This window comes from Sturnus vulgaris, chromosome 1, assembly GCF_052056855.1.
Source record: "Sturnus vulgaris isolate bStuVul1 chromosome 1, bStuVul1.hap1, whole genome shotgun sequence".
NCBI lineage: Eukaryota > Metazoa > Chordata > Aves > Passeriformes > Sturnidae > Sturnus > Sturnus vulgaris.
The window spans coordinates 3,700,817-3,844,995 of record NC_142243.1 but is presented as its reverse complement, the minus strand read 5'-3'; the positions used below and the strand labels follow the sequence as shown (position 1 = coordinate 3,844,995).

General features: G+C 41.5%; 1 protein-coding gene across 4 annotated transcripts; it reads left to right on the top strand.

Annotated features, from left to right (window-relative positions):
- The first annotated feature begins 41,769 nt into the window (after positions 1-41,769).
- On the top strand, positions 41,770-111,773 carry MINDY4 (MINDY lysine 48 deubiquitinase 4). Of its 4 annotated transcripts, none has more exons than XM_014873725.2 (18): positions 41,770-41,999; positions 44,147-44,266; positions 45,410-45,612; positions 48,468-48,726; positions 49,736-50,154; positions 62,189-62,247; positions 62,592-62,701; positions 63,733-63,849; positions 66,922-67,010; positions 70,603-70,704; positions 71,639-71,702; positions 72,678-72,743; positions 73,035-73,102; positions 89,333-89,396; positions 91,934-92,095; positions 101,921-102,101; positions 105,727-105,799; positions 110,606-111,773. In XM_014873725.2, the coding sequence occupies exons 1-18, from the start codon at positions 41,937-41,939 to the stop codon at positions 110,652-110,654; spliced, it is 2,268 nt and encodes a 755-aa protein (XP_014729211.2). In that variant the 5' UTR covers positions 41,770-41,936; the 3' UTR covers positions 110,655-111,773. The 4 variants fall into 4 exon arrangements, with proteins under 4 accessions (XP_014729211.2, XP_088011108.1, XP_088011294.1 ...); XM_088154982.1 differs by having other exon boundaries at positions 70,528-70,704; XM_088155051.1 differs by having other exon boundaries at positions 41,804-41,975; positions 70,528-70,704.
- The last annotated feature ends 32,406 nt before the right edge of the window (positions 111,774-144,179 follow it).

Below are 144,179 nucleotides of genomic sequence, written 5' to 3'. Positions count from 1 at the left end.
ACGGAGAGGTTCACTTGATGCTAAAATGGGAGGGAGAAGAATTAATCACCCACTGGAAGAGTCTCTCTGCCTCTAATTAACTCTCACAACAAATAAAAGGAACATGATAAACAAGCTGGGTGAGGTAGAACAGGTGGCAGAGCTGCCACCTCACTTGATCTTCACTTCCAGAGAATTACAGATGAGTCACACAGTTATGAGTGGAAACCAGATTTGGTCAAGTTTTAACCATGAAATATCCTCATTCTGGGGTTTGGTTTGATCCTACTGATAATTTAAGAAAGACAGAACCCAAAAACAAACCTGGAAAAAACTCTCCAGTGTAAACTTGCTCCCAAACATCTTTTTTTTTCCCAGAGAGATCCAGTTACAGGCTCTGAAAATAAATCTCACTGTTAGGGGATGCAGAAAGGAAAATTTGGCTGCAGGAGCTCTGCAAGAGCAAACAAAGAGAAAAGATGAGATGGGAGGGAAAAGACCTTTCCAGAAAGGTTTTAACAGGAAGATGTGGGAATATGCAGCCCTATTCAGCTCCCAGTTTAGCACCTATTGTGATCTCAGGCACTGTAGGTGGATCCTGCCCAGCCTCAGGAGCCTCTGCTGCTTCTCCTAAATCCTAAATCACCTCCCTGGTAGCCACCCACAGGTCCCCCGTGTGGGGTAGTGCCAGCAGATGCCTCCATTCAGGCAACTGAGTCCAGCCCTGGAGAGCCCTGGAGCTCATGGAATTCTGCTCCTTGACTTAAATGGGGATTATTTAAGGACTGCCTGAGCATTCAGACTTCAACAAACTTCTAGCAAGTTGCAAGAGTCTGTGGGAACACGGGAAGTATTTTAAGCAGGAGAAGGAATTCTCGGTGCCAAAGACAGAGGGAAGCATCTGGACCCCAGAGCAGATTGTGAATTTTCACTCCGAGCTGAATCGAGGCTGAGAGTTGTGCAAATCTCACAACATTTTAGTCCAAAGTGATGGAAACACTGCAAAATCACCTCTAATTGGCACGCTGATAGATTGTTAAATCTTTCCCTGAGCTCAAACACATGCAAGTGCAGTCCAGGTGGAATAGACCAAATTAGGTCAGAGCCTCGAATTCTCTGCATCTCTCTGGCACATTTAAGACAGCGATCAGACTAAGCCCAGATAAGCCTATCAGCACTAACAGAACTTGGCTAGACTTCAGCATTTATCAGACTCTCCTCAGAGTGACTAATAAAATAAGATTATTCCATTATGGCATTCAGATATATTCATATTCACTAGGTAAGCAGAGATTTTGTATGTAGGGCTTGTTGCAACATTCTAATTTTCATTCAAGTTATCATTAAAAAGTATGAATGAGGTCGCTGAGAATTAGAATTTTTCATCCTAAGGAAAACATTTTTAAATTCTTTTTCAGGCTGCACTGGTGCCAGCTATTTCACTCTGACAAAACCCAATGTTATTGTTTGGATTTTGCTATTAGCGAGCAGGAAATGTCAGTGTCAAAGAAAAGCTGTTAATTTATTTTTGGAGTGCTTCATCCGAGAGATACATTTCTGCTGGGAACCAGATTCCACTGAATCAACATGTTTAACTCCACTGATGCTGTCTCAGGTTCAAAACACACAAATTGTGAGTAACAAGGCACCTTCAGCAAAGTGAGCACACTCATCATCACCTCTTGACATCAGCCCATTAACTGTGGGCTTGCAGACAGGGGGGGTGCATTTAAATTGGGGATTTAAACTGCAGCAGGCATTTTCTTTGCTGCCACTTTGCCTTGTATCCACATTTGGTGCTGGCAGCAAACATTTCCATCTGAAATAGGTGAACTTAAGTTTTTTGTTTTTTTTCTAAGTGGAACCAAAGCCAAATCTCACCTGCAGTGTGGGTTCATGCCTTCTTTAGGGCAAACCAGGGGCTCTTCCTTATAAAAACCTTCTTAGAGGGAGGGTTGAACACCTCTGGAAAGGCCCCAGAAGATGACAGGGTGCAGAGATCTCCTGTGCCAGTACCAGATTCCCTTGGACAAACAGCCAGTGCCACACAAAATAGACACAATGGTTCTTTACAAAGTGATGGTCATCATCAGAAATGGGGTTCCAGGAGCTGTCTGCCCATCACCACCTTCCTCTTATCTGGCTGGACGAAGCTTTTTGGATCCATGGGCACAGCAAGATGTGCAGATTGCCTTGACCTCCTCTGCTTTTGTTTGAGACAGCCCTGAAGCACCTGGGAGCACTGCCAGCACAGGAGTGGCCTCTGTAACAAACAAACAGGATCCCCAAGGAACTCAGAATTTAGTAGTTTGCATCAGCATTCATGGTCAGTTCATAATTCCAAGATAAACAGATTTTGATTTCTTTCCCTTCTTTCCCACTCTAAACACATTTGTGTTCCTAAGCCAGGTGACATTCTAGACAGAGAGAATGGGAGTCAGCTTCACTTGTATTTGCAAATATATCCCAACTCTAATATTAACAGCAGCAATTTCAGTTTTTAGACCTCCTTCCAGTTCTATCCAAGCTTCATCATTATGTATTTGTTGAGTGATTTCCTCACTGCAAGAACTTTGAGGTGGAACTTACCCACATTTGTAACACATTTGGAATTTTTACCAGAATCACCACAAGCCGTTTTGTTCAAGCTCTTTGATCTTGTGCAGGGTTTCACATCTATAAAATCTAATTGTAATAAATTGACTGGAAGATGCATGTGCAAAGCACAGAACTTCAGAGAGGTCATAAAGTGAGAAAGGACCCATATGGCATCTTTTTATGCCTCTACAGTGCACAGATTTCAGGCATAATGGGTGCTGGATTAAATTATCTCTTGGTCAAGTCAGTGGAATAATAAGAAGAAAAACAGCAAAAAGGATCAAGTCACCATTTGTCCCTCTGGGTGTTAATTCCAGAAAGCCACAGCAGGAGGATCACAGTGCTTGGATGCTCTAACCCCTCAAGATAACACCTTTAATTTTAGGTGCAAAGCCCTTCCTTCTCTGGCATCCAACACACAGTTATACTGTCCTTATCCATATGGGAAATTCGCTTGCCATCAGCTCCCTGAAAACAACCTGCCTTTCTCCTCCCAGGTGTGTCCTGCAGCAAAATAACATTTGTACTCACGGATTTATCAGCATGAAGCACAGCTGAATTTCTTTTGGAAATTTTTTTTCTTGTCAGGACACGCCAGTATCATAAATTTCTTGTGAGAATGAAGAGTGTTGTTAAAAAGAGTGTTTCTTGTGGAGTTACCACTGCTCCAGCTCGAGCTGTGCTTCCTTATTCCTTCCTGTCCCAAAAGTGGGTTACCCTGAGATTCCTTAATATCTGTCACATCATTACTGCTGCTGGAATAACAAGAAACCAACTCAACCGTGCAAAAGGAAGAGAATCTGGGGGAGAAACAGCTTTTAGAGCACAAACAAAACATTGCCCAGCCCCATCACTGCTGCATCAAGGGGCGAACCCAGCATTAGGACAGGTGACCATTAACCTGCACTGTGAGGGGTTGCAGGGCACTCGAGGGTTAACACAGGGGTGAACAGCTCCCTCCACAGCCAGTGCTTTCCCGGAGTATTGGCACACAGCAAGGAAGAAAGGGCAGAGCATCAATCTTTGTGTGCAGTGAGAGCTCAGGGAATTGAGGAGTGGCAGTACTGAGAGGAGCAAAAATCAATCCAGGAACTGAAGGCAGTTCAGCTCCCTGTCGCTGATCAGATCTTTGAATTTTCACTTGGATAAGCACAGAGCTGCCTCATCCTCACCCTCTCTTACCCCCATGAAGTGGAAGATGATGCCATGCAAATGGACACTTGGATGAGAGCTGGACCAGAGGCACCCAGAGAGTTCAGAGTCGAATTTAGCAGGTGTTGACCTGCTGAAAGGGATGTGCTGAACTGCCAAAGGGCATCCCTCACCCTCAAGTGGCCCTTATGCAGTCCTCTGAAATCCCTTAAGGAGGTTTACTTCAGGATTAAAATATATTAGTCATGTAGATTAGAGAGAGGTGTTTGATCCATTTCCTCTTTATCTTCACTCTAAAGATCTTTCAGTGCCAGTTGCCCTAACTCATGTTTGAGCTCGGGTTGTGCTGACTGTAATGGAATTGATCTCCCTGCAACCCACAGCTCTGTTCAGCTCACCCTAAACCAGATCTTTAAATCTGATCAGCTGAGCTGCCAAACCATGGCAGGGGGGTTGGAACTGGATGATCTTTAAGGTCCTGACCCAAAACATTCCACAGCGCTCTGATTGTCTGACATCCTTCCCATGGTTACTATGGACTGTGGGGCTTGTGCTGAACGCAGAGTCATTGTGATGGGCAAAGGCTCTGCTGCAGCCTTGAGGCTGCTGAGATCCCAGAGCAGACTCCTGGAAGGGCCAGGGACAGCACAGAGCCCCCAGAGGCTGCTGGCTTCGCTGGTGTGAAGTCAAGCACAGCACTTCTCTGCCTGCCAATCCCCAGCACTGCCTGCAGGCAAGGAGAGAGGACAAGGCTGCTGTCTTTGTCCCTGAGAGCTGAACTGGCACCTCGGAGGGAGAACAGCCAGGGCCTGGCAAAGAACTGTTTAAAAACACAGCACAAAACCAATTAAAGAGAAGAGTCCCAGCTGATCAGCACTGAGAGTACAATGCTCTGAATGGCAGCATGCCCTGGCAGTGGCTGGTGAAGCAGCAGGGAGCAGTCACAGATGAGATGCTGAATGTGGCTGGTTCTGCCCCATCAGCGGCCCCCTGCAACATCCTGATGCCTTTGCTTTAGCAAACAAGGATGCTCAAGGTTCGATGGGGCCCTGATGAAGCCCAGGTTTCACTGGACATGCCCTGAGTTTCTTCCTGGGCTTTTTGATCGACTGGGATGTGAGGCTTCATCCCAGCTGTGGATTTGTTGATGCTCAGTACAACCAGAAATGTTGGGTCTGTCTACACCAGGTGAGAATTAAGCCAAATCATTCCTGAAAATGTCAGACTTCCCACATTACACACAGACCCACACATTGGCCTGCCACAAACACTCCAGCTGACAACAACCCACTGGATTTAACACACCAGACTCAGAATTAACTCCTAAACCTAACACAGATTTTTTGTGTGAGACCCTTCATCTCTGTGTGCCCTCTATCTAGACAGAGAAAATGCCACATCTTGTGCCTTGAGCCATCTGGAAATAGTTGTCAGCTCTCTGTATTGGCCTGAATATCATTTCCTTGAACTGTTAAACACATGTTACTGTAGTGGATTCATAAATAATATTATGAAATTGTCAGACTTCACTAAAAACGTTGGATCCCAAAGTTAAAAGCAGGAAGTCTGGACTATGTAAGTTATAATTGCACTCACCTGTTTTGGTGTTACCACTTTCTTTGATTTTTAGCACAAAAAAAAAATTACTAGGATTTCCTTTAGAGATAGGTTTCCAAAAATTAATGTCAATAAGACTCATGATTTTTCTGTTGAGCTCCACTTCCTTGCAAACCTGTTGAACAGCCCAGGTGTGCTTCAAATTGGAAGCAGCTTTCTCAGGAAAGGCCATGAACCTTGGTAATACCTTTATAACCAACCCAGCTTTAGAAAGATTTCTGGAGAAAATTAAGTGCCTAAAGGCTAAACTGTATCCTGTCTCAGAGCTCCCACGTTAAGGTCATATGTAGAGGGTATAAATTAGTTGTGTCTGTTAGTAGCTCTCTGACCTTAAGCCTTCAATGTAAAATCCTGTCGTTTTTGGCTTAAAGTGAATTAGAAAAACACAAAGCAGGTAGTTAAGTGGATAAAATGACAGAGCAGCAACAGCACGCAGATGTTGTTATGTTCCTGCAAAGACTGTCCTTTGCACCCTCCAAGCTGTCTTTTCTACTCATTCTCCAAAATATGCATTATATTTAACATTAAAATGAGAGCTTGTAGCGCCGGGTATCTTTGCCCATCTGTTTCTCCTCTGAAGTGCTCAGTATTTTAGGAAACTAATAAAAATAACTGAGTGGTAAGAGCCAAGTTTTTGCTGAAGGGACTCGTTGTTTTGGAGCTGTGCTGGGAGAACTGGTCCCTTCCCAGCAAGGTGCACATAAAAGTGCACCCAGGGCTGGGTTATGACAATACCCAGCCTTGCCTGTGAGCCTGTAGAAACAATAAAACTGCAGGATCAGCCTGCAGAGAGCTTGGAGCCAAAGCCGTGTGCAGTGGGCTCCTCCTAAACGCTGCTCTTTGAAGTCTTTGCAGATGATGTGTCTCTAAAACTGCCTTTGGGACTGATCCACTGAAATCACTCAGAGCTTTTTCCATTTCCTCCATCCTCCTTTTTTTTAAGCTGTAAATACATGGCTCAGCGTCTCCTTGGGGGATGGAGGGAAAGATTTGGCCTCTTCTGAACTGTTACTGTCGTCTTACCTCCACACTTGGAGGTGTCTGTGACAGAGGGTTCAGCTGCTGACTGAGGCTCTTCTGCTCCAGGCTGAAACCGTGGATATTCCCAGTTGTGATTTTCTCCCTGGCTTCTCCCTGAACTTCTGATCCTTTCTCTGCTGCTTCCCTCCACTCACCTTCTCTCCACTCAAAGCTGTGGTATCACCTCCCTGACTTTTTCCCAACCCTGGCAAACTTGTCCTCTAAGCACCAAGAGGAGGAGAGTGGATGAGAAAGATGCAGGTGATGACAGGATGGCATCACTGGCTCCCTGGATGCCTGTGAGGAGCAACAGGCACCATCAGGGATGTCCTGGTCACTGTCCTTTGCAATCCTCTCCAAACCCATGGTTAAGACCTTGACCCTCAGCCCTGTCTGTAATTTCCTCTCGAGGGGAGGAGCAGGGGCAGACACTGATCTCTTCTTTCTGGTGACAGTGACAGGACCCAAGGGAATGGCCTGTAGGTGTGTCAGGGGAGTTTTGGGCTGGAGCTCAGGGAAAGGTTCTTCCCCAAAGGGTGCTGGGCACTGCCCAGGCTCCCCAGGGAATGGTCAGAGCCCCAAGGCTGCCAGAACTCCAGGAGCATTTGGAGAACACTCCCGGGGATGCACAGGGCAGGATTATTGGAGCGTCCTGGGCAGAGCCAGGAGCTGGACTCGACCTTCTGGCCCCCTTCCAGCTCAGGAGATTCCACGATTCTGTGCTATCTCCAGCGCAAAAGAGCACAGCCTCTATATTCCATGACCTGGAGCAGGTTGTGTTTGGGAGATGGAGTTGTTCCCAGTGGCCCTTCAGGGGAGCAGAGGTGCACTTGAGTGGATGCTTCAAATACCTGATTAACCTGCAGGAATGTAGGATTCAACCTCAGCACAAAGAGTCTCATCCAAGGGTCACCAGAGTCACCGAAAAGTCCGACCTGAACCACAGCTGGGGGAGTTTTGCCAAAAGCCAGAGTTATGCAGCAAATAAGGATCGTTTATGTTGATTTCTGCCATTCCCATCTTGCTGCTTCCATTAACACGATTTCCTCCCCTCCCTTCCCCACTCCTTCCTCTCCTCTTTCAGCAGAAAAAGGAGCCTGCCAGACAATGCATTCACAAGTTAACACAGTGCAACAGACTGCAACTACATTAAGAGCAGCTCACAGGCAGGTTTTACATCCAGGCTCCGGGGAACGAGCAATGAAATAGGAGGATGGAGCTTGGCACTGCTGTGAAGCTGAGCAGCTTCAGCTATAAAAAGAAGCCTTTTACACGGATATATAAAATGAAATAGCATCTGAAAGCCTCTCTGCTTTTGGAGAGAAGCAGCAGCACACGAGCAGCCAGCTGGTGAGAGAGCACCTGGATTGGACATGTGCAGTAGGAAGATGTCCAAAGGCCAGGGCTGCAGTGCTCTGCCTCAAACCAGCCCTGCAGAGGGTGCACCAGGCTCGATGGGGTTTATCTGGGCTAGAGGGGTCCCAGGTCTGGCTTGCTCCTTGTGGGCAGGTGCTTCACCCGTGGCTTTGCCCCTCTGTGAGTTTGGAAGCTGTTTCAGGATGAAATGTGATGATATTGCCATTTACTGCACCCCTCTAAGCAATTTAATGAACTGTGGAAACTCTTTGTACAAGCTGCAGCTCCAGCAGTGGTGACATTGCCCAAAACCACTCGTATTGTCTTAGGATCCTGGGCCAGGACTTCAGGCAGAGGCTCTGGAAGTGTGAACGCCAGACAGGGCTTGTCACCCATCACCCATCACCTGTCACTTCTGAGCATCTGTCAGTTCACTGCTGCCCTGGGTCACAGCCCAGCAGCTCCCGGGAGCAGCATTTCTCACACTGAGTGCCTGCAGTTTGTTCTGAGACTTCAGTCCCTCAGCTCCTTGGCTGAAATGATAATTTTTTTCTTCTGGGGTAAAAAACCAGGGGCCATGCTGCCTGAGTTTTTCTCTGCCATCCAACACTGGATCTTGCTATTTTGTGTTAGTTTGAATAACTTGTCAAATACTTTGCCCTTTATTTTGGAACTTGTAGTTCTAGATTGCAATCAGGTCACCTCTCAATCATCTTTCTGACAAACTGAAGAGACTGAGCTCATTAAATCACTTACCAAAAGTGCTTTCCCCAGCCTCTGATAATTGTATGTATTGCTTCTCCTCCCTGATTATTTTATCCATATGCTGACACCAAAAGATATCATGTGGGTCTGACCAGTGCTCTTAGTTAAGGAGGTTTTTTACCCAACTGCTCCTCTCCCCAAACACCTAAAAGCTCAATCAGGCACCACACAAACAACTCTCAGTCTGTGACTACCAGGGCAGACTGAACTGCTCAGATTTATACCCACAAGATTGTTTTCAGAGTCATTGTTTTCAAAACACTGTATTCTCCAAGAATTGCCTGTGTGCTTAGAGGCAGCAGATCACATTTGTCTGCAATAAAAAGACCATTTGCACCAGCTTCACTGACAAGCAGTCAGAATTGCCCTCTCTAAATGTCTTGTCTTCATTATTATTTATAGGTGCTTCATCATTTTGACACCCACAAATTTTATCGACAGTGATTGCATATTTACTTTGGGATCATTAATGACACTGTTGATAGTGCTGGGCTCAGAGCCAATCTTGTAAAGTGCCAGTAAAGCATCTCAAAAAGTCATTTCATTAGCTACAGGAATGCTGTCGCCCTTGTTCCTAATAATTTGAAAGTGTTTCTGTGGATAAGAATATCTATTCACATGATCTATTGCTCATTATTGCCCAAAATATTGCTCAATATTAATTAAAAGCATTTGAAAGATGCTTTGGAGTATTTATGCACAAATCTTTGCAATTTCCCTTGATCAAGTGTCCAACAGACCTATGTTCAATAAAGCCATGCTGGCACACAGGATAATTGCATTGTGCCTTCACTAATCAAATCCCATATCAGCTTTTCCTTAATTCTGCTCAGGGCTGGAAATCCAATAAACTGGCATGTAGTTAACCAGATTATTTGATACTTAAACTTCTAAAATTAGGTCCTTGCTGAGTTCTCAAAAAATGCTGCGACACATCCCATTGAATCCCAAAGAAATGTAACATTTCCAATTGATTTGGCTTAATCCACTCTCAGAGATGCTCTGACACAGGGTCTCTGTCAGACTGAGCTGCAGTGGAGATTGAATAAAAGATGCTCCCAGCTCCTCAGCCACTTAAACACCTTAACACAAACCTAACTTTGTTTATCTACCTATATAATTCTATAATCTGTTCATCACCATAGCAACCAAAATACCATCCCCTCAGCATACCACAAGTAACTGCATTTGGAAAGAATCTTTCCTCCAGAAATGTCCCTGCTTAGCTTTGCATTAATCCCCATGGCCACTCACTTCACACTCACACTGCAAGCTCAAGGAAGCACAAATGTGTGAACTCACAGCCACAGAAGAGGTTTCAAGAAATATCTGATGCTTACCACTTGAATTTATGGATGAGTTAGCCCGCTTCTCTCACTGTGAACAGTTTTGTCTCACAGCTTTAGGGAGCTCTGCTCACAACTCAGGACTTACACATTCCCTCTCATGAGAGCAGAAACACATTTTGGAAAATTAAAAGTGTTTGTGACCTCCTTTCTTGGCTGGTTTTTTGGTGTTTTTTTTTTTTTTAACAGAAAAATTTCAGCTCTGTAGATAAAGTCCAGAGCTAGAGAAAGTACAAAAAAAAAGAGTTATACTACCATAATTGAATTCCACTCTCCTTAAATCCAGGGTTTGCAGTGTTCTCTATTAGGGTCCTGGACTCTACTGTTTCATGGCCAAGGTTGTCACAGAATAGTTTGGGTTGAAAGGGACCTGAAAGATTCGCCAGTTCCAAACCCCTTCCATGGGGGTTGGTGCACTGTCCCAGGCTGCTCCAAGCCCTGTCCAGCCTGGCCTTGGACATTTCCAGGGATCCAGGGGCAGCCACAGCTTCTCTGGGCACCCTGTGCCAGGACCTCAGCATCCTCTGGGTAGAGAACCTAAAAAAGAACTTAAAGAACCTGTTCTTCTTAAAATCCAACCTAAATCTCTCCTCTTTTACTTTAAAACTGTTCCCCCTCATCCTATCATTTTCTGCCTCTGTAAAAAGCTGCTCTTCTGCTTTTTTTTATGAGCCCTTTTTAGGTACTGGAAGGCCACAATAATTTCTCCCAGGAGCCTTCTCTTTCCCAGGCTGAGCAACCCCAACTCTCTCAGCCTGTTCCCAGAGCAGAGTAGCTCCAGCTCTCAGAGCATCACAAGGACTGAGCATCTTCAGAAGCCACTACCCCCCCAAAACTCAGATGAAAACCAAGAGTGGCTAAAATTCAAGGCTTAGGAAAAGGAAAGAGGGAGGAAAAAAATCTTTGGAACATATTGTTTCTAAACGTCTTGATTCAAAGTGCAGTTTTTAATGTGGCCTCTAGCTAATTAGAGAGGAAAGTGTAAAAATCAGCAGATAACCTTTCAGTGACTCTAAAAGGAAGCAAACAGCACACACATTGCTGGAGTCACAACCAGGGTGAGAGTTCAGGAAAGGTTCACTTAGGCCCTGCACTCCTGTCTATCAAACATTAAGAAATGCATTTGATCCTACATGAAGGGGCAGAACTGAAAGTCATCCTCTCATCTCTCCCCAGTCTAGACTCAGCTGCACACCCACATCCACCAGGAGGAGAAGACAAATCCTCAGCTAAGCCAAAACGCTCTACCAGGAGTTCTCAAGGTATTTAATGGGTAGAATTTCAATTTGTGACATCTGTAAAATGTGGATAAAGAGCCTTACACACTGTGTGACAAAGCTGTGAGGATTAGGCAAGCTCTGAGCCATGCCCTGCAGACACCATGCCCTTGCTCCAGAGCTCATTGTACATAGCCTTTGATCCTGCTTCCAGTACCTCTCCAGCAAGCACTTATATAAATAAATGTCAGGCTGCATGCCTGCATAATTATACAGAGCAGGAAGAAGGCACAAAAGCCCTCAGTAAAAGGAACAGACACTTTAAATAATTTGTACTAGCTGGAGTGCAGTGAAATATTAAACTGAAAGAAATGGCCTTCAGAAGTTGTAATCTTGCCCTTTGTGTCAGTTCTTATGGGTAAGAACATGCTGTATCCTGGTCTGGTTTTGATTTCTGGTTCTTCAACCCAGCCTAGGCCAGTGACCTCCTCCCAAAGGTGGTCCTGGAAGCAGCAGGTCTTAGAAAAGGGCAGATCTTTCTGCAGTTCAGAAATCCAACTTGGTTCATAGAGTCACAGAATGGTTGGGTTGGGGATGACCTTAAAGATCATTTCATTCCAACCCCCCAAACCAAACAGGTGACCCTAACATTGGTTTGTAAGTTTTGAACCATTGTAAACATGGATTAGAGTTCCCAGCACTGTAACTATGGCCAACAGGAGACACCCAGCACCATCTGCCATCATTTGGTCAGGAAAGATACTCCAGGGCCTTATTCCTGAGCTTGGAAAGAGAGTTCCACACCTGCCATATTGTGACCCCATTTCTTCCAGCACATTTTTTTCCTCAACAGCATCTATAATCCCTCATTGTTACTACAGTTCTACACTACAAAGAGCACTACAAAGGGAAAATAAGAGAAGTTTAGGGAATAAAGGATTAAAAAGAGGGCTATTAAAGGATGCAGGCATATTGCAAGAAGAATTCCAGATGAGAGATGCACAGGAAGCAGAGGGATAAGATAAAGGCAGGAGGTCAGAGCTGCTCTGGGGAGGGCACCAGACAAAGCCCTGGCACAGGAGCTACTGCTGACATGTGTCAGCATTAGCAACCACTTTGTAGAGCAAACACCAAAGGGCATCTCCTGGGCTTTGGCTTGCTCATTCCCATCAGCAGGGCACTTTTCCTGTCAGTGTTTCTGCCCATAATGACCAAACCCTCCTGCTTAATTAGTCCCATGTAGCACCACCATGGACAGAGCCACCTGCCCCCCTGGCTCTGGCCCAGCTGGGTGAGAGCTGATCTCACTGCAGGCACATTTCCATGCCAGCACTGACACCCTCCTCCTAACACTATTTTTCCACCCAGAGACTGCCAGCTTCCTCTGCCAGTGGTCATTCCCACCACCAGCAGCCACAGGCTGATGGCTCCTTTCTCTCCCTGGGGACAGATGGTTCCATCAGAGCAGCTCTCACCCCCAAAAATAACACATTTGATGGTGATGTGAGCAGGTTGGCACAGGAGAGAGTTGGTGGCTGCTCTTCAAAGCTGACAGCCACTGTCCACTCCCCCAAACCTGCTCCTGCAGGCAGACACCCACCCACCCTTATCCAAACCAGAGCCTGGGGGCTGTCCCCAACTGTGCCACACATGGCTGGCATGGCTGAGCACCTCTTCCCCCTGTAGCAACAGCAGGGACTATTTTGTGTTTATTTCCTGGCTCAAATCCTTCCATTTGTTAGGTTTGGCTCGATGCCACGCACAGCTGAGGAGCCAAAAAGCCAAGGGCAGAGGGCTGCTATTTCACCTTTGATAGATGGGAACTGAAGTTACTCTTGGCAGCTGACTTGAGGCTGCTGTAAAGAAAAAAAATGGGACCTGGTTGCCACAGGGCAATGCTCTGCAGGTTCTGGTAAGGGGGTTAATTGGGATTACCTGAGCTTGGCTTTAATCAGCACCACGAACATATTGTTTTCAAGATTGTTTTGCTGAAGTGTGTTTAGAAATGTCATGGTGGGTTTTGATTATGATGAGAGCAGCTACACGTTCCATAAACAAGTAAAAAAAACCACCCCCAAACAACAATGAAACAATCTGATCTCTTCAATGTCATCTCATTTGCACTCTAAGTACAGACCTGCACAAAATGCACAAGTCTGATGTAAGAAGAGAGTCTGACAAAGTCAGGGATTTTAAATATTTTGGAGTTTTCTTAATTTCAAGAGCTCTAGTCCCTAAAGTGGCTCAATCTTTTCCTGCCTTTTGTATAAATTTTAGAAACACAGCAAGTGTTCAAGGTACACATGTGATATTCACAAAGAGCAGAGCGAAGTTTTGTAGATGTTCACACGCTATGAGAAAGAAATGATAATGTCATTTCATTTTTATAAGTGTCTTTTTATCAGGAGACCTCAAAGACAGCCCTCAAGCAAAGGGCACCATCTTCAGACTGACACAATCAGAAAGTGCAGCACCATTGATTTGTGCAGCATCTCCCACCTTGCTCTTGGAAGAGCCACGACCACAATGGGTTACTGTGGGGCTGAATTTATTGCTTTCATAAATTCACCCAAGGCAGCCCCTCAGACACCTCCTGGCTACAAAACCTGCACCCTTTTGCCTCTATCAAACCTGATTTGGATCTTAGCTGATGCAAGCAGCTCCCCAAAACCCAGTGGAGCCATATCTAGGTTTGCCAGATGAATATCAGGTCCTCTATTTTTCATGTTAATGTATCCCTGCAATTCACCACGTCTATTTGAAGTGTTTCTTAATCTTTTATTATTTCTACGTCAAGGACTGCAGAATTTTCTGGGTTTGTATAATTCAGATGCCTGAGAACACCAAAACATTCAATTTTAATTCCTCTTTCTAATGGATAAGTATTTAAACCCGTTCCTAATCAGTTAACCTGGCTTTGAGGGCCAATCTCTGAATAAGTAGGCTGTGACAGAAACGAGCTCTAAGTGCCACAGATGCCTCTGGGCAGATTTAGACTTAATGACAGACAAAGCCAGCTCCAGCCAAATCCATGGCAGCCTGTTTTCGTCTCAGCACTCAGCAGGAATGAAATCCCACTGGAATCTGGGTTGGGGGTGGGACTGGGTTTTTTCACTCTTGAAGAAAAAAGAAGGGAAAAGTCCAGAATATTGAAGTCACCTGGGATTTAAGGTTTACCTTCCAGCAGGTTCCTTTGTGATATTTCCCCCACAAGTTGTAGGTCTAAAACTGTTGTATGGGAGTGGCAGATCCTGGGAGAGGTGGCAGGGACCTATGTCACTATTCAGTGGAGATGAAGGGGAGAATAAATGATCTTTAGTCCTTCCTCATACCTTGTTAATCCTGAACTCCACATTAGTGTTGGAAATGAGCCACTGACCCCAGCAGGCCCTTACATGTCAGAAAATCCTCGTGTGACCCCAAGAGCCTGAACCTCACAGGCAGCCCTGTCAGGAACCTGCTTGCCCACAGTTCCAGACTTTCATAATTCAGGGGTTCCATAATTCATAGTTCCATAATGCAGGTCAGAATTGTTTTCCATGTTATCTTTTGCAATGGTATTCTGGTATATTGGCCCAGAGGGTTGATCTAACTTCATGGATACCCTGAAGGGAGCACAGTCCTGAGAGGACACATGCAGAAAACAGGCTTATAAATGTGATTTTCAATGTGAGGAAGAGCCTTCAGTAGGCTTGAGGTCCCCATTTCCCCTGCATATAGGGATTTATGCAATATGGCAGGCATTACTCACATTTCAAAATTCAACAAATTCAATGAATTTTGAAATTGTCGAGCTTCTCCTCAGTGCTTTGATTAATGTTTAATGGAATGAAAGCCCATGGTATGGGGTTTGCAACCAGACCAACCCTGGCTAAAGAAAGTCTATCACGACCCACTGGGTTTTAGCTTCCTGTTTTATTCTCCAGGTTGATTTGATCCCTCCACAAATTCCGTGTTCAGTCAAGGCACTGGGCAGCAGCTGCCATGGGGAAGCCTGTTCTTGTCAACTCACTCCTCCATGAGCTCAGCAACTATTCTTTCCAGCTGGAAAAATCTGAATTGTTTCCAAACATTTTCCTTCCTGAAATACCAGAAGCAATATAAAACGTTTACTTTGCTGGGCAAGCTTGGCTTTCTCAAATCTATCCATTTCCCTTCTGCAGGTCTTCTCTTTCTCTCACAGGACAAGAAAGTTTAACCCAGGAAGCAGATTCACCCCAGGCAAAGTGGGCTGTGGGAGCAGCTGTGAGGTGTAGTTAAAAAATGATGAGTGGTACAGGTGTGCACAGTAGAAATGAGCATTGTGATACAGCCAAATAAATAATAGTAACAGTAGAAACAATAACAACAATAATAATAACAATAATAAAATAACTCAATAAATGACTCTTCCTTCTCCCCCAGATGTTTTACAAATTACCTGGCCTGTAACTGGAAGCAATTTCCCTCTGTCTCTGATTCCCCTTTGGCTCCTCATGCCAACATTATATCCAGGTTTTCCGGATATATCAGATTTTTTACCAGCTGTCACAGGACAGCATCAGGATTTTGCCTTGGGCTGCACGTGTGTGTTAGGTAAACCCTGCACACCCAGAGAGATGCCAGAGTGATTGAGGAGAAACTGGACCCAGCCCAGCATCAATTATTCCTTTGGAGATAGAGATGGAGATTAATTTCACCTCCCTTCAGCCACCTTTGAACTCACATCTTAGACTGCTGGCAGGATTTGACAGGCAGGGTGACAGCAAATGATGCTCAGGTAAAATGCTGCCTGCTTTGGGAAGGAAAATTATTATTCCTTTCCACGTGGCAAACAACTTCTGGAATGTCATGTGTGTCCTCCTGCACAATCAAGGTGTTCAGAAATTTGAGTGAGGGCCATGAAGGTGGTTTGGGGTCTACCAGTCTGGGGGATCAGGAGAGCCTGGAAGAGTTTTTTAAGCCTGGAGAAGGACAAGAGGGATCTAAATGACTTCTTTTAACTCTCAAGTTGGGGAGAACAGAGATGAGGAGCCACACTGCTGAGCAGGGCACAGCAGATGGACATGAAACAGCAGTCACAGAGTGAAGGGAGGCAAATTCCCACCTGAAAAAGGAAAACTGGTTTTGCCATGACAGTGATGGAGCATGGAAACAGAGCCTCTGAGAAGTGTGAAACCTCACAGAATCATGGATTGGTTGGGATTAGCAGGGACTTCTCAAAATCCTCTAGCCCAATCCCTATTTTAAAGCAGGATCAGTGACAACAGATTGCCCAGGACCTTGTCAAATGGGTTTTGAATATTTCCAAAGACAGAGACTCCACAGCATCTTGAGGCAACCTGTTCCAATGTGAAACCACAATGTTCAACCAACAATCCATCACTGGAGATTTTCAGGATTGCATTAAAACCTTGAGCAGCATGCTCTGGGATAGAAGCCAGCACTTCTCTGAGCAAGATTTTGGGAACAGAAAATCTAAGGGTCACTTCCAACCCAAAGAGTTTCATGATTTTCCAAATGATGACCACAGATGTGTCAAGGCTCCAGCTTTATGAATTCAAAAGTCCATTAGATAAGACAGACTCCAGCTGAAATAAGGCATTTTTATTGCTATGAAAAACCACAAAATGCAGGGTTAGGGGATTCCTCTACACTCATTCCTGGCAGCAACAGAACAACAATTAGCTCCATTTCCCAAATTTCACTCCAGCAGCTTCCCCATCATCATCTTGATTCTTAACTTTCCGTCCTACTTTTTGTATCAGTTGAAGTTCATGAACTCCAACTTCCCACGTGCCTTTTAGCCATAAGTGCACAGTATTATTTTTTAAAACCAGAAATGGATGAGAAACATGTGCAAAGTAAAAGAATAATGCAGAGCAGACAGCTGGGCTCCTGCATCTGATGTGTGTCTCACTGTGAGGAACCACCTGCAGGGGCACACAACCTTAAATTTGTGCACATAACCAGGGTAAAGCTGGGTGAACATCTGGATTTGGACTCACCATGACCCAAAATCACTGTAAAATGGGATTGCTGGGAAAGTTTAGGGTAATTCTTAACCACGAAAAAGCTTAACTTCTACTTAAAAGCTCTTAATTCTGTCCCTGCTGCCTGCTGCTCTGGGAAGAGTGGCCCAGGTGGCCCAGACCTGTCTTGTTTGCATCAGTACCAGGGCAACCCCAGAAACAATAGAACCTGATACAATAGAACCCTAGAAACAACAGAACCCTGATAGAACCAAGCTTTGAATTATTGACTGGTTCCCTCCAGAACAGTTTGGGTTGGAAGGTTAAAGGCTCACTTGTTCCACCCCCCTGCCATGGCAGGGTCACCTTCCACTATCCCAGGTTGCTCCAAGCCCCATCCAGCCTGGCCTTGGACACTTCCAGTTTTCCAGGGGCAGCCACAGCTTCTCTGGGCATCCTGTGCCAGGGTCCCACTACCCTCACACTGAGGAATTTCCTCCTAATACCTCATCTAAACTTCTCCTCTTTCAGTTTAAAGCCATTCCCCCTTGTCTCATCATTCCATGCCCTTGTCCTGAGTCCCTCTCCAGCTCTCCTGGACCCTCTTTAGGCACTGAAAAGAGCTCTAAGCTCTCCCTGGAGCTTTATCATCTCCAGGCTGAACCACCCCAACCCTCTCAGCCCATCCTTGTAGAAAAAGTGGAACTAATATTAAATTTTTATGAGTAATTTTAAAACAAGGACAAGAAATTATACTGACCCCACACATTGTTAGAGCCATGAATGCATTCACTCCCGAAGAATGAGCAATTTTAAAAATATGTATTTAAGTACCTACTTGGGTGAGAAAAGAAATGAAATTCAGAGAAGCTCATTATCACAAGTATATTGACACTAAGGCAGAATTATACACATCTGCTGAAGACAAAGCCAGTGCATTGATTCTTTTTCCATTTTCTAGGTATTTAGCAGCTATTTAACCTTCCTTGCTGAGAGGATGATACCAGGAATTTGCATCATTTCTGTGTCTGTCCAGTACAGTTTCTGGTAGAAGGACTGGTTTTTCAGCACCAGGAGCACTGAGGTAATACTGGGCCTTCAATAAGTGCTTCAACAGCTGCTCTCAGAGCTACTTAGAAATTTCTGTGCAATAAATAGCACGTTTTCCCTGAAAGCAAAAGCCTCATCATTTCCATGCTCATTTAGCCTGAAGGTTTTTCACCCATGCTGGTCAGTTTTACAGCCAGCACTGGTGCCCTGAGTTACCTGGCAAAATGTCTCTTGAAGCAAAAAAGTTGGTAACAACTGAAATAATTAAAAAGATACAAAAATATAACAACCACTGCTGGCTGAAGGTCCCTTCCAAAGCGTGCTGCAAAATTTAAACACTTCCAAGGAAGGATGAAAATATCCATTAATTCTCTTAATTATGTCAGCATCAAAGGTCTTGCTGAGATGGGGCTTTGTTGTTGTAGCATCCTTTGGAGATGGTGCCAAAAGAAAAGAGTGAAGGAGAGTGAGACAGGGACACTTATTCTTGTTTTATACTGGGAGACTCAAGGGGCAAAATGATTAAAAGGCTCCTGCAAAGAGTCACCAAAAAAATCTTTCAGGCTGAGAACAGAGTCCAGACATCTTTGGTCTCTTCAGAGCACAGCTACAGGCTGTTTGTCCTTGGCACCAACCTGGTAAAGCTTTTTTACTCTATTTTTGCTCAAGTCAGACAGAAAATTCCCTCTTTTCCAGCCTGGAGCCTCTGTACAATACGTGGAGTGTCTGACAACAGCCACAACACAGACTGCTCCCCATCACAGCCCCAGCAACAGCAGCACCCCAGCACTGCTCCACGCACCAGCCACAGCCTCCTCTCAGAGTCCTCTGCAGGAAAAAGCAGCTTTGCACCCCCCTGGGACACTCTGAGTTCTTAGGAGGCCTGGGATAGCAGAGGAAGTGTTTGTAACTGGTTTTTGGTGCTAATCCTACCCTTAAATGTGAGCTGCAATTGAATCAGAGCTGATGATTTTGTTTCCTCTCTGTGGTCATTGTTCTCCACGCAGCCTGGCATTTGATCTTTCAGATTTGATCAGAAATTGGCCACCAATTCATCCTTGCAAAAACTACTGGGTTCCCCCCCCCCTTTTTTTTCTTTCTTTTAATGCAACCTGAGGGCTATCTCATCTCATGGCAGCAAAATTTTACTGAAATTTGAATTATAACAACCTATTTCATCAGAACTGCACTAAAAATCTGATTATTTTCTCCCTCATCAGAATGGTGTGAGCAACTATATTCAGAAAAATACCTAATGTGTCTCTTGATGCAAACTCAGGCATTCATTTTCTACATCTACTCAAAAGTGACACACCAGCCCTAGAGCAGAATGAGGGTTCACATGGCATCAAGAAAATTCTGTTTGGCCAAACATTAATGTCTCATTTGCCCACCATAAACATGATTGTTTTAAAATGATACCACAAGTAGTTCCTATTTATTATGAATATGATAATACTCAAACCAAGATATAAAATATTCAGAAAACACACGTTTCTCAAACAGAAACGTCAGACTTGGGGAATGAAACAGTTGAAGGAATTGAAGAAATGAGAGACATGTCAAGGAGCCTAACTCCAAAAACCCTCAATTTTTAAAAAAGGTGTTCCTCCCTCTCAAAACACTGTTGTGTATAAATAGCATAGACAGAAAAAAACATTAAAGAAAATTGCAACAAGGGTGATGAAACCTGATGTTTCAGAACATTAAAAAAAGCCCTGATTTCTGTAATTCCTAGGTTCCCAGGAACAAGTTTTTTTTATGTTTATGACAAAACTGATGGCAGTTATGCCTCACACAAAAGAAATAATTGAAAGGATGAAATGGTTCTGCTCCAAAGTGGCTGCTTTCAGTGCAGTGCTTGAAAACAAAACGAGATCCATCGAGACAAAACAGAAAAAATTATTACAGGGTGATGGAAGTGCATCCAAGCAGTTGTGTGCTGTTAAAACCTTCAGTGCTGATAATGGAATGAATGCATGAAAATCTGAGTGAGGATTTCCACACTCCAGGGCAGCATTGCCACTCCCAGGCCCCTTCCCTGTGTTTGGGTTAAGGTGCTGCTGTGCTGGTTTTTGGGAGGCTGGGATGCACAGCAGGTTTTCTGCAGGGGGAACAGCAGGAGAGCACTACAGCTGATGCCTTAGGATTTTAGCTTTTCTATTTTTCAGATCCTGTGCTGCTTTAGTGTATGACTCGAAAACTCCACAGACTTGTCAGCGACTGTTCTTCCATTTTATTCAGACAAAACAATTCTTGTCTGTCTCAAGCCCCCACAGATATAAACAACAGTGAATTGGGGGGACAAAACTTGGAGTAAATGACTTCATTACCTGAGGCTGTAATTGGAGGATTAACCCCTGGTATGTAAAGGAAACAAACTTATAACTGTATGAAAAACTCGTGACCATTGTCCACCTCTGGTGTAGCCCCTTGGAGGCTTTTGCCTGCCCAAGGTGCATCTATTGAAGGCCTTGAATAAATCCCTGCTTTTATTCTGTTCATCTTGTCTAGCCTCTGTTTTAGGCAGCCACTCCAAGGCATCACAGCCTCCCAAAACCTCTGCCCGGGCACTGTGGGGCACAACCACTCACCCCAGACACCACCCACCCTCCCCAGGGGTGCAGCTCAGCCTTGGCACCATGTCCAGATGTCACAGCCCACCCAAGAATTCCCTCCTGGCAGGCACATCCCGAAGGGCACAACCCAGAGGGACAATTGTTCCAGGCCCCACAGCCACCAGTGAGAAGGGCAGGGTGGGGATGGTTTATTCTGAGCACACAGAGGCCAGCTCGGGTGACTGGTTCTTCTCCCACATGGGTGCATTCACACTCCTGCTAGTGTGAAAAACAACCCCATGCTGCCACTGGAGGGGAACAGCTCTTTTGTGAAGCCTCCTGTGGTCTGCCAAGGCTCCCAGAGACTGGAGAGTGCAGAAAACTGATGGGTTTGGGAAAATGGAGACACCCACATTTTCTTTCCTAAGTGGTGCCTGGCTGAGAGCAGAGCAGGGTGGAGGAGGTCAAAAAATCCCCATGCTAGGGCAGGACAGCAAACAGAGAGAGAAAGAAGCCAGCAGGCTGTGCTGGGGTAGCCTGTGATCCTCGCAGCTCCTCAGCAGGGCTGGTCCTCCTGCATCCTGCCCGAGCTCCAGGGAATGGAATGGTGCAGTGTCCATTCCATTCTGCTCCAGCAAGCTGCAGAAACTTAATTTAATAGATTTCTCTTTCTGCACCTGCCCTTCCCTCTTTGTTCTCACTGAGATGTTATCACAAGGGCAAGGGAGAGCTATCCACAGAATGATGTTCTCGTGCAGACTTGAGAACTGTTCCATCAGAAGAGATGAACTGTTCCAAATCTTACAATTTCTAGTCCACTGTGCCATGCCACAGTTTGAGAGGCTGATAAAGAAGTGCAGATCCCAAGGAGAGAGATTTTGTGTTTAAGTTAGTGCATCTGAGGCTGGCTTATCCTTGTTTTTATTTTTTTTTCTTTTCAATTGACTCACTTGCCACCTCGTCCAGCTCCCCTTGTGCTCGCTGTGCTCAGCAGCCAGCTGCATGGGGCAGGCAATCCCAGTCTGGGCAGTTTTCACACCAAATAACCACACATCAAGAATGAGAACACAGTTCCTGAGCCACAGACTGGTTTTTGTGTCAGGCAGCTCCTGCAGCTTCTCACCAGGGCACAGATTGGAAATTCTCCATTGTCCCAGTCTCAATTATTATAAAAAAGTGGTAGAGAGAAGGGAAATTCTGATAACGGAGTCAGGAGAGCAGAAAAATTAGCTGCTCTGAGTGATTCATCATCTCAGACCACTGATGTAATCCTTCCCAAATTAAATTACAGCTAATTAAAGATAATTCTCTCATCTGGGTTGATCACTCGTGGTTCCAAGTTCCAGTTAAATCCAGCTGCAGCAGCGACCATAAAATCAAACGCTCCGAGGGAAACTGCAAGGTCTGCTCCTGATGCAGCCAGGGTTAAACCATAACACACTGAGCTGGAGCCTGGGTTGCAGTAAAGAAAGATGGAATTACAGTGCTGAGCATCCCAGTCCCTCTGCTTTTGCTGTCCCCGTGTCCCCAGCTGGGGTCGGAGTGCCTGGGAGAAGCAGCGCTGCAGAAGCTGCTGCAGCACTCCACACACAACCTCACACAGAATCACATTATCCCATTTGGAAATGAGTGCTGCTCTGGAAAGGGATTTAAAAGCCAAGCATCCATCTTCCCTGCACTCAGTAGGATCGGATCTCACCCAGTTTAGGAGTTAGACATCCATATTCTGCTATCATTCTCTGCACAGCAGCTCAGGAAGCAGCTACAAGTCATAAAGCACCTTCCTCTGCTTCCTGCCCCCTGGCCAGGAGTGTTTAACTCCTGGGAGTCTCTATTAGCAATTCTTTTATTGTGTTATGTGGATAATGAACCAACTCCTCACATGGTTTCACTGACAAGAGCAACTGCAGGACTTGCAGTAGCAAAACAAAGCTGCTGTTGGCTTTAGAGCTGCCAAGATCAACACAAGGCAGAGCAGCAGTGACAGGAAATATATCATGGAAGGGCACGGTTCAGGAGGGAAAACAATCTTCTGGTGTTTTCATCCTCAACCCAAGCAAGAATCGCTAATGAGTGACCTTATTAAAGTATTGGAAAAATAGATGTTTCATCCCTCCTCTGGCTTCAGAACAGAGGCTAGTAATTGTTTTCTGGGTGTATGAGGGTATGAAAATGCTTCTCAAAATTGTGATTTTTCCAGGAGGAGTCATTGTTCTCTGACATCCCTTCTTGAAAGGATCAGAACATGATACTAAGAAGACAACCAGAGTGGATCTCCAGTCCAAGGAAATAACACTTCACAGGGGAAATTTCCTCTGGCTCTTGCAGAGAACAATTAAGCCATGTTGCACATGATGTAATTATACACATTTTTACCACCTTTTGTGTCTTAATCACTATTACAGTATGCTTGGCAAGGCATCACTCAGCAGCTCACAATGGCAGCCTTTGATTGCATTATTTCATTCATTAAATTATGAAAGCAGCCAAAGAAAGCTGCAAACACAGGCTCTGGTTTCTGGCCAGCCACAGCCCTCCAAGCACACCCAGCTGACTGGAGGGGCAGGACTATTTACTCATTTTAAATGAATTGCCCTCAATTAGGCTGCACAGCATCTTTTTGGCACGTTTCTACAACAGCTGAGAAAATGCAAGTATCAGACACTGGGTAGATGTTTTCTTCATTTTTATGGTTTTTTTTGGTTTTTTTTTGGTGTTTTGGGATGGGAAGAGAAAGTTCCTGCACACTCACAACATGCTGTGTTGACTTCATCCTGAAGGAGAAACAGAAGTAGTTTTCAAGGTTATAAAATAAAAATAAATAAAAAAAATATTCATTGTGATTTTTTTACATCTTCTGTCCATGTTTTCCTGCCCCAAGCAAGGCTCAGCTTCGAGCCTCTCCCAGCTCTGGCAGAGCTCTGCTGTCAGGGCATCCTTGGGGTTCCTCTCCCACACTGGATCTCCTGAGGCTGGAAATGGAGTTGGTCTTCTGCACCCACACTGGGGACAGCACTTTTCACAGCTTTTCACAGAACGTGGAGGAATGCTAAAAATTTCAGGTCTCTTTCCTGCATCATCTTCCAAAACATGTCATCCTAATAAGGATATTTAGGATTAACAGATAGGAAATGGAAAAACAAAAAACACAAAAAACATTGAGACAGATGGAGAACGATATTTAACAAGGGCACAGAAAAATAGCAATAAACAAAAGTGACCAGGTTTAAATTTTAGGAAGAAATTCTTCCCTGTCAGGGTTGGAAGGCCCTGGCACTGAGAAACTGTGACTGCCCAATCCCTGCAAGAGTCCAAGGCCAGGCTGGACAGGGCTTGGAGCAACCTGGATAGTGGAAGGTGTCCCTGCCCCTGGCAGGGGGGTGAAACAGGATGAATTTAAGGTTCTTTTCAACCCAAACCATTCTGTGAGTAATAAAACATTACCTTTCCCAAATTATATTAAAAATATTGTTGTATAAATTATAGAACAGAATTGAATAGAACAGAACAGAGTAGAATAGAGAAGAATAGAATAGAATAGAATAGAATAGAATAGAATAGAATAGAATAGAATAGAATAGAATAATTTAAGTTGAAGGTGATTTACAATGATCATCTAATCCAACTGCCTGACCAATCCAGAGCTGACCAAAACTCATGTTAAGGTCATTGTCCAAATGCTTCTTAAACCCTGACAGCCTTGGAGCACCAACCACCTCTCTAGGAAGCCTGTTCCAGTGTTTGACAACCCTCTCAGTAAAGAAATGCTTCCTCCTGTTCCATCTAAGCCTCCCCTGGCACAGCTTTTAATGAGAAATTGTTACTTTTTCACTAAGGGAATCATAATTCTCTCGAGCACTTGACAGTCCCTGGCACATAAGGCCAGATCAGCTTTTCTCCTGGAATCAGACTCATTCCTCCATCTTCACTTTGCTGTCAATTTATTGTGGTGATGAAAAAAAGGCAATGAAAAGAAATTAAGTTGATGCCAGTGCAATATAAAGAATCCAGAAAATGAGTTTGAGCCAGAATTATTTTAGTTCTGGAGCACAAGGAAGGAAAAGGTGGCACCTGGCTGCATCTTGCCTACAAGGAAGATACAATCATCTTACAAGAGCCCTGGCAGTGGTGAGGTTAGAGGAGATACAGCCAGAATTTGGCAACATATTCAGATTCTATGGCAAAACTTTTCACCTGCTTGGTGATATTACAAATATCAAAAATATCAAAATTATATATTTTCATGTTTTAGGGAGCAACCCCAGCTGACACCTGATTTGTGACCTGGGAAACAGGAATTAAAAGAGCCCACACCTTCTGTAAGTTTTTTAAACCTCTGCACCATTTTGGTTGTTCAGTAGTTTCACCCTTCCCTCTTTTGGCATATTCAAGCAGGTAAATGCAGGTCCTCTCATTTTATATTGCACCCCAAAACCAGCTGCTTCTTCCACTCTCCACGTCCCCAAGACTCCATGGAAAGCTTCCTCTGCTCCTCCCAGATGATATTTTCATAGCAGAAAATCGAGTCACAAAATTATTCCACTCTGGGTTCCAAAGTGTGCTTAAGTATGGTATAAATTCACTTCCCAATAAACATAGAGGGCACCATCACTGATGTAAACTACAAATGTTTAGACTCAGTTTGGTGCTGAGATTGATTGCCAAAACATAGAGATGCTTGTAAATAAGAAAATGTAACAAATGCTTCTTAATAAATAGTTGGGGGGAAAATATCTGCAGTTACTGGTCTGTTAACACTCTACAAGTGATTGATTATGGACTTATGATAATGGTAGTTCATTTTAAGAGCTTCTACAGGGATGTAAATCAGCTTTAATTAAAAGATGAGATGAAAAATCACTTGTTGAAATATGAGTTTGTGAATAAAATTCAGTGATAAATTACATGTTTGATTTAATTGGAAAGAAAGCGTTCTGCCACGCTTAATTCAGCTCTATTTATTTTCACATAAAAGTATGCACTGAAAGCATTTTAAGGGTAACTCTGGTATGATTTAAGGAAAGAGAAGTCTCAGTGTGTGGCTCAGAAGTGGCACTCAGACAATATGGGGTGATTTACAGGACTTACAGTGGTGCTGAGGAATCACATCTAAAACACAGCACCGTGTTCTGAAGGATTCTCATTTTAGCAATGGCACAGAATGTCTAAAAGGCAACACTTCTGTTTAAACATTTGGGCTTTAGGAAGTCTGAAAACACCAAGAGGTGTGTTTGTTGGGTTTTTATTGGATTTTTCCCCGTAATCCTAATCCTACTTCTATGCTAAATGCAGGCACACCAGGGAACAACTCCAGGTTCTCAGAGAAGTCCCTGGTGAACGAGCAGCTGAAAATCCTCTCAGTAAAGAAATGCTTCCTCCTGTTCCATCTAAGCCTCCCCTGGCACAGCTTTTAATGAGAAATTGTTACTTTTTCACTAAGGGAATCATAATTCTCACACACACTTGACAGTCCCTGGCACATATAGCCAGAGTAGCTTTTCTCCTGGAATCATTTTGAGATGTAAACTAGAGGACACATGATACAGAGGCCTGTCTCTGCTGATTCCAGAAATCCTGGAATGAACCAAACCCAGCTTTCACTCCCAAAGGAGCTGATTTTTGGTTCTGCTGGAGAGCCTGGGAATTAACCAGCATGGTCAATCACAGATCACAGAAAGCAGGGAGCCAAGCTGGTTAACAGGGTACTCTTGTCCCTCATTAGTATGGCAGATTCTGGAGTGATTTTTTCCACCAAAAAGTAAAAAAAAAAGCATCAGAGATTGAGTGTCTCTGTTTCAACAGGAAGGATTCTTGTTTTTTGAAATATGTACAATACCTATTTTCTGCAAGTCAATCCTCCTGGGATAACTGGGCATCTAGGATCTGTCATTTTGCCTTCCATATATTTCATACTAAACACAATTTTTCAGTTCATTCTGTTCTGAGTCTGATACCCCAAAAATATTCCTGAGAAAGTATGCAGTCCAATAGTGTGGGTAAATAAATCTTTACATGTTTGGGCAGGACTGTTTTTGTGCTTGATTTCTATTGCCATAGCAATTTGCAGTGGGATGGTTGGGACTGAAAAAAAGCCACTGGCTCAGCAGAGGAGCCACAACATTAAATAGCAATAAAAGAGCTACAATGTCAATATCTCAGAGTAAAAACATACCAGCAGCTTGTATCAAAGTGGTCACAGCCTGAGAGAGTTCAAGGAGTGCTCAGAAAATACTCTCAGGTACAGGGTGGGATTTTTGGGGTGGCTGTGCAGGGACAGGAGTTGGACTCCGTGATGCTGATTGATCCCTTCCAACTCAGCTTATTCTGTGATTCTGTGATTTTTATTTCTGCCACAAGCTTAGAGTCTTCCTCTAGGTTCTCCAGAAAAACGGTGGCTGCTCCATCCCTGGAAGTTTCCAAGGCCAGGTTGGACAGGGCTTGGAGCAACCTGGGATACTGGAAGGTGTCCCTGCCCAGGACAGGGAATTGGAATTATGATCTTTCAAATCCCTTGTAACTCAAATCATTCTATGATTTATTTTATTTGCTGTGAAAATATTTGCACCTTGGCCTTTATGATCAAAAAAAGCAGAAAAAGCTGTTTGGAGTTCAACTTTTGGAAGTAAATCCATGATTTGGATTGCCAAAAGGATGGAATATTGATGTTTTTCAGATCAGATCCATCCAGGTGTGGTCTAGTGAGAGGTGTCCCTACCAAGGGCAGAGGGAGGAAGGAGATTAAGCAGTCTTAAGCTGTGCAAAGGGAAATATAGGCTGGATATCAGCAACAATATTTTACAGAATGATTGATAAAGTCCTGGAATGGTCTGCCTGGGGAGGTGGTGGAGTCACCATCCCTGGATGTGTTTAATAAAAGCCTGGATGTGGCACTGGGTGCCATGGGTTAGTTGAGGTGTCAGGGCTGGGTTGGACTCAATGATCTTCAGGTCTCTTCCAGCCTGGTGATTCTGTGATTCTGTGATTCTGTGAATTCTGTGACTGAGATGCTCTTCATGGTCCCTTCTAACCCAAACCATTCTGGGATTCCTTTAGCCTTCAGTGGAATATTCTGTTTAGCTGTTTAGTTGTTTGGTCTGACCAGAGATGGGTAAGAAAACTAAAATGTGAGCTGAGAAGGTTCAATTTCATTGATTTTCACTCCTCACAGTTAGCACAGTGTATCTCATTGGATCTCAACTATTCTTCCAGGTTTCCATTTCCAGGAAATGGGGAGACTGGCACCTCCAGGAGATGCCTCATTCCACCTTTTTGAGGTACTAACCTGGAACAGATGGCACAAAACACCAATTCCCACTTTCCTCCTGCACTGGCAAGGCAACCTAGCTCAGCCACCCAGAAATTCAGCCCCTTGCTCCAAGTCTGATGATTCCTGTTGCAGGAAGGAATCCACTCTTCTCCCTCAGTCACCTGGTGAATTGTGATGTCCTCAACCCACTGGATTCACTTTGCAGGGAAAATTCAGCATCTGCACCTGCTTTCAGGGTGGAAACCTTTGGAATAAAAGCCCTCTTGATTTGAAGGCAGGCTGGCTTTGGCACAGATCTCGTGGACATGCAGAAAAGCCCATTATTAGTTCTCCCAGCATGCCCATGAAAAAGGGATTCTGAAGTGATTGAACACAATAAAATTACAACTCTGTTAAACCCACCTGGCTCCAGGATCCCTTCTGATGTGTTGAAAGCAGCAGTAGAGACAGTAAGAAATTTAGCTGGGGGCTGATTTCATTGCAAGGGGAACAAAATGCCACATGCAGGGAGTAACTGGGACCCCTCACTTGCACATCAAGAAAGGACAGAGAAGCCCAAACCCTGCTGTTTGATTTACAACAGCCATTTTGATATTTTAGAGTTGGGAGAAGAGTCAGAAAAGTGCTTGAGCAGAATGGCAAGAGACAAATTTCCTATTTTTGTATTTTACTATTTTGTTTTCCAATATACACACTTATTCTAGAGTGTCCTACTGTTTAGAGAGCCCAAAAATTCTGCCAGTCAAAATGAAACAGGACAGAGAGGATCAAATTCAACCCAGGGTCGATACTGCTGGAACAATCCGTTGTTTTGAATGACTAGAAATGGAGAGAAAAATAGAAAAAAACCCAAGAAGTTGGGTGGAAATTGAACTCAGCTTGCTGATAAAGGATTCATTGAGCTCTTTAAATCATTATTGTGGATCTCCTTACTTATGTCCTCCCTCTTGTCCTACACTTCTCTGTGTACTGAGCACCTCCAGTTCCCTGTGCTGCTTCCCTGGAGCTGGCTGGGCCAGAACCTAAACTGGCTCTTCCTCAGTGACCAGCTGAACTTCAGGGAACTGTAGTATAGCTGAACTGTATTTTTCAGGCATTATTCAAACACTTCCAACAAGACTTTCCTTTTCAAGACCTGATTTAAATCAAGAAATCTTTGTTTTCGGTAGCGCTGCATCATAAAATTAGGCAATTGCTCTTGTAAATCTGTCAGGATTCTAAGTAATTATCTAATTTAGAGCAGTTAAAATAAAAAAGGCAGGAAAATTTCTCTCTCTGGGATGCATTGCTTGGAGGAATTAACCCGGGGGATAGGGATGTGCTGATGAAATCTGTTCCATGGGGTGAGTTGGGACAGCAGGGAAATATCCATGAATATATGGCCAACTTGAAATGAGTGATCCTTTGGCTGCACTCATCCTCCTTTCCTGTCCCAATTACACCGAATTAAAAAGGTTATTGCAAGGAATCAAATTCCTGCCTTCAGCTGTCCAGACAAAGGTTATGGGGAAGACAAAACCAAAAGGCCATGGATACAAACTGCACCAAGGGGAATTTGGGGAGGAATAAGCAACAGCTTTTTTTCAATGTGAGGCTGGTGCAGCAGTGGGACAGGTGCCTGGAATGTCTGAGGAATCCCTGTCCTTGGGGATTTTGAGCACTCAGCCAATAAAATCCTCAGGCCACATGGTCTGACTGGGAAGTGCATCCTGCTGGAAGCCAAGGTTGGACCAGAGAGCTCCAGAGATCCCTTCCAACGTAAATGGCTTTGTGATTCTAACAAGAAGAGACATAGCTCTGTAATTAATTCTGTAATTCTGTAATAATTCTGTAATTCTTACAACCTTGTGAAGCAGAGGCAAGGCTGATCCAAGCAAGACCCTTCACCATGTCGAGCTGAAACCACAGGAACAAGGTCTCTGCTGCTGGGACAGTGGAAATCCTTCAGCACCTGACAGGAAGTTAACATTGAACCAGAATTTATCAAAACCATGGGTAGAGCATGTCTTCAGTGTCATTTTCAGAGAATCAAAGAATGGTTGGGGTTGGAGGGAACCTGAAAAATCATCTTGTTCCACCCCCTGCCATGGGCAGGGACACCTCCCACTATCAAAGTTGCTCCAACCTGGTCTTGGACAGTTCCAGGGATCCAGGGGCAGGATCCACAGCTTCTCTGGGCACCCTGTGCCAGGGCCTCACCACTCTCACAGGAAGAATTTATTCCTGATATCTTTTCCTAATATTTCTTCCTAATATATTTCTAATATCTGTTCATAATATCCTCATCTAACCCTGCACTCCTTCAGTTTAAGGCCATTCCCCCTTGTCCTGTCCCTCCATGTCCCTGTGACATTTTAGGCTTTAGTATCATGTTTTCAAATAACTTGAAAATAAGGAAAAATAACTGCATTTTAGAGCAACATGCCCATGCATTGGGTCAGCAACTCCTGGGCTCAAATCTTGCTGCAAAAAGAGCATTTGACATCACTGAGAGCTTGTCTTTGACAGCAAAGCTGCTGCTGCTGCAGGAAGTTGCCTTCTCCCCCCATCCATCACCAGCCCTATAGCTCCACACTGGCAGCCACACATATTCCAAAGCATCCCTATTTTTCACAAAGCAGATGCACAGTTTCCCAGCCAGCTCTACTTGAGAGAGCCCCTCTACCTCCCTCCATCTGCTCCCTGGGCTTGCACAGGCAACAAACTGTGCAACCTTGTATGAGGAGCTTGGCTTGGTGCCTCCACCAAACAAAAAAAAAAAAAAAAGAAAAAGGGAAAAAAAAACCCCCCAAAAAACCTCCTCCACTTCAGCTAGTTTTAGTATCTATAATTAGCTTCCCTCAAAAAACATGAACATAAGACTGTAGATATTTTTGATAAAGCTTGAGTGATGATCCTAAAGAGAGCACAGGAATATCTTAGAGCCACAAATGCTTCAAAGCTTCCTTCTGGACGTTTGTAATTTATAACAGGCTTCTAATATGGAAGGCATGCCTTCAGTAGGAAGGGAAACAGGATGAGAAATGCTTGCTGGGGCTGCTGGAAAGGCAGAACACAATTTCCATTGGAATTTTACCTTTCCATTCCCCCCAGTGAAAAATTTTAATGTTTCTCCAGAAGAGCAAATTCCAATACCTTTGATGGCTGGGCAGACCTCAAGGTCTTCATTCAAATGAGATGAACATGTGAAGTAGGAACAGACCTCAGGCACAATACATTTTAAATCCAAATTTTAAATACCTCTGAATTTTGAAAGAGATTCAAGGTTCAGGGACAGTCACAGGAAGGAAGAAAAGTCCTGTTACAGGAGAGAAGAACAAAACTGACATTGGAGACAACACAAGTTTGATATCATAGAAGAGGAATGCTCTTAACAGCCAAACATTTTAATTGTAGGTTAACTGTAGGGGAAAGAAACATTTAGCCTTACTTCTTCTCTAGAATGTCCATCAAAAATAATTTTTACTCTGCCCTGGAATTTCATTGTACCTAATTTCAGCTGAATGCTTGTTTTGCAATCAGTCCCTGCTCCATTTCCCAATCCAACACCACTCCCGTGAATGTTTTCACTGAACAATCCTGTACCACAAACAAAACCTCCTCACACATCTGGAAGGGGGGAAGCAGAGGCTCTAACAATCAGACATTATCATTAAACAACATCACACTAATGAGAGCAGTTGTTCAAAAAAAGGAAGAGCATTGTTAGAGGGGAATAAACACCCCAGGAAACAGAGGAATCAAAAGAAATGATGCTCACGTTAGCAACAACTGTGACCTTACAGTCATGCTGGAGTAAATAGATATTTGCTCATGCATAAATATTATGAGGGCCTCAATAAATAAAGGACTAAACTTTGAGAACAGCCACAAACAATAGGAGAAAACAAAGAGGCCACAGACACCTCTTAGGAAGCAGTGAGCAGTGCTGTTCTCTGGTTCCTGTGCTCACAGCCAGCTCCTGGGAAGCCTCTGGCACTGCAAGCTTCAGCTCCATGAGGATTTCTCCCACTTAAAACGTGGGGGAAGTGTCTGGTGAAATGGCAACACCCAAACCAGGTACCTCTACTTGAGGCTCACCTGTGCAGCACAAACTGTGTGACCGAGCTGTAAATTCTACTCCAGCTCAAATAATGTGCCCTTCACGAATCTTATTAAATTCATTCCTTGCTCAGTTTCTCTGAATCTTTGTTTCTAAGGCATGGATGGAGGTCCTCACCACCAGAACTGCTGTGAAGAAGAGAGAATCCAATGGAAATGGGGTCTGCTGGGTGCCATTAAAATTTGAAAAGAGAAGCAAGAGACCTTGCACAGCAGATTTATCTTTTCTTTTTTGCACTTAGCCAGGCCTTGCACTGCAGATTTTCTTGCTCCTTCTTTTGAAATATCCAGTATCATAGAAGCATAGAATCACAGACTGGTTTGGGTTGGAAGGGACATCAAAAATTATCTAGTTCCAATTCCACTGTCAAGGACAGGGACACCTTCCACTAGACCAGACCTGGGTAGATCTAGTCTAAACCCCAAGATTTTATCCTCTTGGTACTTCAAAACATGGATTTAAGTCCAAAAGTTGAACTCCAAACCAGCAGTAAGGTCTAGGTCGGTTAATCTAATTCTAAGTCAAACATATTTTAGAAGACCATGTGAGAGCTTGCCATTCTCCAGGGCTGGGGTGCAAATATAGAGTAAAATTGCCTCGTTTTTGATGGCAGCAATGCTGAGGGCTGAAAAAATGGCCAGGACAGCAACCACAAAATATTTTTTCTTAACATATCTACATACACATGACCACACACACAAGGCCTGCACACTTATGCCTGACTTCAGCCTTATTTCTCAATCCAAACATTAATAATTTTCAATTATTTTGTAGTTCTGCAGCTCACAACAAACTGAATTTGTCACACAGCCTGGGTACCAAACCCAAACAAATTTGCAAGCTGCTGGACTGGAAATCATTCAAATTACTGTGCAACAAAAGGTTGGGATTCCTGCAGGAGCCTGGGACAGACAGACTTTAGCTTGGCTCTCAGCAAACATCCAGGCATTCCTTTTTTTAGCAGAAGTACTCATAAGAAATTAGTTTGGAGATCTCAGGGGTGCATATTTGAGGCTCCAGAGAGGATCTGTACACACACAAGAATGTGATTCATGCCAGAGCTGCTCATCCAATCAAGGAACGGAAATGCTGCTACTGCTTGTGGTTCATTTACCCAAACGCTCCCAAATGCCTCAAAGGAAATTTAGAATAGTTGGGACCACTGAGACAAGGAAGATATTCCAAAAATGCATGATCAAAATTCTAATGTTGCAGAAAAACTCCTGGGCTGTTCTCAGAGTGGAATAAAAGAAAAAAAGTTGTGTTAAGTGGGTTCCCAACACCTGCAACTGTTACTGGCAAAAAAAAAATAAAATAATAAGCAGCAGATGAAGATCTGTAAAACCAGCATTTTTTTAATTCACTACTGAGAAAATTGTCTAATTATTGTATTAAATTACATTTCAACTTTAACTAGCCACAAATTTACTGTGTTATGGAGCAAAAGGCAATATTCTGTTGAAAGTTTCTCTTTTATTTACAGTTAGGAGAACATGAGGAGGCTCAGCTCTCCAAAAAAGCCTCTGGAAAAATGAAACGATGAATCAGGAGCTCTCCCTAGTGTTCCAATATCAGACTGCAGTGAGGAGCTAAAAAACCTTCATATTTTACTTGGCATTTTCATAAATCATTTTAGCTGTGCACCTTCTCTGTATAAAAGCCAAAAAATTCCTTGCCTAAGCTTTGATTTCTTTCTGTTAATACTCAGCAAATGCTTCTTCGTCTGGCTCTCCCATTTTACAAGCAAATGGACATACTCCAGTGTTTTGATGCACATTCTGCTGTCAATTAATCAATATCAAATCAATAAATGACAGTTTATTTTGCAGGCTCCAAGGACAGCAGCATTTACCATGGACAATCCTTAACAAATTGTTAATAAGGGTTTTACTCTAAGATACAAGACAGAAGGAAGGACAGCAGGAAAAGTGACAGCTAAAAATCTGATGCATTTCATGTGGAATTTATACCAAATTCTCAATTCATTCATGACCTGGTTTTTAGAAATGAGTCCATTTACATAAATATAGCCTACATGCAGCTGTCTTTCTAATTTTCTTCTGCTTTGTGCCTTTCAAATTTTAATTCCCAATAAAATATTTTAAGCAGACAGGTCAATGCCAGGGCATGTAGGGACTGAAAAAGGAGTAATGATTTTAAGCTGAAGGAGTGCAGGGTTATATTGAATATTAGGGAGAAATTGTTCCCTGTGAGGGTGGGACCCTGGCACAGGGTGCCCAGAGAAGCTGTGGCTGCCCCTGGATCCCTGGAAGTGTCCAAGGCCAGGTTGGACAGGGCTTGGAGTAATCTGGGACAGTGGAAGGTGTCCCTGCCCATGGCAGGGGGTGGGATGGGATGATCTTTAAAGTTTTGTCCAAGCCAATCCAGCTCAACCCAACCCAACCCAACTCAACCCAACCCAACCCAACCCATTCTGTCATTCTGGGTTTCCATGATCATGCACTCCAGCTTAGAGAAAAAAAAAAAAAATAGACCCATGTTTTTACACAGCCTGTCCCCTGTAAATTGGCAAAGTGACCCTCTTCATGAAGAGGACAGAAAGCACCAGGAGGAGCAGGACAGCAAACATTTCAATTCCAACAGTAGTGTGCACTGGGCTGCAAATTGTGAGAGAAAAGGGAAAGAAGGAAGTATCAAGCCTTTGAAAACTACAAAAAAAGCCTTTGAAATCTGCAGTCAGAAAAGCTTTTTAAGAACAGTTGTAAAACCTTCTGCAGTTTGCTCATTACTGAGAGAAAAAAAATAAAAAACAAGGAATTGGTCACATTGCCCACAGCAGGTGAATTCCTTAACAGTCAGAAAGTGATTGGACATTTTAGGGGAAGAAAAGATTGTCTTGCAGCATGCAGAGCACTGTACAGACACCCTGCAGATATGGTGGGGGAATATTGGCATTTACATGAGACAAAACTGCTCCCAGGATGCAGGAAATTTGTACTTTCCTTTAGAAAAGGGATAATAGGATGGCATCAGGAAGAAAAACATTCAGTGTGCCAATGCCTCGGTGTTGCTGTGCATAAACCAAACAGAACAACAAGGACTGGCATAAGGTGATGATAATTCATATCTGAATTCAAAATCCACAGGAGGAGGAAAAGCTTGAGATGGACTCAGAAATTTGAGGGCAAAACCTTGGGAAGTAGAGACCTTTGGTTCATTCTTAACAGTGTTTTAATGCACATTTTGGTGTCAATTAATCAATATCAAAGCAATAAATTACAGTTTATTTTGCAGGCTCCAAGGACAGCAGCATTTACCATGGACAATCCTTAGTAAATTGTTAATGAGGATTTTATTCTATAGCTTAAGACACAGGAGATTAGAAAGGAAGGGGAAGAAAAGCAGCAGCTAAAAATCTGAAGCATTTCATGTGGGATTTATGAAAAAGTCTCAATTAATTCATGACCTGTGACTAAGGCAAGTGGTTGCTCCATCTTAAGTCCTTTTTAAAAACCCCTTCTGAAAGGAAAAAAAAAAAAAAAAAAAAAGGAAAAGGATCTAAATCTCAGATCAAAATCTCTTATTTCTATCTCAGTCAGAACAACTGCACACTGTAAGAAGTGATGCTCAAGGATAAAGGTTAAAAAGTTTACAGAGGAGATAGAGGAGATACAAGAGCAAGGCTAGTCCAGAGTGGGGGCCTGACAGATCCCATCAAAGCCAGCAAAAGCATGATAGGGACAAGGAAACATCTTAATCTGCTGGCAATGACACACACAGAAAAAGAAAACATCTCCTGGATTCTTCTGATTCACACCCTTGTATTAGCAATATCTTGTATCTTGAGGGAAAAAATCTTAAAAGAGAAGAAAGATGTTTGAAATCCGAATTGACAGCCCTGTGTATTCTGTCCCTCTAATTTATTCTGCATTTTGTTTATTTCTCACTCTATGTGCCAAAGGATGTTATTGTTCACTGCTGGATTGGAGTTAATTATTTTCCTGACAGCAGCACCAGTTCCTGTTTAAATGCCAAAATACACTCTGGATTTTCCATGCAGCCATGTTGGCTGCTACTGGAGATAATTCAGGAGCAGTGAAATCTTCCCACAAAGTTTCTGTGGATCTTTGAGGGGCAGAATGTTGTAGAAAAGAAAATTATGTGAGTCACAAACTCAGAGTGCTTCTGCTGAGGTCTGTAAGAAGTTGGGGCACTGGGATGAGCTTTAGCCAGATGAACAGACCATGAAAACCACTGGACACAACACTAGAAACTGCTGAATAAAAATAACAGTGGAAAGGGGGAGAAATAGCACTGTGAGGGATGGTTGGGTTTCTGTGAGAGCCTCAGCAAACATCAGGACAGTCACCCATAGAACAGGATGGAATAAAAACGGGGAGAAAACAAGAAAAGCAGGCTGTCAGCTACCATGGAAGGGCTGCACAAAGAAAGAGCAGCAATTCCTGCTGTTAGCAGATGCTGTGGGAATGCTCCAAGCACAGCCCCACTGTGCAGCTGCTTTGATTCCATATTTCCAACAGGATAATGGCCAATATTTGTTCATAACTCTTTTTCCAAGCATTAAGGTGAGACAATGGTCTTTGCCTCCTGCTCCTTGCATTAGCAAATAGCCCCGGAGATTTTGACTAAATTAGCTTTTAACTATTTAAAATGCAAGGTTCACGGGATATGACAACCTGATATTAGGAAACTACTGACAGCATTGTACCCAAAAGACACACAGGCTATAGTTAACAGTGATTCAGGATTCCAGCAGTTCCTTAACAACAGGGCTCAGGAAGAGCAAGGCATGCATCATATTCCTACTTGAAATATTACAGCAATACTATAAATTACACAGCTCCTTCCTTTCAAGGCCTTGGATGCAATTATAAAACTCAGTGGTGGGCAAGTACGTATTGTTGGTTTTCATTTCTTCTAAAAATTTAATTTTTACCTGTGTTTCATAACTTTTCTGTAATAGAAAGCTGAGATGCCCATTAAACCAGTCCTCTTTCACCAGAGGAACAAGACAAAAAGATGGATGAAGCTCCAGATTGAAACAATGGCACAGCTCACAGTCTATGAGTTACACAAAGGATGGTGATGCTGTATTTCAAACTGGGTCTGGCAGTTCTGTGATTACTTGCTAGCTGTTTGTTATTCTGAAATACTCAGAACTGCACAGAGAAGCAGCCAAGGCTACCAGGCAGTGTAAAAATGAAGGGTTTTTGAAGGTCCTTTGTTCCCAATCCTCCTTAAACTGTTGGGGAGGGAAGAATAGTGGGGGGAACAAAAGCCTTTTCTTTTTTACAGAATGTAACAGCTTTTTAATGCAGCATCTAAACAGTTCTGAGGGAAATATTAACCAAACCACACTGGGGGAATCCAAACCAACATGACAGTTATCAAAACAAGTCTTTTGATTTGTTTTAATAATAGGGTCTAAAATAACAAGAGCTATAATAATAATAATGGCTTTAAACTAAAGTTTAAACTGAACTGAGTCCACGTGTGGGCCAGGCAGATTCTGTTGGTTTCAGTCAGCACAGCAGCAGAAAGTTACCTCGATATTGAAGTGTTCAGAGAGTGGGAGGTATTTTAGTATTCTTTTTTCCTTAAGAGTGCATTCTTCACGTCTCATTGTGACAGGCTAATTTTTGTGGCACTGATTTACAGCAGCACTCCTGAGCAGGAAAGCAGTGTAACAGCTCTCAAGCATCAGCTTAACATCTCATCCTTGAAAAGCTTTATGAAATTTCTTGCCATTATTGTTTTACTCCTCCAGTCATTTCTACCTTTGATTTCCAACACTTAAATGAAGGTAAATCTGATAAACACAGGAAACAAGATGATACTTGGAAAAATCTTCTCTTTAAATGACAGATTCTCTGGAGGGAGATGCCAGAGCAGGGTCCCAGGGCTGGGACTGGAGCAGCCTCAAACAGGCAAATTGTGCTCTGCTTGAATTACTAGAGAATTATATATGTTTGCAGTGTAACAGCATGAAGATGCTCTAGGAAAAGAGAAGCATGGAAGAACCCTTGAGCCAAGAAATCCCAGACTCTAATTCCAGTTTAGCACTGGAACTGCATCCCCACCAGGGCAATGACAGTGACCAGGAATGCTGAGCACAGAAAATGCAAACTTTGGACTGAGAGCAGTTAAATCACCTGTACCCAAAATGGGTCTGCAATTCTTAAGGCTGAGATGCAAACCCAAAACTTCTCAAAGAATCTATACAGGAATCCACAGAAAAGATGCTGCTTTGGATTTAGACTCGAGTGGTGCTTGGAAAACAGTTCAAGTGGCATCACTGGAAAAGCTGTTTTCTAGTGGTGCTCACAACAAAATTGGGTTCCTACAGAAAAGAGCTGATGAGTAAAAAAAGAACGTGAAGAAATGGAACAATGTAGAAACAAGGCTGTTAGACAAGAAAATGATGAAAAGAACAGCTCCAAAAGCAGGAACTGTCACATCTACAAACACATCAAAGACTACACAGAATACTGGGTTAGAAAGCCAGATAAAACACAGACCAAAGGGAAAGAAAGAAGATCCAATTAATTTTTGCTTGCCTCAACAGTGAGTTTAGGAAGGAAAAGGTCAGAATTTAAAGAAGTGGAAAGCTTATGCACATGTAGAGAGCTGAAAAGCATAAAACATGGCAGGTCAAAGCAAAAAAAGAAATTAAGAGGCTGTAAATTAATTTGAATAGAACCTTACAGTGGACACTCAGCTTCATGGTAAGAATTTCTTGCAAAGCATTAAAGTGGGAGGCCAGCTAAGGAATTACCAGGAATAATTGATGGGGAAAATGTAGCAAAAACACTCAGTGAATTTCTTTACTGGGCTCTTGTGACACAGACCTTCCCACATCTCTGACAAACTTTGGAGTGAATCAAGAAATATAGGATCAAACCAAAGCTGTCAATAAACCCCCAGAACTGATTCTCCTTCTCTGCAATGTGAACCTGCAAAGCTGCAGGCAAGGGCAGGTCACCCACCCCAAAAACATCTTCCCTCTTTTAATTCTTTTTGTTTTCAGCGTATCAGCAGTAATTTCCTGTATTCTTATTCACAGTCAGTACAAACTACTGTACATTTCTAAATAAAATGTACAATTGCAAAACTGAAATGGAATTTTTTCTAATCAATATCTGCACTAATGAGCCAAATTCAAGCTAAATGCATCATTTTGCTCAAATTCAAATTCTATACACTGAAGGGGGTACCGCAGCCTTTGAGAGCTTAAGCACCAATTTAAAAGACTCTGTCAATTATTTAATAGATTCTTCCCTAATACAATGTTGCCAATTTATGTCTCACATCCAAGGTTAATTTAAGGCTTAAAATGGATCATTTCAAGTACTGCTGCATTAAATAACAATGAACAAGGAGAAAATTATTCATGTGAATAAAGGGCATGAATCACAGAGGAGAGAAAATTATATCCATAAAATGCAGATATGCAAAGATCAATTCTTTACAGAAGATGACACGAAGGAAATTTAAATTGTAGGGTGAAACTATAGCTACATACAGAGATTTTTACTTTTTTTAAGCAGCAAAGAATCTGGTTCACCACAGATTTTGGTCCAATCAGTCAAGGTGCTATCAAGCCATCCAGAAAATTTCTAAATCCACTCAGGTGCATCTTTACTGAAGATACACACTCTGAGAATCCTAGAATCCCCTGAGTTGGAAGGGACCCACAAAGATTATCAAAGTCCAGCTCCCAATCCTTCCTTCCTAATATTCTAAAACTTTAAATTCTAAGTTTTCCATCATGTGATATTACACACTTTTATTCAAACTATACAGAGCATGGCCTGTTAAATTGAGGAAAAATGGAATTATTCACCCTCTTGGCTCTGAGGGGTTTGGATCACACTTTAGGTCACATCCTCATGATCCCTGCATGGGAAGTATCACACACAATTTTGGTACCCTGGTACAAGGGAAATAGAAAGGTCAGGAGTTAGGAGGGGCTGGCCAGCATGTCCTGTCTTTGTGCCCAAGCTCTGTCCCGTGTCCTCATTAAGCTTTATTTCCAATTACTGTCCCAGGTAAGTTGCTCTCTATTCTGTGGCTCTGTGTATATTCAGTCATCTATTTCTTTCTGGTGCTTTTAACTCATTTCCCTCGCCCCTAGCTCCTCTGAACAAGCTAAGGCATGGAAAAAAAGAGACAGACAATAGGAAAATAAACAACTGTGGACTGAAAAAAAACGTTTTGGCAACAAGGTGATCAACCAACTTTCTTGTTCATTACCACAAATACCAGCCAACTCCTTTCAACAAATCAACCACTCTCCAACCCCACTATTCACAAAAATGCCTTTTGTTCACAAAAAGTTGCTGGATTTCACGTTTAAATTTCTCTTAATACATTTCACTTTCTGCTGTTACATGCAATGAAATGTTCTGCATTTCTACAGAAAACCACAGGGACATTAACTAGACAAATAAAAAGTATAAAACATCAAGCTTAAGTGCAATTATGTTCTCCCAAGCACAGAGCAGAGAACAAAGGGGTTGACAAACTGCAGCCCACACCTGTGTACAATTATACAAGCTATACATAATTACTTTAGTTCTAATTACTTTGCAATATTATCAGGCTTTATTGTATTCCAGATTCTCTAGCAAAAAGTTGTCAGCCAACTACAGGTGCCTCTTAAAAGCCAGCGCTATTACACTCATTAAGTGTTACCTATTCCAGAAAATAATGGTATTTACAGATACCACAATGCTCAAAGAAAATTTTAAGGAGTCTTTCCAGACCTTCCATTTGCTGGATTGCTGGAACTGTCAAATTACTGGAAGCACCTCCCTTAGTCCCTAACCAGAAGATTGTTTTCAGGCTGCGTGTGATCAGTAGCTGGTGATGCTGAACCAGCCAAATATCCTAGAGCTGCTGTGCCATGAGTGCCACCCACAGGGACCCTGGAGCTGGGACAGGGACACCTGTGAGCTGCAGCACGGATTAAAACCACGAACCCACAAGGCAGCCCCAGCTCCTGTTGATTAACAGACCTGCACAGACAGGAGTGCTGCATCCCCAGAGTGTGGCTGCTCGGCAGCCCTTAGCTCAGACAGAGATTAGGGAAACGTGGGAAATGTGCCTCAGGAATCCCTCTGCAGCATCTGGGAAACTGGAGCAGGTGGGATGCAGCTGATGGGTTAAGAATAAAGTGATTTTTTTCTCAGTGAAACCATTACAAGCTGTTTTCTTGTCTATGGGTTACAGAAGATCGTGCTGCCAAATTGGGCTTGCTGCACTGGAGGGGGCTGTCACTGACATGAAGGACAATAATCAAGTCTTAGGACCACAGGGATGAGGTGGGCAGGCACCCCTGTGCCTCAAGAGCATCACCCCTCAGCAGCTGCTGCTACTCAGTGCAACCAAAAATCATTCTGATATATTATATCATATTATATCATAGCATAGCGTATTTTATCATATCATATATCATATTATATTATATAATATTATACTATATCATATTATATATCATATTATATCATATAATATCTTATATCATATTACATATCATATTACATTACATCATATTCTATTACATTACATTATGTCATATCATATTAAATTAATAGACATAATATTAATAGACATAGTATTAATAGACATAGTATTAATAGACATAATATATTACGATATATATTCTATTATGTTAATATACATTATATGGTTGGTTTTTTTTTTTTTTTGGTTTTTTTTTTTTTTTTTTTTTTTGGTGTGTTTTTTTTGTTTTTTGGTTCCCCCCCCCCCAGTTCGCTACAACTTCCCTCCATCCCTGATCTCCTTCCTCCCTCCGTCCCTCCCTCCCGGTGGGGCGGAGCCGTGCCGGTTCGCGGTTCCCGGTGCCGGTTCGCGGTTCCCGGTGCCGGTTCGGGCCGCGGGCAGCGGGGATGCGGCGGGGCTGCCGCGGCCGGAGCATCCCCCGCAGCCCGGAGCCCGGAGCCGGGGCGGAGCCATGGACCGCGCCTTGGTGCAAGAGGTGGCCGCGTCTCTGGTGAGGGAATTTCTCAGCAGAAAGGTAAACCCGGCCTGAGACTCCTCCCGCTCAGCCCCGCTGGGGACGGCCCTGCGGAAAGCGGGAAGGGCTGCGGGCACCGCGGGATGCCGGGGGGTTCATCCAGCCTGGGGGTTTAATCCAGCCTGGGATCACTGGGGGTGACCGGGACACGCTCTGGGCTGAGCTGCCGCACTACAGCTCCCACAGTGCCCCTTTTATTCCCGGCCATGCCGCCGCTTCCTCCTGCTGGGGGGAGCCCATCCTTAACCACACACGCCTGCGAGACGGGAAATTAAATCCAGAAACGCACTTTCAGCTGGGATTTTCTTGCTATTTACAGGTTTCCTTGTTATTTTTTCAATGGTTTTTTTTCTGTATTTTTCCTTCATGAATTGCCTGTTGTCCTTCTGTTTGCAAGTGGCATACGGTGCCTTATTTATTTATTTAAGGCAAAAGGTAACAGCTTTAGAGAAAGTGGTAACATGAATTTAACATGCATTTCCCCTCCTTCCTTCCCCCTCCCCCTCTCCCCCAGTTTTCAGTAATAGCTCAGCCGAAAACCCTTTTTTGGCAGGGGGAAAAAAGAATTGAGATAAGGGGAGGAAAGAGGCCATTGTACCTGTCACAAATTTAATACTATAAAGTGAATTTTGGGCTCCACAGCGATGCAAGGTATGGGATTGAGCAGACTTGAAACCACCTTCACATTTCCATATAGCAGCACATAGTACTTTGTATTTATGTTCAATCCTTAGGAGATGCTGCTGATGTCAGACCCCATGTCAGGAATGAATTGTCTTATATCAGAAATTAAACTGCCACTGTCTCATTAACTTCGTTACACAAACCTCAGTGTCATGTTTTGCATCTTATCTCCAAATCCACATTTGCAAAACAAGATAATCCTTTGTGCTTCTACTTCCCCCAGATCTTTCATAGACATCAGAGCCTACAGGGATAATGATCCTTTATTTACCACAACTTGCCCTTAATTTCATAAATCTGAGGCAGACACTCTGTCAGCAGAAAAAGAAATCCTTTGTTGTGACAATAACCCTGCACAGAAGAAATCAGGGCTTTATCTCTCAAAATAGCAGCCTTGTGTTGTACCCCTTAAATTAATTTGGGATCCAACTCACAATAAATCAGTCTCTCCCCCAGAAAGTGAGATGCCCATAGATTTTGTCTCTCAGGTGCCCATGGATGCTGGCCACAGACTGAAAGTTGAAGTTTGAAGACACCAAACCAGCTGATGCCATGGACACCTGACTGATTTCCAACCTGAGGCTGGCTGGAATAACCTCAGCTCAGGGCCTTTCACACAGACTGTCAGTCTTAGGAGGCTGTTTAGCAGCTGCATAGAAGTTTTTGTTTTTCTGTGTTCAGCAATTTCACAGAATCACAGGGTTGGAAGAGACCTCCAAGATCATCGAGTCCAACCCAGCCCTAACACCTCAACTAACCCATGGCACCCAGTGCCACATCCAGGCTTTTATTAAACACATCCAGGGATGGTGACTCCACCACCTCCCCGGGCAGACCATTCCAGGACTTTATCACTCTTTCTGTGAAAAACTTTTTCCTGATATCCAGCCTAATTTTCCCTTGACTCTGCTTGAGACTGTGTCCTCTGTTTCTGTCAGTGCTGCCTGGAGACAGAGACCACCCCAGCTGACACAGCCACCTTTCAGGAGCTGTACAGAGTGACAAGGTCACCCCTGGGTCTCCTTTTCTCCAGGATAAACACCCCCAGCTCCCTCAGTTGTTCCTCACAGGGTTTGTGTTCCAAGCCCCTCACCAGCCTCGTTGCCTCCTCTGGAGTTTAGGAGTCCTCCCTAAACTGAGGGGCCAGAACTGGACACAGCACTCAAGGTGTGACCTCACCTGTGCTGAGTCCAGGGGCAGAACCTCCCTGCTCCTGCTGGCCACACCATTCCTGATCCAGGCCAGGAGCCATTGGCCTTCTTGGCCACCAGGGCTACATTTCCCTCTCGTGTAGCCACCCTGATTATTTTCACATCCATGAGCTGCTGTAACTCAAGATTGTGCCATTACAGCACAGGTTCTGAGGGTTACCTGCTCACAAATTGCTGCCATCCACAAGTTCCATGTCACACCCAAGGAAACTGAGAGTAAAAGCTTTGGGGTCTGACACTTTTCCTTCTCAGGGTTTGAAGAAAACCATCACCACCATGGACCGGGAGCTTCCCCGCTCTGAGCTCAGCATCAATAACAGGAATGAGCTGCGGAATGTCCTGCACCTGCACTCCTTGTACAAGCAGAACAAGGTGAGGGAAGGCATGGCACGGTCTGGAAGTCTCCTTGCATGCTCTCATTTCCATTTGCAGCTTCATATATGGCACAGCAGATGAAAATTACACTTCTAGTATTTATTATCCTTGGAAATGCAATATAAAAAGTGTTAGATCCCAGAAACCTGGATTTTTTGAGCTTTCTGTGCTTTCTGGCACTGACCCCCTGGAGAGCACTGCTTTTGACCTGAGGCCTTGGAGAAGGCTTCCAGCTTTGAGTGATGAAGTTAAAATTATAGGTGTGTAGTTAACTAGAAGTGTGTGATTTCACATGGTGAAGGGTTTTGAATTTGGGGTTTTTATAATACAGTAATAGGTATGGGACAAGATGGAAGATTTTTGGGTGATGTCTCTTTTCTGTGTTCATCTTCCTTCTTCGTGATTTCAGGCAGTAGTTTCTGGTTGGACAGTCAGTGCTGCACTGCAGATCACAACATTGGGTTAAAAAGTATGAATCATAAACGTATTAATTCTTTATTGGACTGTTCAGCTTTAAAAGACCTGGATTCACCTCCATTTTTCTTGATTCTAGCTGGTGGCTAGAAGTGCTGCAGAACTTTCTATACTTTAGATAAGATTTAATAAACAACCAAGCCCAAACATGAGAAAATCTATTTCCTTTGTGTATTTTTTAATCCTGGCTCTGAGTGAAGACAGAAGAGACCCCAGACAAACCACTAATTAAGTGGTGCAAACACCACCACCGTTACAAAAAAGTTTACTCATAACTTGAGGCACCACAGTGCTTTTGGTATCTTCATATAAGTCTTCATAAATGCTATTTCAAAAAACCCTCTCCCACTGTAGAAAAGGTGCATTCTTGCACAGTTTCCAGCCTTTGGAATATTTAGCTAAAATGAGAGTCACAAATCACTGTGACAGGTTGCTTTTTTGTGTTGTGCTTCCTTCAGTTAACACAGCAGCACCTTTGAGCTCTTGACATTCTCTAGCTGCCATCTTGCAGTTCCCTGGATTGTTTGTTCAGTCACTCCTGGGATACACCCACAGGTAACTCTAGGAAACATCTGAAGTGTTGTGTACAGTGTAAAACTAATGCCCTGCAGCCAGACTAACAGCATCTCAATAGTCACCAGGAACTCTATTTCTCTTTTTGGCCAGGCAAAGGAGAACCCACTGAAAACACTGCTGGAAATTATCACTAATTACTTCCTGGAGCACCGTGGGACTTCCAGGAGCACTGGTTCCAGCTCTGCTCTGTCAACTCCTCAGAGTAAGAGCTCAGCATCCCACCCACCCGACCTCCTGGATGAGGATCATGGCAATGCCAGTGCCCTGGATGAAAGCAAAACTCAGGCCTCCAGGTACAGTCTGATTTATTTCTCCGTGCTCTGTGTATTCACTTACTTTTTCTTAATGAAGGGAAAGAAGAGTGTTGAATGTTTTATTTATATCTTGAGCTCAACTTTATTAGCTATCCTCATAACACAAAGCTTAACTTCCCATATTATTAGTATCCTTGTGCAAGTCACCCTTCAAAAATAATCTTTTATGTTCCCTGCCAATTATGAAGACTGATGACCTCAATTGCATCTTTCAGTCACTGAAGCGGATTGAAATAGGAGATTTCATTCCTTTTACATTGGAAATACTCAAATTGAAGCAGGTTTGGAGGTGAAACCAACCACCTGTGCTCAAACTAAAGGTATATTCGTGTCTTACATAGGGAAAAGCAAGTTTTGCTGTCTTAAATTCAATGTTATTACAAACAGTGTAGGTTCAGACTTTGCAGAATACCTGAAAATAGTGTGTAACAACATTTTTCATTTATTGGTGCCTCAAAGAGGATTAACAACCCTGTACTTCCATAGATAGCTTTTAAAATGGGCACAGAAGTGTAATTCAGCTCCCTAGCCTCTCCCCTCAGGGAATTAATCAGCTTTTGTTCTTCATCCTAAATGCAGTATGCTCAAAGCAGCCAAGTCTGAGCATCAGTGCATGGAAAAAAAACCCATGAAGTCATTTCTTGTAGGGGAAAAAAGCCAAGATGTTTTAAGTTGAGCTCAGAAGCAGCACTTGAAAAGGAGGCAGTGCAAAGGCTTTTTTTCTCTTTTCTTTTTTCTTCCTTTTTTTTTTTTTTTTAAATCACTTTTTCTTTCCCTTTCATGGATCTCTCCCACAGAGGAGTCCCCAACACTGCTCTGGGAGGGCACAGCAGTGCCCAGCAGTGTTAATGTTGGAAGGGACCTTAGAGATCATCCCATTCCATCCCCTTCCTCTATCCCAGGCTGCTCCAAGCCCCATCCAGGGACACTTCCAGGGATCCAGGGGCAGCCACAGCTTCTCTGGGCACCCTGTGTCAATCAGAGCCTCACCATCCTCTCAGGGAGGAATTTCTTCCCAATATCCCATCTAACCCTGCCCTGAGGGTCATCCTCACCATTGCCATCCCTTTTGGGTAAGGGAAAAGCAGGGATTGCCAAAGGAAAAAAAACAAGGGAAAAAAAGGTATTGCCAAGGTCAGCCACCCAGTGCCTGAAATCAGTTTTAATTTCAACTACTTGTGTAACTTTTAACGATGCTTTCAGGGGTGGAGTTTAATCGGACGGGACTCTGCTCTGGTTCCTTATTAAGGAGCTGCTTTCCTTTTCATTTTGCTCTTGGAGCTTCATGTGAGTGTCTGTAAGTGTTCAAACACTCTCTAAGCCAGCACCCCTGGGCAGTGAGGGTTTATGTCCTTACTTTTCCTGATGATTCCAGAGGAAGATCAGGCTCCCTTCAGTTTACATGCACAGCACACAGGACACAGTCTCCTGGAAAAATGGGATAAATAAAAGGAACAACGTGGGAAATGGATTTGTAGAGAGTTCTCAGGGCCTGCCAGAAGGCTCACACTGTGTGCATCCAAACTTGGAGATCAGAAATGCTGACTTAGAAATGCCATGGAATAAGGCAGGTATTGATGAGAGAGAAATGGAGCTAGGAAAAAGTTTCAAAGGATGGCCTTGCAAATATGACCAGATACTTTGGAGAAATAGAACTATGAAAGGTGCATTGTAATAGAACCCATCAGGGTGATTTTAGATTATTGGCTTTAAGGCATTTACAGCATGATGTGACAAAAGCTGATAGGCCAAGAAACATTTATTGGGTATTGTAATTAGGAAACAGTTGGCTTCTGATTGTGATTGTGATGGCGTGAATTATAACATCTGTATTGTCTCACCCTTCATATGAGACTGAAAATGGAATAAAAGATTTTTAAAACACCTCTCAGTTGCCACATCTCTGGGTCAGAAAAGGACAAAATTCGATAGAACATTTTTGTGGCAGGATGTTTCAATTTATGGAGTTGCTTTACAGTGAGTTAGGATGGAGGAAAACATCCCAGAGTGAAAAACTAGTTCAGGGACTTGTTTCCTTGAATTAAGGAAGGTGAGTATTTTTGAGTTACACAGAGCATAATATTATAAACTGACACAGAACTGGGAACTACTCAGTAAAATAATTTCTGTCACAAAAGTGCTTTTGTTTTTGGACTAAAAGGAGTATTCTACAGCTGAACAAAGAGAGAGGGTCAGTAGAGTCAAAGTTACAGGAGAACACAGAATGTGAGCAAAAGTGCTAACAAATTTTCAAACAGATTGAGAAGAATGGGAACTGCTGGTGGTAGCTTAGGACCTGTCTGATATATAAATTATACTTTTTATATATATACAATCACATAATGGATTGAGCTGGAAGGGAACTAAAAGATCATCTCACTGCAATCCCCTGCCATGGGCAGGGACACCTCCCACTGTCCCAGGCTGCTCCAAGCCCTGTCCAGCCTGGCCTTGGACACTTCCAGGGATCCAGGGGCAGCCACAGCTTCTCTGGGCACTCTGTGCCAGGGCCTCCCCACCCTCACAGTAGAGAATTTATTCCCAATATCTAATGTGAATTTCCCTTCTTTCAGTTTGAACCCTTTTTACATCAAAATAAGTAAGCCTGGAATTGTTTTACCCACATTATAACCAATTGGGACACATAATAATGATACTGAAATAATGTCCTGAAGTCCTACATCCAGATGTTTAGAGGAAAAGTGACTGCATTTGATTATCATTTCGAGATACAATGTAACTTAATTTGACAGCAGTGCTTTAATTAGCTGGTTTTATTAATTTACTTGTGCATTACTTTGCTGTTTCAAGCTTTTCCTCTCTCTTCCCTCTAGGTCTGATGTTGAAAATCCACTGGATAAAATCCCTCCACCCAGAAAACATCAGCACAGAAGTGAAAAATGCCACACTGGGACAACCCACAGCAGTAACTTGTCCTGTGCTTGGGACAAGAAGTTAAAAGTCAGTCGAGAGGATTTAAAAGAAGCTCTGATTTCTGAGGAGCTGAAATCCACAGGGAAGGAGAAGTCAAAGCCCAGGGCTGGTCTCATTGCCAAAGGAATGATGGCTGGACCAGTAGCCAGTCCACCAGAGGTGATTCCCAACACTTTACACAATATTTGGCTTGCCCATGGATTTTATATCCAGCCTGCTGGGATAAAAATCACTCATAAATAATGTTCAAATGGCTTATGCATGTTAATCCATTAAATCTGCAGGCTGAAAAGAAGTGGTGAGTTAGGGAAATTGTTCTGCTTTATTCAGAATTTCAGATATAACCATTGCAGGCGACTACCCCCTGCATGTCTGTGATCTCAGGTCACTGAATTCCTTTAGAAATCTTTCCCATTCTTGAAACCTCTTGACAGAGCTGGTTTTCCATTTTCCTATGCAAATTGTTGTGTTACCTTCACAGTATCTGTTTTACTCTGGTTTTTCCAAGACTCCACATTTAATCAGTAGCAGTTTGGAACTGAAAATTGCTTTCAGTTCAAAATATGTTTCTGAATTGATCAAATCAGACCATATTCCATCAAGAAGTGCTTTCAGTTTAAAATTTCTTGCCTTTTTTTGTTCCTTTATGCTTCTTTTATCTAATGACAGGGACTTTTCCAATGTAAAATTAAGCTTGTGATAATGAGAAATTAAAATATTTAACTATGACATTTAGGTAGTACTGAAGAGCATATGGAAATTCAATGAATTAGTTGGATATTTATAAATATCTCTGATTTAAAAGTAAGGACTACATACCTGTAGTGGTAGATACCAGGAAGTATCTTATAAGTCTTGATTTCTTGAGCTGGATACAATCCCAAAATTAAGCTCTTAGGAGGTAATTTGTTGTTGTTCTTGGTAAAACCATGGAAAACATGTTTTAATGGTAGGTAGCATCTTTAATACTGGTCAAATTTTAAGTGAAAGTGTTTGTCTTATTTTATTACTGATTTTTTTAAAAAATCTGATTTACTCTATAAGCTGATTCCTAAAAATTAATGCATAGGTTAGCTCAGAAATCAGTGCTAGAGCTTTCCTCTGCCTTTTGTGTTTATTTTAAGATGGTAAAGTTGTAATGTGTGTCTTTCATGGCACTTATTTCCAGGATCCCCAAAAAAGGAGGCTCTCCAAACGATCCACGAGCATCAGCAGCCCAGCCCAGCCCAGGGGTGAAGAACACGAGGAGCACGAGCTGAGTGTCCCCAGCACTGCTGTGCAGGAAAGCAAAGCATCTCCCACAAAATGCAACGTGGGCTTTGCATCCAACACTCTGCTCAGCTCACACACCACTTCTGCCTCTGAAAAACCAAGGAGCAGCCCCAAAGATCCAGATGATTTCTTTGCCAAGCTGCTGTCTGAGAGAGAGAGGGCCAAGACAGAAGAAAGGAAATCTCTTGCAAGCTCTGGTGCAGACAGCAGTGAAAAAAGCCTTAAAGTGAGTGTCCCTCACAGACATTCAGGGGCTGGGAGAGAAAAGAAGGAAAGATCCCTCAAGAAAACGGAGAGTCGGTTGTCAGGCCACAGGTGAGAGTATTTCTGGGAATATTAAATGCTAATATATTTTATATTAGGAATATTTTATATGCTGAAACAGAGTTTTTATTGTTGTTCTGTGCTATTTCGTGGTATAAAAGTTTTAGAACTTTTTGTCTCCCTCTGAGAGCTCCAGATCTCTCTCTTATGTTCTTAACTGATTTTTTTTATTTTTTTTTTACTGGGTAAAATTTAAGAGGGGGAGGCATGGCATTGTTTTATTTATACACTAAAACTGGCCAGATTTCTTAAAATTATTATTGCTATTTTGTTTCCCAGTTTAATTTCTTATTGAGATACCATATGTGGAAACCCTTTTGAGGAGGAAGCAATTACACATCAGGTCTTTCTACATTTCTAAGTTAGGGGCTGTGGGAATTGTCAATCTGCTGGAGCTGCAGATGGGCCAGGAGTGGCACTTGTTTCCTATCTGGAACCAAAACTTAACTGAGAAGAGCTGCCAGCATTCCACAGTGCCTTGGCTCATTGAATTTATAAAGATTAACGTGTAATGGGCCAAAGTACCACAGTCTAAAGTCTTAAAACTCTGCTTTCATACAGCTTGGTTGAGCCTATAAAGTAGTGCTGCCCCATCACTTCATCCTTTCCACTCTCAGGATGATTTTTATCTCACACTCAGCATTAATTGAGGTAGAGAAGAGAGCTTCAGTGGGCTTTGGCAGCTCCCCAGCAAAGCTGAGAGTATTGAGTGTATTCCTGATACTGGATAATCAATGAATGTTGATTATCCATTCATTATGGATTTCCATCATGGATGAGCCTCAGAGGCATGGTGGGCTGGATGGAATTCCCTGGGAAGACTGTTGCAAAATAAAACCCAGTAAAAAGTCAAATACAAACCTGAGTTGTTAAAGACTGGATCCTACACGGGGGTCACAACAATCCCAGCCAGCACTGCAGGCTTGGGAAGAGTGGCTGGAGAGCTGGGAAGGGACCTGGGGGTGCTGTGACAGTGGCTGAATGTGAGCCTGAGTGTGGCCAGATGGGCAAGAAGGCCACTGGCACCTGGCCTGGGTCAGCAATAGTGTGACAGCAGGACCAGGGCAGGGATGTACTCAGCACTGCTGAGGCCACACCTCAAACCCTGCAGTCACTTTTGGGTCCCGCATGACAATACAGACATTGAGGGGCTGGAGTGAGTCCAGAGAAGGGAACAGAGCTGGGGAAGGCTCTGGAGCCCCAGGTGAGGGTGAAGGAGCTGGAAAGGGGCTCAGCCTGGAGGAAAGGAGGCTCAGGGGGGACCCTGTGGCTCTGCACAACTCCCTGACAGGAGGGGACAGCCGGGGGTGTCTGGGCTCTGCTCCCAGGGAACAGGGATAGGAGGAGAAGAAATGGCCTCAGTCTGGGCCAGGGGAGATTTAGTTTGGGTATTAGGAAAGATTTCTTCACTGAAATGATGGTCAGGTATTGGAACAGGCTGCCCAGGGCAGTGATGGAGTCACCACCCCTGGAAGTGTGGATGTGGCACCTGGGGACAGGGTTGGGTGTTGAACGTGGCAGTGCTGGGGTAATGGTTGGACTGGATGATCTGAGAGATCTTTTCCAACCTAAACAACTCTGTAATTCTGGAGTTCACTCAGATTTGGACACGCTGACACTTCCCAGCCTTTGTCAGCAAGAGCTGAAAAGGAGAAGCTGTCCTCGAAGGGGGTGACCCAGAGCACAGCACACTGTGCTGCCATCCTGTCTGTGCTCCATCCCTGCAGGGAGGGCTTGGAAACAATTCCCTGGCCTCGGAGAGGTGGTTTGGTGGAGCAGGAGCAGGAGAGGGAGCCCTTTCCTAAGCAGAGCCCGTTTGCAGAGGAGCACAGGTTCGTTCCTGCTGGGCAGTGTGAGCTGGAGCCAGCAGAGCTTTGGGTCTGTGCTGAGCTCTGAGCTCTGGTTCCACAGAACCCAGCAGGGATGCTGACACTCCTGGAGTGCAGTGCAAGGAATAGACACTCCAAATAAACACCCACAGTGTAAGTCCTGCAAGACTTTTTATTTCCCTTCAGCCAAATAAATCCTGCAGTGTTTGGGAGCCCTGCAGGTTCTGGCCAAACTGATTAAGCATTTTAAAGAATGAAAAATTACAATGTGGGAGTGGGTATTTGCCTGGATCCTCTTCCATTCTCTGTTACCTGAAAGAAATGCTAATCTGAGTATTTAGATGAGCAGCTAAAAACCTCTATAGGATTAACCACAGCTGGTTTGTTCACAGCATCTGCAATTCTGGTTTTGTTTCCCATAGAAAACTAAGGATATATCTTGTTTTTTCTTCCATTTACTTTACTTTTTGAGTCTCTTTTCTCCCATGCCAGAAGTGCTGTTGGAGCATGCAAGCTGAAGGCATCCTGTGCAAACATATGAGAAAAAATTGAAAGTAAAACTACTGCCAAGCCTTAAAAGAATACCTGGCCATCAAAATAGCCTAGGGAAATGCAGATACACAGCATTTTGATTCACACATTTATTGAAAGAAATTACAGGGGTCAGTGATGGTTCTTTATTGCCATGATTGTATTTTTTTGCCAAGTCATGAAGGGTTATTTCATTAAAAAAAATATAATATGCTGTAGAGTTTGCATACCTACCCAGATTCTACAGGTGGGGTTTTTTTTTAGAATTTTTTTTTTTTAATTAATCCACGAGAAAAGCAGTATATAGGTGGCAGCAAATCTTCATTTATCCTCAGCTGTAAGCAGCCAATTTAATTTCTCAATTCACAGAATCCCACAACACCAGGTTGGAAGGGACCTCAAGGATCACCTGGTCCAACGTTCCTTGGCAGAAGCACAGTCTAGACAAGGTGACCCAGCACCCTGCCCAGCCAAATCTTAAAAGTGCCCAGGGTTTGGGAATTCAACACTTTTCCCTGGGGGATGGTTCCAATGGCTCTTTGTTTCTCTTGAAAAATTTCTTCTTGTGCCCAGTTGGAATTTCCCCAGGGGTGATTTGTATCCATGGCCCCATGTGATTCCTTGGAAAAAGGGAGTGTCCATCTTATCTGAGCCAAGATTTAAATGCTGGGATGTGGTGATGTTGTACAAACATCACATTTATACAGAAATATGTCAGTAATTCCTCCATGTTCTTTCACAGCAATTTTATTTAACTTAACAAACTAAAAATGACGTTTATGTCTCAGTGTCACTTCAGTGGAGAATTTGAAAACCCTTTCAGGTCATTTTGATGCTGTTGTTTATTGTTCATCTTCAAAGGAACATTCCCCTTTTTTTGTTGAGTCCCTGTTCCTCTCAGTTGTGTGCAAGGCCAAGTAAAATGTGGATTATTCACTACTTTTTTTTTTTTTTTTTAAGAGATTTTGAAGGGAATAAAAACCTAAATTCAAAAGTACCCAGTCCAAGTGACTGATCCTAGATTCCACCTAAAAATTGCTGTATCTGTGGTTTCTTAAGATTCATAGGAACTTGGGAGAGATGATGTTGAGGGAACATACTCAGGTCACAGGGAGCAAATTTATTAAGACTTTTCTGAGTCTTTTATCCTGGGTAGAGCCTTGAATGGCAGCAAGGAAAGGTTCTTTGCTTCCTTTAGTGTCTTGAGGTAGGGTTGGGCCAGGTGAACTCTAAATCATCCTGTGATTCTCCTTGGTGCTGAATCCCCTGCTGGAGGGGAATATTCATCATTAACCTCAGCACACAGAATAAAGAATGAGTAGAATGGAACTCATGATCTTCAGAAATTGTGAAAAAATGAATGGGTGTGAAGTTGGTGACTGTCTTCGCATTAAGGACTATTGCTTTTCCAGAAAAAAGCCAGGATGAATTATCACTTTTTTGGGAAGGTTACATGGGGTTAGAAGGTCAAGATTTCCCAATTTCACAGCTTGAGCAAACAAAATTGGGGAAAAGCAAGAAAAACCCACTTTAGAACAGTTGAGAAACAGTTCTTTGGTCTTCACTACCGAGATGTGCTGCAGTTATTGCTCCTGCAGCCACTGAAGTGTTCTCCTAATTTTCCATTAAGTCTGTCAGTGCAAAGTGTGATGGTGCTGTGGAAAGTCTCCACTTGCCAGCTGAATAAATAATTTTTGGGTGAGTAAATCCAAGCTGGCAGTTCTGCAGTGGGGTGAGTTAGATGGGCAGATTTGGTCTGTACAGCTCCTTTCCTCTTCTGGTAGTTATGAAGGAGAACGTGTGATGCTTGAAATTCTGGTTTTCATATAGAAAGCCAACCAACTTCCCTCCTCCAGTTCCAAGACAAACAGCATAAAATTAGAATCAGAGCACTGAAATCAAGAAAAAAAAAAAAGGGTAAAACTGGACCAAGGGAACAAAAGCACTTTGTAATCAGGACCTGAAGTTAAGGATATTTCCTTGGAGCTCCAAGGGAATGGCTCAGAATCAGAAAGACACAAAGAATTGGGAGTATCTTGACTCCAGAACAAAAATTTCCTGCTGCCATTAGTGAGCAGAGGGATGCAGCAGTGAATCCCATTGTCCAGGGGCAGAGATGTGTGCAGTTCCAGGAGCAGGGAGGAGAATTGATTCTGCACTCATCCTTCCATTGTGAACAATCCCCTGAATTACCTGACCCCCTGTGCCTGGCCAGCAGTGCTGGCTGTGCTGCTGCTCTCCTGCCAGCATTCTGCCACTGCACAGGGCTGTTCCAGGCACCAAGGGCTGCTTCGTGGCTGTGGGAATTTGTTGGAACCCAAAAACCTGAGAGTTTTGAGTTTTCTCACACTGACCCCCAGGAGAACACTGCTTTTGACCTGATGCCTTGGAGAAGGCTTCCAAAATTTGAGTGATGGAGTTAAAATTATGGGTGTGACTCTAGAAGTGAGTGGTTTCACATGGTGAAGGCTTTTAAATTTGAGGTTTTTATAATACAGTAATAGGTATGGGACAAGATGAAGGATTTTGAGTGTTTTTTCGTCTTCTTCTTCCTTCTTCTTCATGGTTTCAGGCAGTAGTTTCTGGTTGGACAGTCAGTGCTGCACTGGGGGTCACAGGAGTTTGGTTATTGGGCTAAAAATATAAATAATATAGGTGTTAGCTCTTTATTGGTCTGTTTAGCTTTAAAAGACCTTGTAGCAGCTGGATTCAGCTCCATTTTGCTCACTTTTAGCTGGTAGCTCGAAGTGTTGCACAGCTCTCTGTACTTTAGATAAGATTTAATAAACAACCAAGCCCAAACCCGAGAAATTCTGTCTTCATTGTGTTTTTAATCCTGACTGAGTGAAAACAGAAAAAATGAAGACAAGGCACTGATTAAATGGTGCAATTTCCACCTTGACAGAAATTGGATTCAGGTGCCTTTCCCAACCCAATGCACTTCAGCACCAGGAAAGTTCCAGTGAGCTCAGAGCCAGGGTTTCTCCTCCTGCACAATCTCTGCTGAGCTCAGCACAGCTGGGCACTGCTCACTGCTTCCCATTCCCAAAATATCCCTTGTTCCTTGGGAAGAAGCCTTGTTCTAGCACTGCCCTGCATTCTGACATGGGCAGGGTTGGGTTAGGGAATTGCCATAGACACCAAGTGGAACGTTACTCATATTTTATAGAATCTTAGAAATGACAGATGGAAAAGAACTTTTAGGGTCATTTCTTTCTATGGCAGATTAATTACTGCTGTATATATTTATGTTTGCTCTAATACTTTTTCCAGGTTTTGTGTGCTCCAGTCTTAAATGGTTCAAGTGACACCTCTCCCCTGATAATACATTCCACTTTCTAGCAGTTCTTATTATAAGGGTTTTTTTGTTGTATTCACCTTCCATTTGCTATTTTTTTGTCCTGTTATCCATAGCTGAAGTTGATTTTTTCACTGGTGTTTCTGTTCCTTGCTACATATTCACCTCTGTTAAAATACTCTAAATATTTTTCATGTTCCTTTAGGCATTTTTTTGTCTGAAGCTTGTGCTGTCTGCTAAATATTTTTATCTTTCCTGCTCTGAACTTTTGCTGTTGTTTTTCTATTAAGTTATATTGATTTGTTTTATATTTCCTCCATATATTCAGGGGTGTCTCTAACATTGTCACACTGTGACTCAGATAACAGGGCAAGAGCTGCCACCCTCTGCTCATGGCCTGGTCCTCAGCATTGTAAAATCACAGTACAGATGAACCCATTGTGTTAATGACAATTCTGCTTTTTCTCTTTCATATGTTCTAGGAAAAAAAAAAAAGGCCCTGAAAATTTCTTCATAGAAATAGAGGAAAAAAATACAGATCTTTAAAGAAATCCTTTAAATCCTTTTAAAATATATTCAGGGTTGTTTAGTTGTTTTGGTTTTTTATTCTTTCAGATATCTGACACTTTCAAAATATTATTGTATAAATATTATAAGCACCATAACTCTTTCAAAATAATATTTTGAAAATGTTATGGTCCTTAAAGGATTGATATTCATGCTCTCTGTTATTAACAGGAATAAAAAAAGCTTATTTTCCATGTGAGGACTGAGCCAATACTTGTCAACTGTAGATGATTGAGTGCCTAAAACTGTGAAGATCCTCTCCTATCTTTTTATCCTGCATCATCCCCAGCCACAATCTGGGCTGATCTGCATTAGGAGATTGGCAGAGAACTTTGACCATGAGTTTCTGAGCAGGATTTGGTGTTCTCTCAGTCAGTGTAAGCAACAGAGCAGAGCACAAGCAACCCAGAAGGTTTCTGGACTGCACTGATAATTTTATGACACAGTGAAATGGGAGAATTCAATGCCTGTTGAAGGTTAATACGTGAATGTCTCATTTCATAAGGAATACTAATTAACATTCCAGTTTAATGCCATTTTTTTTAAAGTAAAATTGAATTTCCAACTGAAAGGAAAAGTAGTTCCAGCAAAGTTACGTAATGTACATTATTTACTCAGCAGTTTTGCTTGGCTTCAGTCTTTCCTACTGTCCATTTTGGTGCAAAATTAGGTTTTCCAGGAAAATTCTGTATTTACCTGGTGAGCTGCAATATTTCAGTGTTATGCACAGAATCGGTGTGTAGGGTGGTCTGGCTCTGTCTAAAATAATACCTGGCAATTTGGTGAGTAATAAAGTTTTGATCCTGGGAGGTGTTGAGAAGTTCCTAAAAGTCCTCACCACCTGGACTGCCAGTTCTGTGGAATGAGAAGTGCCCAGGTCATTTTGGACTCGATCTTGTTTAAAACCAGCCAGAAAGCCCCAGGCTATTCCAGGATTCTCAGTGTGTGTGTGTGAGCAATGAGGAATCAATTCAGTTTTTCCCACTGTGAGAGGATGCATTGGGCTGGGGTGGCATTTCTAGAAAGTGGGAGCTGAGTCAGAGTTCCAGACGGAAGAGCGGAAAGGAACGAGGGGCTGGAGCAGCCCTGGAGTAAATCACGCTGGCAAATTTCCTTCCACCTTTGTCTGGGATGGCTGCCTTGTCCTTCAGTGACACTCTGCATCATCTCCAGTGCTCTGGAGTGGTTTGGGGGCAGGAAACACGGCGAGAGCAGTGCTGGAGCAGCCCTGGAGTAAATTACGTTCGCAAATTTCCTTCCGCCTTTGTCTGGGATGTCTGCCTTGTCCTTCACTGACATTCTGCATCATCTCCAGTGCTCTGAAGAGGGTTTGGGGGAAGGAAACACGATGAGAACACTGCAGCCACACCTTCCTGGAGAGAGGAACCAACCCCTCCTGGTCCCTCCTCTGCTCCCTTACTCCAGGGAGTAAATCTGGATTTGACTCATCCAACTGGCAGCAGAGGAATGTCTGTCCAACAAAAGGGGCTCAGCCCTGGGGAATATGGATTTGACTCTCCCATGGATGAAAAGAGAGGTTGTGGCTGCCAAATCAGGAGTGAAAACCTTCAAGTGCCTGGAGTTACGTAACACCTTTTACAGCATAATGCTTGGACCGGAAAAAAGGGCCCAAAATAAAAGTTATAAACTATTGTGACTTTCTTGTGGTGCCAATGGATTTATGGCAGCAGAGCCCATGGTGTAACATCTGTGGAGCTGCCATTTGCCCTTTTAGTATTTTTCCAGCACTCTATAGGAAAAGGCACTTTGCAATTACTGGAAGTGACAAATGGCTTCTGTATAATTTCTTTATTTTTGGAAAGGAGGTAAATCTGGAGAGGTCCAGCCTGTTGCCTGAAATGCAGTCAGTCAGTTGAGAATTTGCATTAGAGGATCATTGATGTGTCTTCCAACTCAAACTGTTCCATGACTCTGTGGAATTACCTGCTCCTTAAAAAAAAAATCAGTTGTGTGCAGGTAGCACAAGGAATGCTTTTTACCCCTATTTACCCCTAAGATTACTTCACCAGGAGGTAAAATCTCTGTGGGCTCGCCAGTAAGCTGTTTTTTGAGTTCACCTTTTCTTATAATAAGATGAGATAAGGGAATACCCCATCCTCAGTGTAAGGTTTTGTCTCCCAATTTAACAGTTGATACTAATTTTCAGGAAGATCATTTGTATTGCTGATACCTGTCAGGTTACAGTGGCTTGGTTAAAAGTCTGAGGTTTCTGATAGGAAATAGAAGACCACAAATATTCCACATCCTTAAAAATTAAATGACCTGAGAGTTGAAGGCCCAAACCAGACAGAGTGGATACTTTATGGGTGGTGAACAGAGCAGAGGGTTGGATTCACCTCCACTGATGTGAATTGATTGAGTGCCAAGATGTGGGAACCCTTTATTGTGCTTTATCATTTTTATTTGATGTAATTTTATTTATTTATTTTTTTTTTCAATTTTACTGATTCTTGTTTATTTTGCTGGCAGCAGTTTAGAGTTGATGAACATAATGATGAGTTCACACAGGTGGTACTGAGCTCCTTGGAAATTCCTCTGGGAGGATGTCACACTCCAAAATCTCTGGTGGAGAACAGTAGGAACAGAGCAGCTCCATTTTTATTATAATTCTGATTTTGTAGCTGGAGATAAATATTCATTCATAGCCTATGGATGAGCTTTGTGTTCAGGTGAGCCCAACTTATCAGGCACTTCAAACCATCTTGTAGCTCAGCTTGTGATTATAGTAATTCTTGTTTTATATACAAACCTTCTGAACAAAGATTTCACCTTGTCACAGTTAGTAAAATTCAGCAGGACAAATGCAGAGTCATGTGTGAGGGAGTCTCTTTCTGTCACAAGTGGTCACTTCTATTAGAAATGACCCTTTCAATGCCAAGTTTCTCATCTACCTGTTTTGTATCCGTCCGTGTTCACAAATCTATCTCTCATCTGTTCACCAGATAGTTTTTCATATTGCAAAGGTTCAAATCAGATGCAGGTCCTCACTGAAAAGGAAATTTGGGGAAATTAAGTGTATGAGCCTCTGTTACCTTTGTCAGCCAGACTTGCCAACCTGAGAGAATTTACATTAAATCCTCATGCCAAGACCTTTTTCCCATAGAAAAATACTGCCTGGCATTGATTGTGATCATGTCCTTTGCATCTTTACAATTGCTTTCAATAATTCTGGTTTTATAATTGTGTCCCAAGGCAGTGACAAGCTGCATCACATAGAATGGCCTTTTTTACCCTTTTTCAAACAGCAATAGAGGTTATTTTAAATTATCTACTCTGCAGATTTTACTCAGTATTCCAAGAATATTGGATATGCCTGCCTATTCTACATTCAGTAGAAAAGCTGTTACAATCTGGCACTGAGAATGGGTTTTACCACCACAGTCACCTTAAAGCCACTGCTGTTTCATTTTTAAGCCCCTTTGCTTATTTGACCTCTTGTGAGTGCTGGTGTAAATAGGAAATGGTGGAATGCACATCCATTATTGTGCCAAGGAGCTCCCTGTCTGTGAGTTCAGCTCTTCTCCAAATCCATTTTCCTACAGTGCTTGGAGGCCAGAGAGGAATGTTCAAATATTTAGAGAAAGTACTGTATAGTATGTTTAGAATGAAGCATATTTTCTTCCTGTCCCATTTTCCTGCTGTGATGGATGACTTCCCCCTTCCCTAAGTGTTCCAACCAAATGGTTTTACACCTACAATAAATTTTCCTGGAACAGCAGCCCTCTGCTGAAATGGAAATTGCAATAAATGTCCTGGCTGTTTTGAGAAACACAAGTTCCCCTCAAGGAGGGGAACCTCCACCTGCAAAAATCCCCCACTTAAGCAGAAAACACCCAACATTAATCTTGGGTGTCAGCTCTTTCCTCAGCTTGATGGGAATTCTCAGCCTTGAGAATTCAGAGAGCACTTTGCATCCCGGGCTTGGTTCTTCCTGGAATGGGTGGAGAACCAACATCTTTTAGACTTTCCAGAGAGAATTAACACTACAAAAACTGCTGCCAGGTGAGCTATATGTGAATTGTACCATGGGTGGCTGTATTTTCATTTCTAAATAGAAACTGTAGTGCTGCATTGTGTCAGAAATCACAGAATCACAGAATGGTTTTGTTGGAAAGGACATTAAAGATCATCATGCCATGGGCAGGGACACCTCCCACTAGACCAGCTTGCTCCTGTCCAACCTGACCTTGGGAGGTGTTAATTATTAACTATTGCAAAATTAAATAGAAATGGATTGACTGAACACTAGAAAAGGAGAGAGAATAGTGTGCCATCTCAGACAAAACAAAAAAGTGGCTTTTGGTTATGCCTGAGTGACATGACTTGGCTGAAAAGTGTTTATTGGTGAATTTATTGTCATTAAGACCCTTGACCAGGAGAGAGGAAAATAGTAGCAAGCAGCTATGGGAAGGGAATTTCAGATGGAATTCATGTTAGGAAACATCAAGGAGAGATCTGTCTGTGTTGTAAAATATACCACAATCAACTCTATTAAATTCTGTATCACATAAAAATACAGTAATATTCAGTGGGAGCTCAGTGCTGCTTCTTGCCACTACAGAAATTTGCTCTCAGTCCTCTTATTTTTATTGACCTGCTGGGCCTCCCATTTATTTTTACCTGAAGTTCCTAGAACGTGGATGATTCATTTCCATTCTGTCTGGCCCAAATCGGGGCCACCCACATTTCATTGCCTCCATCCTTTAACTTATTTATAGCTAAAAAGAGAAATATTTCTGTTCTTACAGTACCAAATACTATCTGTGAGAAAGCTGCCAAAATGCCTTTAAACTGGGCAAATCCTGAGTGTGATATGTCTGTGTTCTGGAGTTATTATTTCATATTCTGAAAAGGAAATTAAGCTCATGGAAAGTGTGTGACATGACAGCAGTTGTTGCTGTAATACCATGCACACAAAGAATGTTGCTGAGGAAACTATTCCATACTATTTTTGAAAGGATTGTCAGTGTAATACCTTTTTTCCAAAGCAACAGCCAGTGATACAGTACTGCTTTTTTTTTTTTTTGGGGGGGGGGGGGGGGAAGAAAAAAAAAAAAAGTCCATTTTTAGAAATAGTTATTCAAATTTTTTCCTTGATTCTGAATTAGTTTTGGTGTGAGTTCAACGGGAAGAATAAAACCCATCTAGTCTCCAAAAACTTAACATTTTATTTCGGCTCTGACTTCAGAGCCAGCTTTAAATACTTATTAAATACTTAGTCCTTTTAGTAGTTATTCATATGAATTCTAACCTTTTAATTGTGTAATACACAATTAAATCACAAGAGGAGTTGAACAACTGATCCCTCTTAGTGGATTAAAGTAATACCCTGGTAATTAGGCAGTCTAAGACCTTTTCCCACTTTAACTATTTGGATATTTCAAGTAGTTTAATGACTAATTTGATTCTTATCCTGACCCCTGTCAGGGATTTAAATTTTATTTTATGACCTGATCTGTCATATCACACAAATGAAACGAGATTGATGCTGGAACAGGGCTGAAATCCCAAATCAAACACAGGCTATTGCTCTGTGCTGGCTGCTTTTCCTGATGAGCTCCTGGAGTGCAGCTTTTTTCCATTGGAAAAGGTTTTTCTCTAAGACCATTTATTTCTCAGACCATATATTTATATATATATATTTATATATATGCACACACACACGTAAAAGTTATATCCTTGTGTGGGAATGCTCTCCATTTATTACCATTTATTCAAACACTTTTTCTCATTTAAAATGAACATTTTGTCCTTCATTTCTTGATTCATTTTCATGTAGGAAGTCTCCAACATTCACTGGCTATAAAGAAGACCAGATGAAAGAAGTCCTAGAATTGGGTAAGTTACATTAAGTTTCACTTTGGCTTTGCCATCTTTTGTATTGTTCAGAGCAGCTGTGGCCAAATAAATAAGTGGGAGTGGCTTCTTTTGTAACTTGTAGTTGATTTAGAGCAAGTGCATTTGCTATAAATTTTTAGATAAGACAAAAAAGTCATTAGGAAATAATCAAACAAAGGCCTGCTCGTGTATTTTTTATCTGCCCTTTGTGGCTAAAATGGTATTTTCCTTTTTATGAAGACAATAAATGTTAATTTTCATGTTGATGACCCCCCTAGCACTGAGTGTGCTGGGGAAAACAATTCTTTCCATCCAACACTTGATTTTTTATTTTTTTCTTTCAGTTGATGTGGAGGATGAAGAGACAATTGGAGAAGTCAATAAGACTCCAGATCTTTCAACACTCTATATGCTTCAAATAGTATCAAAGGCAATTGATATTTCTCTTGCAAAAGTAAGACTAATTATGGTGAATATAAATTGATTTGTGAGTTGTTGCAGTGGGTTGCTCTGTGCTGCACTTTTGAACATGTGTTGTATTCCTGAGTATACTCCTTGTCCAGGTAACAAAGTAATTTAGGGATGCCTAAATTCAGAAAAACACCCCTCATGCATCAGCCCACTTGAAGCACACATAATAGCTTTAATTAATGAAGTTTGTATTATTTCCTTAATTCCTCTAGTCAGTTATTCATGTGCTTATTCTCCAGTCCTTTCCACTGACAGTGGTTTATTATTCCCCTGTCACTGTTTCTGCCTTGCTTATCTCCTTTATTTTGAGCAGAGATGAAATTATTTTTAATTAGTTTAATTATTTAATTAATTATTTAATTTCCCCTTAAATTAATATAATTATTTAAATTATTTAAAGTCTGATTATTAACTTTTCCTTTCCATTTAGACAGAGGAGAAAAAAAACCCAGACCAAATAATGATTTCTAGATCAAAGAGCTTGGAGTATCTCTACCAGCCCTGAGTAGTCTTTTTTTTTAATTTCCTGAGCTCTGCTTTAGCATGAATGCAGTTTATTCAGTGTGGCTATTGCTGGATGGTCATGGTCTGCAGTTGTTCAGGGCCAAGATTTGGATTTGTGCCAGCTGAAATCCAGAAATCAAACATTTAATTAACATTTATCTCATTCAGGGTCCTTTTCTCCCTCATGTCACCATTGGTTGCTCTTCCAGCTGTTAAATTTCAGGCAATGTTCTGGTTTGCTTGCATGGGAAACTGTGCCCCAGACATGAGACATAAATATTTTCCAGTGCTGAGCTGCTCCCAGCATTATGAGTGGAAGGAATATAGCAGGAAAAGGAAAATATTGCTCCTTTTCATTGGGGTGTTGCTATTTACAGTATGGATAAAACAGAAGAGGGTGGTTATACAGAGTTAGTCATTACCCTTCCACACTCCTCCTTTCTTTTCTACAAATTACTGTGTTTTGGATTTGTTTTTAAAGTGAGGGTTTTTTTTTTCTTTCTTTTATAGGAATTAAAAAATCTTCTGTTTGGCTCCAGTCTTTGTTGCTTCAGTGAAGAATGGAAAATCCAGAGTTTTACATTTAACAACACCCCACAGCTAAAATATGGCATTGTGCAGAAAAAGGTACTGTAAATTCCTTCCTAGCAGTGATCTGTGCTTTTTACACTGACTTTACAAGGGCTGTGTGATTCAGCAGTGAAAAAAAAAATCAGTTTTCTAAAGACTTTTCTCTTTCTTTAAACTCTGGTTACCAGTGGATGTTGTCACCTTGTCACGACCCTGACAGCTAGGGGTGGTAAAAGAATAAAAGAGCATCAATCAAGGGTGGAGTTTAAGAGAAAAATGTGATGTGGGGCCAAACAAATTTAAGATGCAGCTTGATCTGACTCAAAATGAGATGTAGCAAGGGTCACCTGGAAAATCACCTGGAGATTTTGACTTCCTGAAGATACTGGGGTCACTGGGACACTGGCACTGCTGCTGGGCTCACCTCTCCTGCAGCCACAAGATCCCAGCTCCTCCCTACAATGGGGTTTGCATCAATTCCCTGGCAACATCCAGCAGGGGGACACATCAGGAATGTGACCACAGCTGGTAAAACCACTGTGCCAGCCTGGACAGCACCTGCCCAATCCAGAGAGATTTTTGGTGTTCTCTGATCCAGGGCATTCAAGGACTTCTCTGAGCCCTCCCTTCCAGCCCTGCCTGAGCTTCACCTGATGCTTTAAGGTTTTCTGTTCTGCTTGGTTGTAGAGCTTTTAGTTTTATATTATATTATGTTAGTTTTATATTAAGGGTTCCTGGGATCTTTTCACACGGTGGTGAAGACAAAACAGTTCCTATTCCAGCTGGGGACTCAAGGACAATTCCTTCAAACTTCAGGCCCTAAGCATAAACAATGTGAAAAGAGAAGGGTGGGCAAGCCAGCAAGGAGGATGAAATTTCATGATTTGAGGCTATTAATTGGACAGTTAACTTCTGTATGCAAATGGACTAAAACCTATAAAAATGTGAGATCTCATGACCAAGCTCTCTTTTGCTTCCATCTTGGAGCCATCCAGGCAGGGGCCACGACTATGGCACTAATAATAATTATCCATTTTATTTCTGGCCTCTGTTCCAGCTCCTCTGGGCATCACACCCCTCTCTGCTCTGTGCTGCTCCCCTTGGTTTCACAGGCTCAGCCCAGGGTCGTGCAGCTGCCCCCCAAAATCCACCAGATCCCCTTGGAAGGATGGATCCTCCCCAGTGCTGGATGTTTTTGTGCCAGCCCTGTGGCTGTGCACTGCTCCTGGGGTAGCCACACAAAGTTTCTCCCCTCTGGATCAGGGATCTGAGGAATTCAGTAAATACTTGTGGGCTCCTCTTTACAAAACACTCATTAAGCCTCTGCTGGTGCAGAAAATCTTTATCTGGCCTGAGAGATGTAGACCATTCTACAGAAATGAGGGGAAGAGAGGCTTTGAGGCAAGGACAGTGGCTAATAAACATGTCATTAAGATGTTTAATTAACTTACCTCGTCTAGTTAAATATTTCATTAGGCTGGTGATCTCAGAAGAAAGCTGCTTATCTTACAAAGCCTGGCAGAAAAAGAAGATATTAAATCTTAATTTAAACTCCAAAAGGAACTGTGGCAGTGGTGGCCACTGGCCCACAGTAAATGTTACTTTGGTGTTTCCAGCCTGGAGAAAAGATATCTCATCTCTTCAGCCACTCACTGGCCATTTAATTCCCCACCATGAATTCCAGTGCAGGAATGGTGTTTTGCTGAGATTGTGCCTGTTTAAGGTCGTTCATGTATTTCCTCTTCTCTTCCAAAATTCAATTCAGCTGAGCAACTGTTGGGTTCTTTCTTATGTTAAGTTTTTGTGGTGTTAGAAGAAGATATTTAGAATAAATCCCATAATTTCTTTTTTGACTGGGATGACTGACACAAACCTTGCTTTTTTTTTTCCTTGATACACTTCAGATTATTCACTCATCACTTATTTAAATAAATCTAGAGAGGCAGAGTATATATAATAGATATGGGAAGGTGTAGGCTGTTTCCTAATTCCAGGAATTCGGTTATTTTTTAGGTTCCATACTGCATTTACCTGCAGTCCCCTTCCCCTGGTGCTGCACTCAGGACAATCAGAGAATGAAGGGGATCCTTGAATCACTGAATTGCTGTGTGGAAACAGCAGTGCTGGCTGCCCTTTCCCCTCCTCTGCAGGGTTTTGAGAGGAGTTTTGTGGGTGGCACTGTGGTGTCTGTGATGTCAGCCTTGTGTAGCCCAAACCAGCTGCATCTGCTTTCCATAAAATTTAAAGTTAATATGGCATTTCTTGGTATTGTGTTTTTTTTTTTTTTTCCTCTGAGACTGATAATTTGAAAGATTCAAACTTTCTTGGTTTTCTTTCTCTTGCCTAGAGGGAAAATTAAAGTGCAGCTCAGTAGGGATCAAGAGATTCTTACTTCATTTATCTCAGTTTTAATAAAACCCCACATTTCTTTTGACATGATAGATGTCTGAGTCTTTTCAGGAAAAATAGGCAGGGACCACAAAAACACTTAAAAACACAGATTTGCATTGAATTGCACAAAACCCCAGAGCCACAGAGAGCACTGTAAGGTCATGGCTGGAAAGAGAGGGATGAGAGGATGGCTTTGGGCTTTGGGAGCTCACAGGGGTTTTCCCCAGCATCCATCAGATTTTTGCTCATAGAGCAAAAGAGAAAGGAGCTGTGGAAACATTAGAAAAAGTACCAGGAGCTTTTTGTAAATGAATTTCAGAAAAGAACAAAAAGACAAAAAAGTCAATGGATGTATTTCCTTTATTTCTCCTCCCAAGTTCTACAAGTTGTATAAGTTTTTTTTTTGCTCCTGGAACTTTCCTTTATTATGAAGGATTTATTAAATGTTATGCTGCCTTTTTTTTTTTTTTTTTTTTGGCACAAGGTGAATAACTTACTGATTTCTGAAAAGTTTTAATTGTGATAAACCTGGGCTAATATTTGCAGTGAGAAGAAGAAATGGGGAGAGGAGAGCAAACTGCTAAAAAAAAAATAAATAAATTAAACGAACAGGTGTTTGGAATATGAAGACTAGAGTCTTAATTTAATCACTGAATTTAAAAGTTACCTTTGTAAGTACTGCTTTTAAGACTTTTTTTTCTAATCAGAATTGTCCCCCTTGTCCCATTTTGCCCCCAGGGTGGCCCATGTGGAGTTCTGGCTGCAGTCCAAGCCTGTGTCCTGCAGCAGCTGATCTTTGCAGACAGCAACAGGAACAAAGACACCCGGTAAGGCAGTGAATTTTCAGGAAATTTCCCTACAGAAGTAAAAAAAATAAAATTATTTCTCTGCTGCAGCCACTCAGGAGCCTTTTGAGTTTGAACTTACTGAACTTCTTTTTGTTTCAGGGAGAGGGAAAGAAAGCAGCATCTGATTTACTTGTGTTTGCTTCCCCTTGAGCTGTAGGAATGTAGAAGTTGGTGTCTTATTTGTGTAATTGCTTGTGATTAACCCAAGAACCTCTGCACAAACCAAACAGCTTGAATTGAGGCCAATGAAAATTATTTAGCCTTGAGGTCCTCATGGAAATAGGATTTCGAACAAAAAAATAATCAAGGTTTGAAAGACCATGAAGTTCATCCAGTGCTTGACTAAGAAATCTCAACAGGGTTGAAAAATTAAAGTTAAAACGATTTTTTTTTCCCTTGTAATTGTATTTGATCATTCCTGTTTAAGCTCCTTAATGGAATTTGAATTTATATTCTGTGTATTTTCTACTTGCTTTAAAGAATTTTGTTAGGTGTTTCTGCTGACAAGGAAATTGCTTGGACTGCTATAATAATAATGTACTTGTCATGTTGCTAAAGGAACATTGGTTACTGAATTAAATTCTGGAAAATAATGCCTCAAAAATTACTTTATTACCAGTTTTCATGTATTTGCCTTTTGTTTTTCAGTAAGACATTAAGTCTATTACAAAAAGAAAATTCCACAAGGCCTCCCTGTGCCTTAAAGGAACAGAACATTTAATAGGGAAAATTATTTTACTGGTTTGCCAACACCTTCTTTTATTATTGACTTCCATTAGTCTGACCTCGATTTAGTCTGAAGAGAAGCTTTCATGCTGAGATCCTTCTTGAACTTCATTACCTTACAATATAAAAATGTTCCTCTTGTATTAAATTTTGGCCTTAAATACCCTTTTTCTGCTTGGAACTGTGTAGGAAAATGCTGTGGTCTCTGTTGATACTCCTTTGTGCTGTCTGGCTTACCCTCAATGTAAATTCATTGTTTGGGCTGTTTTTCATCAATATTGGAAAGAAACAGGTACCTGTAGAGCATCATTATTTGTCTTCAGCATCCACGATGGGAAGTGACAGAAATTATCCTGCAAAACTTTAGGATTCTAATTCAGATTATAATGAGGGCAGCCTGTACAAGGTTCTTGTATAAATAAAAGAGAAACCTCAGAAACTTTCTTGCAGGAAACTCAGTGCATACTTAGATTTTATGACCAGGAATCTCCACAGAAGAATTATTTCTGGTTGTGAAAACCAAGAATTTCTTTCAGCTTTGAGGACAGCCTTTGATCATCTGCTCCTTGGTCTCTTTGTGTCTCAGGTCATTCTTAGTGAAAATAGAGATCTTAATTTCCCTCCTGCAGCATGGTTCAGAGATCATAAATGAAATAAAATGATGTGGCACCCAAATAAGTGGATGGAGGCCAGGTTGTTTGAACTGTGTGTCCCAACTCGTGCCAGCTCCAACCTATCCCGTTTCCTTGGCAGAATTTGCCTCTCCTGTTTTTCCTCTCTTATTATCCACATGGTTTTAAAAGATTTTTTGTTTTTATTCGTGAGATAAACATACTTTTCTTATGTTGTGTTTGCCATGGGCAGAAACATTCAGCAGGCAGAAGGAAAGGGAAGTCTCAAAGTTTCAAATGAGGGGATAAATATTCCTTACTAATTTTAACCTGGATTTTCAAATTATCAGCCACTTCACAGGAAGTGTTTGATTTCAGCCTTCTTCAACATTCAAGAAATAATTATCATGTCTCCTTTTTCCTCTGCTGCCTCTCTCAAGCACATAAATTTCTTGTGATTCCCATGAATTTCTGGGTGTCTGTATTAGAAGAGGCAGAGATAAGAGAAAGTTGTGATTATATATTTTTTTTCACTTGAAAACTCTCACCAATTATTTCCCATATCTCACATCCTTCAGAGAGGGAAACATTCTCTAAATGAATATTATATTCAAGGCAGACGTTGAACTTGAAAGTCTGTTTAATTTTTTTGATGTTTGGTGTTTCTTGTTTAGTCTTTTGAATTATTAGATCTTTTACTCAAACAGTGGGAACAGGTTTTGTCCTCATCTCCCATGCTGGTAACACTTTAAAACTGATAAAATCTGAATTTCAAAGACTGCCATTCTTAAAGCCACTAGAGAAAACTCCAGTTATGTTCTTGCCAGGGACATGGGATCTTTTGGCCACTTCTTCAGTCTCATGGATATTGGGTTTATTATTCTCAAATCTGTCAGTTTTCCACTTTGTGACCTTTAGCCTCCTGGTCTCCTAATGTTTTAGGTCCTGACTTTGGGACATACCTTATTTAAAATTATGCAAGTAGCATTTATTGTAGATAGAACTTTGGAGAAAGTTTAGTAGTGGGTAAAAACATTATTGTGAAGATTTGTTTAAAAGGATTAAGAAGTAAACCTTCAGAAAGAAATTAAGTATGGATGCCATTAGAAACTAAAAATCATGTTTAAACATAAAACAATCCCGTTGGAGAATGTTGAAAGTTTTATTACAGATTTACAGATGAAGTAGCTTCTCTTGTCCATTATTTGCCAATATGGTGTTACTCCCTGAAGCATTTACCTGCTTTCTTGTCCAAGCAATTAAAGATCTGTTCTGTGGGAGAGGAACTCTTTCTTTTAGAATATCAGGGTGTGATACCAGATCTGTGCCTGACCAGTTCCTGTTGTTGATCATACCTTATTTACTCTTCTCTTGATTTTCATCCATTGCTTTTGATGATAAAAACAGTTTTCATTTTAATCATTCCTTATAAATCAGACACCAGCTTCAGTAATGATCTCCTTGAAGTAAAGGCTGTGAATTTCATCACTTAAATTCACCTTTATGACAGGAGCAGTGTCACAGAACACAGAGACGTAGCAAGTTTTGCAATTATTTATAACCATCATTAGGAGCAACATAAACTCATAGAGATCCCCCAAAAAGCTGCACAGAGCTGTTAACACTTCACTTTGGTGAATTGATGTCAGTCCAGTGCCTGTTTTCCTTCTGACTTGAGAAGAAACCCACCCAGTGTGCCCAGTTTGTTCTGCAGCAATCTGAAGAGAGAGATTTTTCTCCCTACAGCTCCCCTCACTGTGTCTGTTACCTTCAGGGTCCAAGGTACCTCCTGAAATGCCTGAAATGAGGTTTCTCCTCAGGGAATGGCTCCAAAAATCCCAGTGGTGCCATCAGTTGCATCTCCCTCTCACCTCTGCAGGTGCTGAGAAGTCTCAGTGCAGGGTGTGCAGTGAGTGCTCCTCTCATTCTGCTGCTTGATTCCCAGAGAAAAGTGGGATTCAGCTGTCCCTTTACACCTGGAATGTCTCCCCAGTGACAATACCTGCTGCCTCTTCGGCTCACAGGATTTTTGGCCATCCAGGTTGTCTCTAAATAATAGATAAATAATAGATAAATAATAGATAAATAATGATTTTCTGACCGGTGCCTTGTTACTAATCATTACAAAACTGTCTCTAAAGATGCTTTTGTTCTTTTAGGGCCAAACCTGCCATGAATCCGTTTGCCCTTTACATTTTGGTGCTTGTCTCTCTCCTTTATTTCCTGGCCTGCAGTTGTCTCCAGCCCTCAGAAGCTCACAGGACCAAGTGCCTCTCCTTGGCTCTCGCTGACATTCTGTGGCGTGCAGGTGGCCACGAGAAAGCCCTGGTGGCACTGTGAGTAGGAGAAGCACTTCTAGTCACTGTACACTGCTCCTGCACCTCTGTCTGTCCCAAATCTACATAATCCACTATATAAATGCTTTGCAAGCTGCATTTATGCCACCTAGAACAGCCTAAGGAGCAATGTAAAATGTAGTTTCTGCTGCCCCAGTATCTGGGACAGAGCAGACAAAACACTTTGAGGTTGCTGTGACAGCTCCTGTGGATTTAATTGATTGTAGGGATCCTCCAAAATCTTTTTATTAAGAGTTATTTTTCCAGATGCAGCATTCTGCTCCTGTATTGCAGGGTATGCCATTATTGCTGTATTTGTCTGCAATGCAATTAGGCTTGTACACAAAACATCCAATTTTTAGATCCCTAGCTTTGGCTGCACTGGAACCTAAAGGACATTTCTAAGTGAGTCAGTTCTTGTGGCCATAATTAATTTCCTTTATTAGATCAACTAAGATAGCTGCAAAAATAACAGAGAGACTTTGAGACACAGAAATCCTTCATAAACTTGAAATAGAAGCAGCAAATTCAAAGACATTTCAAACGATATTTCACATATTTTACATCTCAAACCTGCTTCCTCTGTGATATTTTACGTATGTTCTTCTGCTTGTTTGAATGTCATTGCTCTAAAAATATTTTTCAATAAAAACAGTCCTTAACATCTTAAACTTATATTTATCCTCTTTCTGTATGGAGAAACTTGTAATTCATGTTAGACTGAGAGAGCACAGCACAGATAAAGTGTTTGTTTCACTGATAGAAGTTTGATTTGCAAAATAAACTTATTTGCAATAAATATTTTTTAAAAAGTCGTTAATAATGATAATGATAATAATGCAAATCTTCGGCACAAGCTCATATAACATGTTAATTTCTCTTTAATGCCATTTTCTTCCTTTTAACATGGGTTTTGTCTGAATATCCCCTCCAGGCCATCAGGAAGACAGCAGTTCACTCCCACAGGGAAATACAAGGCAGATGGAATCCTAGAAACTGTAAGGCTCTGTGTGACTCCCATTCTCCAGATCCTCTTTCTTGCTTTCCCCATTTCAGTTCAATGAATCTGATTTCTGTTGCTCTCCTAACACTTTAAAATCAAATTAATTGTGATCCAGAACCTAATAGGAAATAAAATGCCATAGCCTGGCTGGCTCTGAGTTGTCTCAGTGGCTGTGAGCAGTTGAGCTCTCTGAAATCCTTTTGTTTTTTCCATTTACCTTCCAAACCTAAAAACTTTGCCTGCTTTCAATGACACACAGTAAAAATGAACATGGGCCCTTCCAGCTGACCATGAGCATGAAAAGGCACTATTTTCTTCTTGTCTTACACAGAATTCTGTGCCTTTTTCTCCCTCCAGAAGCTCCAAATGGCAGAACACTTTCCAGTTATGCCTTGTTTCCATCTGAGGCTCTCAGATGGCTTTGCAGGCAGTGCTGCCTTCAGCCAGGCTTCAGTGGCTGGAGGAAATGTTTTTGGCCTCCTAAACGGGGGAATGGATGCCTCAGAAAATCTGAAGATGGAAAAACAGGCAAAGAATATCGAAGTGAGGGCCTGGATGTGTGAGCTCTCCTGGATTTCATGTTCAATAGGAATAAATGCCTCACCATATAGGTACAAACCCCTGAGCTTCTTGCCCATCCTGTGTCTTCTAAAGCTTCAGTATCCCTCTGCTCTAGGAATTGTTTTTCATTGCATAGACAATGCTTAAAATGGAATCCAAGTGTCTGTTCAAGAAACTTAAAAATCATCAAAAAACAGCATTGAAAAATTCAGAATATATGAAGTGCTGAGATACAATTCTATGCCAAATGACAACGGTAAGAGATAGATTTCATTAGATCTTGATTTCTTTTTATTAGTTCAGATCTTTCCAGGCAGTTTGAAAATTTTGGCTACTTCAGCTTTCAGGTTATAAAAATGAGTTGCTGTTTTTTAAGTCACCTTTTTTTCCTTCTTGCATTTCTTCCCAGCTAATACTTCACAGTGCCATGAGATATGAGGATCTGATTGTATTTCTACAGCAGAATATTCACCAGGTACTGTGTTTAATTATATATTCATTAAATGATGGTTCAGGTGCCAGCCTTTGTGTCTGTTAGTCTCACACAACGTGTTCTGAACACTGTTTATAACATTCTGTGGACATGTCTTGCATTTTAACAAATACAGCAGCAAATTCAGCTTTATCATAAATCACAGCAATTCCTCCTGCCTTCAGCTCCATTTGCATTTCTGGAGGATTGGGCAAAAAATTTATACACACCAAACAAAATAACACCAAAATCCTAGCCAAACAAACAAACAAAATAACCCCTTTTCTTTTTCAGTTTGAAATTGGTCCCTATGGGTGCATCCTCCTGACTGTGTCTGTCATCTTATCAAGATCCATCAACCTGTGAGTGCCTCTCTAGCCTTGTTCCATAAACTGCACAGCAAAGTGAGCTGGGAAAAATGAGGGAAAAGCCAGGCTGTGCTTAAATCTCTGTCCTTTTTAATCTTGTGGTGTTTGCTCTGATAAATACGGGGGAGTTGTGCAGATTTACTCACCTAATCTTGGCTTTTCTTGTTGCATACACACACCTGTGTGTGTGTAATTATATATATCTATTGTAGTGATCAGTCTGCCACATCTGATGTCAAATGCTCCATCTAAACACAGGATATCATGTCTGAGGTCGTTTTCTGTTCTCCCTACCTTGACAGTTTAAGCAAGACTCATTTAAATTTTATTTATTTCTTGAGGTATCTTAGGCAGTGGGGAATAACCTCACTGTGATGACTTCCCCAGTTTCTCTGTCAGTGATAATGATAAGGAAAAGCTGGAATAAAATGGATGAGGCATTTTTTAGGTAGCTGGAAGTAATGTCTGACAAATCTGATCTCAGTTTATTGCTGTAATGAATATTCCAAGCTCATGGAAAGTCATCATAACCTCTTTAAAAACTCACTGAGGGCCAGGCACAGTGGCATTTAATTGAGCTTTTATACAGACTGGAGGTGTTTCTGTGGTGCTGTGAGTGTCAGTGGGTCAGAATGTAAAGGCTTCCTTCGTTCAGGCAGGTTTTCACTTCTGTGGAAATCCCCAGGAGCAGGGGGAAGCTGCTGCTGCCAGTTTACAATAACAAGTGACACGGAGAGAGCAGCTGCACTTGGAAGCAGCACGAGTCTGATTTATGGAAGCTTTTATTTCTTACAGCTCTGCATTGTCTTGACAAGAAACAGCGACTTAGTCCAAATTCGAGATCCACAATCAGTTGCTCACCTGCTGGGATCCCAGCAAGTGTTTGCAGATTGAGGTGGTTTTTTTGTTTTATTGTAATTTCTTCCTTTCTTGTGCTTATAGTAACACTGCAGCCCTTGGCTTGACTCCACTTTTGTACTCTAACACAAATGATGTGATAATTTCAGGGCATATGCCATTTATTCTTATTTTTCTGAGCTGGTTACAACAGAGAGGTTCAGATTAGTGGAGTTACTTGTGTAAGTAATGATCTGTAGGTTCATAATTGCTGCTGTCTGTACTGCTTTGCTTGCTATAAAATGATAAATATCCTTTAATAATTTAAGCAAGGATATATTCTCCCTCATCACCTCCCAGTTCCTACCAGATGGATTATGACAAGGCCAATCAATCATCTGTGTTTTGATTTGGGGGAGCTGTGTCTAAAGTGAACATGACAATTCCTTATGGTGCCTGTTTGCATTTCAAACTATCTAAATATTTTTACAGATCTGATCCAGAATGTCAGAGCAGTTTATAAAGTGCAGTTCTATTTTGAGGAATCATCATGATTTTTTCACAGAACTTCATTTTACAGTACTGTTTCTCCTCTAGCTTGTACTGTGTAAGACTCTGCATTGGTACCTATCTTTTGTTTACCAGAAAAAGGATTTTTTTCTCTTTTTGCACACACTGGAAAGTGTTTTTTTAGACCTTTGCACAATTTTTTATTTTAAAAGTGCAAACTGAATTTTGTTTATGTAATCTTCAGCAATCGATTTAGCTGCCTATGCCTTCGTGCTTCTCTTAGGATATTAAAAATATCAAGACAAATAACTCAGTGCTGATATCCTCAAGAAATATGTACCATTCAGAGAGTGTTACCAGCATGGTAAGCAATTATTTACATAACTGGCATAGTTCTGGATGAACAGCTGATGACAAATAAGAGTTGGTTTAGATAATGGAATTTTCAGCCAGTAATAGATCTCGCTGGGATTGTTCTGTCCCAGTTTTTGGAGATTTTTAACAGAAAAATCAGAAAAATTTCTGGTTTTACAACAGAAAGCCACACGTAAGTTTCAGTTGCCAGGATTTTTGTGTGCATGCTACACTGAAAAAAAAAGATTATTTAATTTTAGTTCAGGAGTTGACAGCACCTAGATTTTACCTGTTTTGACTGTAATTATCTATCTTAATGATCTTTATTGCACAGTGAGGTTGTGGACTCCCCATCCCTGGAAGTGCCCAAGGTCAGTTTGGATGGGACTTGGAGCAGCCTGGGACAGTGGAAGGTGTCCCTGCCCATGGCAGGGGGGTGAAATTGGATGGGCTTTAAGATGCCTCCCAGCCCAAACTATTCCAGAATTCTATGATTTATTTACTTTCTATGCAAGTATTTGCATTTCGGCCTTTAAACTCAAAAAAAAAAGAGAAAAAAAATCATGATTAATTTCACTTATTTTGGGTGTCTATCTTAAAATGATATAAATCATCTCCTGAAGTGCTTGGTTATTTTCCCTAAAGTGAGAAAATCTAAATAAGCTACTCAGAAAGAAATTTTACACTGTAAATATCAAGTCATGAAATGAAATTTGTTTTTTAGTAACAGGTCAATGAAAAATGGGAGATTAAACGTTGGTAATGTAGAGCATTATACATGACAAAAACAGACACAACTGTCCTCATCTAGTGATGGGCTTTACATAGGCTATAAAAAAGAATAAATAGGTTATAAAAATAAATAAATAAAAATAAATTGGTTCCATAGGTTATAAAAGAGAAATTTTGGCACTACCACTAGCAATTTAATTATCTGAACACATCAGTTCAATTTTCTGTGATAGACAAGAAATAAGTCATGTGTTGAGAGTTGAGAATAAAAACCCATTAATGGCTTCATATAAATATATGATTTTCCATATTTTATCTTGCATGCAGTCCTGTCTCTCAGGCCAGTAAAGTCACATTAGTACTGGAACAGAGTGGGAGACAAAAACAAATTTTTCCTTTAATTTTCACAGATGAAAAAAACCTTTCTTCTTCAATAAAGAAGAATAACTTGGAAGTAATAAAAATTCAAGCACCCATGACAGAGTTGAATACATTATTCCTCAGAGTCCAAAAACTTGGGTGCTCTCAGGGAAGCACTCAAGCTTTGATGTTAAAACAAGCACAATTCTAATTTTTTCCACAGCATAAATAACTTTTAAGTACTGAGAGATGAGGAGGCCAAAAGTATCAAGAGGTTCAAGTAAATTTGGAGCAACTAATGGAAGGTGCAAGCTCCAGCATCCCTAAACCCCCTGGCCTTGATGTTATCTCCATGTCCCCCATTTTTGTGTTCTGCCTTGATGTTTGCTGCTGCTTTTGCTGCTTTTTTGGTCCAGCTCCATAATTTCTACATTGTTACAGATTTTTCCCTCGCAAATGGAAATTGCAGCTTTCAGCCAGGTCTGCTGGGCAGTTGTTCTAAAATCGCTGGCAATCTGAAGTATTTTTATTTCAGGGGGGACGCATGCCAGGAAATGCAGGAGCTTGCGCTGCTTTGTAGATTTTGGGTAATGAGTTTTTCATGCTCGGAGCACTAATGATCATCACGGCCTGAGCTGATAACAAATGGCCAGAGAGGAGTGAGAATTCCTGAGGAAGTTGCTGAGAACGCGTTGTTGCTTCTGGTACAGGAAGGAATGCTGGTTCCTAACAATTGTAACTGTTTTTTTGGTTTTTTTTTTTTTTTAATTTTTTTAAACAACCAGCGAAAAATTAAAAAAAAAAGTCGTATTATAGCAGCTCAGGGGACTAATCTTTCTGAGTGTGCTGGGATCTTCACGTTGATGAGAGCTACAGGATGTTTGCCACGCATGGGAGAGAGAATGAGCTCAAAAGTTGGGCTGCAAGCACCCACTGAGCCTCACCACTGAGTGCAGGAATATTTAGGAAGGGTTTTAATTACAAGCCCACAATCTGAAGGAATTTCCTACCTGCAGTGGGGCTGCAGCACAGCTTTCTCCAACCCTTGGTCCCTTTCCTCACTGTGCTTACTCATGCAAAGCCATTCCTGGCGTGGGATGTGGCTCCTTTGGGTGCACTCACTGGTGCACAGTTTTCTTTAAATTCTTTAAATTCTTTAAATTCTTTAAATTCTTTAAATTCCAGCTCCTCACCAACCCTGTTCCCACATTTTTCCTAGTCACTGCAGTAACTTACTGCATGAAAGCATCATTACTAGAACCCATGAGAGCAAAGAACTTGTGGAAGGAGAAAATTCCCTTTGTGGAAAAGCAGTGTATTGCCACTTTTAGGCTACCTGGAGACAATGCCCAGAGCCTGATCTGAAACACAGGCTCATTGTGCTGCTCACAAATCAAAAAGCCACTGTTTGCATCCCTTTTGTCAACCTGGGGATACTTTATCAGTTTCTAATAGTGGCTCATGTGTCACTCTCCAGTCAGGATTGCTCACTGGGTGCCTTTTCCACGTTTTCCCTGAAGTGTTTCTGTGAGAATAAATAAAACAATGGCTTTAGCTGTGGGAAAAATAAAAAAGGAGACTTGATTTTGCAAGTCAAGAGGAGGCTGTGTACTTCATTAAGGTTGGCTGCTCATAAACCTTGGAAAATACACGTCAACATCTTCCTTGTTGTGATCCCACAGCTCTGTTAATTACACTTCTGTAGTCCTTACTGCTCCAGAAAAGGGTGTTCACACCTGTTTCAAAGTTATCTGTGCTGTTCTCATTTTGGTGTAGGGGAATTTTGGTTGTTTGGAGTTGGTTGTTTTTTGTGTGTTTCTTTCTTTAATTTATTTATTTCAAAAGCCAGTTGTTATTAAATCGAATAAATCACATTATGGCTCCTTATCTGTGTAGGATTTCTCATGCTCAACAATTCTGTCCTTGATTAACACCAATTCACCTCCTTCTCTGAAATCTATTCATGAACAATTTTTCACTTGAAGGAATCAAATTATTGAAATTATGTTGTTCTGTTCACTTACTCTTCATTCCTGTGGTACTGTTTTACCCAACTGCAGAGGTTAAATCTCCTTAATCTGCCATTCTAATCTGTCTTTGAAATAAAATCATGCAGAAGCACCAAATCACGTTAAATGCTGCCCATTATTATGCCATTTACCACGGTCAAATATATCAGTTTATCATGTTGGATTTACTTTTGTAATTGTCTAGTTGGAGGCAATACTACAAGAATCTTCCTTTTCTGGTCCATTGGTAAACTATTTTATTTTTATTTATGTATTTATTTATTTACTGATAATTTTAACAGTTCTGTCTGCCTTCATTCATCAAGAGAATTTTTTATTGAGACGTGTAGCAGGAAATGATCATTACTGCAGTCATCTGTATCAAACCTTTTTTTTTCTTTTTTTCTGTATCCTTTCCTATATCCTTTCTGTATCATTTACTGTAAAATAACCCCAATTCTGACACTTTACTGGACCTTAAATCTCTTTCAGTCATGCAGGAGTTTGAAAAGGAAAGTGATGCTCTGCTGGCTCATGAGCTGTGGGTGGAACAAAGGGTCCCCCACCCTCAATCCACTTTCCTTTGCTGACACCTTTTCCTGTCCCAGAGCCAATCTCTAATTTGGAATTCCCCTGAAATTCACCTTCTCTCCTGATGAAGAAAGGATTTTGTGAAATATCCATTTGGCTGGGCCAGGGCTAAAATTCCAACTTCACATCAAGGATCCAATCACTTGGGGCACTCTCAGCTCTTGGTGGAATTGGATTTTATTGTGAGCCAGTTTTCTGGGAAAACCTTTCCAGAACAGTTTCCCCTCCACTTGAGAATGCCTGGGAGAGCAACAGCAGGGGGAAATTGTGTCTGGGAGCAGTTTTCACTCAGGGCTTGCAGTTCTGGAATATAAATAGATGTCATCGTGGTTTTTACAGCTTTTGGTGTTTGAAAAAGACAGGGAAGCTGCTGTGTTTGAGCTGTCAATTATGTTACAGTGCTAAAAAACAAGGACTTGGACGCAACTGGAAAAAAAAATAAAATTGGAGAAGCCCAGAGCTCCCCAAGAGCCATTTGTGATTTTTTAACATGAGAAAAGCTGGTTAGATTTACCAGGAACAGGAAGAGGAGCAAATAGAAGAGATTTTGTGGGATCCAGACCTTGGTAGGGAAGAATTGAGCCCTTTTTTGTTTTTTTGTTTGGGGTGAGTGAACTTCTGTGCCTCCTGCTTAATGTCTTGCATGCAATTCCTAATTTTCAGGATCTTCCCTGCATTGGAGGTTCTGTTGTAGGAATTGGACAGAGGCCCTTGTGGCCAAAGTGTTCACTGGGCAAGAGCTGCTTGCAGCATTCATCAATTAATAAATGCAGAATAATGAAGCACAGCTTATAGCTGATAAAAGGTAATAAAGAAGGGAGTTTGCTTGAAAGAATTTAATGTTTTTCTTTCAAAAAAAAGGCAAGAATACAGGGATGATCAGTGACAGCCTTAGCAATATTTGTGGGAAGATGTGAGACCAATATTTGAAGCTTTGTGCTTTCAAAAGGGGGTAGGCAGTGGAATATATTGATGTGTGAAATGTCACTTTCTAATGCTTGAGAGAGAGGGGACCCAGGGACAAAAGGGAAAGGGGGTTTGGAAGACAAAATAAAGGAAAGGGGAGAGTAGGGTCACTCAAAACAAATGTGTAGGATTTGCCAAATAAAATCTGAATAATAGGATGCTAATTAACACTCTAGATAAGGAATGTGACCCAGGTGAAAATGTGACAACAAAGAAAAAGAAGAGGAAAGGCTGAATCAGGTTTGAGGGTGTTTGCTGCACTGGAGGACAAGGAACAAGGGTTAGTGGTAAAAAGAAAAATGAGTAAATGAAACTGAACTCAGAAAGAAAGAGCAGAATCAAGAAGACAAAGAGGTTGTTAGGCTGGTTCTGGTTTTTATCTTGATCGGTGGGGGATTGGGGAATTGGGAAGCAATGCCAAAAATAATAAATGGGGAAAAATGTGGAGTTTGCCCAGATAATTGAGACATGTGACTCTTGTCCCCCTGGTAAGGAAATTCAGGAATTTCAGCTGTGTCACCAGCTGGGTTCACAGAACAGGAGTGCAGGACTAGAGACTGAGTGACAGCAAATTTGGATGTGCAGCAGGAAGGTCACCTGTGGGAATAAACCCAGACTGCTCCCCTGCAACATCCAGCTCCTTGTGGAACAGCTCAGGATAAATCATAAAGAAAGGGAGGATTATTAGCTCGTTCTCTGGGGAGTTTTCTGACTTCTTAAAATAGTGCAGAAGAATGAAAAAAGTGTGGTGAGCAACAACCTTGTCTGTCATCAGTGCTCTGAGTCCTGGTGTTGGAAAATGGAGAGAAAATGTGGTTCAGATGAGGTCAGACCTGAGGAAGTGAAACAAGTGATTTCCTTATCATTTTAATACAAAGATATCAGGAAAAGACCTGAGGTTTCTGTGTAGAGTGGAGGTGGCTGATACCAGAAATAATGTAAAGAATACTCCAAGTCTAAATTAATATTCTGCCTTTCAGTAAGGAGAGCAACTCATTAAAAAAAAAGGAAAAAAAACCTTAAAAAATAAAAGAAGAAGAAAAAGAAACTCAACGAAAAAATAAACAAGAACTAAAACAAAACCTAAAACCCCAAATCAGCTACAAATCCAGGGAGTCCATGCAAAGTCAGCATGGCTAATGAAAGAATTGCTGCACAAATAGTGCAGTAATTCTAATTTCTGAAATTCTAACTAGTGGTGACAATGACTTCTTTTCTCCTCTACAGCTGTTTCCTTCAGGCCTCGCTCTACCAAACTTCTGCTTCCCACAGGTTTAGTTGAGGTATTAATTTATTTTTGCCATGTAAAAAAAATCACCTTGAAAGGACTCAGAAAATCCAGGGCTATATTTATGGTTGGAAGCAATTTGGTTTTGTTTTCCAGTGAGATTTAGAGATGTTGGGCCTAATGAAAAGAAGCAATTGTATTTAAATTTAATTGGTTTTAAATAGGAATTAATGCTTAGGAATTCATGCATAATAACTGAGTCAAATTTGTGGGGGGTGGAATTTAACCTAAAAAAGTGATGATGGCTACACAACAGGAAGGAAAAAATAAACCAGAGATCTTTGTACTACACCTCTTCCCTAAATTTATTCATCACTTTTAAGCTTTCTCTTGCTTTGCCAGACTTTAGGAATGGACCTGATCCTAAAAGCTTACCTTTGTCGTGCCTTGTTTAAATGTAGAATGACTTGACTTGCAGTTATATGAGCAAGTGGAGAATTGCTAGTTAGACTAAAAAAAACAAAACAAAACAAAACATGAATATAAGAATTTTTTTATTTGATATGTCCAATGAAAAATCATTTACTAGCATGAAAATAGCACATCTTTTAAGAATTCTCAAGGTGATAAGGGTAGAGACTCAGAAAAGGTGTTGTTAGCATAGGGAAGGTGACTGATATTTGGAGTTTGTCAATGATCATTGTGGGATTAAAAATGTTTTATTCCTTCCAATAATGCTGGAAGAAGGGAGTGGTGTGCTGATGAAGTGACCTGATGACTGAAATGCTGAAAGGCCCTGTCAATACCGAGGACAAATCGTGCTGTAAAAAAGACTTGGCTCAGCCTCAATGATGAGGGCAATAAAAAAGGAATTTATTTTCACTACAGAAACTGCAAGGTCTCGTAAACAGAGACTGCTCACTACTGTGCTGGGGGGTTCATCAGCTGTAAATGGCAGGATGAGGAGCAGCAGAGCACACAGAGCCAGCATTAAAAAATAGCCTTGGACCTGCTCTGAGGGTGTATCAGCATAAATAGTTTTAGGAGGTGAAGAAATGTTAATGGATTGTGCAAGGCACTGATGTGTCCTTAGAGAAACACCGTGTCAGGCTGGGTTCACACGTTAAAGCACAGACCAGGAGAAGAAGGAATCTGTTTTAGCAAAGAAGAATTCTGAAAGAACCAAAGTTTTTAGGATTTCTAGCCTTAAAAAAAGCAAATTTTGAGGTGGGACATAACTGTTTTCTAACATCTGGGAATGGTGGTGGTCGCAAATGAACAAGAAAGGCAGAGAGAGTTATTTAATTGAAAGATCAGTGTTATTGCAGAGTGAAAACAGCCTGTTGAGTCAGTAAACCTCATCAAAGCATGGTCACATTCCAGGTTCCTGAGCTACCACTGAGAAAAGTATGGAAAGCAGGGAAAACAGCAAAGAAATGTGGATTTGTGTGAAAAAGAGCAGCTGGGATGGCTGGGTTTTACCTGCCAGATGCAGAGAACATCATCATCATCTCTTCTCCTTCTCCACAATTCTGCTTTATCCCAGCCTGGGACATGGCTGTAATCCACACCAGGGCTGCTATAAACATGGAATATTGTTCTGGGGAGAACCTGAGATTTGTGGGTTTAGCTGCCCCTTGTGTTATAGGATTTCCCCTGTAGGATCAAGGCAAGGTTCTGCAAGCCTGTTAGCCTGTCTTTATAGGGAAAAGATAGGAAACTCTCTAAGAAATGCAATGAAAAAATTCATTCTGCTGGAATATTCTCCATGTTTCCAGCAGTAATTCCAGGATTTCCCAAGCTGGCAGTTGTGTCCAGGTCACTGAGTTTATTAGCCCTGGATGAAACCTGTCCTCCAGGAATTTCTCTAAACCCTTTAATTCTTTTGCCCTCCACAACCCCTGTGGCAATGAGCACTGAAGAAATGTGTTTGGTGAAAGAGTTTTTCCTTTTTTTCTCCTTGAATTGCCCAGTAAGTCTAAGGAGTGTTGTGGAATTCATGTTATGAAAATAGGGAGGAAATGTTCCTTAATTATCTCCTTAAAATTTGAACATCTCTTGGAGTCCATCAGTTGTGTCCTGCTGTAGTGAAATTATCCCTACAGCCTCTTCCCACAGGAAAACTATTTTTAACTGTGGTTCCTTCTGTCCATCAGAAATTCCTCTGATCCTACAGTATCTAAATGCTCACATTCTGTTGAGCCAAAAGCTGTGGTAAATTAACTTAGAGAAATTGGACTTTTAATTGGTTTGTCCAGCTGGGGAGTCTTCTTCAAAGAATGAGTGTTTTTTATTTCTGTGTCAAGATTATTTCTCACTTCTCAGCTTTTAATCTAAAAAAAAAGAAATAGACTCAGTCTGCCTTCAGTGCCAGAATATTTGTGATTTATCCCCCCAGTCCTTGGTATTTAGCAATTTGATGACCATGGCCAGGCTGTGGCAGATGGAGAAAAGGAATTTTCCTGAAGTTTCTTCCTCTACTCTGCAAATTACCTAAGCAAGGTCACCTCAATTGCCTTCAGGATGTACCAGTTTCTCTCCATGTATACAAATTTAAAGAATTGCAGAGTGATTTCCTGTTTATGTGTTCATCTCTAGATATAAAAGTCAGTGATATGAATCCTGCCCTGAAGTGATTGATCACCTTTTCATTTTTCCCAATCTTGTTTTTCCCCTTTTCCTTTCCTTTAGCAAATCAAAGCATTTCAGAAATTAATTCTTTTGATTTTAAGGAAATAAAGTGTATTGATAAAAAGACTGCAGAGATGTGGAAGAGTGAGTGTGATTCTGTTAAAAATGTAGCAGTAACAAACAGATTGTCAGACTTTGGTCAATTTTCAGCAGGTTACTTTCACAAATTCAGATTATTCAGCTGTTTGCTGAAGGGTCACTATGGTGAGATAGATACAGATTTAATATCTTTGCTTGTTCTGTTGCACTCAGGATAACATTGCATAATTAGAAAAAAAATAAATAGTGGGTTGAATATTCCAATAGATTAATAATTTCTCCCCATCAGATCTATCCCTGTGAAATAGAAATACTTCCCATAGTTTGTCAGCACCCTGGAGCAGCAGAGCTGATGAATTAATCTGCATGGGTACCTCAGAGCATTTTAAGAACTTTGTGAAATTAGCAGGTATGTGGCAAAAGTGATAAATAAAAAATGAAGCCACTTCCTTGCTTTCCCTGGTCTGCAGCCCAAGCAATATATATATATATATATTTTTTATTATTTTAGAGAGGCTCTTCCCTTCTTTGACTATTCATTTGAAACCTTTGCCATGTGCCAGTATTAAAAAAAAAAAAAAAAAAAAAAGAAATATTCTGGAACATTTACACAATAAGGCAATCACCCATCCTGTCATTTTCCACATCCCCATTGGAATTATTTGAAATCCTTATGCTTGAAGATGAGGTTTTCTCCCTCCCAGCCCCAAATCTATTTTGGGAGTAGACTTCTAATTGTGTGTTTGTTAATGTCACTGTCTGTTGCCATGAACAAAGTGAGGTCACCGATTTTCTGTGGCAGCTTTGCCTCAGAGTTAAGGATTGTTAACCAGCCAGCACTTACTCATATGCATTTTTTTTTCCTTTTATATTATTTTATTTTGTTCTGTTATCAAGCCAAGAGATAACTATAGCACAAACTGACTCACATTGTGATAGTCTGGGGTTATTCCTACTATTACAGTTTGTATGGGACTTTTGTATTCAATATTTAATTATTCTCCATTGAAGACTTGTCAAGAATTTTCCTGAAAGCAAATTGAGAGTAAATGAAGCATTTGAAAAACATTTCTTTCACTTAGTTTTTGCTAAGGAAAAGTTCCTCTGATTGCAAGTTACATTATATTGGAGATTCCAGTGCTCAAAATACTGATATTTTGGATTTTTATTTATGCACTTTTAAAACTTTTTTTGAGTCCATGCAGATAACTGAAGTTTATTTTATAAATGCACCAGCAGTGCAAGGGTTTATAATGACTTTAGAGTTTCTTCTATCAAATAGTGGTTTTGTCCATCTGTCTTAAGCTTTTAGATTTTTTTTTTTTTTTTTTGTTATTTTTATATCCCAGAATGGATTGATTTCTGGAACTGTCTGGAAGTCAGCAAATTGTGTCACTATGGCTGTGACAATTCAGAGCAGTCAAAGGTTTGGCTCAGAACATCTGTCCACCTTCAGTACTTAACATCCTTTATAAACACATTATTTATAACTTGGAACAAACAGTTACAACCAGGCTGAAGATAAACACAGATTCACCACCAGGAGCATGGAGAGAAAATGAATTTAGAATAAATAAAGATATTTTTTGGAAGGACTTCCAGGCATCCCTGCCTTAAACCCAGCAGCATTAAAAAACATGAAAATATAGGTATAATTCACACCAGCTGTATTTTGGTGATTTCTGTCATGAAGAGATTTCTCCAGTTGCTCTAAATCAAGTTTTTACTCTGAAGCCACCTTACAGATCTTTGGTTTCACCACATTATGATGTTTGTTTTGTGTGGTAATAATGTGAGTAAAAATGTTGGCTTGCATGAGGACTGAAAGGACAGTCAAGCCTCAGGTTAAGGGCTCACAATTACTCTTTAATGGGGGGAAAAAAAGACTTTAATAGGAATATTTTTTAAAAGAACAGTACAAAGTGAATAAACCATGTGGAGCTGAGCTTTACTATGTTATTTAAGTTCTGTGAGCATATTAAAACACATCCACATTTCAGTAAATATTTTAGAATCCAAACTCTGTCTTCCCTGGTTTCATGCAGGCATAAAGCACGTCACACATATTACAGCTAAAACTAAAAATCAAGCTGGGAGTTCTTACAAGTGACCTGAAATTTAACAAAGTCTTGTCAACTTTTTGATTTGTATCAGCACAGGGACTGTTTTCTGCTGAAAAGTGCACATAGAGCACATGCTTGATTTAAAATCTTTATTCAAGAGATTAAAAAAAATAGTATCTTGCTTTCTGCCTGAATATTTTTTATTAAACATACTTTATAATATTACCAGGAGAGGCAAACCCTTCTGTTCTGCTCTAGCAGCCAACATTCTCCTACCCCACTCTCCAGCTGGGATTATGAGCTATCAAAAACACTGGAAAATAGTGATGATACAGCACAAGAAAGAAATATTTGCCACTAACACTGTTGCTTTTTTTATTGATCTGTGATATTCTGTTACAACAGCACATGGATAAAATTGGGCTGTAAATTAAAAAGGGATTTAGAAAGTCAAACCTTAAATCATTGCCTGATGATCACTGGGATACTTAAAAGACTCCTGGCTTCAGATTAATGTTTGTTTGTTTTTGTTTTTTTTTTCTGTTCTAAAGTGATTTAAAGATTATGAATGGATAATGATTTATAGATTATGTCTGCATTGACATCTGATAGGCAGGACAGCAGAACAAACAAACTCTTCAGGTTTGCCAGTGAACGTCTCCACACCCCAGAGAAACCAATTGCAGAATTGTGACAGTCTGGGGGCTATTTGCTCCCACCTTATTTATGTTCCACAGGGATTTTTTTTTTTTTAAAATACCAAATGAGGCAGAGAAATGGGACTTGTAGCTGTTTTAGAAAGTGTGATTTATTTTTTTTATTTCTACAGAAAGCGTGAGTTCTTGTTACAGGTATTGAGAGCGTGACTGGAAGTCACAAGACTTATGGTTACAAGATCTTTTAAGGACTTATTTACCAATAAAACACTGTTAACAAGGATATTTATGTTTCTAATCCAATACTCAGAAATTCTTTTTAATTACAGTGTGACCTTTCTCAGCCAATCCTGTTTTGACACACAGATTTATTCTTGAGGCTATTTTGTCACTTTCATACTTACTTAATATTTATATATATATATATCTTAAACTTTTTAATTAAAGGTTTTTTTTTCCTACTTAACATGTTTCTAAGTTTTAAATCTATATTCTTCTAGTATATATATATCTAATATATTATCCTAGTATTTAGGCTTGGAAGCTTTTCCCAAGAGAAAATTCCCGGAAAGAATTTTGCGGGCTTTGATTCTCAGGCCCGATTTCTTGCATTCCAGCAGCTACCATGATATTTTTGCCGTGCACCAGGTGCACTTGTACCTGAAACACACCTGGAAGGGAGGCTGGGGAGCCTTTCCAGGTAGGAGCGGCCACGCCAGAGGCGTTGAGCGGAGGCGCAAATCGCGCCTGGCGCGGCTCTCGCCGGGCAGGGCTGATTGCAAAGGCAGATGTTGTCCTGCTCCTGGAAGAGCCCAGATCCTCCTCCAAGGCCCCCGGATTGTTTGTGCCTTCAGATGGAATTGGAGCTTCCTGCCATTGTGTGTGGCGTACGTCCCCTCGTCCCCGACTGACGCACGTTGGATGCTCTGCCCGCGGCGCTGGCGAGACGGGAGCGCTGCTAAAAACGAGGAATGGACCAAATCCAGAGATTTTTATCAACCCATCCGTGCCTTGAAGGGATGCACGAGAGAGTTTGCCCTGCCACGGGCACGCACCTTCCCCAGCCTTGCCTTGGATTTCACACCGCCAAGGGACGTCAGTGGCACTTGGTTGTGTCTGACACTGACCTGTAAATTGTCTTTAAGGGGTTTTAAAAGGGATGAAATATGCTTTTGCAAAAGGGATGAAATATATTTTTGCAAAAAGGATGAAATACGTTTTTGCAAAAGGGATAAAATGCGTTTTTCCGACTGGGAATCGTGATTCCACGACTGTGATTAATAATTTTAAATACTTTTAGGGCTGTAAACTTCGAAAGTATACGTTACAGTCAGAGAAATTCTATGAGAAAATAGTTTTCTAAAGTTTGGGAATTGTGATTCCACGACTGTGACTTTTTTCTTAATTGTTTTAAATACTTTTAGGGCTGTAAACTTTGAAATTATACATTACATTCAAAGAAATCCTATGAGAAAATAGCTATCTAAAGTTTGGGAATTGTGATTCCATGACTGTGACTTTTTTCTTAATAATTTTAAATACTTTTAGGGCTGTAAACCTCGAAATGATACGTTAGATTCAAAGAAATCCTAGGAGAAAATAATTATCTAAAATTTGAGAATTGTGATTCCACAGCTAGAACTTCTTCTGAATTATTTTAAATACCATTAGGGCTAAAACCCTCAAAATTATGTGTTACATTCTGATTTTGGCATCCAAAGAAATCCTGTGAGAAAATAATGATCTAGAATTTGGGAATTGTGATTCCATGACTATGACTTTTTCTGAATGAATCTAAATATTTTTAGGGCTGTAAACCTCTAAATTATACATTACATTCTGATTTTTGGCATTCAAAGAAAACCTAAGAAAAAATAGTTACCTAAAGTTTGGGATGAAGACAGGAAATGTACTGGCTTTTTACTTAATAAATAAATTTTTAATGAAGCATGTGTAGCAATGTGGAGGGGAAATTTCCAGCTGGCTTTACCCTGACCACATCAATTCAACTCCTACTTTGTCAGAAACAAAATATTTTCATCTTAAAACAAAATTAATTGTGCCAGTTGTCAAGAAACACGGATATTTGTGTGCATAGATTTGCAAAGTCAAATGAGAATGAGGAGCCTGGATGTGTGTGAACTTAGAATAACTATGTTTTAATAGATTGTTTTTCAGGCATTCTCTATCTCACTAGCAATATCAAAATAAGGATGGAGTCAAAATAATTGAGATCAGCATACTTTATACTGAAGGAAAATAGCTTTTTATGACCCATAGAATTAATCTGTGGGTTTTATTGCCACAACTCTTCCAGAACATTGTGTTTCCTCAAACCTAGATTAAACATTTATTCATGTATAAAATAATTTTTACAATTCCATTCTATCTGCAGGATAAAAAACTACCACAGTTACAACCTTTATGGTTTAGGCCATCAAGCAATCACTAATTCAGTAATTCCAGGAGTTATGAGAGAGTGAACTTAGTTTAGGGACACATTACTCCACAATTATGGGCAATGCAACTTCACAGGCTTTTCTCTTTGGTGTCACAATATATAATTAGGGACCACATAGCACCATTATAAATGTGTACACCTAGAGGGTTTTGGGTTATTTTTTCCTTCTTCTTTTCATGGACAATGTAGTGTATAGAGTGTATGGATATATTACAAGTATTTATGACAGGAATAGCAAATAGCAGATCTTACCTGAGTACTGGAATATGTTGCCCAGGTACTTTGTGGAGTCTGTCTTAGGGAGATTCAGAAACCATCCAGATGTGGACCTGGGAAATTGGCTTTAGGTACCAGAGATGGAGTGGACAAAGAGACCTCTAGAGATCCCTTCCAACCTCACCCATCCTGTGATTCTGTCACACAAATAGTGCAGTAATTCTAATTTCTGAAATTCTAACTAGTGGTGACAATGACTTCTTTTCTCCTCTACAGCTGTTTCCTTCAAGCCTCGCTCTACCAAACTTCTGCTTCCCACAGGTTTAGTTGAGGTATTGATTTATTTTTGCCATGTAAAAAAAATCACCTTGAAAGGACTCAGAAGATCCAGGGCTATATTTATGGTTGGAAACAGTTTGGTTTTGTTTTCCAGTGAGACTTAGAGATGTTGGGCCTAATGAAAAGAAGCAATGGTATTTAAATGTAACTGGTTTTAAATGTGCGTTTTCAGGGTGCGCAATGACTTTGACGTGCTCACAAACCGCCTGATTGGCAGCCACGGCTACTGCACTCAGGTGAGTTCAGGGGCCAGCCTGGGGATGTGCTGGGCCTCTGCTGTGAGCTGACCTCCTGGAAGAGATGCCATTTCTTACTCTGAAGTCATGGAGTCGTGGAATCACAGAATGGTTTGGGTTGGAAGAGACCTCAAAGTTCATCTTGTTCCAGCCCTTCCAACCTCCCGCTATCCCAGCTTGCCCCAAGCCCCATCCAGCCTGTTCTTGAACATCTGCAGGGATGAGGAGTTGTTTGGGTTTCACTTTAACTGGGCAGAAACACTAATTAATGTAGTGGTTTTAGTTCACTAATTTGGAAAATTTTTTGTTGTGAGGTAGGATTAGGAGGAAGGCAAAATATGCTTAACTTTAAATGGTAGAAAGAGAAAACTTTGTTACTAGAAACTAGAACAAAAAAGCTTAGAATAAAACTTTAGACCACTTTTCTTCCTTTCACACACTTCTCTCACACTGAAAATGTATAGAAAACAACTTCATTAGTTTACTATTTTTAAAATACTTTTTCACTAATTTGCTAATTTCTAATTACTAATTACTTGACCTTATGACTTAATACATGCTTTGCCCATTTTCCTCCTAATTAATTTTTATCTTACAGCTTTTATCACACAGGACAGGAGTCCACATCCTCTCAGGGCAACCTGTGCCAGGGCCTCACCACCCTCACAGTAAAGAATTTCTTCCTAATTTCAGCTAAACCTCCACTCCTTCAGCTGAATCCATTCCCTCTTGTCCATCACTCCATGCCCTTGTGAAAAGTCCCTCTCCAGCTGTTTTGCAGCCCCTTTAGCTATGGGAAGGCTGCTATAGAATCTCCACCAATTTCCTTTTGGTTTTTTTTCCCTTGTCCCCATAACATCAAGCACCATCATCCTTTATTGTTTTTCCTCGTGTTTTGGCACATTGTTGTCTTTGCTTTCAGAATTTCTGCTTTCTCAGGCTGCTTTTCTGCTCTGCACGTGCCTCTACCTGTGTGTCCATGTCCTCACACTCCTCTCTTCTGCCTCTTTGGGACTCCTTGGTTGATTTCAGGGCTGAGATATCCCTGAGTTCCTCCCTGCCCTCTCAGAAAGGTGCCTGAGGTTCCTACAGCTCCTCAGTAATTCCAGGATCCTGTCTGTTGCCCTTCTGGCTGCCAAAGACAAGCTTCATGTTCTTCTCTTGTTGCTTAGAGGACTTTTGTACTGTGACCACCCAATGGTTCCTCAAGAAGGTGGCAGAACGTCAGTGATGGTGAATAAGAAGTGCTAAAAATATCAGTAAAAGCCTATAAACTCTGGGGAAATCCTTCAGGAGAAACACAGAGCTGTAATTGTGTGCAGAATTTTTAAAACCAGTTCCAACCTGGCCATACCAGAGTTATTCATGTCTTTGGGCATGGTAGTTTGCAGTATTTTTTCTGGAAGCTTTCTCTTTGTTATTTCCCCTCCTGTTTCTAGCCATATGTTATTTATTAACAGTGAGCTGGTTCACTGCTGCAGCACAGTCTGCTCTTAGCTCTGCTTTCATGCACCCCAGCTGGGATGTTAGCTGAGAAAAATATCCCATATCTCTGTTTTTGAACTTCATGCACACTCACATGTGCAAATGCCACCCATCCTCTCACATGTGTTTAGCCTCTGACACACCCTTACTTCAACTGGAGAGGAAATAATCAGCAATCATCCCTAGGAAATATCAATATCTTATTGACCTGGGTTCATATGGGTAAATTTCTTACTGAAGAAGACTTCAGCCAGAAATAATCAATGAGAAAGAATCATGATTTGACAAATCTTGTCCAACATACAAAATACATCACTAAGCACGTACAGAAATGTCATGTAGTACTGTACAGGCTTTGAGTGTATATCCTTCGTGCTGTGCTTTTCATTATGGAGAAGCAAGGACACCAAAATGTTTTCATTAAAAAAAACCCAAAACAACAAAAAAATCACTTTTAGGAGATGTTTGAGAGTTGGATGTGAGAGTAAATGAATTATCAGCAGTTTGCCTCCAGAAGGATGAAAATTGAAAACTCCTCCATTTGGACTTCAGCAAATCTCAATACCTTCTCTCACAGCATCCTTTTGGACAAAGAGTTCAACCCACAGCTGGAAAATGTTCTTCCCCAGAGGGTGCTGGGCACTGGCCAGGCTCCCCAGGGAATGGGCACAGCCCCAAGGCTGCCAGAGCTCCAAGGGAATTTAGACAATGTTCTCAGGGATGCTCAGGGTGGGATTGTTGGGGTGTCTGTGCAGGGCCAGGAGCTGAGCTGGATGATCCCTGTAGTTCCCTTCCAGCACAGGATATTCTGTGATTTTATAATTTCCCCATTTTACTTTGGGAGACTTTGAACAAAATACCTGGAATCTTTTTATAAGCAATTTTAACCCTAACCACAAACCTAAAGCCACTACATAAATTAGGGATCATGTACATGAGTAATTTTATCAATTCTGAATCAGTCTTGTGCTGATTAACTACTGTTTGGTTTTTCTTTCTTTTTTTTTTTTTTGTTTTCCTTTATTTCTTTATTTTAAACATGTCCCAAACAGGAATTGGTGAACTTGCTTTTGACTGGCAAAGCTGTGTCCAATGTTTTCAACAATGTGATAGAGCTGGACTCTGGGAATGGCAATATCACCATTTTGAAAGGCATCACGAGTCGCAGTGATATTGGTTTGCTGTCCCTGTTTGAGCACTATGATGTCTGTCAGGTATGCTTTCCATTCTCCTGGTTTGACTATAAAGAAAACAATTACTTTTAAAATTAGCTTGGAGTAAATAAAGCAGCAAAGAAATTATTGGTTTGGTTCAGTTTATCTTTTCTGTGCTGTAGTGGTGGTTCTATTACCAGTAAATAAAATTACAGACAGTTAAAATAGCTGCTACTGCCATGAGATTTTTCCCTTTAAGTGCTTTTGATAGTCATATTTTAATTGTAGTCATCATGAAAATTAAAAGATTAAAACTTTCAAAGGAGTGACAGGGATGATTTAGCTCAGGAAAAACCTGTGTAAGGATTTCACTAGTTCTCTATCAACAGGAGAAGGAGGATGGCAGGATGGACACCTTTCCTAAAGACATGTTCTGTCCTAAACAGCCAATCTTGTGTTTGATGCAGGAATATTATTTAAAAATCTCTTACTTTTGTTAGATACTTGTAGCAGTCCCACCTGTATTTGCAGCAGCAGCAGCACCTCTGTAAAAGTTTGAAAGTGATTGCCAAAGGATTTGTTTGTACTGATCTGACATAAATGTGCTACTGAAAACAAAGTTTGATTTAATTCCTTTCCATATGGTGAAGTTAGCTACATTCTCCTGCTACTGGCAAATTGCAACTTTTATTATTTTTAATTAACACAATAGTTTACATTATTCACAGATTGCAAAAGGCTTGAATTCAGTCAAGACATCATACCCAAATCAGATTAGTTCAGAACAGAGTGGACTAAAAATAAATAAGCTTCTGTGTCTAGTTCACGCTTCTTTTTCTTTTCTATAAACAATGTGACATTTAAACCCTCTAAAATGGTTATGCACCACTCCAGCAGTTTTTCCATTCTCCAGTGAGGAAAATGACTCGGGAGTAGCAAAATGGTAAATGAGGTCAGGGCAGGTAAGAGCTATTTCTTACCCCCCTGCCCCCTAAAAATAAAATAAGTTACCCAGAGATTCAGACCATTTTCCACTTATTCTGCAAATTATATGGTAGAGGGGATCTGTTCCTACTGCTGGGCTCTTGCATGGGAGCTGGACTCATGAGCAGGGATCTGTTTTTACAAGCCAGTGACTTAATCAGTTACAGAAACTCCAGTAGACATAGTTTCCTTTTTTTTTTTTTTTTTTTTAGGAGTCTACACTAGTTGGGCATCTGCTGCAAATTGTCCTGGTTTTTATTAAGAACATCTGGGTGTTCCCTGCATTTCAGTTCAGAGGCAATGTCTGCTTAGGACTGGGACAAAAGTCAGATTTTGGTCGATTTTGGCCCAAAACTGGGGAGTCTCCACTGTGGCTTCAGCTTGAGGGGCCAGATTCTGCTTCCTATTATAAAATTTAGAACAGTTCAGGAAAAAGAAATGTCAGTGGCAGTTTGCAGAGGTGGAACTGAGAATAGAATTTGTCTTTCAAAGTGACTCTTTTATTCCTCTCAGCATCCAGTTACAGTGTGGATCTGAGGCTGGTAACTGAGCCCAGCCATGGAAAAGGACTGTCATTTTTGGTTGGGTTTATTTTTTGTTTCCAGCAGTAAGAAAATCCTGAACGTGCTATATGGTGAATCATAGACACTGGAGTCAGAAATCTCCCTTTAGGTCACATCCAGCCAGTCTCTCAGGGGATAACTCAGGATATTTTTGTGTCCTGTTATATAGCAGGGTTTCTTTTAAAAATCTGTATCCATGAAGTTCCTGCCTTTTTGTTCAGATGGCCATTTCTTCATTGATTTTAGTGCATATAACTGTGATCTTACAGTTTTTCTCATCCATCTCTACTCCAAAACGTGAATAAATGCAAATAAAGATTTGCAGGTCCTTGTGAATTCGGAGATTTACTATCTCCTACACAGCCTGTGTTTGGAAATACTATTAATAAATCAGACTCTTCATTTACTTAGTTTCCTTTAATTATAATTTCACTCATAATCCAACCTGTCCCCTGAACAATTCATCCCCATCCGCTGGGCATTTGCAGCTGATGTAACAGTGCCTCCCTTTTTTATCAGCACATCCTGTCCAAAGCTTGTTTTTATTTCCCTGCTCTAGACTTGTTCCAACTTACCAACACATTTAGGACAGGATATTCAAGATTCCAGGCTAGATGCAGTCAATCCACATGGAGGAAGATTTGTCTACCCTTTTCTTTTTCCAATTTGTGGAGTATTTTTGTGTAATCCACAATTCCCTTGGCATGGCTTCTGGGTTACAGATATTGGGAGGGCACGTGAATTAATCCTCAAACTCCAACAGTGGCAAATCCAAAGAAAATGATCCATCCCTTTTCTCCCAGTGATTTCTTGGAGAATCAATCCCTCTGTTCCCCATCCATTCATCCCCTCCAGTGGATCCTGTGTTATCTTTGCTGATGAGAAAAACGTGTGCCCCGGGTCATTTGTCTGGAATTGTTAATGTTCAATCATCACTCTCAGCCCTGACATATCACCAAACTCCCTGGAGTTTTTGCAGTGTAATTACTTGCTGCAAATTGTTTCCCAGTGACAGATGGATCCATTCCATCTGTTTCATGTGCAAACGTTTAGTTTCACAGTGAGATTCTAGATTTTAATGGGGGAAAAAAGCTAAAAGTCCAATTCTGCTACTTTTCAGTAGGCAAGTTAACACATCTTTGGGTTTCTTTTCTTTGTGCTAATCCTGTATTTAAGCAATATCAATTCCATGTGATCTTACACATTTAACTTAGAAGCCCAAATTTTAGAGATTTTAGGTTTCCTGGTATTTATTTAGAGTATGTCAAGCAGTACAAACATTTCCACATGAAATTGCTGGGGGTTTCCTCTGTCTGCTGAGCTGCAGGATTGAGCAGTTCAGTCTCAGGGAAGCTGAGTGGTTTCTGAGCAGGGACAAGACCTTGGAGAAAAGGATGAGGCACAGGAGTGGGCTGGACCAATTTTAGCACTCCTGGGTGAGAAAATCCCTGTGTTTGGGTCAGAGCCTTTGGCCTAAATGCCACATTAAAACTGCAGGTGAAAAGACTTAGAATGATGAAATTCTTTCTTTCAGAATGTCTTGAGATGGTAAAAGTAGGAAGAGATGGAAACAGAGGCTTCTCCTGTTTATGCCAGGTCATTAAATAAAGGGAAAAATAATATGCATTCTCAGGTAATAAATTTAACAGATTATTATCATTCATAACTTGCTAATTCTTTAATAATATTAATAACCAATTAACAAACACCACAGTGCTAATTAACATGAATAATGATGATAATAATAACAATAATATTTAGCATTTACATGCCATTTCCTGTTAGCAGATCTGTGCTTGGCAAGAGTTATAAGTGTCATTTCCACTTTACACAGAGGGGTAATAGGTAAAAAAAAATCAAAGTGCTTATCCCAGTAAGTCACCCAGTAAGCTCCTGGCTGAACTGGGATGAGTAGAGGTCTGAATCTCTCATTTTAAAGGCAGTGTGGTGCTGGCTGGTGAGTCTCACCATCCTTCTGAAATGTTTTTTTGAAACTGCTTTAGGTATGTGCTGTTGTATGTGAAGAAATGGAAATATTCAAAGTTATTTGTTCTCTTTTGAGCCTTCTCTCTGATTTGTCTTTGTTTTCACCAATTCTCTCCTGCTTTAAGCAGTCCTGTCAGTTAAACCTCCTGTTGTCTGACCTCCCAAATTCACCCTACTCTGATTCCTGACTGTCCCAGCCCTTGCCTGAGCTGCCAGCCCTTCAAGGGACCTGGTGCTTTTTAGTTTTTGCTTCTCTGATAATGGAGAGGGCATTGACAAAGAAGCTACGCACATTTCCCCTATTTCTTCTCAGAAAGACAGAGCAAAGCAACAGAAACAAACAGAATTTATTCATTAAAATTCCACAGATGGGAAATATTATCTTTGGTCCTTTTGAAGAAACCCCTCTGTGCCATGCAAGGCCCACGTGAACGATGAAATTCAGCACACATGCTCTGTCTCCTGGCACCTCACCTGTGGTTTTGCCCTGTGGAGTTTCCCTCCTATAACCTTCTTCCCAGGGAAATGTGGCCCCTAAACAATCTCTTTACCCCATCAGATGGGCTGGATTCAAGTCAGGCCATTGGTGGGGTTGTGGAGGGGAAAGTTTAGAAAGAAGGTTTTAACCACCCCGTTTGGGAAACCAACCACAAAAACACACAAGTGCAAAATGGAAACTGGTTGTGGCTTCAAATTTCCATTTATTTTTCAGGAATAGGGGTAAATGTTGTGCCCTGTAGGTGCAGCAAAGGAAGCTGCTACTTCTGTAAAACTTTAGTGAGCATCACTGTGGGCTGAAACACGGAGTACATTCAAATTTGACTAAAACAAGGCTGACAAAGCATTGGCCTTTGAGAAAGTCTGTTCTTCATTCCTTGTTTTTACATCTCCCTTTCTAGCCTGGAACTGAAATTTTCTTTAATGAAGTCCTATTGTTCTCTGACTTATGGCCAGTTATTTTCCCAGAGGCCAGTCACTGTTGCTGGGGTATTGGCATTGCTTCCCTGTCAACATCCTTCCAAATGAAATAGAATCACAGATTTTTTTATCCAAGACAATAAGGATAACAAAGCCCACATGTTTAGAAGAGCTCTGCATGCTTTGCAAACAGGTAAAGCAGAAAATGATAAGTCAGATATTTTCCACGTGTCTCTCTAGATTATAAACACCTGCATTTGGATCTGCATTTATTCCATCTCACTTAAGGTGTTTTTTTAGGCTGAAAATGCTTCAGGTAAGAGTTCAGCCAACTCCCTGCATCTCTGGTGAATGGGATGGTCTAAATTTCTGGCAATTCTCATCTCTTGTTTATTTGAATTTATAGCCAAAGTCCAAGGGTTAGCCTGCATTAGAGGGCCAAGAAATAAATGCAGAAGTGTTCTGCCTGCCCTGTCCTTGTCATTGCAGTGATGTAACTCCCTAAGTGGGCTATAAACTTTGTGTGTAGTGAGGAAATGGCAAAATGCTGAAATCTGAGTGAGGATCTGAATCTCCCTCAAAATGTCTTCATTTTTTGGGGCATTCCAGAAGAGCATCTGAGTGGGACAGGGATAAAGAAAAGATCTTGAGACCTGAGGTCTGTTTTCCTCTTTCTTTCCACACCTTCTGCCTTTTACACCATGGCAGTATAAGGGAACTTTAATCAGAAGCCAGTGCTTTCCAGGAGTTTCTTCTTTGCTTTGGGAGTCCTAGGATTTAACACACATCTCTTTCTGTTCTTCTTCAGTCATGTCCTTTTTTTCCCTTCTCAGTTTATTATAAGAAAGATTTCCTTTTAAAAAAAAAAAAAAAACAAACTCCAAAGCTGCAGAGAAATTACCTAAGGCTCCAGGGTAGCAGTATTTTTTGCTATTATTTTATAAATCTATGGCTAAAAACTCTTCAATTTCTGTCTCACTTGGCATAGTGCATACTCTGAATGTCAGATCTCATAAGCATTAATTTTATTGTTCTCAATCTGATTGAAATCAGGTATTTTGCAATGGCAGTAGCTTTACCCTCACAATGTCCCTTAATTATGTGCAAATACAGCAGTGGTGTGGCTGCCCTGGTGTTTCAGGGGTGCTGGTGGGATGGGTGACCTGGGTCACTGGGGTCACTGCTCCCCCAAGGGCTGCTGAAAACGTGTCTGATTTTACACCTCTGACACTTCACTCTCAACACCCCTGGAACATTGTTCAATATTCATCCAGAAAAGGTCATTGCAGAAGTGGGGAATAAAACACTGACAGAACAAACAATGGGCTGTTGCCTGTAACTCTGAAAGATTTGTGTAATTATCCTTTTGCCTGTCAATCCTGCTGAATTTGGTACTACCAGAAATTCCTCAATTTGACAGAGCCCAGCCCTTTAGAGAACCACTACACACTGTGATTACTTCTCAAATCAACATCTCTAGCAGCTGTATTCACAGAAAGAAACATAAAGCAAGGAATGATTGATTATAACTAGAAAAGTGTTGGATCCCAGAAGCCTGGGAATTTTGAGCTTTCTGTGCTTTCCGGCACTGACCCCCAGGAGAACACTGCTTTTGACCTGAGGCCTTGGAGAAGGCTTCCAAATTTGAGTGATGGAGTTAAAGTCATGGGCGTATAGTTGGAATAGGAGTATGTGCTTTCACATGGTTAAGGGTTTTAAATTTTTTTATTTTTTTTTTTAATACAGTAATAGGTAGGGAACAAGATGGAGGATTTTGTGTGTTGTTTCCTTTCTGTGTTCTTCCTTCTTCTTCATGGTTTCAGGCAGTAGTTTCTGGTTGGACAGTGCTGCACTGAGGGTCACAGGAGTTTGGTTATTGGGTCAAAAGTATAAATAATGTAGGTGTTAGCTCTTTAGTGGACTGATTATCTTTAAAAGACCTTGTAGCTAGCTGGATTCAACTCCATTTTGCTCACTTTTAGCTGTTACCCAGAAGTGCTGCAGAACTCTCTATACTTAAATAAGATTTAATAAACAACCAATCCCAAACATGAGAAATTCGTCTCCTTCATATTTTTAATCCTGGCTCTGAGTGAAGACAGAAGAAAATGATGACAAGCCACTACCTAAGTGGTGCAGATACCACCCTAACAGAAAAGGAATAGCAAAGTCCTACAAACAAGGAGGTGAAATTATGTTAAGTGCTAAAACTGCCATCACATTGGCCATATCCAGTTATCCTGCTTGGTTTTGGTATCACATTCTCTCTTTTGTTTCTTTTGGAACACACTTGGCAAAAGATGGCCTTGTTCAAGGGATAAATTAAAGCTGAATGGTGAGGTACCATCCACTCACTCTGGCAGATCTGTTGGAATAATTCTCCAGCAATAAATACTTGTCTGTAGGTTGAATTTCACCATTGTGTGAACACATACAGATGTCAGATGGAGAATGAGCCCTTTGAAGGTGCTTGCTTTTGAAAAGTTGATGTTTCCCAAAGATCAGCACAGTATCCCTGAAATTTATGAGCATTCTTGAGGGCTTTGTAAGGGAGAGGAAGAGGGTTAGGGAAGTCTCCATAGGAATTGTATACATGCAGTACAAAAGGACACCTCATTCATTCCCCCCATACTGCCCTTTTGCCTGAAAATGATTAATGAGCCTGCTGGAAAACCAGTACTTGAATAGTGACAAAAACACAGCCATTGAGCTCTTATCAAAAATAATATTTTGTAGAAAGGATACAAGTCAGATATCCCTGATTTGCCTTTGGAACTTGGCCCTACAGATGTAGGGAAGACACAGGAAAGAAGGGGTCTCTGTCAGCCCTGTTCTCTTCAGGCTCTTGTGGATGACACGTTCTCCTGAGTTTGAGGGGTTCCTGAACAATCAGAACCCCAGAGCTGTTCATGCCTGTTCTTCCCTCTTCTTTTCCCAAGTTTTATTCCAGGTTTATCCAGTATTACTACCACCAACCAGGCTGGTCAGGCAGCTGAGGAAGCACTCAGTTCAACTCAGAACCAGTTAAGTGAGGACATAATTCTGTGTATGGGGAAGGTCTGGAGAGTCAGTCCTGTGAGGAGCTGCTGAGGGAGCTGGGGGTGTTTAGGCTGGAGAAAAGGAGGCTCAGGGATGACTTCACTGCTCTCTACAATTCCCTGGAGTTCTCCTCCCCTGCAGGAGGGTGCAGTGAGGTGAGGCAACAAGGGACAGGACCAGAGGAAACAGCCTCAACTCCACCAGGGGAGGTTCAGGCAGGACATCAGCAGGAATTTCTTCACTGGAAGTGTGGTCAGATGTTGGAATGGGCTGCCCAGGGAGGTTGTGGAGTCCTCATTCCTGGGAGTATTGAAGAAACCACTGGATGTGGCACTCAGTGCTCTGGTCTGGTTGCCAAGGTGATGTTCAGTCAGGGGTTGGGCTCGATGGTCCTGGAGGTCTTGTCCAGCCTAAATGACTCAGTGATTCTACTCCACACAAAAACTGCTTGGAGAAGCAGCCAAAGGAATCCTCACAGTGAGGATTGTCCTTACCTTGTCAGCAGCATGGTTCCATTTTATATTTTGTACAAAATATGTTTTGCATCTTGGTGTCAAAGGCAGCAGCTAATCCTCAGCTGGTTAAATCGATGTGACCAAAACAAAGTCTTCTACTTTTTTTCTGGGACAGCAGGATTTGAGCTACAATATTTTTAGACTCTCTTAGTTGTCTCAAAGTTCATGCCCTCGCTGCTTTCTGCAAAGATTGTAATTGAAAACTGTACACATTTTTGGAGAATGTTCCTGCAGCCCTCAATCAAAGCTGAACAGTTTGTCCTGGCTTCAGGGGAAGGTTCATGTGAGTGAGAGCTGGAGTGGACATGGCTTTGAAAGTTCTCTATCTCTCTAATCTTTGTCAAATGTTGTTTGATGAAGCTGGGAAGTTGCTTTTGCAGACAAACGTAGGAAGAACACATTTTTGGGAGACTGGCTGTTCCTTTTGGCTTTGACTTATCTGCATATTAAAATATGCATATTGGTGAGACGGAATCTTTTCATCTGTGTCCCTCTAATTTGCCATCTTTTGTTGAAACCGCGTATTTTCTTTTTTGATAACTCCTGTTACGAGTATTATTGGAAGCTTGTAAAAAATTCTTTACTTCCAAGCCAAGAATTTACATAAAAAGCAAGACTGTTGTATAAAAGGCTGTTTTAAATAGATATTAACAAAGTAATGAGTCAGGGAACAGTTACTTAATTAGCTGGAGACTTGTTATCTAACTTCAGAAGAAATCAGAAGGCAGCTGAATTTGCACTCGTAACACTTCAGATATAAATTCCAAATGTCCATCAAGATGAAAACACAAACTCCTTATCACTTAGGGTGCTGGTTAGAGTTTTAATTGCAACAGAATTAATGTTGGCTTCTGCCTCTTGGCTTTTGCCATTTGCCCCTGGGCTCAGGGCGAAGAATTGAGGACTGCACTGTAGCAACTGCATCCACAAATCTATATCTAGAAATCATGTGTAAGAATTTTTCTGTTAACATTTCATCAGTTTCCACTAGGGATTTTTCACTGAAAAAGTCCTGAAAACAAAAGGGCTGAAAGCAAAATGATTTCACTGAAAGCAAAATGTTTAATTTCAGTTTCCCTAAGCAGTTTCTCCAAGGTCCAAAACCCAGCTGCAGTGCTGCTGGTATCCCCTTCCTCCATCCCTTATAAATTAAATCTCTTGAGTATGCTGGTTTAAAACATCTATGATTGAATATGAAAGGTTTTATGCACTTTCTTGGAGAATATTCAGGTTATTTATAAATACACTTTCAAAAGAAGGACAAAGGCTTAGAAAAAGCTATCGCTGAAGTTTTATTTTTACATGAACATATTTCATTTTTAAGAACAACGAAGCAAAACAAATGGATCTGTTATTAGTTTCTTCTACAGATGAAAATACATGTTTGGACTGTGAAATAGAAGGTGATAAAGTGAAGGGAATATATATCACTTTCTTTGCTCAACAAAAGATTTTGGGCTCAGTTGAGTTGCCTGGGCAGGGATGTCTCAGGGCACTTGAGGTCCTGTGAGTCTCTTACCTGGTTTCCAGTCACTGTTGAATGACAGCACAGCCTCCCATCGATGCCATGTTGTATTCCTGTGGTTTTACAGCTGTTGCAGAGGACATGGTTCCTGTTGGTTCAGCTCATCTGGGATCTGATCTTTTAGCTGTAAGGGCACTACAGCTGCACTTCATTACCTGCCATAGCTCAAGGCCTAATATTTGCTTTATATGCTCCGTGGTTTACTGGTCTGCTTCATCCACAGTCTCTAATGAGCCTTCATTAGTGTTTGTAGACTAGAATAAATAAATGATCTTACAAATTTTATGCTTTCCACAATGAACTGCTTCTCCCCCCAGCCCCAGTGATGGTCTGCTATTTTTGTATTTTTCTCTAGGTTGGTTGTTACTTGAAGACTCCCAAGTACCCAATTTGGCTGGTCTGCAGTGAAAGCCACTTCAGTGTGCTCTTTTGTTTGGAAAAGGATTTGCTCAGTGACTGGAAGACAGGAAGGAGGTTTGATCTCTATTACTACGATGGCTTGGCCAACCAGGATGAAGAGATACGGCTGACAGTGGGTATGAGCAGCTCCCTGACTCTGCTTTTCACCTCTGGGGGGGCAGAAAGGAGGATCTAATTATACAAACAGTGATGGTTGCAGGCAGTGAACGTTAATTTGTGTGCTGTTGCCTAATTTCCATAATTAGTTTTGGTGATTAATTATATTTTGCAAGGAAGTTTTGAGGATGAGCTCTTGAAAGGGTTAACAGTGAGCATGTGTCACTTTATACACCCTGGCAAATCTTCCATTTATACACACTGGCACTGATTCCCAAGGAACAGCTTGTGATCTCTGGCTTATTCATACTCCCAGGATTATAATATATATATCTATATTTTTTTATATATATATATAAAATATATATATTTCACTATTCCCATTCTCCTTCACATCATCTCACATCGTTTCTACAGGCAGGAAGTGCAGGTCTCCAGTTCCTCACCCTAAATGCCTGTAGGAAAATGAGCAGAGAGCATAAGGAAACATGAAGTCCTTACTTCCAAGGCAAGAAAATGCCAGTAATCTGCTAAAAAAGTTTAGTCTCTTACCTGCCTGAAAGCACAAGCCTTCAAAAAGTCTTCCAGCTTGTCACCCTCCTTCTTTCAGGAAACCATGCCAAATTACACAGCTGCTTTTACAGTAAAAACTTCTTCAACTGGAAGGCATTTGGATGAGTATTCTGATCCTTAGAAAGCACCTACTTCAACACATTCTCCACCACTAAATCCCTGGTTGCTAATAATATCCTACTCACCTTTTGTTTTCTTTCCTTTGGTACATTTACACAATCTTGTCTGTGATTCTTTGATAACCAAATTCCTTCTCAATCTTAAGGAGCCACTCTACTGTAGTCTGCTCTTTAGAAATAACTTGTCTTTATTCCTTGTTTGTACCAACATCCAGGGTTTTGCACAGCATGGGTGTTGTATGTTCTGCTGAGTCCATGTGGCAAAGTTATTTCTGTGCTGGGAGTGCTGGGGGTTTGAGCTCCTCACGAGATTTGGTAGTGAGTTCAGTCAACTTTCTGCCTGTTGTTTACCCTCTTATTTTAAAGAAAATCCCTTTCATTCTATTGTAGGGGTCACATGACATATTAGCTCCAAAAATGATCAATTTTTACAGGACTATGGTTGCCAGCTGGTTCCCACACCCCAGATAAAAGTGACAGGAATGATACAGCTCAGCACAGGACTAGAAACAAGTTTTTTCTGTTGTGTTGTACTACACAACATCTGGTCCAAAGCAGGTATCTTAATGTGTCTTTCCATCACCAGGAATGTTTCCAAAATCAAGAGCTGCCAAACCCTCTAAGATCCCTGGATGAGAAATTCCCTGGAGCACGTATACATTTTTCCCTTTACTGTCCAACCTGCCATGGCATTTTTTTATGTTTCTCCTCAAAGCTGAAATGTGCCTGGAGTTGTAGATATCTCTTTGTTGTGGCCATAGCCCCTTCCAGGGATGTGTCCCAGTAAATCCTTTGTTATCTGTGAAATTCTGCAAAAGGCAGTAAAAATGCAAATATTTTCATCATTCCACAAAAGCACTGGCCTGGTTCTGGCTGTGCAGTAATCCCTTGCTAGGTCTGGAGAAAATGTAATTACTTTACATCCAAAAAGGTAACTCTGGCCAAACATCTAAACCCAGCAGACAGGAGCAGATGGAAATATCAGAATGCTAAATATTGCTGGCATTTCCCTTGTGGAGATCCCAACAAAAGGTGATGTTCAGGCAGCATCAGCTGGAGATGCAGCATGAGGAGCTGGCTGCTGCCCCAGCCACATCTCCCTGCTCCTGGGTAGCAAAGCTTTACTTGAGCAAGAAGTTGAATTCCTTGAAATGGGAATCTTGATTATAATTAGGTAAAATTACCATCAAGGTCACATTTCAGGAAATATTGAAGAAATTGTGCTGGGGAAGAAAGGTAAAAAAGACAGAAGAGTAGAATTCTATTTTGGGAGTAGCAGCAATTGCTACTTTATATTGAGAATTCGCTCTGCTTCCCACACTTAACCATTTGGCAAAATGTAGACAAGAGATATAAAGTTCTTTCATAGAAGTAGGTTAATGACATCAACATACCATCATAAAGAGAGGAAAATAATAATAAATCTGTCCATTGGGGTAGAAATTTTGGATAAGCAGAGAAGAGCTGTAACAGTGTTGGCACTCAGTTTCTCACATAATTAAGGGTAGAATATACATATTCCTTTTCATTTACTCTTTGATACACCTTTATGATACTTTTTTCCTGTTTCTTTGTATGGAAACACCCCATTTAAACCTTTTGATTGGAAGAATTCAAGTCTAAAAATGACAAAATTCATCAAAGTTGGCCATGAGTGGGAAAGGCAGCCACACCTGCCTGACCTGCTACCAGGGCTATGGTCAGGACAGTGGCTTAGTTTGCACCAGGAGAGGTTTAGAGAAAAATTTCTTCACAGAAGGGGTTGTCAGTCACTGGAACAGGTTGTCCAGGGCAGTGGTAGAGTCACCATTCCAGCAAGTGTTCAAAAAACCTGTATTTGTGGCACCTGGGGACAGGGTTTGATAGTGAACATGGTGGTGGTGCTCGATTTATGGTTAGACTTGATGATCTTAGAGGTTTCAACTTTTATTATTCTAAAATTCCATGTTACAAACTCTTCAAAATGATGATAAAAAAAGGCTTTTTTAAACTTCAAAGATTCCTGTATGCCTGTAAGTTCCTGAGGATCTAGAGGAAAACCACCAGTACTTTATGTACTTCTAAATATTGTCTGTTTTCCTCCACCCCAACCCTTGCATTCACCCAGAGTTTTCTGCATGTGTTTGTACCCATCAGATCAACACACAAGGGAGAGCCAGGTCCTTTCTGTGACAGATCTGAGCCTGGCAGCTGGCAATGGTCAGGACAATCCCCTCCCATCCTGTCTACACCATTCTCACTGAAGCAGACCCAAATCCTACACCCTGCCTTGGCATCCTGCAGCCAATCCATTGGCTGGGCAACAGAAAAGAAGAAAGAGAAAAAAACAAAAAAAACCTGCTCTGCTGCAGTTTAAATGTTTGACTCCAAAACAGGAAACAGCTGAGCAGACTGACATCCAAGCTGGTGGCAGGATGTTTTGTCCCTGGGAAGGTCAGCTCTACTTTCACTGTTGACAGATGCTGTGTCTGAGACAGTGACCTCTCTGTTTTCCCTGGAGAGCTGCAGTGGCCTCTCCATCCCAAAGGAATGCTCATCAGGAGAGGCTCCCTGATATCCCACACTGCAGCATCTTCTCCTGTCTCTGCACTGCTTGCTGAGCAGTAAAGGGACAATCTTTGCCAGGCTGGAATAGTCCTAACCCAGTTCAAACTGGGCTTGGGGTTTCCTATTCAAGTGTAACACCACCAGTGTCCTTAGGGTTTGAGTAACAGAAGTTACTCAGTAATTGCAACATCAATTGTGAAATAAAAGCCTCATGGCAGCCCTGCAGCACATTATTTCATTTTCTGATCTGTGGTTTTCCTTGAAACCATTTCTGTAGGAGCAATCTAACCTGGCTCAGGCCTGGTGGCCAGTGGTGGATGTGGCATGGTTGGGCTCAAACCATCTGAGATTTCTGTATGGAGAGAAAATTCCCCAGCCACTAACAAAGTCTGTTTTGTCTCTGCAGATACAACTCAGGTGTGCCCTGAAAATAAAGAAAATGATCTTACTCCTCCACTTGAGCACTGTATTAGGACAAAGTAAGTGAAATTGCAGTTTTTCATACAGTTACATTCTGTTGTTGATACAAGTAATCTATGTGAGGCTGGAGTGTTTAAAAAAAATATTTCAGCAAGTAAAGCTGAAAAATTAATGCTTAGAAATCAGAAAGGATCTGAATGGGCCAGGCTGTGATAATATGCTTTACACATTTAATCGTGAATTATTATAATTAATCTTGAACTGTCCAAGGTGTTCATTCTTAGAGGAGCCTTCACTACATCACCAAGAAATGACTGAGCCAAATTCAGTCTGGGAGCACAGCTTGGTTTCAACAGATCTAAATTTAGATTCCCAAACGTGCTTGATTGCAGAGATACAATGAGATAAGGAGACAATTTATTCCATTTTCATCAGTCTTTTCTGAAGAACAAATGGGAGACCTGAGTGTTATTTTCAATGCATGAAGCCCCATAGAAGAGTCTCAGTTTTCTCCAGCTGTCTGTGGACAGCACAGAGTTTGTCAGGACCACAAAACACCAGGATTTGTGCAGTCCTTCGTGCCAGGCCTTAGCTCAAATTCTCTCCTTACATACAAGGCTAATTCCTGTCATGTTGGGATTTTCATGGCCATTTTGAAGCCTATATAAGCAGTTCATCCAAATACTGAAGTTAATGGGAACATTTTCAGCTTAGTGAGACATGAAAGAAGCAAAATGGAGAAATTTAACTGGGCAGAAAATTCAGCTTTATATCAATTATCAATTTTCAAGGAAGTGACTATCTGAGTATCTCTGGAACAAGAAGTGAAAGCCTCATTGTCAGAGACCATAATCTTTGTTAAATCAGCAAGCCAGGCAGCTTCGGGTTTCTCTGAATTTGCTCTGTAAAAAAAAAACCCAGCAGAAAATAAATAAATAAGGACAGTGGCTGCCAGTGTGTTGATCAGAAAATCACTGAAATGTAGAAGAGGCATCCTGCAAAGTGACAGCAGTGACATCAGTCCAGCCTTCCTGCACATACAGATTTTATTGGTTCTTCATTTCCAGTGACATACAAGCATGACTTCAAACTGAAATAAATAATGTATAACCTCAGAAAGCCCCATGGGGAGAATAATGCATGCAACTACTTAAAGTCTTAGAATATCTTCCATTGCTGGCATTGTGTCAGTTATACAGTGTTGGTGGTGCTGCTGTTTATTTTAAGTTCCCTGCTTTCATATGCTGGAGAGGTAAATTACCAGCAAATTCCAGTGTCAGTTTATTTTGTTTGTAGGATTCTCAGCACTGTCTGATTTACCCTGGGCAGGCTGGCTCCTTGTTTTCAGTGTTCTCCCTTTGCTTTGAGGATATTTATTTAAGCATGGCCTTGCTGCAAAAGGTTTTTCATGATAAATTTTTCCTTTTAGCTTTAAGAACTTTTTCATCCAACTATGGAACAGCATGTAAGGAAAAGTAAAAACCAACCCAAGTAACTAAAATTTTAGCAATTTCAGGGATTAAAAAAACCCCCGTTTTTATCATACAATTGTGGAAAACTCTCCTAAACTAATTTTTAATAAAGCAAAGAGCTGTCATTTATTTTGATGAAGAATTCATGATGAAGCTCCATATCTCTCATCAAAAAATGCAGGAAAATTTCTCATGCAAAGTGGAGAATCCCACAGTCGGGGCAATCAGACCTGAGACAATTAACTATTATTAATTTGCTTTATTGTTAATGGAGAGTTTTCCTCCCATTCACACATCTCAGTTCTGGTTTAATCCATGACAAACCCATTATTACAGCAATACCTGAGCATCACCATCCTGTAACACACTGAGTTCTGTGCCTCACATCTGCCTGCTCTTTGTTCTCTTACCCTCTCCTAAAGGGAAAACTGCACTGCTAATAGCCTGGCTTTGCATTTAGTTTTTAATAATAATCATAAACATTATTTTCATTAATATTATTATTATTATCAGAAGAGAAGAGTTGTTTTGCTTCTGCAGGAGGAGGAGGCTCATGTTTTCAGTCCCTGTTGTATAAAACATCAGAAGTTCAGTTCTGAGTTTAAAGCAGGGAACCCTTCAGCTGGCTCTGGAATGACCAGTCACCACCAGCTACCAGTGTGACCTGCAGGCCCCCCAAAAAAGGACAAGTTAAAGTGCTTTTCTTGTGGCTCTCAGCCCCAGACATCTGTGGCAGCAGTGGGATTCTGGCCCAGGGATGTCTGGAATGTGCATCCCTGGCTTGTTTTGGAGATGCCGTGCAGACAACTGATCCTGTTCTTCCCTGAGGAATACTCTTATATCACAGTCCTGATCCTCAGCATTGGAGGAAATAACATCTGTTAGCTCTGCCTGAGGGGAACCAAACCCTGATCTGCTGTTATAACCTGAATTTAGCAGTAGTTTTTATTAACCCTCTGTGGTAGTGGGGCTGTGGAATCCACGAGTTCACCTGTTGGCTGTGAAGTGAAACACCCAAAGGGAATTTGGTGGATGAGAGAAGATCAGAGCCTGGGCATTTCAGCTTGAATTATCGATGTGCTCCCAAACAATACCAGGTTATCAGCACAGGAGATGCTCACTGAGTGCTATTCCAGACTGAGCATTGTTCCTCTCCAGTTCCCGTTAACTGCATGACCCTTGGGTGAGGTTGTGCTTGAAGCAGGTGGGTCAAATGTAGTTTTTTCCTTTTGCTAATCTGATAAATTATAATTGGATCAGCAGCTAGCAAATGCCTCGTGTTTGAATTACACTGTGGCAGGATAGTTTGGGGAAGTGATCACCTGCATTGTCCAGGAAGTTTTGTATCTGTTTGTAAATAAAAGACTTTTTCAGCATCTGTGAGTGAGATTCCTGACTCTTTGACACCTTTTCTTGTGCAGATGCAAGAGGGGGAAAAAGTTTTGGACCTGTCTCATAGAAGCAAACAGCCAAAGGCTGCATTTTGGTCTAAAAAAATGGTTCGAAAATAAACCCAGGAGATGAGACTTGTTCTGAAAGTAACCTTCAGTCCTGCTTCAAAAATTATGTTCTGTTTAAGTTCTTTATGGAAAGGCTGTTTTAAAAAAGGCCAATTCCTCACTGCACAGTGGTTAACAACAGCTTTACCAACAGCAGAAATTGTGTCAGCAATGTGAGTAATTCCACAGGGCACACTGCAGGCTCATTTGGTGTCTTTTGGCCTCTGTGGATCCCTCTCAAAGCCTTAACCACCCTGGTGAGATAGAAAGTGGCACCTTGGGAAGATTGTACTCAAAGATAAGGGATGATTTGAAGGCATTACCTGAAAAATCCAGTGGGGATAGACTTGATGATCCTAGAGGTTTCAACTTTTATTATTCTAAAATTCTACGTTACAAACCCTTCAAAATTATGATCAAAAAGGCTCTTGTAAACTTAAAAGATTCCTGTGTGCCTGTAAGTTCCTGAGGATCTAGAGGGAAACCACCAGTACGTTGTGGTTTTCCACAAAGGTGGCAGTTGTTTTTTCCATTTGGTTGTTTAAGGGTGACATTCTGAACTTCTGTCAGGGACAGCTCTCAGCTCTGGCAAATGCCAGACTTAGGCTGAATAACCCCAGATGAAACAAATTCTGCTTTTAATTTAAGATTTGGGGCATCTCTGCTGAGTATTCCTGCTGAGTGTTCCTGGGATGGAGACAATCTCTCTGAATTTTTTTGATTTTCATTTTCTCAGCAAAGTAAAAATGCAGAAGGAAAAATTTCACAACAGCCATCAGATGTCACTTCCTTTGAGACATTGCCCTGAAGACTGCAAGAATTCAGCTTTTGGTTTTGTTTTACACTTAATTGCCTTGCTCAGCACAAGGACTGAGCTGCCATACCCTTGCTGACACATCCTGTCCTCGGTGACAGAAAGAATGTGGCACTGGCACCTCAGTGTTCCCCTCACCCCCTCACCAATATCTTACTACTCTGAGACTGATTTCCAGAATAGATAGAAGTACTCTGCACTGGGAATGCAGCAGTTTAGTTCCCAGAAAATGTGGACCATGACCTTGCAGATGAGAAAAGGCACAGCCAAGGGTGAATTCGTGCCATGAGGGGTGAGTTGATTCACTCCAAGGAGGTGACTGGAGAGCATCATCCTGCTTTCTCCAGGTTTTGGGTCAGATCTCTGTCTTTTACCATGGTTTGCAGACACATTCAGGATTGATGCCTCCTTTGCATCCAGTCACACTCCTGAGGTGGGCAGCTGAGCTGTGGCAGCCAGTGCAGAGCCAGGAATGGAAAACATGGAAGGTTCCAGACTCACTGGAAACGCTGTTCTGAGTGTACATCTTCAGTGTCATTCTGAAGGAGCAATGAGGGCAGAGAAAAGCAGAACCTCAGCACAGGAAAAGCAAAACATCACCATTAAAGGGAGCCATGGGATGCTTGGAGGAGCCAAGGTCAGGAGCAAAGATGGGATCATTGGGATGAGCCAGGCACAGGATCTCAGAGTCAGAGAATTCCTAATCAGAGCTGAACAGGAGAGTGCAGATTGCATGCTGACAGCTGAGAGTATTTTGGTTATTTAGGGTTAATTCTTGTACCCATCTTGGGCATTCCCTAGTTATTCTGTCCAATATGAAGATCTGTGTTGTGAATCAGCTGCTGCTGAGGACTCTCTGTTGCCCAGAGAGGCTGGAGGAAGGGTCAGGACAGAGATCTGCCACCTTGGCACCAAAATCAGGGGGTACAATCCCCTCACTTCTGCTCCATTCCCTTTGGGATGTGATAAGTTACCCCAAACAAGTCCATCCCAATCTCTCTGGGGTTCCTTGGCTGGTTCAGGGCTCTGGGTTTGCCTTTCCAGTGATGAACTGATTTATGTAAATGATTTCATTTCTAGGTGGCAAGGAGCTGTCATCGACTGGAACGGCACAGAACCCATCTTGTGACTGCTCTGACCTGCACTTTATTTGGGAAGACCAAAAGGAAATGACTGAATGAGCACATTTCTATTCCCACCAATACAGGAAATGGGGCAGTTTGAGATGAGGAAGAATGACAAGGTTTACAGGCTGGCAGAGTTTCACCTCAGTCACCTCGTGCTTCAGATATTTTGCTTTTAATATAAACAGCACTGACGTAAATTCCTTGTCACTGCCTTCAGCATAAAGCTCCTGAGGGCAGCCTGGGTTCCCACCACCAAATCAAGGTTGCAGATGAAGCAGTGAAGTCATCAATGTCCCCTTGAGGTCTCCTTCTGGATCCACTCTGCATCCTGCAATTGTTTGGAAGCATCTGATGGGAGATGCTGAACCCAGATTTCTCTCACTTTACAGCCTTCTCTGTCCTGCCTTGTTCTTCCTTGAAAAAACTCCAGTGCCACTATAAAACATTATCCAAGGAACATATATTCACCTCCTTACCTGCTATTAGCAAGCCTAAATAGGTTGGTGACCATCTGGGCTTTCCAGGAAAATCCTGGCCTATTCCAAGTTCTTGTTGTGTCCTAAACTTGCAGTAAGGATTGTGGTTTGTGTTACCAAAATAATGCCATTAGTATGTTCCTAGTACTGGGTGCAGCTGGTGTGTAACAGTGCCTCATGCTGATATAGCTCGTTTTTCTTTCTGGTAAGAGGCAGCTGTATCAGCATCTTTACATTTGTGCCCTTATTTCTACACGAGGGTTTATTCACACCCAAGTGACAGATCTGTGATTTGCTTCTTCATAACTACAAGAAAACAGAAATCAGAAAGAGAAAACAGAAGAGTTTTTTGAAATTCAGTTGTTGCCTATCTGTGATAGGTCCCAGTTTCCATGGTTAAATAAAATGCATGTGTTGGAATGAGGAACTGTGGAGATGGATACTGAGGTACTGAAGCCACAGTTTGTACTCTGATTAACTCTGTTTTAGCTACACTTTACCAAAATTGGAGCAAGTTACTGTGCAGAAGGTTGGAAAAAAAATGCCCTGTGAAAAACAGGCAGATAAGTGGTGTTTGTAGAGGTATTCCTCTCTCTTGAGATTGAGTGTTTCATAGGAGTTCAATAAAGGACTTTTACTTTCTGATGTTTATCGAACCTTCTTCCTACTCAGTGTGGAAACTCCTCTGGGTCCTGAAAAATGAGTGCAAAATCAATTTCCAGCAAAAATTCAGTGTTGTTCTGGGTGTAGGTGAAAATAATGTCTGTGTTTGCAAACTGACTGTGCAAATGAAGATCTCAGGGAATTATTACTGGAATTAGATTTGAAAACCAACCTGAATATAAGTTACAAAGGAGCACCAGAAAGGTTTAGATGGCCTTTGCACGAAAATCTGCCTCCCCCTTTGCTTCCCATTCACATCAAACTGTCATAGAATCGCAGGATGGTTTGGGTTGGAAGGAAAATTAAAGACAGGGACACCTCCCACTATTCCAGGTTGCTCCAAGCCCTGTCCAGCCTGGCCTTGGACACTTCCAGGGATCCAGGGGCAGCCACAGCTGCTCTGGGTAACCTGTGCCAGGGTCTCCTCACCCTCACAGGGAGAAATTCCTTCCTAATATCCAATCTAAACCTGCCCACTTTCAGTTTAAAGCCATTATATGCAGTAAAGCATCTCAGGGTTGTAGTTATTTATTTTTATTTATTTCAGTGTCATAAAATCTGTTTGGTTTAGATTAGATAGAGAAACTTATCACTTTGTGAGATCCAGATCTCCCAAAGAGATTCAGCCTCTGAGACATCATCAGCATCAGATCCATGCTCAATCCTGCTGACTGTGCCATCCCTGTGTATTTAGGGATGTGTTTGTGCTGTCAGCTGCAGGTAGATTCAATAATGTCTTTAAGATACCTCAGCTTGAGCTTTCAGTGTTTCTGGGAAGTCCCAAACAGCCAAAGATCCCAGATGTAAAACCTTTTTCCCCTCTTGAAATGTGTATATTCTGTAGTCCACGCTTCGTTTCATGGAACAAATGCAGCTTGATTTTCCCACCTGCCTCACAGGGCATCCATAATATAAAATTTTTAGGGGACAGAAAATACCGTGGAGATGACAAACGTTGGAAGATTTTTGGAACCAAAAAACTCCTTTCTGGTTTTTCCAGTCTAGTAAACCCACACCATCTGTTTCAAAGCTTTAAACTGTGTCAGACTGGAGATAACCTCCCTGTCCCTGCCAGCAGAGCAGCACAGAGAAGGGCAGGAGGGAGCTGCTATGGGAGAGGCCAGGTTTGATCTGACTGAAATCTGCATGTCTGCAGTGCAGAGGAGCTCAGATCTGTTCTCTGTCCAGAGGAGGGGACATTCCAGGGTGTGGTTTAGCTTTGCCTTAGGTTGAGAAGGGTTGTTCCTATAAAGGGAGCCCAAGAGGATTGTCTCCAGTGGATCGCACCCATGAAGATGTAAAGATTTTTAGGGTATGGGAAAGAGGGTAGACTGGCTGGGAATTATTTATGGGTTCTTGTAGAGGGTAAACAGAGATGAGAACAGGCCCTGAACTCTGTCCCTCTTTCCAAAACAGACTCCAAGGAACTTTGAGGCTCCTTCATCACTGGTTATGGACAATATTGCTGTGAAAACAGATTTTTCTTACCAATTATCTGTCATTGTGTCCTTGGATATTTGTTTGCAAAGTCCACTGCCCACCTGGCAGTGAATTAACTCCAGATTCCCCCATGCCCTCACTCACAAAGGAGTTAAAAAAGAACCTGAACCACCTCCCCAAATCACCAGGTGGGCAGGGCAGCTCAGCACTGCTGAGCTCCTTCCACCAGCCTTGCTCCTGGAAGCTGAGAGCTGCAGGTTCCTTCCCCAGGGCTCACCAGGCAAAAAGGAATGGCTGCTTGGAAGGAATCTGCAACCAGAACATTGATTTAGATCGAAATATTCTCAAAAAATAATGCCAGAGCATGACCTGGTCGCTGCCTGCATCAAGGCTTGCATGTTTTTATTCAATGTAAAGCATCAGAAATTATTCCCCTTAAGACATTACAGGGCTTTTGGGGTCAATCCCACAAGGCAATGCAAAATATTATGTGGTAGTGCAAAAAAAATCTGTGTAGAAACACATCCTGTGCTCAACATACATCCAATCTTTTAAAATTATATTTTCCTCTTCATGGTTTCTTTTTTGTTGTTGTTGTTTTTATTTTCATTTCCCAAATAATGTGACTTCCTGAACTGAACAAAGCAGTGATCATTTGATAATTGAGCTTTAAAAGACACCAGTGATGCTGGCACTTAGGCCTGCATGGCGTCTTCATTTCATTCTCTTTTCTTGTATAAAAATTGAATAAAAAATTGCACCCTGTGCTGAAAACTGACCCCTTAACTGCAAATAACAAACATGGCTTAATAACAAACCTGGCTTATTGTGTATGGAGATGAATATGGAAGCAGAGTTACTATTTTGGCAGGGTGTCCTATATATCACCTTTTTACAAAATGTTTATTTAGCTTTGTCTTGTACAGAGTGTCCCATAGAAATAGAACATTTAAAGCAATGGTCAGGCAAAAGCCCAGATTTCCTCCTCATTTTTTAATAATTGATTTGCTAGTGGAAATTAATCTGGGAGATTGAGTTCTGAATGTTTCATGGACCTCATCAGGTCAGTGGAAAAATAATGGCAAGAGAAAAAAATTATGGTTGTGGGCAAAATTCACAATTTTATAGACCTTCTGATGTTTGATTTTTATATGCCTGTCCTTATTCTGGTTAAATCTGGGAAAAGTTTAAGATATGATGGCTGATCCCATGAATGAATCCCTGCAGTCACTGTGGGTTTGGTTCCCAGGTAAACTAAAAATGACAACTTGAGTTTCTTGCTTTCAAGTTTTCACTTTCCTGGGGCAGGTTTCTTATTTGTTATGTTTGCAATGTATCTAATGGGCTAATTTGAAATGGCAGGAAATGGTCACTTTAGTAATCAAGGAAAGCTGAAGAGCTTGGAAGAATGACACCACCAGAAGCCAAGTTTTCCATCAGGGATAAGTGGTTTAGGGGCTCTGAGGATTCAGTTGCTGAAAGTGAAGTATTGAATTTTTTCTGGTTGGGAGCTTCATTAAAAACCAAAGACATCAAACCACTTTTTTTTTTTTTTTTTTCTGAAAATACTTGCACCAATCTTTTGAAGCAGTAAAATAGTTTTTTAGAAGGCTTGCATGATTTGGGGTATGATTGCAATAACATAATATAGTAAAAAAATACAGATTTCAATTCTTTCGGTAACTCTGCTTTATTTTCCTGTCCCAGGATAAGTTTACTATGAAGGGAACTACCCTGAATTTCACATTGTCAATACGTGGGGAATGCACAGTCATGTTTTAGATGATAAAAACTTTAACCCTCACCAAAGCTTGTCCTGTGATAATTTGTCTCTTCAGTTTGTGTTTTTAGAAATGTCAAATTTAAGAATCAAGCGCCAAAGCCTTAATGTGCATATATTTATTTTATTTTTCATCAAAAAGATCATGTAGGAAACAGATTTTTTTTTAATGTAATGAAAATGGTTGCTCCTACATTTCAGTGTGATCCCATCTGCTGCACCTCCTAAGGAAAAGTCACTCCATTAAGGACACTTTGTATTCACTCACACTCTTCATTGATTTCTTTTCATTGGCTATAAAATAATAAATTCAACAGCAGCTCTGAAATAAGGAAGCAGTTCCTCCTTAGCAGCTTTGTTGATAAAACTAGAAAAGGAAAAAGGGCTTAATCAGGTGTTTTATTTGTCATTTTGAACAGGGTGGGGAGGTTTTGTTGGTACAGTTGAAAACAACCAGATTTTGTGACATCCCTCACTAATAGCTTTGAGTATATCAGCAAGGAATCAAGCACAGATTTTACAAGGAAAAAGTTGGTTTTCTTTCTAAGATAAATAATTATGAGTACTTCAACATTTTTAATTTCATCTGCTGTGAGCTTTTTTCCTTAAATTTCTTTTTTTTTATGAAGGAATTATGAGTAACTCCAGCTATTAATCGTTCAAGAAGTTGTGCTTAAAGGCACAACTCAAATATCCGTGCAATGACAGCACTGAGACTTTTCCAGACCCTGGAATTAAAGCCCTTTCTCTGATCTCTGCCTCTTGGCCTCACAGTGAGTTTCAGGTGGTGCTTTGGTGTTTTCCATGGCACTGTGCACATCCCATGCATTCCACATCCTTGCTCAACACTGATTAAAATGTCTTACAGCAGCCCCTGGATCTGGGTGCCTTGATTTTTGATTTAATGGCAGTTTATTAAAACTAGAGCACAAAGATTTGTTTGTGGACAGCGTGAGCTGAGGTGGTGTCGTGCAGAGACACTCAGAGGTGATAAATCTGCAGGGTGACTTTACCATGGCTCTGAAGCTGAATTCCAGCTGAGCTGGAGTGAGTCCAGAGCAGGTCCATGAGGATGATTAGAGGAATAAAACGCTTTTCCTTTGAGCAAAGGCTGGAAGATTTGGGGTTCTTCAGCCTGGGGGAAGGAAGGTTTAGAGAAGGGGAGAGCTCAGAGCCCCTGGCAGGGCCTGAAGGGGCTCCAGGAGAGCTGGAGAGGGACTGGGGACAAGGGATGGAGGGACAGCACACAGGGAATGGCTTCCACTGCCAGAGGGCAGGGATGGATGGGATATTGGGAAGGAATTCTTCCCTGTGAGTGTGGTGAGGACCTGGCACAGGTTACCCAGAGAAGCTGTGGCTCTCCCATCCTTGGAAATGTCAGCATCATCATCATCATCATCATCATCATCATCATCATCATCATCATCATCAAAATATCTCCTCACAGGTGTTTACAGGGTGGATATCTCCATCTAAACCAGGGACCCAGGAATATCTTGGAATATCACTGGTGAGAAACAGGCACTGGTGGACTTCAGCCACCTGGTCTGGTTTAGGTGCTACAGAAGGAATTGCATTTTTCTCTTCCCTGCCTGCTGCTCTCTGGATCCCCAGAGGTTACACTGATTATTAGAGGAGTCCAGGATGATGGATTCAAATGAATCTCACTGTGTGTGGATGATAAAGCCCGAAAAGCAGGAAGTTGTGTTTATGGAGCTTGACAGAACAAATGAATGAGATGATGGGTCAGAGATTCCTCCTGCCTCCTGCACCATCCTCACCTCTGGCTTCACTTCACAGCTTTCACCTGAGAGACACAAAATCATCTCTGTGGAAGGAAGCACGGGGTTGAGTAGCAGGAATTTGCCAGCTTTTGGAAAAGGAGTTGCTGATAAATGATGTTTCTCACGTGGGCACACAGGAACCATACCAGAGGTGGGGCCTGGAAGGTGTCCTGGACGTGAGAATTTGTAAGCACAGATTTTTTGTATAACAGCACTGGGGCTGTGTCATAACCCTAAATCCTGATAAAACACCCAAGATAACTGTACCTTGTGTGGGTGTTCTGCTTACTTCCTTATCATCATCTTATCATTTGGCAAGGCCTTCCAAATTAATCTAAGAAATATTCTGGGCATTTGTAAAAATACTCTGTGCACTGGAATTCAGCAAATATTTATTAATTGAAAAAACACCGGTGAAGAATGTGTAACCAAAAAAAGAATAAAAGTGTTCAGCTCCTCTCTGTAAAATACACAAAGGATAGGAGGTTAAAAGTTACATTCCACAAACATACCTTTTGCTGAGCTGTACTTGGTGTGGTGAGTGGTGTGGATGGGAGCCAAGGTCTCCAGACCCTGAGTTCTGAATCACTGCTGCAGGGAGAGTGGAAAAATATCCCGTGTGGCCGAGGGAAGGGAGCAGTCCAGGGTCTCCACCTGTACAGGTCTGTGGGGCAGTTCCCCTGAGGATGGATGGGTTTCTGCAAGGCTCAGAGATGTGAAAATCCCAAGAGATGTGAAAATCCTAACTCGGATCACAGGTACAGAGCAGCCACTCCGTTGTGGTTGAGCTGTGAACATGTCATGGATCACTTTAGTGGAGTTTGGGAAGGTATTAAATCCTAAATGTTGTAAAAGCATTGTCATGGGGTGGTGAGTGGAAGGTGCAACAGGAAATTAGTTTTAGCATTTCAAGTAAGAAATAAAGATCCACCTTAAACAATGAACATGGAAGATGATACAAATTGTTTTATTCTGAGGTACCAGGACATCACCAATCACCAACTTCTGTGTTACTCAGATTATTTTTAATTTGTGATGCACTTTTAGGTCTGTGCTTCGTTTGCCTTATTGATTGTTAAAGCCAGGAAAAAAAACATGCTGAGGGCCAAGCTCATTGCAAGTGTAGATCTGGAGATATTCCAGAACTGTCTGGACACAATCCTGTGCCATGAGCTCTGGCATGACCCTTCTGGAGCAGGTGTGACCCACCGTGGTCCCTTCCAATCTGACCCGTTTCTGCTGAAATCAGCTAAACACCATTTTCAATGGGCTCCACATTTTCCTCTTTCTTCTGGAAGATCACTCTCGTGCATGCTGTGACACCTTGGCTGAGAAAACCCTTCGTGGTCGGTGTCTTTCTGTTTCACTGTCAGTGATACATGGTTGTATTCCTGCTTTGGAGTGGCTGCAGCACGCTGCTGATGAGATCTCAGATCTGCTGTCATGAATTGTTTACGTTTGGTCAATGGAAGCAAAAGGGGGAAAATATCACAATGGCAAATTGCAGCTGGCAAATGTCACTCCCAGAAAGGGTGACAAATGAGCAATGAGTGCTCTGCCATGGCGTGTGAAGAAAGCTGCTCTTTTACGAGCACTTCAATGCAGAACAGTTTTATTATGACTGACATCCTTCTCAGGGCTGAATTCCTATCACCATATCCTTCCTGAGTCTCCCTTGCTCAGGTCAGTCCTGTGAAACAATCCAGCATTTCTCAAATTGTTATTCCAGTTTGCAATCCTGGCAAACACAGCACACACATTAGAATCTGCTCTGGGTTTACTGGGGTTGGTTTTCAGTCAGCAGCAGATGAATATAATAAGTGAAAATCTGAAAATCAGGCTTTTTAAAATTTTTTTAGTATGAAATATAGCTCTGGATATACAACTTCTGAGTCATCTGAGAGAGAAAATAGGTGTTTAATAGGTGCATGCTGTATATTCTTTGAGAAATGCATAAAATCACAGAATGTCCTGAGCTGGAAGGGACCCACAAGGATCAAGTCCAACTCCTGGCCCTGAATAGGACACCCCAAATTTCACACCACGTGTCTGTGTGCATGAGTAGCAGGGGCCACAGGAAGAGGAATTGGAACCATAATTATGATACTTATTTTAATTTTGAGTAGAATCTATATAAGCATTCAATAAAGCAATAGCGCTAAGACACCCACAAATTAATTTCTAACAGAACAGCGAGTGAAAACATAGGGAAATATTATGATGAGTGAGAGGATATATTGAGAGCTGTGAGGAAAGGCTAAAAGAATTGGGATTATTCAGACTAGAGAAGTGAGTGACTTAATTGCAGCCTTCCAATACCTGAAAGGAGCCTGCAAGAAAGATTTTGAGAGATGATATACAGAGGTGTAAAGTGACAAGAGAATAGATTCAGCCTGAAAGAGAGCAGGGTTAGATTGGATATTAGGAAGAAATTGTTCCCTGTGAGGGTGGGAACCTGGCATAGGATTCCCAGAGCAGCTGTGTCTGCCCCTGAATCCCTGGAAATGTCCAAGGCCAGGTTGGACAGGGCTTGGAGCAACCTGGGATAATGGAAGGTGTCCCTGCTATGGCAGGGGGTTGAAACTGAATAATATTTAAGGTCCCTTCAAACCCAAAGCATTCTATGATTCCATTAGAGCCTCCTGTAATAGCACCAGCCTGGGTTTATATTCTTGTAACAACTGGTGCTCTCTAAATAAACATTGCCCCTGTGCCTCCTGCTTTCAAGTTTTCTCAGCTGCTAGGAGCAAAGAAAGGCACTTTGTAACTTGAAGTATAAAAACAGCTTTAATTTTTACTCTCTCCTTGTTTTTTCCAGTTCATATATTCTATGTTTAATGTGTAACTGAAATAAGAAGCTTCTTTATTTTGTGGACAGAAAAATGACAGCATGGTCTGCGAGGAGAAAGGTGATTTATGAGGTTTCCAGGATGCAGGGAACAGGTGACTTTTGCTTAAAGGAAAGAAAAATCATGTTCCTGGCTTAAAAAAATAATCAAGTAAAAGTAAAGCCATCGAGAGAATATATGTTATCTACAATCGTTCCAGAAAGCGTTTCCTACAGAACAACAATTACAAGTCATTGTGAGTCCCTTGGGAACAGCAGTCAAAAACATCAGCAGTTAATTACTAGAACTTCCTAAATCAACCTTCTTTGGCATGACATGAAGTGAATGAGAGCAATAAAAGCAAGGAAGTGCATTGTGCTTTGTCCTGTCCAACTCCTGTTCGGACAGGCGTAGGTCACAAGCACAAATGTAACCAGGCATGAATTGTTGGGCTTTTTGTTTTTTATTTTTTTTTTTTTTTTAATATATTTCAATTCTTGGCCTTGGGTTAAATTAAACCAGTGTGCTGGAAAGGCCAAGGTAAAATGCAGGGCCAGGTCTTGAGTCTGTGTAAATCCTCTGAGCTGTGCCATGGCCACACCTTCAGAGCAGAGTCCCTGCTCCAGTAAAGCATCAAAGAATATGGGAAAAATCTGTTCTAGAGTGGCTGGTGAAATAAAGGGAAAACTGAACAGTCTGTTCTTATTGGGGTTTTCAAGGCTGTATGTTGGGGTGCTGCTAAATTTTGTGATCTGCAGCTCAGGCAGGTGGAGCTTTCTCTTTGCCTTGCCCCAAGTGCAGCTTCTGTGACTGCTGGGGTGAGTCTGGAAGGAAGAGATACCCTTAGCTATGGAAAAGCGAAAATATTTCATGTGGACCCTGATTCAAAATCGATTTCTTTGCTTTAAAACCAGCCTGAAAGATCTAGACTATTTCTCTGATAAAGCAGTTGCTGCTGGTTTTCACCAATCTCCTCATTCCTGCTCTTTTATCTCACAGTGGGTGGAGAAAACATTTCACCAGCTGATTTGGTGAGTCTTCCTGAGAAAAGGAGCTTTGAGTAGGGATGTGAATGGGGCACAGTTGTCAGCATCACACGTCTTTGGCTCAGAGTGAATGAGAAGGAAACTCAGAAATAAAACTCGTGGCTTAATTGGAGGGAGGGAGCTGCAGGGAAAGGCACACACCAACAAAGGGAACAGAAGCTGTTTATCAGGAAGAGGTTTATAGGATCTCAAATCTTCACAGATGTGGGTGAGGAGAAGCTGGTGATTGATATAGGGTGGCTGAAAGGAAGAGAGCACAGACAGGGCTCCCCAGACCTTGGGAAATTATTTTTGGATTTGCAGTTGTGCAAGAGTCATGCTTGGTGCCATGGAAGGGCAATAAACCAGGCAGAATGTTTCCCTAAGCCATTAGCATTGGTGATTAACAGCTAATCACCATAAACCCAAAGGCTCATCAAGGACTTGAGGAACTACAATTAGGTGGAGGAAACCCAAAAATGCGATTGGTGCCAATGGATTTCTCTGTCTCAGTCACTCCTGTTGCTGGTGAGCAGCTGAGACCCAGTGAGATGTCTTGGCTTGGCCCAAGAAATGCTCCCCAAGGGGATCCTGAGAGCTGTGGGTTTTTACTGCCCTCACAGGAACAGGGATGCAAGGTGGGGGAAGCATTTCAAGATTACATAAAACTCACCGTGGGATGATTTTACAGGAGCTGTGAGAGTGTGTGGAAGTTATTATGGGATATTTCGAGAAGGACCAATCAATGTGGCTCGGGGAGGAGCGAGTGTGGGAAAGCAGAGATAAGGGGATAAAAGCTGTAGAACGTGCAAAAAACCTGGGCTGGCCACCTTCTGCTCTTGCTCAGCTCAGTCTGTCTCCTTATTAAACTCCATTTCCAGGTGTTTTCCTGGGCAAGGGGCCCCCACAGGTTTGTGTGGGCTCTTAGGGCCAGCAGCTGGAAGGGGCTGTGGCTCACAGGTGCCTGTGGGTCCAGGAACTGGAGACTCCAGGCTGTGAGTGTTCCCTGAGGAACTGCACTCCTGCACACATGGGTGTGCCTGGTTTGGTGAGAGAACTTCAGCCCAGCTGGAGAGAAGGGGAGAGCTCTGTGAGCTGGCCCTGGGACAGATACTGGAATGGCCAGAGGGTGGCAAGTTGGCTACTGGAGGTTCTGAAGGTCTCAGGCAGCTTCTGGGGAGGTTGTGGGGTGTGGGTCTCACAGCAAGCAGGGCTGAGGGATGTGGAGCTCACATCCACTGGGATCTCAGATCCAAAAGCCTCTGACATCCATCATCCTGACCCATGGCTCCCCATCATCATCATCCCTCTGATCCTCACTGCATTTTGGTGTTTGTGGTGATTGGCTTTCAGTCATGGAGTGAGTCTCCAAGGGACAGCCCAAGTTTTTGGGTACCATACAATACCAAGCTATTTTTTAAAAAGGAAATAAATTTCATGTCAATACTTTTCTAAGTTTTTTAACAGCACTAATGGACAGCTGCAACCCCCTGAGGACTCCCTGTGCTCTGAATCTCTGGGATGGGAACCTGTTGCTCCATCAACAAACGTTCCTGAAAGGACTTGTAGGACATTGTGTGTGGAGTTAGGAAAATCTCCTCTGCTCCTTCATTCCACTGCAGACAATTATCAAAGTCATATCGACCACTCTTGGTCTGGGGGAGCTTCAAATTTCCACCTGCAGGAGATCATCTCTGTCTTTTTGCTTGCCAAACAATCCAGGTTATTTTTTTTCTCTCATGTTTCTACAGACCTGGAAGTGTTTCAGACCAGGTTGGATGGGGCTTGGAGCAGCCTGGTTTGGTGGGAGGAGTCCCTGCCCATGGCAGACGTTGGAACTGGATGATTTTTAAGGTCCCTCCCAACCCAGCCATTCTGGGATTATGTGTGATTCTGCAGCCAGTGCGTTTCTGATTTAATATTTTCTCTCATATTTTCCACTATAAAGGTGAACAGTTATGAAATGCCAAAGCAGTGTGTTGTGCCTCACCCCCAATACTAATCACAAGTCCAAGATTAAATGCCAGGTGTCCAAACCAGAGTTTTATTACTGATTTTTAGCTCCACAGCACCCCAATGGAACTCTAACACCAGCTTCTGCTCTGATGTGAGTTTTAATGGCAATTAATATAAAAATATTCTCATTATCAGAAAAGATCCAACATCTAGACAGATACAAGCCAAGAGAATATATATTATGGATAACTTTGATCTGTGTTCAAAATCCAAAGGCAAGCCACTGCCAGAGTATTTCAGTAAATGCAGATTCCACTCTCTTCTTCTGTTCTTTATCTTCAGAAATATTTTATGCTTAGATGTGCTTACCTGCTCTTCACCAGTGCATGACCTTTATTTTCATCTGTGGTTTTTGCTTTTCAGTTTATTGATAAGGATTTTTTAAAAATAAAGGACTTTTTTAAATGAACAAGCTCATTAACATGTCTCAATCAGGGTTTCCTGGGGAAACTCATGGCTAATTGTGCCTGTTGTGCTATTAAAGTCTGCAAATCATACACAGATTTTAAGTGTGAAAACAGAGAAGCAGAGAAACAAACTATTCAGATCAGGAAAGTGATGATTAGCCAGGAGATTTTATCTGGGTTTAAGTCAAAATCAGAGCCTACCTGTTTCTTGTAATCACTTTTTTGTTCAAAACCAAGTGTCCCTCCCAGCTGAAGCAAAGTTGCATTTTGTTTACTGCAGCACAGGTCTGCATTCCATTATATACCAAAAATGGGGCAAAATAAGGGGAAGAGCTTTACTTTTCCATGACCTCTGACAAACATGAAGTTCTCTTGGGCTGTGAGGATGTGTCTGAAGAGCTGCTCTGCTCTGAGCAGGAAAATGTTTTTCGTGGAAAGAATAATAAAGTCCTGGAATGGTCTGCCCGGGGAGGTGGTGGAGTCACCATCCCTGGATGTGTTTAATAAAAGCCTGGATGTGGCACTGGGTGCCATGGGTTAGTTGAGCTGTTAGGGCTGGGTTGGACTCGATGATCTTGGAGGTCTCTTCCAACCCCCTGATTCTGTGACCCAGACTGATACCTGAATATCAGAACTGTGTGAAATGCTCCTTTCCTTTTGAGGTAAAACCTGTCCGTTTTTTGAAATATTTTGTCAGAACTCATCACCTGACACAGATGGATGGCCCATCCTGACCCACCTTTCAGGGTCGCCCTGGGAATGCACAAAGGTAAAGCACAGCACACAAGAGGAATCCTGACTCCAGAGGAATTTTCTCCCTGCTCTTTCTAAGCTTGCAGAGTCTTTAACTACTTGTTCCAGCATCAGGATCGGTGCCATTTACGCACGAGGAGCCCTTTATGATCTCAGGGCTCAGCAGGCTCTTTTCCAGCAGGGATTTTTGAGCAATCCCAGTGCCATGTGTAGGAAACGACCTCTGGTGACATTTTCCTGCTTTTGGTCCCAGTGCCAGCCTGTGCCAAGATGTTTGCTGCTCTAACAAATAAACTCAGCCACGGTGCAGTTGCCCTTTGTGTAAATTAGAAGTGAGAAGAGTGAATGCTCCAACATTCTCCAGAGCTGGAGTGTAAAACTGTTGCTTTATCCAAAATTAGCAGCAGTTGGCAGCCCAAATTTAGCCTTCTGAAAGCACCCATGTTGTAAATGACATCAAGTTATTATTAAATTTAAAGTGACTCCCTAAAATGTCCTGTTTGCCCTTCTATAATTTGAAAATGAAATAAAGAATATAATGACAACGGCAATACATGATTGCAATAAGGGGAAGGGAAATTGGAAGAAGAAAGAAAATAACTTTTAATAACTTCAAATAAAGTGCCCTCATCCAGTTGTCTTTTGTTTACTTCTGTCCTAATATGCTCAAGGATATTCAGGGAATTCTTTAATGACTGAGTTTAATTTTTCAATTCCCATTTTTTAACAGCATAGAATTTGAGAATGAAACTGGCACATTTGTACTTGTACATGCAGGATCCCATTGCAAAGTAAAAAGCAAAATTCCCCTGTGATTTTGACTGGATCCTGTAAAATTAGAAATGAAACAGCTCAAGACCAGGTTGGACAAGGCTTGGAGCAATCTGGGATAGTGGAAGGTGTCCCTGCCCATGGCAGGGGATTGGAACTGGATGGGCTTCAAGGTCTCTTCCCACCCAAAACATTTTGGGATTCTCTCAGAATTAATCAGGGAACTTCTGTCCTGCCTTTAGTACTTTTCAGTATCCATCAGCATCTTAAGGGCCTTCTGTCCCTACTGACATAAGATATTTAGAGTAATTCATAGCAGGCCCTTACAGCTCTACACATTCCTAATTCCCAGCTAACAAGTCTGAATTCCACCCATCACTTCTTTGAGGAGAAAAGTTTTGTCATTGGATTGAAGGAAACTCAGTGTGAAAGATAATGTATCCCATTAAAAGGGGTTAAAAGTGAAACTCCACTCCTGTTGAAATCAATATGATTTGATTTCAAAATGAAGAGGACTTCACTAAAAATCAGCTTTGCGGTATCTGGAATCAAATAAAAACCCATAATTGAGAATAGGTTCTTGGTTTGGTAGCTCCCAAAGCATAAAATAAATAAATACAATAGTCTTAAACCAACTGACTGTGTGTTATTCCATTGGGCTGGTCTATTTCAGCTGGAGTTTTATAGCCATGGTGCACTTTCAGTGCTAAGTCAGTGATGGATGATTCCACACAAAAATAATCATATGGTCTTTTTACAATTAATCAACTGGGTGAGCAATTACAGATTCCCAGACAAAATGTAGCCTTGACTTAAACAAAAAGAATCAGTTCACTTCATGTTAAAAAAAAAAAAAAAAAAAAAAAAAAAAAAAAAAAAAAAAAAAAAAGTACAACCATTTGGCTACACAAATATCTTGGGTTTTATCTGTTAATTTGGGTTTCCTATCAGGGAATAAATGTCTACCTCCATGAAGCTTTTACCAAAGAAGGAAAAATGCAAAGTCTTTAGCCAGGTGAAAATAATCAGTCAAGACCTGACAACTGAAGGACTGTTTACCAAGGTTAGCAGGAAAAAAAACCCATTAAGAAAACTTGGAACTGAAACAACCAGATCTGTGATTCAACAGAAAAGGGGATGTGAGAAAAGCAGTGCTGCCACCAAGGCAAACGTGCTGGAAAAACCAGCCCTGGCCAGAGCAAACGGGACCTTTCCCTGCCCCAGCAGGCACAGGAGGGACATTAGTGCTAATCACTCCCCCAGCATTCCCTGGGAAGGGCTTTTTACCGTGCATGCTCTCCCTGTCTCCTTTTTAGGGAAGCAGTGTGGAGTGGATGATCCCAGAGCCTTCTCCTGCCAAGGAGCCAAAAGAATAATTTCTCTGTATTTAATCAACCTCCTTGGGCTCATTCTGTAAGAGTAAGAACTGAGAAGAGGCAGAAATTGGTCACACAGAGCTCATTTTAATACTGGAATCTCCAAGACATCCCAGCTCTCTGCTTTTTAAGGATATTTCTGAAAACTTAACAACATTTTTAATCGGGGTTCACAATTTTAGAGCTGTCAAGGTAAGGAGAGCTTGAGGGACTGTTGTTACAATGACAGAACTCCCTTGCTTTCTGATTTTGTGCTTGGAATCAGCAAACCAGGTCAAACCCATTTTCATGTCAACATCTATTGGAGATGTCTCAATTCTAATATAGCTGCCTTAAGCTTTCAATAATGTCCAGAGACATTTTATTTCCAAAAAATGATGCAGATTTCACATTCCCTTCTAATGGCTGAATCATTAGGCTGAGCCAGTCACACCCTGGGCAGTGTGGGCAGCAGATCAAGGGAGGGAGGGGATCCTGCCCCTGTGCCCCACTCAGGTGAAACCTCACCTGCAGAGCTGCCCCAGCCCTGGGGACCAGCACAGGGAGGACCTGGAGCTGCTGGAGAGACTCCAGAGGAGGCACCAGGATAAGCAGAGGGATGGAACAGCTCTGCTGGGAGGAAAGGCTGGGAAAACTGGGATTGTTCAGCCTGAAAAAGAGAATATTTCAGGGTGACCTCACTGTGGCCTTCAGGCAGTGCCTGAAGGGAGCTACAGGAAAGATGGAGAGAGATTGTTCACAAGAACCTGGAATGACAGGACAGGGAGGAATAGCTTCAAACTGTCAGAGAGCAGGTTTAAATGAGATATTAGGAAGAAATTCTTCCCTGTGAAGGTGCTGAGGCCCTGGAACACATTACCCAGAGAAGCTGTGGCTGCCCCTGGATCCCTGGAAGTGTCCAAGGCCAGGCTGGATGGGGCTTGGACCAACCTGGGACAGGGGAAGGTGTCCCTGCCATGGCAGGGGCATTGAAAGGAGATGAGCTTTCAGATCTCTTCTGACCCAAGCTCTTCTGTGATTCTGTAAAAGCAGCAAGAGCTTGTTGACAGATAATGGAGTCTGAGTGTTTGGCTTCCATATTTTGAATCCCAATGTCCCAGATTTTTATTTTCTAACAACTTAGATGGGAGTAGGAAGCTAAGGGTACAGCAAGCCCAGAAAATGCCTTAAAATTCTTCCTCTTCCATGTCTCTCTGCTGACATTATGTCATAATCAAAACTCAGTGACCACAACCTAAACTACACCATAGTATCCAGCACAGATCATTCTTATCCATTACTGGCTCCACAACAGTTTGGAAATGAAAGAAAAATAATATTTCCCTTTCTCTTCCCATAAATCAATGGGAACTTCTCATTAGGTTTTATTTTACATGTAAGAATAAAACTTGAATGAGGCTCCAGGGTGCACAGAGTCCCAGGCAACACTTTAGTTTTATTAAAATTATTTGCATCTGTTAAGATGCATACGAAGATTACTTGATTCTTTCTTTTCTCTCTCCAAAATACTTGGCACTCAACCTAAGTGATGGAATTTAGAGTTCTGACCCTTGAGACTCCTGTCAGCAAGCTGAGGATGCAATTAGCTTTGGGGTTATCATAGCTCTGAAAAAACTGAGCTAGAGTTAACCTGGTATTGTTTGAATCAGTTTGCAATCAAATAGAAAACCCAAAATAGAATAATGGCTCATATTTTTTAATGTAGGCATCTGAGTTTTTTAGGTTTTATTTGCACCATATAGACCTGCACTGTTGGAGCACTGGAGGGCTTTATAGATTATTTTCTTTTTTTATTTACCTGCAGGTTTGGTCAGAGAGGTTGAAGATTTTTGCTAGATACTTCTGAAAAGATATGGTTTGGCAGTTACAGATTTTCCAGGGAGGCTTGAAGCTAATCAGAACTCTGTGTGCAGAGAAGATCTGTCTGTTCTCAACAGGTAGTTCTTGTCAAGGACCTGCAGGTTCAGCTCAGGTGATCCTTCAGAAGTTGATTATTCGGGTTTGAAACTTAAATATTCTGGAAATCAGCCCAGAACTTGCATCGTTTAAGGACAAAACAAAACAAATCAAAACTTTCTGGAAGTTACTTCTGAGGTGATTGCTGTGCTCTGTGAATTTAAAATAGAACAAAGCTGGCTTAATTGTGTTGACTGGGTCTGAAATACCACGAATCCTACGCCTTCCGCATAATCCTGGCAGGTTGGTGCTCTGTCCTGGCCAAATCTCAGTTGTACCAAAGAAGGAAAACATGTAAGAAAATGTTATTTCACGGAATTAGTCAATTTTTCACATGTCAGGAAAGCTACAGATGTAAACTGAAGTGGGTTTTCATTAGTTCAAAAGTAGATTATCATCAAAAGAACAGTGCAGAAAGAAAAGTCTATTTTTCTCTAGAGCTGAATCTATAACTTGTGAATAAACCTTTGACAACATTTCAATTTATGTTGAGCTGATTCAAATTATGTGCTCAAATTTTATGCAATATTTGGCTTCCAGAAAAAGAGAGAGTGTAAAAGTGTGAGATAAATTGACAGACAAACCACAGACTCTGCCTAGAAGTGCAGAATGTGCCTTGTGATTTCTGTCAAAGGTGTTTATGAGACTGTGTTATGTGCAGGTAATTGCAAGGATCTGCCACTAATTTCACTAAATGACTAAACTAAGAATTCTGAGCATTTCATCTGGGTTTGGGGAAAAATGCTCTTTTAGATAGTGTAGAAATAATATTTAAAGAAAACAAGGCAGCAAAAGCAGGACAGATTGTAAATGAGAAATGTGGCCCAACAGAACTGCAGTGAAGAGTGCTACAAGCAAACCTTCAGCCAGACTGCCTCTGACAAAAAGCTTTCCCAACTGCTCCCAGATATTCACTTTTCTGCCAAGGCACATGAAGCAGCTCATTAGGAAGAAATGCCTTTATCTATTGGCCCAGAGTTGGGAATGTAGGTGGGGTTACACCACTGTGTCCCACAGCAGGGGCCAAGCTCCCACCAGAGGTGAGGTTCATTGTGTGGTTGCCCTTTCTTGTTCCCTGTTGCCTTTCATGGTCAAACGTGCCACCTTGGCCTCTCCCTGCCCTTTTCCCAGCTCCAGCTATGTCCCTCCTGCAGCCCAATCTGCTTTCCTGGTTCCAGGCCTCACACTACAGAACAACATTTCATCAAAACACATTTCTAATTAATACGTGTTGGATTTGGTCCCGCCTGGGAGAAAAAGTCCAACTGATTTGGGTGGGAGGAGGATCAATCTTTGTTGTGTTCTTTTTGGTTAGGAATGTACCAAGATCCTGTGAAGCCTAATCAAATAAAGGGATTTGTTTCTGACAGTCTCTCTGTCTCTCCTGAGTCTTTAGGAGGCTGTTCACTTCATTAAAAGCACCTTGGAAAATGTTGGTCTTGGAGACGGCGAAAGGCGCAACCATGATTAGCTGCAGATGAGCAATTTCTTTTTAAAGATCAGGAAATTAGAATCCAAGCTTTGGAAATCTTTTCTGCTCTGTGGCACCAGCAGTTCCTTCTCGCTGCACTTGGGAAGGATTGTCTGAGTGATGATTCTTTCCTTGCTGTGTGTTTCAAAGTGCACCACAGCCAAGCCAAGCAATGCACACCAGCCCTGCTCTGTCAAGAGAGTCATGCTCTTTAATGGCATTTCCCCCTCATGGACTGGTGTAAAATATTCTGCTGGAAACACACATTTCCAGGGCTGGAAAACCAAGTAAAGAATGGCTGAGAGTGCACCAGAGCATGTGCTGGATTGTGTAGGGGCTGCCTGCTGCCTTTGAGTCGGTATTTTCCTTCTGGGAGGTGCTCATGACCAGTGATTTGAATTAACAGAAGCCAAAATTGGAAAAATCCTATTTTTTTCTTTCTCTTCTAGTAATACCTACAGGTCCAAATCAACCTTGTGTCTTTTTGTCTTGGGCATTGTACACTTAAGCTGGGTTTATGCTGTTAAAGATGACCAGGGCCAGGCCTGCAATCTCCCATAATGATTTATTAGCTGAAAAATTTTTGCTTCATGCCATTCTTCTGTTTGCCAGAAAATGCTCAGAGATGGTTCAAATACTACCACGGGTCAGAGCCTGTTCCCAGGAGGAGGTGTGGGTGAGGCCACTCTTTTTTTTTCACATGGACAAAAGTTTAGCCATATGGCCATAAGATGAATCACACCACTTGCCTTCAGGGCCAAGGAACAGGTCCTGAACTGTTTGTCCTGTTTGTGGTGGTGTATCCTTTTGTAATCAGAGAAAGGGCTTGCCTTTTAATACTTGCAATCTCAACAGAAAAGAAAATCAAAAGGGAAAAATAAAAGAAATATTATTTTCCAGATGGTACAGAGAGATTAAAGACATGTTTGCTCAGAGCAATGGAGCACTGCACAGATGTCCTTGAGCTAGTGCTGACCTGTGCTTGATACATGCTCACCACAATGATGAATAGAATATCTTTGCTGGCCCATCAAACTTTAGAAGTTGGCTCAAATTCCACATAAACCAAAGACCACTGAGAAGACAGTCAATAAAGTAGCAAAAGGACAGTTGAAAGGACAGAGAAAAGGAGGAGACTTTATTATAATCCTTATATTGCATCTGGAGTGTGACTCCAGCAAGTTTGGTTCCATGCAAAACCTCAGCTCTTGAGCAGTTGCCAGTGTCATTTACTGGTGGCATTTCCCTGCCTCAGAGTTGCAATTCCCTTCAGCTTTTCACAGAAAGATCATCAGATCACAGCAGTGCCTGTGATGTCCATTCATCACCTTCCTTTTTTCATCTCCTAGAATTTTAAGGTTTTTTCACCTTTTTAGAGTTCTGGAAGAGTCTGAATCCTGATAGAACAGCAACATGAACTCTTTAATATGAAAATTGTGTATTTATGCTCATCATGGGCCATTCCACCCATTTTCTAGAAGGACACCTCTAATCAAAGTATGCTGAAACATCCCAACTCAGCTTCCCTTTGCTGTGGGAGGATGAACTGGGGATTTATGACCTTGTCCTACGGTAATTTTAATGCTGACCACATTTCCTTGATTTTTGCCCCCTTACCTTAACCACTGCTAATTTTCCCTAAAAATTTTCTGGCTGAAGACTTGTTCTGTATCTTGACTGTCCACCCAGTGAAATACTTGTGACTAAATTTATCTGCCTTTTAAATTGTTTTTAAATTGCCTTTAGCGTGTGATGTTTCCTTATCTTGGACAAGAGAGAGGAAAAAGGAAGGAGGCTATTTCTGCCATCTCTTTCCTCCTGCAAGAAACCCTCCTCCCCCTTCCCTTCTCCCTGCCTCCCAAAGCTTTTGTTCATTTAAAATTAGCCCTTTGAGGTGATCTTGGGAAAATCAGGCTGTGCAGAGTGAGTAACTCCCAGTGGGGAGGTTTGTTGCAGTAAACATGGGGCAGAACCTCAGTGAGTCACCTGGCTGGCGTCCCCCCACTGCAGGAGGGACAGGGCAGTAGGAAACCCATAAAGAAACATGCCACCACCACCAGGGATCCCTCAGTAAAACCATTTCCCATCCCATCCAGGCATCCTACCAGCAATTCCCTGCAAACGTCAATCCACTTAGTAATTAGCGGGCACTGGATGCCTGGCTCTGATCTCATTGCCATTGTTTGACCAGAGGAAGGATTCAAAACAAGGCTTGGGGCCAAGAATAAGGTCTGGAATGCTTTTAAAATTCAGGTTATCTCGCCCCCATGCTCCTTTTTTTCTTTCCCCTGATTTCCCTTGCAGCTTAATTTTAGTGACACCCACTGGCCAAGGCTCAGCTGTGATGAATCCCTGGTAGCCCTGGTTGGCTTGGAGAGAAGGTGTAGTTGGCCTGCAGGGCATCAGAGCAGCCTGGTCTATCTGTCTGTCTGCCCACACCTGCTGCTCAGCTCAGCCACCCAAAAATGCCTCTGCTGCAGCTTTTCCCAATAAAGGCATTGCAGGAGGGATGCAGCAAAACAAATTATCCTTTGTCAGCCTTTGATGGAAAAAAAAAGAAAGCATGTGGGATGTTTTATACAAACCACCTGTCAGGATCTTTCACAGAAGTTGTGTGAAACGGGAAGGAGAAATACACAAAATTACCTTTCTTGGCATCTCCATTATCTGTTTTGTAGCTCTGCAGTGGAACACATGGATGGAGGGTTTGCTTTGCTGGAGAGGGAGGATGACAAATGCTAACAGCTTGTTTCAGGGGCTCTGCTGGGTGGAAGGTTTATAGCAGCTTCTGACAGCCTTGAGAGCAGAGGGAAAGGGCTTTGTTTGATGTTTAAATGGTTCCTGGGCAGCTGGGATGATGAACTTATTTCCCATTCTCTTGCTTTTCTCTATATGTAGATCAAACTTCAGGTTCTAGGAATCCCAAACCTCACCTTTCTAACGCTGCAGTTATGTAGGTCTTGATGACTTAAAGCTTCCTTACATTAATAAAACCATGTTTTCAACGAATAAATGGGAATTTAACTCCAAAGTCTTGCCATGCACTGTAAATGAGACACATCTGGTGTCATGGCACGAATTTATCCCCTATTTTCAGCTCGTACCTTCAACCAAGGCAGCTCTTGTTGTGGAGGTGGAGCAGCCAGGGCAGCACAGATCTCAGCATGGGGGAGTTGTTCTGTGCCAAGGGGTGTTTTGGTCTGGCCCATCAGACACTGACCCCTCAGGGCTGGCATTCAGTGCTCACAGCAAACACGGGCTGGGAACAGCACATGGCTTTGAGAGGCTGGATAAATGGGCAGACTGTTCCCCTGCAAGTGCCCATTGCTGTGACACTGGAAGTTTACAGCTCGTGGTGGAAATGGGTATGTGTTTGCTGCCCCACCAAACAGAAAGCCTTTCTTCAGCTGAAGCTGGAGATTTTATTGATCCGTTAGAATTTTGTGGTTTTGTGGCATGGACATGCTTATCATGAAGAAAAAAAACACAGAATCAATGGTAGGTCTGATATTTTATCCAGAATAGAGCAATGCCCCATAACCAGGACATTTCATATTCATATTTCATATTATATTTTATTCTCCTGTTTTAATAGACATCTTGTAAACTTACATTTCAAAACCGTCTATAAGTTCATTTTCAAAAAAAATACCCTCAAAGACACAAAGAAAGCATGTATCACCTGTCAGAACTATAATAATGAATAGTGTTTTCAAATCAAAGATTTTATGAAAATGAATAAATATCAGAGCTCAGAAGTCATGAACACCACCAGGAAAGTATTTAATGATTTAAGTTTTTAAATAATTCCTTCATTTCTAAAGAGTTTTTCATTAAAAAAATGATTTTGCAAATTTAGCATTTCAGCAGATTGATCGAATATGATAAAGAGAAACAAATAGAAAGCCATGCCTGAGTGAAAGAATAACGAAGAAATAAAAGACAGCAAATTGTTGTCTTGAAGTAAACAAACAGGGGAGTGAACATCAAGAAGAAAACCAAAAGCCTTCATAGGCTGAGACCTTGGAGTGAGGAGGATGAACTAATGTGTCCCTCTTGCTTGGGTTTGAGTGACCTTTATAGAGTTCTACATTTATGTAAACAAAGGACTTAAATTCAGACAAAGAAATGCAGAACTCAACTGTCTGTGGCTGAATTCCACCAGGTTTCCATTGTGATGACTAATAGAAGGTGGACTGCTATCCAATAGAAAATTTCATCTACCTTAAAAGAATTCTGCTTCTCCTTCCCATACCTGGTGGGAGGAGGACAAGTGTCAGTGTTTATTCTGCCTCAAAGATTTTACATAGAAGAAATGTTTGTGGCTCTAATTCTTATGATTTAGATATCGTGTATGGTAAATACTAACACTCTTCAGGAATTTTGAAAAGGGAGGTTTTCTCAGTTTTTGAAACATTTGCCTTCCTGAGCACAGAAATTTAATGTCCCTTGATTTTGCTGCCCAGAACTGTGCAGCCCTGTATAAGGTAACGAGGAATTCCTTTCCTTTAATATTTGGAAACAAACAAAAAAGCAAAAAGTAAGTTTTCCCTCTTCTCACATTTTACTTAGGATAGAGTTTCCATAGCCTTTTCCTTTCAGGAACAGACCAGTAGATGAAACTTTTTCCTTAATATCCCTGATTTCCTGTTGTATTCTGGTCCCTCTTGAGTCATGGCCCTCTACTGACTAATTGAACAGGATGAACGTTGTGACATTGAGGTTCAAGACAACACACAGACAGGTTCTGTTGTTATCCACATGGAAAAGATGAAGTTGAGGGCTGTCTTTGAGTTCCCAATGGCATCACCAAACCCTGGCATCAGTCCTAAGGAAGGATTGGAAGTTGCTGTTCATAGCTGGTCTCTGCTGGGAGCTTGTTGACCTCAATGTGAGCACCTTTCTCTGGTCACTCTCTTTCCTGGGTCCTGACCAGCTCTTCTGAGCTCTTTGGTGCCTCCTTGCTCCATCCTGCCTCGCTGGCTTGTGTATCTTGGAAATATTTCCAGGCTAAGCAGTGGATGTGTGATAGTTCAATGAACTATAAACCACCCACTTAGATCACCTTCTGTATGCCCTGAAATGAATTTAGCCCTTGTCTTTAACAATTTCAGTGTGTTTTTCTGAGGAGAGTAAAGAATTTAACCAGGTTATAAAGGATGACACCTTATCCAGCAATGTCCAGCACAGACTTCATTTTGAAGTTAAGTAAATACAGGTGCATGTGGAGCTGGTTGCAAAAATACATTATCATAGAAATATAAAATATGCTGTGTTGGAAGGGACCCACCAGGATCAGCGAATCCAGCCCCTGGTCTTGCACAGGACACCCCAAAAATCCCACCCTGGGCCTGAGAGTGTTTTCCAAATGCTTCCTGAAACCAGGCAGACTTGGAGCTGTGCCCATTCCCTGGGGAGCCTGTTCAGTGCCCCACAACGCTCTGGGGGAAGAACTTTTTCCTGGTATCAACCTAAGCCAAAAATTCTATTTGTCTTCATCCAAAAAGGACACTTAGGCAAAGAGGAACTCAGTGTTTAGGGGGCCCTAGGTCTGCCATCCTCATGCACTCCTGGGATACTGGGAACACTCTCTTTGTTAAAGGGAACAAACAAGGGATACCCCCATTCCCCCTCTCATAAATCCCCAGGATTCTTTGCTATACATGAAGGAAGGAGTGGGGGAAATAAAACAGAAAAAAATTCAGGAGCATCTTGAGGACTGTCGGGAAAAAATCAGGTTGGACATGAACTCAAGCTCTGTAGCTACAAGCAATACTCGTTGCTTTCTTTTTGGAAAATTGTTACAGATGTTCAAGCAAATTGAAGAAAACTTAGTAAGAGCCTGTGAAATGAAATCATGTCTTCCGTTACAAAGTTTGTTTGCTTTTTTTTCTGAGTCTCAGAGAGGATTTTAAGATGCTTTAAATTGTTTGTTCTGACTTAAGTCAAGATTAATTAAGTTTTCCTTGGATACAGCTGGGCACGTCCAGAAAAAATTGGATGAGCATGAGACAAAAGTGTGCATGGTAGGTAAGAACTCTAACTTTTCATATAATTCATAAATCCTGAGGCAGGTGGCTCCAGTTTTCAATATTGACTTGGAAATCATTAAAGAAATAGGAAACCTTTTGTTCTCTTGATGCTTTTAAAGCCTTTTTTTTTTTTGAAAATAATTTTCTGAAAAATAGGGGAAACTGATACTATTGTCCCATGACTTCCAGAGAAGTTAGCAAGTTCAATAGCTGCAAGGATAGGTGGATTTTAAAGCTAAATGAGATCATTTTAATTATGTGGCTTGTACACTTCCTAACCCAGGCCAGCATATCTAAGCCAGTAATTCCTGTGGTGAGTTTCATAACATCTGGTTGAGATATCCCAAGTGTTTCTTAACTAAGTTTCATAAGGCACCTCTTCATCTCAGCCTCACCTCTTATCAGTGTATGTTATTTGATGAAATATTCCTGTTTTATCAGTAGAATAATGGAAAGAATTTTCAGGGTTGTCTCAGAGAGTGAAACCCTTGAATTTCAGCTGGCAGAGACTTGAGCAACATGAAGGACTTCAATGCAGGTTTGAAAAGGGTGTCTCCACAATCATGGGCATGAGGAGGTGGATAATGAAGAAAATCTCCTCTTAAGCCTTTCAAATTTGCCCAGAGTGCTCGTTTTCCATCCATGGAAAACGTGAAGTATGGTAAGAATATCCTGCAAAGCAGGCACTGTTTGTTCTGAGCTGTTCAACAGTTTTCTCCTCTGCTTTCTCCACATTATCAGCACACTGGCTTTGGTTTGAAACCAAAGAATTAAGAATTAATCACTTTGCAGGCGAGCAGGCTGGCTCTAGATGTTTGCAGTGTTTTCATCAGAGGGTGGGATTATTTTGGAAGTCAAGGGAAGAGTTGCTAAGCAGCTGCCAGAGCTGATGGATAGAAGGCAATTGCAGGAATGTCCAGAAATGTTTCATTGTTCTTTAGTTGTTTAAACAAATGGATGCAGGATGAACTCTAGGTTGTGCTGGGTGTGGGCATTGACCAAAGGAGAGGACTTTGGAAATATATGTGTATTTTTTTTTAATGGAAATTTGTTGTTACTTCCATGTTGTTATTTCCTCTGTTTCTGCATGCTGGAGAATTCATATAATAATCTTGCTTTTTGTTGTTGTTTTTGTTGTTGTTGAAACAGATGATTTGAATTCAGAAACTGGTTTGAGAAAGGATTTGTAAGAAGTTGGGACCTAATGGGCCTAAGTTATTTTACTCTGTTATAGAGATTGATGGAAGTGCTGCTGATACCACCAAAAAATCCAGACTATTTTTATCAGGAAACAGCAACTCCACATGCAGTGGTGTCTTTATTAGAAGATTACATGGGCCAGCATATGAGTACACACCATGAGAACATTTCTTATTCTGGGTTGAAGAAGTTTCATACAAAACTGGAACAAACTCCCCTTCCAGGAGTTTGGTTGAATTGGAAAAGAAGTGAAAGCACAGCTTGTAAACCTGAAATTTCTCACATGAATAAAATGCATGTGGAACACAAGTAGTTTGTCCCTCCATCGTGCCCTGGGATTAATTAATTCAGGAATATTCATTTACAGAATGAAGACAAATAATGATGAGTGAAGACCACTGAAGTGCCTGGTATTTAAACAATACTTATACTGCAAGAAAACACTGTCAGCCCTGAAATTAGACTTCAAAATCTGTCTAGAAATGAACTGCTGCTGCTGAAAAGAATGGTGGTGCACATCTGGAAAGTCAGAGAGTGTTCAAGTGCCTAAAAATGTCAATTGGGTTATGATTTAGCTCTAAATAAATGGTAAAAAATTCCTTTGCCCCACTGAGGCAGCGCCAGGCCTTTAGGCCAATTAATTAAATGTTGACAGTGATCCTGGCAGATTAAGGGATAATTTACCTATAGAGGATTTGCTGCTAATAATGGAAGCTGTTACCAGTTATTAGGTTTTATAGACTGGATATTGCCTAAGTAGGAGAGTGAGGCCCTCTGTAAGTGGACTAATTCCCTGCTGTCTTCAAAGATATTTGCAAACTTTCTTATGTGGTTTTGGAGTTGTTGAAAAGGAATGCAATGACTCTGCAACCTGCAGTATGAAATATTATTCATCATTCTGACCTTTTGAGAAGGTTTTGGGTTTTGGGACGGTGTTCTTTGTTGGTTTTGGTTTGGTTTTTTTTTTGGTCTGGCTTATTCTATGGAAAAAATGGAGATTAAAAACCAGAGGAGGAAACAGTGGAGTGAAAAATGATGTTTTCTGAAATATTTGCTTTGTTAGAGACAGGAGTTTCTTCTCCACCTCATATTTTGTTATTCTGGGCCGCCCTTTTTTCTTGCATTGATTTGTTCTGAAGATACTTTGGTCACATTAAGCAGGCACGGAAAAATCAACAAAATAAGTCAGAATCAAGTCTTATCATGGGGAATATGTCCCTTGGAGTGTCTTACTTTTCAGTTATCTTGTTTCCAGAACTATGTGCATCCCTCTGTAGGCTCTATAATTCAGGGAATAGACGTTGTGGGGAGGGAGACATTCCTGTCACCTCATTTTAAACCCAAAGTTTGACACAAAAGTCAGCAGTTTAGCATCCATGCACTTATTCAAAAGAGAGGGATGTGTTTGGTGAGAGCCTCTGGAGAAGCCTGTATTTCTATCCAGGAGGCAAATTACATAACTGTGATCCTCTTCCCATAATAATCAGTCCTGAGGGACCACGGTATGGGGATTTGCAGCCCAAAAAAGGCAAAACCTGAAGAAAATGATTAGTCTTTGGAAAGATGACAACTTCCCAGGGAGGACCATTTGTCCTGCTGGCATTGGCTTGGGCCCAGTCTCGCTGAAGCAAAATTTAAGCCCCGAGTCAAAGATGTTCTTTCTTGCATGGGCTGAGTACAGAAATGCTGTGTCTGGAGTAAATCCTTGTGGGGATGCACCAGGGTGGGTGTGGAGGTTGTGTGCACTGTGAAACCTGCATATTGGGCTGTCTAAAGTGAAAGAAGTTTTAGTGAGGAAGACTTTCCTTCCTCTGGTGTGTTCTTAAAGCAGCTGGACCTGATATCCCAAGAGCCTCGGGACTTTCCCTTCTTTCTGCTTCCTCTGGCAAAAATATTTTGTCTCTCAAATAACTTGCCTGTCTTTAGTTAGCAAGGAGTGGTTTCCTTTGAGATTTATTCCCCTGCTTTGAAGCTGATCCCCTCCATATCTGCATCAGTGACAATCGACAGGTCAGGGGACTTGTCTAACTTCCAGTGAAGCCAACAGGATCCATTTCGTGGCCTTCAGAGGCCAGCTTTGATTATCCTCTGAAGGCCAAAAGACAAGCATAAATTAAAATCTTGATCTATCACATCATCAGCAACATCAGGAAGGCATTTATTTCACATTAGGATAAAACTGTCAGAGAAGCCAGAATCATTAAATCTGACAGGACATTAACAGACAGGAATGATTTGGAGGAGGTTGTCAGAGAAATCCCAAGACTGAAATATAAATTATGTTGAAACAGTGCCTATTCAGTGATAAGTTAATGCTCAGAAACACATCTGCATGGTTTTCTCAGACCCATAAGTCCTGAAGCAATTCCATATGAAATTACAGCTTCTTCTATCAAGGCATCTTTCATCTCATATCCATCCCACTCTTGGAATGGTTTTAACACGCACAGAAAATATCTGGAATGACACCAGGAGGTGATTCATAGGCAAAACCCACGTGCAGAGGGTACACAAGTTTGTTTTCTTGGGCAAAGACACTGCCCTTGGCCTTCTGGTCTGGAGATAGGTGGGTCTGCAGGGATGTACTGGAAAGAAGCTTGGAAAATAAGAAAAAAATGTTGTTCCTCTGCCTCATCAGTATTGATTATCTTCCTCCTTGTTTTTCTGAATTTTCTTCATGAAATTAATAAGGAATTACAATAATAGGGAAGAAGGATGTCCTTGTCAATGGCAGGGCATGGGTCTTTAGAGCAGACCAGATGTTGTGTGGCATTATCTGCTTCCACTCCTGGCTCCATCCCATTCCAGGCTGCCAGGATGATCAGAGTGATCTGCTTTGGGAGTTTGCATGAGCTGCTCTAGGAACTCTCCAGCTGTTTCCTCCCTTTGGACTGATAGCAAACTACTGGAAAGCATTGCCAGAGATGGGAGAGGATCATTAAATGCTCCAATTCCTTGCCAGCACAGGTTTTCTGTTCAGTGCACACTTGCTGGTTTGGGAAAAAACCTCACCTTTAGTATTTGAAGAAACTTTGTGCTCATCACTTCCTCAGGGGAGTTATTATAAAATAGGTCTTGTTGGGAAAGTTTCTCCTCCACCTTGGTGATTTATCCTAGATTTTCTCTACCTAGGGGTGTATATATAAATATATATATATGTGATAAATGATTATTATATATATATATATAAAATTCAAAGAAGTTCCTGATTCTGTTATTTTACTACATCATTAAATCATATAATACCCCAGAGCCCTTCCTATCCTACAGCTTGGATAAACTACTCAGTCTCATGAGCCTTTTGTTAATATTCATTATCTTTTCCAGCTTGCTTCTAGGAAGTCAGCACAGCCCCATGGCTGCAGGTATGGGAATACCTAAATTCAATTTCTTGCTCTGCCCTATTCTTTCCATCAGATTTTGAGTATTCATCATTAGTTCTCTTCATTCCTTGTAAGTGCAAATATTTTGGTTGATTTTCTTTTTTGCAGCTGTCTCAGCTTTATCAAGATTGAATCTCTGTTATTTTCCTGTCTCTTTTCTTGTCTCTATTTACAGGGTCCTTAAAATTTGAAATTTTATTTATTTATTTGCTTTTTTTTTCCTGTGGGATTTTGTTTGTATGTTTGTTTTTTTGTTTTGGTTTGGTTTTCTGTTGGTGGCCTTTCCCAAATTAATCTCCCCCACACCTATAATGCCATTTAAAGGCTCCTGTTTGCTTTTACCTCCCTGACTTTTTGGACTAAAGTTTTTGCTCAGAAATTTTGACAGTTCTGGCTGACAAGTGCTGCTCTAGAGAGCAGCAAAACTTTCTTGTCTTTATTTGTGGCATGTTTTTGGTACAGGAAATGCCCCGCTCCCTCACTTCTCATCTGATTCATCCAGTGATTTCAAAGAAAATAACAGCAGATAATTCGAAAGGAATTACGACAATTTGTGCCTGGTGGGCTTGAGAAATTTTGCGGTGTCTTTACTTTTGATGAAAACTCTAAAGCTTTCTGTGTGGGGAGAGATTGGCAGGTTGTTTTTGTTGTTAAGCTGAGACAGCAATGTGTGGGTGGAAGAAGGTTTTGTTTGATTCAGTGCTGGGAAACGGGGGGGACTGAATCTTGCCTCCAATATCCTGCCTCTCTCTGTTCAGTGGAAAACTCCTGAGAGCACCAAAGTGCTGGGCAGTCTTGGTCAGCATCCAAGGACAGTGCCCAGAGCACATCTCAAATTGTGTTCTGTGTCTCAAAGCCAAGGAGAAGAGAGGGCTGAAGGCAGGAGGATTTGCACTGCCATGGTTAAGGTGTGATGTAAATTGGGATATGAGCCTTTATGGGTCACCATCTTCCTCTTCATCCTGCCCAGTGTGCCTGGACTGTGCAGGTCCCAAATCCTAAACGAGCCAGGGGAATCTGCTCCATGAGTTGCTCATATTACACACTGCTCATTGAGATGAACAATTCAATTTATTTATCTCAATGGGCAGTACAAGCTGAGGTCTCAAACAGGTTACCTGATTTTCTTAGTTAGGGGCCAGAAAAGGCATTGCTAAAAATTTAATTCAGGTCCTTAAAGAACAAGAGAAAGAAACACTTTTTGAGTCTGCCAGCAAAGAAGGGTTGGCTGGACATGGTGCCCACCTAGTGTGAGCAGGAATATGGGCAGCAAGAGTAAAAAAGGGAAGAAAATGCTTCCTAGGAAGAATATTAACCAAATTTATATTTGGTAAAAGAATTTGGGAAAGAATTATATTTTTTTTCCCCCAAGCATGGTTTTATTTCATATAAAGTGCCATTCATATTGCATGAGGACTTTATCAGGCTCTTCACACGATACCTAAGGATGCTCCATGTGGAAATAGTCTGGATTAGCCTGAGAAACCAGGATGGCTGCTCGAGTTCAGTACTGGAATCCTTGATAACTGTGAGACTTTTAGAAATTTAGACAGTTTAAAAGTGTATCTTAAGGGACAGGATGAACTTTAGCAGAAATACAGTTTCATTTGAGCCAAAGCTCACCTTTATAAACTTTTCTAAATCTTGCATGTATAGAGGTCTCCTCTCTAGAATTGTTCTATGTCTGTTTTAAATTGGTCATCTTGGCTGCAAAGCAGAAAATATAAAAGCTTGGCTAAAAGCAGTGATTGAGAAAGGTTTTGGCTGGTTTTTTTTTTTTGTTTTTTTTGTAATAACTTTGAAGAAAGATGGAGGAATGAAAAATAATTGTTTAAGGTAAAGCATGGCACAGGAATAGTGGGGATTATCTGAAGAGTAATATATATGTATTTTGAAATTAAATATTCCTGGCCATGCTTGCACTGAAGTTTGGGAACAGCTCTGGAATGGGAGAAACAGAGGAAAGAGAGGAAGAGGTAACTGTGAGCTGGAGCTTTATGCATTTACTGAAGTAAGAATATGATATGGATTCTTTTTAACAGCAGTGAATTGCATTTAATTATGGACGAGGTCATGCAACTCACTTCATTTCCAAGAAACAGATGCTGACAAAACCACATGGGCCAGTGAAGAGATTGTGAATGCCATTCACATCCACGCAGAGGAAACACACAGAATGAAAATGCATCTCCCTGTTTTCCTCTAATATTTGTGCTCCAGGCTTGAGATGGTTTAAGAGATTAAGGAGAGGATATGGAAGATTTCAGCAGAGGAAAGCTTTTGAAATCAGGCTGTGGTTCTCAGCAAATGAAGAGGCTGCTGTATGTTCAATAAACCTGTGTGGTTATCTCAGTCTAATTTATGGGGATGCACATGTAAGGTTACTCCTTCATGGCCAAATTTATTGCATTCAGCAAGATCAGAGCAAATTTCTCAATCAGCTCATCAATTTGAAATAGTGGCGTCAAAACTCAAACCAGGCTGTAATTTATGCCATTGGAAAATCACTCTGCTCATCCCTGTGCTGGAGACTACTGGCCAGTGCCAATTATGGTGGCTTTTAAGTCAAATTTAATCCAGCTGTTCCTCTTCGGGTGCTTTGTTTGGTGTGCCTGAGGGATTTCGTGGTCAGAAAAGACTCAAAACTCCTTTATTCCTACCTCCTGTACTATATAAACCAATTCTTGCCATAATGGGAATTTTTTTAGTTCTTCCTGATTATATTTCTACTGTTTACCAGTAACTATTGCTAGTACACTACTTGTGAGCTACTACTGCTCTATTGGTCCAGTGTGAGGGAAAAGCCAAAAGTAGAGAAAAGTAGAGAAACTTTGCATTTTGCAGACTCTGGCATTTGTTGCTTTTGAACTCTGGACACAATAGGAAGAGAAAGAATCTGGAAATCATCTCTCATGCCCATCCTATCCCCTCTCTGCCCATCTCCCTCTAATGCCCCACACTGGCTCTGTGAGTTATTAAACCCAGGTGATGCATCAGCCAGACATCAAACCACTTCATCTTTACTACCTGATATTCATGTTACATAAAAGGAAAAGAAAAAAATGCCAAAGCCTCGTGGCCAAGCCAACTAGAGGAAATGGAAAACCACAGCAGCCTGCTAGGGAAAAGGAGAGATTATTACAGTGCAGTGGGGCAGAGCTTCTCCCCTGGAGTATTTAGGAAGAAGCCTTTGGGGCAGGAGCTGTGTAATCTGCCCTCCACTGCAGGAGAAACAGGAATCTCTCAAATCAAATGTCTGCCCTGAAGATGTTCATCCATAATTTCTTTTGCTGCTGATTTTCTTGCCAGCTTGATATTTTTGCTGTGGCACAATTGGTTGAATGGGAAATATTCCATTTCATCATCCTTACACCTGCCCAGGAGAACTGGAAGCAATCCTGATGGAAGTCCACAGGAGAGCTCCAGCTCCAGATCCCACCACCCCATCCTCCTGCCACACCGTGTGGATCCAGGTGGTTGAAACTTCCTGTGTTTGTACAAGAAAACTCAACAGGTCCAGATCCTGGGGTGTATCTCCTGCAGAAAACCATTTTTGTAATAAAGTTTCTACCATCCATCATCTCTAACATGGTGTGGCTGTCTCCACAATTTTTTTCCCTGGAAAGGTAGGCTGATTACTTTTCAGAAACACCAGGGAAGGATTTAAACCCACCAAACATCTTGGCTGGAGGACTGAAGCTAGAACCTGGTTGTTACAGGCTGGGATGCTGGAGTTCACTGGTTTCTCACCTGAACTTTTGGAAGGCATCCAGCTACATTCCTACTGATATTTTGGCCTTGGTTTCCCCACTGAGTTGGTAGAGAAGCTGAGCCTATGTGGTGTGATTCACATCCTCCCTCAAACAGCACACACTCTGAAAGTGCTGTGGGGACTTTTACAGGCCCTTGATTTTAGTAGGGCCCTGCAGTCTCAGAGTCACTTCTGAATATGGAGGAGAATGCAGAAAGATTTGAAATAAACCGTTAAAAATATGTTTTCTGTCATCACGTGGGGTCATGATCCATTGAACACTACCACTGGTGTAGTTACACAGCCCCAGTGATCCTTATTTTCCATCAGAATATTCCAAAAGAATAGAAAATAGCAATAGATTATTGATCATGTTTTTCTCTGCATGTTGACACTCAGTGTATTAAAAGCTGAT

Excerpts from the sequence above, each read along its gene's own strand:
- MINDY4 (XM_088154982.1), top strand. The coding sequence starts at position 41,937 with ATGGACCGCGCCTTGGTGCAAGAGGTGGCCGCGTCTCTGGTGAGGGAA. Across the intron at positions 44,267-45,409 it reads CCTTGTACAAGCAGAACAAG|GCAAAGGAGAACCCACTGAA; the intron begins GTGAGGGAAGGC and ends CTTTTTGGCCAG. Across the intron at positions 62,702-63,732 it reads TTGATATTTCTCTTGCAAAA|GAATTAAAAAATCTTCTGTT; the intron begins GTAAGACTAATT and ends TTTCTTTTATAG.